This window comes from Canis lupus, chromosome 28, assembly GCF_048164855.1.
Source record: "Canis lupus baileyi chromosome 28, mCanLup2.hap1, whole genome shotgun sequence".
Classification (NCBI taxonomy): Eukaryota; Metazoa; Chordata; class Mammalia; order Carnivora; family Canidae; genus Canis; species Canis lupus.
The window spans coordinates 44,129,575-44,273,753 of NC_132865.1; positions in this window are offsets into that span (position 1 = coordinate 44,129,575).

Sequence of the window (144,179 nt, forward strand, 5' to 3'; positions counted from 1 at the left end):
GCTACTCCTACAGTCAGGCAGGATGCGGGAGGGTTCTGCCCTGTCCTCATCTCTCTCTGGGAAGCATGTCTTGAAGCCAGCTAGCTGTCAACTAGCTGCATTCCTATGGCAGTGAGAAGGTAGCAGTATTCTGAGTCTGGAGGTTCCAAGATTACCAGTCGACTGCACCTGGGGATACCCTCCAGGTCTGCATTGTTACCCTGCGTCTCAGAAGCCTCTGGCAAAAGTCTCTGCTGAAGACCTGCGAAACTCACTCTGCAGGCAGTGTGGAACTGTGAGGGACTGAGGCTGAGCTCAACTCTCAGAAGTAAGATGGTTTTGGACAAGGCGTTCAGCTACCCTCTCACGTATGGAACTTAGTATGTAGCACCAGTCTACCACAGGAATTACTAGGAAATCGCTGAACTGAGCTTGGTGGCACTAGTCTTGTATGCCGGGTGATTCCAATTACCTCTCCCAGCACTTCCGTCAAACAGCGAGCCTAGGCCTTTTAGAAGCCAAGGGTACCAGCAGGCTGGCTGTGGAGGTACAGGCCATAAGCTCAACTCTCAGAAGTGTGTATGCATGGGAGGCAGATGTCTGCTACCCACTCGGACATGGGAGTTGGACCCTAGCTACACTGTGATTGAAGAAGGCCATTGGAAATCGCTGTATTCAACTCAGATACACGGGAGTTCAGGCCCAGTGCTCACACATGCTTTTCCCGCAACCTCTCTCAGCCACTAAAATTAGGATGTTGGCAGCTACTCCTACAGTCAGGCAGGATGCGGGAGGGTTCTGCCCTGTCCTCAGCTCTCACAGGGAAGCATGTCTTGAAGCCAGCTGTCAACTAGCTGCATTCCTATGGCAGTGAGAAGGTAGCAGTACTCTGAGTCAGGAGGTTCCAAGATTACCACTCTACTGCACCTGGAGATACCCTCCAGGTCTGCATTGTTAACTTGTACTCAGAAGCCTCTGGCAATCGTCTCTGGTGAAGACGTGTGAAACTCACTCTGCAGGCAGTGTGGAAGTGTGAGGGACTGAGGGTGTGCTCAACTCTCAGAAGTAAGATGCTTTTGGACAAGGCGTTCAGCTACCATCTCACATATGGTACTTAGTATGTAGCACCTGTCTACCACAAGAATTACTGGGAAATCGTGAATTGAGCTTGGAGGCACTCGTCTTGTGTGTCGGGAGATTCCAATTACCTCTCCCAGCACTTCCGTCAAACAGCGAGCCTAGGCCTTTTAGAAGCCAAGGGTACCAGCAGGCTGGCTGTGGAGGTACAGGCCATAAGCTCAACTCTCAGAAGTGTGTATGCATGGGAGGCAGATGTCTGCTACCCGCTCGTACATGGGATTTGGAACCTAGCTACACTCTGGTTGAGGAAAGCCGTTGGAAATCGCTGTATTCAACTCAGATACACGGGAGTTCAGGCCCAGTGCTCACACATGCTTTTCCCGCAACCTCTCCCAGCCACTAACATAAGGATGTTAGCAGCTACTCCTACAGTCAGGCAGCATGCGGAAGGGTTCTGCCCTGTCCTCAGCTCTCACAGGGAAGCATGTCTTGAAGCCAGCTGTCAACTAGCTGCATTCCTATGGCAGTGAGAAGGTAGCAGTATTCTGAGTCAGGAGGTTCCAAGATTACCAGTCGACTGCACCTGGGGATACCCTCCAGGTCTGCATTGTTACCCTGCGTCTCAGAAGCCTCTGGCAAACGTCTCTGCTGAAGACCTGCGAAACTCACTCTGCAGGCAGTGTGGAACTGTGAGGGACTGAGGCTGAGCTCAACTCTCAGAAGTAAGATGGTTTTGGACAAGGCGTTCAGCTACCCTCTCACGTATGGAACTTAGTATGTAGCACCAGTCTACCACAGGAATTACTAGGAAATCGTTGAACTGAGCTTGGAGGCACTAGTCTTGTGTGCCGGGTGATTCCAATTACCTCTCCCAGCACTTCCGTCAAACAGCGAGCCTAGGCCTTTTAGAAGCCAAGGGTACCAGCAGGCTGGCTGTGGAGGTACAGGCCATAAGCTCAAGTCTCAGAAGTGTGTATGCATGGGAGGCAGATGTCTGCTACTCACTCGGACATGGGAGTTGGAACCTAGCTACACTGTGATTGAAGAAGGCCATTGGAAATCGCTGTATTCAACTCAGATACACGGGAGTTCAGGCCCAGTGCTCACACATGCTTTTCCCGCAACCTCTCTCAGCCACTAAAATTAGGATGTTGGCAGCTACTCCTACAGTCAGGCAGGATGCGGGAGGGTTCTGCCCTGTCCTCAGCTCTCACAGGGAAGCATGTCTTGAAGCCAGCTGTCAACTAGCTGCATTCTTATGGCAGTGAGAAGGTAGCAGTACTCTGAGTCAGGAGGTTCCAAGATTACCACTCTACTGCACCTGGAGATACCCTCCAGGTCTGCATTGTTAACTTGTACTCAGAAGCCTCTGGCAATCGTCTCTGGTGAAGACGTGTGAAACTCACTCTGCAGGCAGTGTGGAACTGTGAGGGACTGAGGGTGTGCTCAACTCTCAGAAGTAAGATGCTTTTGGACAAGGCGTTCAGCTACCATCTCACATGTGGTACTTAGTATGTAGCACCTGTCTACCACAAGAATTACTGGGAAATCGTGAATTGAGCTTGGAGGCACTCATCTTGTGTGCCGGGAGATTCCAATGACCTCTCCCAGCACTTCCGTCAAACAGCGAGCCTAGGCCTTTTAGAAGCCAAGGGTACCAGCAGGCTGGCTGTGGAGGTACAGGCCATAAGCTCAACTCTCAGAAGTGTGTATGCATGGGAGGCAGATGTCTGCTACTCACTCGGACATGGGAGTTGGAACCTAGCTACACTGTGATTGAAGAAGGCCATTGGAAATCGCTGTATTCAACTCAGATACACGGGAGTTCAGGCCCAGTGCTCACACATGCTTTTCCCGCAACCTCTCTCAGCCACTAAAATTAGGATGTTGGCAGCTACTCCTACAGTCAGGCAGGATGCGGGAGGGTTCTGCCCTGTCCTCAGCTCTCACAGGGAAGCATGTCTTGAAGCCAGCTGTCAACTAGCTGCATTCCTATGGCAGTGAGAAGGTAGCAGTACTCTGAGTCAGGAGGTTCCAAGATTACCACTCTACTGCACCTGGAGATACCCTCCAGGTCTGCATTGTTAACTTGTACTCAGAAGCCTCTGGCAATCGTCTCTGGTGAAGACGTGTGAAACTCACTCTGCAGGCAGTGTGGAAGTGTGAGGGACTGAGGGTGTGCTCAACTCTCAGAAGTAAGATGCTTTTGGACAAGGCGTTCAGCTACCATCTCACATATGGTACTTAGTATGTAGCACCTGTCTACCACAAGAATTACTGGGAAATCGTGAATTGAGCTTGGAGGCACTCGTCTTGTGTGTCGGGAGATTCCAATGACCTCTCCCAGCACTTCCGTCAAACAGCGAGCCTAGGCCTTTTAGAAGCCAAGGGTACCAGCAGGCTGGATGTGGAGGTACAGGCCATAAGCTCAACTCTCAGAAGTGTGTATGCATGGGAGGCAGATGTCTGCTACCCGCTCGTACATGGGATTTGGAACCTAGCTACACTCTGGTTGAGGAAAGCCGTTGGAAATCGCTGTATTCAACTCAGATACACGGGAGTTCAGGCCCAGTGCTCACACATGCTTTTCCCGCAACCTCTCCCAGCCACTAACATAAGGATGTTAGCAGCTACTCCTACAGTCAGGCAGCATGCGGGAGGGTTCTGCCCTGTCCTCAGCTCTCACAGGGAAGCATGTCTTGAAGCCAGCTGTCAACTAGCTGCATTCCTATGGCAGTGAGAAGGTAGCAGTATTCTGAGTCAGGAGGTTCCAAGATTACCAGTCGACTGCACCTGGGGATACCCTCCAGGTCTGCATTGTTACCCTGCGTCTCAGAAGCCTCTGGCAAACGTCTCTGCTGAAGACCTGCGAAACTCACTCTGCAGGCAGTGTGGAACTGTGAGGGACTGAGGCTGAGCTCAACTCTCAGAAGTAAGATGGTTTTGGACAAGGCGTTCAGCTACCCTCTCACGTATGGAACTTAGTATGTAGCACCAGTCTACCACAGGAATTACTAGGAAATCGTTGAACTGAGCTTGGAGGCACTAGTCTTGTGTGCCGGGTGATTCCAATTACCTCTCCCAGCACTTCCGTCAAACAGCGAGCCTAGGCCTTTTAGAAGCCAAGGGTACCAGCAGGCTGGCTGTGGAGGTACAGGCCATAAGCTCAACTCTCAGAAGTGTGTATGCATGGGAGGCAGATGTCTGCTACTCACTCGGACATGGGAGTTGGAACCTAGCTACACTGTGATTGAAGAAGGCCGTTGGAAATCGCTGTATTCAACTCAGATACACGGGAGTTCAGGCCCAGTGCTCACACATGCTTTTCCCGCAACCTCTCCCAGCCACTAACATAAGGATGTTAGCAGCTACTCCTACAGTCAGGCAGGATGCGGGAGGGTTCTGCCCTGTCCTCAGCTCTCACAGGGAAGCATGTCTTGAAGCCAGCTGTCAACTAGCTGCATTCCTATGGCAGTGAGAAGGTAGCAGTACTCTGAGTCAGGAGGTTCCAAGATTACCACTCTACTGCACCTGGAGATACCCTCCAGGTCTGCATTGTTAACTTGTACTCAGAAGCCTCTGGCAATCGTCTCTGGTGAAGACGTGTGAAACTCACTCTGCAGGCAGTGTGGAAGTGTGAGGGACTGAGGGTGTGCTCAACTCTCAGAAGTAAGATGCTTTTGGACAAGGCGTTCAGCTCCCTTCTCACATATGGAACTTAGTATGTAGCACCTGTCTACCACAAGAATTACTGGGAAATCGTGAATTGACCTTGGAGGCACTCGTCTTGTGTGCCGGGAGATTCCAATTACCTCTCCCAGCACTTCCGTCAAACAGCGAGCCTATGCCTTTTAGAAGCCAAGGGTACCAGCAGGCTGGATGTGGAGGTACAGGCCATAAGCTCAACTCTCAGAAGTGTATGCATGGGAGGCAGATGTCTGCTAGCCGCTCGTACATGGGATTTGGAACCTAGCTACACTCTGGTTGAGGAAAGCCGTTGGAAATCGCTGTATTCAACTCAGATACACGGGAGTTCAGGCCCAGTGCTCACACATGCTTTTCCCGCAACCTCTCCCAGCCACTAACATAAGGATGTTAGCAGCTACTCCTACAGTCAGGCAGCATGCGGGAGGGTTCTGCCCTGTCCTCAGCTCTCACAGGGAAGCATGTCTTGAAGCCAGCTGTCAACTAGCTGCATTCCTATGGCAGTGAGAAGGTAGCAGTATTCTGAGTCAGGAGGTTCCAAGATTACCAGTCGACTGCACCTGGGGATACCCTCCAGGTCTGCATTGTTACCCTGCGTCTCAGAAGCCTCTGGCAAACGTCTCTGCTGAAGACCTGCGAAACTCACTCTGCAGGCAGTGTCGAACTGTGAGGGACTGAGGCTGAGCTCAACTCTCAGAAGTAAGATGGTTTTGGACAAGGCGTTCAGCTACCCTCTCACGTATGGAACTTAGTATGTAGCACCAGTCTACCACAGGAATTACTAGGAAATCGCTGAACTGAGATTGGAGGCACTAGTCTTGTGTGCCGGGTGATTCCAATTACCTCTCCCAGCACTTCTGTCAAACAGCGAGCCTAGGCCTTTTAGAAGCCAAGGGTACCAGCAGGCTGGATGTGGAGGTACAGGCCATAAGCTCAACTCTCAGAAGTGTGTATGCATGGGAGGCAGATGTCTGCTACCCGCTCGTACATGGGATTTGGAACCTAGCTACACTCTGGTTGAGGAAAGCCGTTGGAAATCGCTGTATTCAACTCAGATACACGGGAGTTCAGGCCCAGTGCTCACACATGCTTTTCCCGCAACCTCTCCCAGCCACTAACATAAGGATGTTAGCAGCTACTCCTACAGTCAGGCAGCATGCGGGAGGGTTCTGCCCTGTCCTCAGCTCTCACAGGGAAGCATGTCTTGAAGCCAGCTGTCAACTAGCTGCATTCCTATGGCAGTGAGAAGGTAGCAGTACTCTGAGTCAGGAGGTTCCAAGATTACCACTCTACTGCACCTGGAGATACCCTCCAGGTCTGCATTGTTAACTTGTACTCAGAAGCCTCTGGCAATCGTCTCTGGTGAAGACGTGTGAAACTCACTCTGCAGGCAGTGTGGAACTGTGAGGGACTGAGGGTGGGCTCAACTCTCAGAAGTAAGATGCTTTTGGACAAGGCGTTCAGCTACCATCTCACATAAGGAACTTAGTATGTAGCACCTGTCTACCACAAGAATTACTGGGAAATCGTGAATTGAGCTTGGAGGCACTCGTCTTGTGTGCCGGGAGATTCCAATTACCTCTCCCAGCACTTCCGTCAAACAGCGAGCCTAGGCCTTTTAGAAGCCAAGGGTACCAGCACGCTGGCTGTGGAGGTACAGGCCATAAGCTCAACTCTCAGAAGTGTGTATGCATGGGAGGCAGATGTCTGCTACCCGCTCGTACATGGGATTTGGAACCTAGCTACACTCTGGTTGAGGAAAGCCGTTGGAACTCGCTGTATTCAACTCAGATACACGGGAGTTCAGGCCCAGTGCTCACACATGCTTTTCCCGCAACCTCTCCCAGCCACTAACATTAGGATGTTAGCAGCTACTCCTACAGTCAGGCAGGATGCGGGAGGGTTCTGCCCTGTCCTCATCTCTCTCAGGGAAGCATGTCTTGAAGCCAGCTAGCTGTCAACTAGCTGCATTCCTATGGCAGTGAGAAGGTAGCAGTATTCTGAGTCTGGAGGTTCCAAGATTACCAGTCGACTGCACCTGGGGATACCCTCCAGGTCTGCATTGTTACCCTGCGTCTCAGAAGCCTCTGGCAAAAGTCTCTGCTGAAGACCTGCGAAACTCACTCTGCAGGCAGTGTGGAACTGTGAGGGACTGAGGCTGAGCTCAACTCTCAGAAGTAAGATGGTTTTGGACAAGGCGTTCAGCTACCCTCTCACGTATGGAACTTAGTATGTAGCACCAGTCTACCACAGGAATTACTAGGAAATCGCTGAACTGAGCTTGGTGGCACTAGTCTTGTATGCCGGGTGATTCCAATTACCTCTCCCAGCACTTCCGTCAAACAGCGAGCCTAGGCCTTTTAGAAGCCAAGGGTACCAGCAGGCTGGCTGTGGAGGTACAGGCCATAAGCTCAACTCTCAGAAGTGTGTATGCATGGGAGGCAGATGTCTGCTACCCACTCGGACATGGGAGTTGGACCCTAGCTACACTGTGATTGAAGAAGGCCATTGGAAATCGCTGTATTCAACTCAGATACACGGGAGTTCAGGCCCAGTGCTCACACATGCTTTTCCCGCAACCTCTCTCAGCCACTAAAATTAGGATGTTGGCAGCTACTCCTACAGTCAGGCAGGATGCGGGAGGGTTCTGCCCTGTCCTCAGCTCTCACAGGGAAGCATGTCTTGAAGCCAGCTGTCAACTAGCTGCATTCCTATGGCAGTGAGAAGGTAGCAGTACTCTGAGTCAGGAGGTTCCAAGATTACCACTCTACTGCACCTGGAGATACCCTCCAGGTCTGCATTGTTAACTTGTACTCAGAAGCCTCTGGCAATCGTCTCTGGTGAAGACGTGTGAAACTCACTCTGCAGGCAGTGTGGAAGTGTGAGGGACTGAGGGTGTGCTCAACTCTCAGAAGTAAGATGCTTTTGGACAAGGCGTTCAGCTACCATCTCACATATGGTACTTAGTATGTAGCACCTGTCTACCACAAGAATTACTGGGAAATCGTGAATTGAGCTTGGAGGCACTCGTCTTGTGTGCCGGGAGATTCCAATTACCTCTCCCAGCACTTCCGTCAAACAGCGAGCCTAGGCCTTTTAGAAGCCAAGGGTACCAGCAGGCTGGATGTGGAGGTACAGGCCATAAGCTCAACTCTCAGAAGTGTGTATGCATGGGAGGCAGATGTCTGCTACCCGCTCGTACATGGGATTTGGAACCTAGCTACACTCTGGTTGAGGAAAGCCGTTGGAAATCGCTGTATTCAACTCAGATACACGGGAGTTCAGGCCCAGTGCTCACACATGCTTTTCCCGCAACCTCTCCCAGCCACTAACATAAGGATGTTAGCAGCTACTCCTACAGTCAGGCAGCATGCGGAAGGGTTCTGCCCTGTCCTCAGCTCTCACAGGGAAGCATGTCTTGAAGCCAGCTGTCAACTAGCTGCATTCCTATGGCAGTGAGAAGGTAGCAGTATTCTGAGTCAGGAGGTTCCAAGATTACCAGTCGACTGCACCTGGGGATACCCTCCAGGTCTGCATTGTTACCCTGCGTCTCAGAAGCCTCTGGCAAACGTCTCTGCTGAAGACCTGCGAAACTCACTCTGCAGGCAGTGTGGAACTGTGAGGGACTGAGGCTGAGCTCAACTCTCAGAAGTAAGATGGTTTTGGACAAGGCGTTCAGCTACCCTCTCACGTATGGAACTTAGTATGTAGCACCAGTCTACCACAGGAATTACTAGGAAATCGTTGAACTGAGCTTGGAGGCACTAGTCTTGTGTGCCGTGTGATTCCAATTACCTCTCCCAGCACTTCCGTCAAACAGCGAGCCTAGGCCTTTTAGAAGCCAAGGGTACCAGCAGGCTGGCTGTGGAGGTACAGGCCATAAGCTCAACTCTCAGAAGTGTGTATGCATGGGAGGCAGATGTCTGCTACTCACTCGGACATGGGAGTTGGAACCTAGCTACACTGTGATTGAAGAAGGCCATTGGAAATCGCTGTATTCAACTCAGATACACGGGAGTTCAGGCCCAGTGCTCACACATGCTTTTCCCGCAACCTCTCCCAGCCACTAACATAAGGATGTTAGCAGCTACTCCTACATTCAGGCAGCATGCGGGAGGGTTCTGCCCTGTCCTCAGCTCTCACAGGGAAGCATGTCTTGAAGCCAGCTGTCAACTAGCTGCATTCCTATGGCAGTGAGAAGGTAGCAGTACTCTGAGTCAGGAGGTTCCAAGATTACCACTCTACTGCACCTGGAGATACCCTCCAGGTCTGCATTGTTAACTTGTACTCAGAAGCCTCTGGCAATCGTCTCTGGTGAAGACGTGTGAAACTCACTCTGCAGGCAGTGTGGAAGTGTGAGGGACTGAGGGTGGGCTCAACTCTCAGAAGTAAGATGCTTTTGGACAAGGCGTTCAGCTACCATCTCACATATGGAACTTAGTATGTAGCACGTGTCTACCACAAGAATTACTGGGAAATCGTGAATTGAGCTTGGAGGCACTCGTCTTGTGTGCCGGGAGATTCCAATTACCTCTCGCAGCACTTCCGTCAAACAGCGAGCCTAGGCCTTTTAGAAGCCAAGGGTACCAGCAGGCTGGCTGTGGAGGTACAGGCCATATGCTCAACTCTCAGAAGTGTGTATGCATGGGAGGCAGATGTCTGCTACCCGCTCGTACATGCGATTTGGAACCTAGCTACACTGTGGTTGAGGAAAGCCGTTGGAAATCGCTGTATTCAACTCAGATACACGGGAGTTCAGGCCCAGTGCTCACACATGCTTTTCCCGCAACCTCTCCCAGCCACTAACATTCGGATGTTAGCAGCTACTCCTACAGTCAGGCAGCATGCGGGAGGGTTCTGCCCTGTCCTCAGCTCTCTCAGGGAAGCATGTCTTGAAGCCAGCTAGCTGTCAACTAGCTGCATTCCTATGGCAGTGAGAAGGTAGCAGTATTCTGAGTCAGGAGGTTCCAAGATTACCAGTCGACTGCACCTGGGGATACCCTCCAGGTCTGCATTGTTACCCTGCGTCTCAGAAGCCTCTGGCAAACGTCTCTGCTGAAGACCTGCGAAACTCACTCTGCAGGCAGTGTGGAACTGTGAGGGACTGAGGCTGAGCTCAACTCTCAGAAGTAAGATGGTTTTGGACAAGGCGTTCAGCTACCCTCTCACGTATGGAACTTAGTATGTACAACCAGTCTACCACAGGAATTACTAGGAAATCGCTGAACTGAGCTTGGAGTCACTAGTCTTGTGTGCCGGGTGATTCAAATTACCTCTCCCAGCACTTCCGTCAAACAGCGAGCCTAGGCCTTTTAGAAGCCAAGGGTACCAGCAGGCTGGCTGTGGAGGTACAGGCCATAAGCTCAACTCTCAGAAGTGTGTATGCATGGGAGGCAGATGTCTGCTACCCGCTCGTACATGGGATTTGGAACCTAGCTACACTCTGGTTGAGGAAAGCCGTTGGAAATCGCTGTATTCAACTCAGATATATGGGAGTTCAGGCCCAGTGCTCACACATGCTTTTCCCGCAACCTCTCCCAGCCACTAACATAAGGATGTTAGCAGCTACTCCTACAGTCAGGCAGCATGCGGGAGGGTTCTGCCCTGTCCTCAGCTCTCACAGGGAAGCATGTCTTGAAGCCAGCTGTCAATTAGCTGCATTCCTATGGCAGTGAGAAGGTAGCAGTATTCTGAGTCAGGAGGTTCCAAGATTACCAGTCGACTGCACCTGGGGATACCCTCCAGGTCTGCATTGTTACCCTGCGTCTCAGAAGCCTCTGGCAAACGTCTCTGCTGAAGACCTGCGAAACTCACTCTGCAGGCAGTGTGGAACTGTGAGGGTCTGAGGCTGAGCTCAACTCTCAGAAGTAAGATGGTTTTGGACAAGGAGTTCAGCTACCCTCTCACGTATGGAACTTAGTATGTAGCACCAGTCTACCACAGGAATTACTAGGAAATCGCTGAACTGAGCTTGGACGCACTAGTCTTGTGTGCCGGGTGATTCCAATTACCTCTCCCAGCACTTCCGTCAAACAGCGAGCCTAGGCCTTTTAGAAGCCAAGGGTACCAGCAGGCTGGCTGTGGAGGTACAGGCCATAAGCTCAACTCTCAGAAGTGTGTATGCATGGGAGGCAGATGTCTGCTACCCACTCGGACATGGGAGTTGGAACCTAGCTACACTGTGATTGAAGAAGGCCATTTCAAATCGCTGTATTCAACTCAGATACACGGGAGTTCAGGCCCAGTGCTCACACATGCTTTTCCCGCAACCTCTCCCAGCCACTAATATTAGGATGTTAGCAGCTACTCCTACAGTCAGGCAGGATGCGGGAGGGTTCTGCCCTGTCCTCAGCTCTCACAGGGAAGCATGTCTTGAAGCCAGCTGTCAACTAGCTGCATTCCTATGGCAGTGAGAAGGTAGCAGTACTCTGAGTCAGGAGGTTCCAAGATTACCACTCTACTGCACCTGGAGATACCCTCCAGGTCTGCATTGTTAACTTGTACTCAGAATCCTCTGGCAATCGTCTCTGGTGAAGACGTGTGAAACTCACTCTGCAGGCAGTGTGGAAGTGTGAGGGACTGAGGGTGTGCTCAACTCTCAGAAGTAAGATGCTTTTGGACAAGGCGTTCAGCTACCTTCTCACATATGGAACTTAGTATGTAGCACCTGTCTACCACAAGAATTACTGGGAAATCGTGAATTGAGCTTGGAGGCACTCGTCTTGTGTGCCGGGAGATTCCAATTACCTCTCCCAGCACTTCCGTCAAAAAGCGAGCCTAGGCCTTTTAGAAGCCAAGGGTACCAGCAGGCTGGATGTGGAGGTACAGGCCATAAGCTCAACTCTCAGAAGTGTATGCATGGGAGGCAGATGTCTGCTACCCGCTCGTACATGGGATTTGGAACCTAGCTACACTCTGGTTGAGGAAAGCCGTTGGAACTCGCTGTATTCAACTCAGATACACGGGAGTTCAGGCCCAGTGCTCACACATGCTTTTCCCGCAACCTCTCCCAGCCACTAACATAAGGATGTTAGCAGCTACTCCTACAGTCAGGCAGCATGCGGGAGGGTTCTGCCCTGTCCTCAGCTCTCACAGGGAAGCATGTCTTGAAGCCAGCTGTCAACTAGCTGCATTCCTATGGCAGTGAGAAGGTAGCAGTATTCTGAGTCAGGAGGTTCCAAGATTACCAGTCGACTGCACCTGGGGATACCCTCCAGGTCTGCATTGTTACCCTGCGTCTCAGAAGCCTCTGGCAAACGTCTCTGCTGAAGACCTGCGAAACTCACTCTGCAGGCAGTGTGGAACTGTGAGGGACTGAGGCTGAGCTCAACTCTCAGAAGTAAGATGGTTTTGGACAAGGCGTTCAGCTACCCACTCACGTATGGAACTTAGTATGTAGCACCAGTCTACCACAGGAATTACTAGGAAATCGATGAACTGAGCTTGGAGGCACTAGTCTTGTGTGCCGGGTGATTCCAATTACCTCTCCCAGCACTTCCGTCAAACAGCGAGCCTAGGCCTTTTAGAAGCCAAGGGTACCAGCAGGCTGGCTGTGGAGGTACAGGTCATAAGCTCAACTCTCAGAAGTGTGTATGCATGGGAGGCAGATGTCTGCTACTCACTCGGACATGGGAGTTGGAACCTAGCTACACTGTGATTGAAGAAGGCCATTGGAAATCGCTGTATTCAACTCAGATACACGGGAGTTCAGGCCCAGTGCTCACACATGCTTTTCCCGCAACCTCTCCCAGCCACTAACATAAGGATGTTAGCAGCTACTCCTACAGTCAGGCAGGATGCGGGAGGGTTCTGCCCTGTCCTCAGCTCTCACAGGGAAGCATGTCTTGAAGCCAGCTGTCAACTAGCTGCATTCCTATGGCAGTGAGAAAGTAGCAGTACTCTGAGTCAGGAGGTTCCAAGATTACCACTCTACTGCACCTGGAGATACCCTCCAGGTCTGCATTGTTAACTTGTACTCAGAAGCCTCTGGCAATCGTCTCTGGTGAAGACGTGTGAAACTCACTCTGCAGGCAGTGTGGAAGTGTGAGGGACTGAGGGTGGGCTCAACTCTCAGAAGTAAGATGCTTTTGGACAAGGCGTTCAGCTACCATCTCACATATGGAACTTAGTATGTAGCACGTGTCTACCACAAGAATTACTGGGAAATCGTGAATTGAGCTTGGAGGCACTCGTCTTGTGTGCCGGGAGATTCCAATTACCTCTCGCAGCACTTCCATCAAACAGCGAGCCTAGGCCTTTTAGAAGCCAAGGGTACCAGCAGGCTGGCTGTGGAGGTACAGGCCATATGCTCAACTCTCAGAAGTGTGTATGCATGGGAGGCAGATGTCTGCTACCCGCTCGTACATGCGATTTGGAACCTAGCTACACTGTGGTTGAGGAAAGCCGTTGGAAATCGCTGTATTCAACTCAGATACACGGGAGTTCAGGCCCAGTGCTCACACATGCTTTTCCCGCAACCTCTCCCAGCCACTAACATTCGGATGTTAGCAGCTACTCCTACAGTCAGGCAGCATGCGGGAGGGTTCTGCCCTGTCCTCAGCCTCTCAGGGAAGCATGTCTTGAAGCCAGCTAGCTGTCAACTAGCTGCATTCCTATGGCAGTGAGAAGGTAGCAGTATTCTGAGTCAGGAGGTTCCAAGATTACCAGTCGACTGCACCTGGGGATACCCTCCAGGTCTGCATTGTTACCCTGCGTCTCAGAAGCCTCTGGCAAACGTCTCTGCTGAAGACCTGCGAAACTCACTCTGCAGGCAGTGTGGAACTGTGAGGGACTGAGGCTGAGCTCAACTCTCAGAAGTAAGATGGTTTTGGACAAGGCGTTCAGCTACCCTCTCACGTATGGAACTTAGTATGTAGCACCAGTCTACCACAGGAATTACTAGGAAATCGCTGAACTGAGCTTGGAGTCACTAGTCTTGTGTGCCGGGTGATTCCAATTACCTCTCCCAGCACTTCCGTCAAACAGCGAGCCTAGGCCTTTTAGAAGCCAAGGGTACCAGCAGGCTGGCTGTGGAGGTACAGGCCATAAGCTCAACTCTCAGAAGTGTGTATGCATGGGAGGCAGATGTCTGCTACCCGCTCGTACATGGGATTTGGAACCTAGCTACACTCTGGTTGAGGAAAGCTGTTGGAAATCGCTGTATTCAACTCAGATATATGGGAGTTCAGGCCCAGTGCTCACACATGCTTTTCCCGCAACCTCTCCCAGCCACTAACATAAGGATGTTAGCAGCTACTCCTACAGTCAGGCAGCATGCGGGAGGGTTCTGCCCTGTCCTCAGCTCTCACAGGGAAGCATGTCTTGAAGCCAGCTGTCAACTAGCTGCATTCCTATGGCAGTGAGAAGGTAGCAGTATTCTGAGTCAGGAGGTTCCAAGATTACCAGTTGACTGCACCTGGGGATACCCTCCAGGTCTGCATTGTTACCCTGCGTCTCAGAAGCCTCTGGCAAACGTCTCTGCTGAAGACCTGCGAAACTCACTCTGCAGGCAGTGTGGAACTGTGAGGGTCTGAGGCTGAGCTCAACTCTCAGAAGTAAGATGGTTTTGGACAAGGCGTTCAGCTACCCTCTCACGTATGGAACTTAGTATGTAGCACCAGTCTACCACAGGAATTACTAGGAAATCGCTGAACTGAGCTTGGACGCACTAGTCTTGTGTGCCGGGTGATTCCAATTACCTCTCCCAGCACTTCCGTCAAACAGCGAGCCTAGGCCTTTTAGAAGCCAAGGGTACCAGCAGGCTGGCTGTGGAGGTACAGGCCATAAGCTCAACTCTCAGAAGTGTGTATGCATGGGAGGCAGATGTCTGCTACCCACTCGGACATGGGAGTTGGAACCTAGCTACACTGTGATTGAAGAAGGCCATTGGAAATCGCTGTATTCAACTCAGATACACGGGAGTTCAGGCCCAGTGCTCACACATGCTTTTCCCGCAACCTCTCCCAGCCACTAATATTAGGATGTTAGCAGCTACTCCTACAGTCAGGCAGGATGCGGGAGGGTTCTGCCCTGTCCTCAGCTCTCACAGGGAAGCATGTCTTGAAGCCAGCTGTCAACTAGCTGCATTCCTATGGCAGTGAGAAGGTAGCAGTACTCTGAGTCAGGAGGTTCCAAGATTACCACTCTACTGCACCTGGAGATACCCTCCAGGTCTGCATTGTTAACTTGTACTCAGAAGCCTCTGGCAATCGTCTCTGATGAAGACGTGTGAAACTCACTCTGCAGGCAGTGTGGAAGTGTGAGGGACTGAGGTTGTGCTCAACTCTCAGAAGTAAGATGCTTTTGGACAAGGCGTTCAGCTACCTTCTCACATATGGAACTTAGTATGTAGCACCTGTCTACCACAAGAATTACTGGGAAATCGTGAATTGAGCTTGGAGGCACTCGTCTTGTGTGCCGGGAGATTCCAATTACCTCTCCCAGCACTTCCGTCAAAAAGCGAGCCTGGGCCTTTTAGAAGCCAAGGGTACCAGCAGGCTGGATGTGGAGGTACAGGCCATAAGCTCAACTCTCAGAAGTGTATGCATGGGAGGCAGATGTCTGCTACCCGCTCGTACATGGGATTTGGAACCTAGCTACACTCTGGTTGAGGAAAGCCGTTGGAAATCGCTGTATTCAACTCAGATACACGGGAGTTCAGGCCCAGTGCTCACACATGCTTTTCCCACAACCTCTCCCAGCCACTAACATAAGGATGTTAGCAGCTACTCCTACAGTCAGGCAGCATGCGGGAGGGTTCTGCCCTGTCCTCAGCTCTCTCAGGGAAGCATGTCTTGAAGCCAGCTAGCTGTCAACTAGCTGCATTCCTATGGCAGTGAGAAGGTAGCAGTACTCTGAGTCAGGAGGTTCCAAGATTACCACTCTACTGCACCTGGAGATACCCTCCAGGTCTGCATTGTTAACTTGTACTCAGAAGCCTCTGGCAATCGTCTCTGGTGAAGACGTGTGAAACTCACTCTGCAGGCAGTGTGGAAGTGTGAGGGACTGAGGGTGTGCTCAACTCTCAGAAGTAAGATGCTTTTGGACAAGGCGTTCAGCTACCTTCTCACATATGGAACTTAGTATGTAGCACCTGTCTACCACAAGAATTACTGGGAAATCGTGAATTGAGCTTGGAGGCACTCGTCTTGTGTGCCGGGAGATTCCAATTACCTCTCCCAGCACTTCCGTCAAAAAGCGAGCCTAGGCCTTTTAGAAGCCAAGGGTACCAGCAGGCTGGATGTGGAGGTACAGGCCATAAGCTCAACTCTCAGAAGTGTATGCATGGGAGGCAGATGTCTGCTACCCGCTCGTACATGGGATTTGGAACCTAGCTACACTCTGGTTGAGGAAAGCCGTTGGAAATCGCTGTATTCAACTCAGATACACGGGAGTTCAGGCCCAGTGCTCACACATGCTTTTCCCGCAACCTCTCCCAGCCACTAACATAAGGATGTTAGCAGCTACTCCTACAGTCAGGCAGCATGCGGGAGGGTTCTGCCATGTCCTCAGCTCTCACAGGGAAGCATGTCTTGAAGCCAGCTAGCTGTCAACTAGCTGCATTCCTATGGCAGTGAGAAGGTAGCAGTATTCTGAGTCAGGAGGTTCCAAGATTACCAGTCGACTGCACCTGGGGATACCCTCCAGGTCTGCATTGTTACCCTGCGTCTCAGAAGCCTCTGGCAAACGTCTCTGCTGAAGACCTGCGAAACTCACTCTGCATGCAGTGTCGAACTGTGAGGGACTGAGGCTGAGCTCAACTCTCAGAAGTAAGATGGTTTTGGACAAGGCGTTCAGCTACCCTCTCACGTATGGAACTTAGTATGTAGCACCAGTCTACCACAGGAATTACTAGGAAATCGCTGAACTGAGCTTGGAGGCACTAGTCTTGTGTGCCGGGTGATTCCAATTACCTCTCCCAGCACTTCCGTCGAACAGCGAGCCTAGGCCTTTTAGAAGCCAAGGGTACCAGCAGGCTGGCTGTGGAGGTACAGGCCATAAGCTCAACTCTCAGAAGTGTGTATGCATGGGAGGCAGATGTCTGTTACCCGCTCGTACATGGGATTTGGAACCTAGCTACACTCTGGTTGAGGAAAGCCGTTGGAAATCGCTGTATTCAACTCAGATACACGGGAGTTCAGGCCCAGTGCTCACACATGCTTTTCCCGCAACCTCTCCCAGCCACTAACATAAGGATGTTAGCAGCTACTCCTACAGTCAGGCAGCATGCGGGAGGGTTCTGCCCTGTCCTCAGCTCTCACAGGGAAGCATGTCTTGAAGCCAGCTGTCAACTAGCTGCATTCCTATGGCAGTGAGAAGGTAGCAGTACTCTGAGTCAGGAGGTTCCAAGGTTACCACTCTACTGCACCTGGAGATACCCTCCAGGTCTGCATTGTTAACTTGTACTCAGAAGCCTCTGGCAATCGTCTCTGGTGAAGACGTGTGAAACTCACTCTGCAGGCAGTGTGGAACTGTGAGGGACTGAGGGTGGGCTCAACTCTCAGAAGTAAGATGCTTTTGGAAAAGGCGTTCAGCTACCTTCTCACATATGGAACTTAGTATGTAGCACCTGTCTACCACAAGAATTACTGGGAAATCGTGAATTGAGCTTGGAGGCACTCGTCTTGTGTGCCGGGAGATTCCAATTACCTCTCCCAGCACTTCCGTCAAACAGCGAGCCTAGGCCTTTTAGAAGCCAAGGGTACCAGCAGGCTGGCTGTGGAGGTACAGGCCATAAGCTCAACTGTCAGAAGTGTGTATGCATGGGAGGCAGATGTCTGCTACCCGCTCGTACATGGGATTTGGAACCTAGCTACACTCTGGTTGAGGAAAGCCGTTGGAAATCGCTGTATTCAACTCAGATACACGGGAGTTCAGGCCCAGTGCTCACACATGATTTTCCCGCAACCTCTCCTAGCCACTAACATTAGGATGTTAGCAGCTACTCCTACAGTCAGACAGGATGCGGGAGGGTTCTGCCCTGTACTCATCTCTCTCAGGGAAGCATGTCTTGAAGCCAGCTAGCTGTCAACTAGCTGCATTCCTATGGCAGTGAGAAGGTAGCAGTATTCTGAGTCTGGAGGTTCCAAGATTACCAGTCGACTGCACCTGGGGATACCCTCCAGGTCTGCATTGTTACCCTGCGTCTCAGAAGCCTCTGGCAAACGTCTCTGCTGAAGACCTGCGAAACTCACTCTGCAGGAAGTGTGGAACTGTGAGGGACTGAGGCTGAGCTCAACTCTCAGAAGTAAGATGGTTTTGGACAAGGCGTTCAGCTACCCTCTCACGTATGGAACTTAGTATGTAGCACCAGTCTACCACAGGAATTACTAGGAAATCGCTGAACTGAGCTTGGAGGCACTAGTCTTGTGTGCCGGGTGATTCCAATTACCTCTCCCAGCACTTCCGTCAAACAGCGAGCCTAGGCCTTTTAGAAGCCAAGGATACCAGCAGGCTGGCTGTGGAGGTACAGGCCATAAGCTCAACTCTCAGAAGTGTGTATGCATGGGAGGCTGATGTCTGCTACCCGCTCGTACATGGGATTTGGAACCTAGCTACACTCTGGTTGAGGAAAGCCGTTGGAAATCGCTGTATTCAACTCAGATACACGGGAGTTCAGGCCCAGTGCTCACACATGCTTTTCCCGCAACCTCTCCCAGCCACTAACATTAGGATGTTAGCAGCTACTCCTACAGTCAGGCAGCATGCGGGAGGGTTCTGCCCTGTCCTCAGCTCTCTCAGGGAACCATGTCTTGAAGCCAGCTAGCTGTCAACTAGCTGCATTCCTATGGCAGTGAGAAGGTAGCAGTATTCTGAGTCAGGAGGTTCCAAGATTACCAGTCGACTGCACCTGGGGATACCCTCCAGGTCTGCATTGTTACCCTGCGTCTCAGAAGCCTCTGGCAAACGTCTCTGCTGAAGACCTGCGAAACTCACTCTGCAGGCAGTGTGGAACTGTGAGGGACTGAGGCTGAGCTCAACTCTCAGAAGTAAGATGGTTTTGGACAAGGCGTTCAGCTACCCTCTCACGTATGGAACTTAGTATGTAGCACCAGTCTACCACAGGAATTACTAGGAAATCGCTGAACTGAGCTTGGAGGCACTAGTCTTGTGTGCCGGGTGATTCCAATTACCTCTCCCAGCACTTCCGTCAAACAGCGAGCCTAGGCCTTTTAGAAGCCAAGGGTACCAGCAGGCTGGCTGTGGAGGTACAGGCCATAAGCTCAACTCTCCGAAGTGTGTATCCATGGGAGGCAGATGTCTGCTACCCACTCGGACATGGGAGTTGGAACCTAGATACACTGTGATTGAAGAAGGCCATTGGAAATCGCTGTATTCAACTCAGATACACGGGAGTTCAGGCCCAGTGCTCACACATGCTTTTCCCGCAACCTCTCCCAGCCACTAACATTAGGATGTTAGCAGCTACTCCTACAGTCAGGCAGGATGCGGGAGGGTTCTGCCCTGTCCTCAGCTCTCACAGGGAAGCATGTCTTGAAGCCAGCTGTCAACTAGCTGCATTCCTATGGCAGTGAGAAGGTAGCAGTACTCTGAGTCAGGAGGTTCCAAGATTACCACTCTACTGCACCTGGAGATACCCTCCAGGTCTGCATTGTTAACTTGTACTCAGAAGCCTCTGGCAATCGTCTCTGGTGAAGACGTGTGAAACTCACTCTGCAGGCAGTGTGGAAGTGTGAGGGACTGAGGGTGTGCTCAACTCTCAGAAGTAAGATGCTTTTGGACAAGGCGTTCAGCTCCCTTCTCACATATGGAACTTAGTATGTAGCACCTGTCTACCACAAGAATTACTGGGAAATCGTGAATTGAGCTTGGAGGCACTCTTCTTGTGTGCCGGGACATTCCATTTACCTCTCCCAGCACTTCCGTCAAACAGCGAGCCTATGCCTTTTAGAAGCCAAGGGTACCAGCAGGCTGGATGTGGAGGTACAGGCCATAAGCTCAACTCTCAGAAGTGTATGCATGGGAGGCAGATGTCTGCTAGCCGCTCGTACATGGGATTTGGAACCTAGCTACACTCTGGTTGAGGAAAGCCGTTGGAAATCGCTGTATTCAACTCAGATACACGGGAGTTCAGGCCCAGTGCTCACACATGCTTTTCCCGCAACCTCTCCCAGCCACTAACATAAGGATGTTAGCAGCTACTCCTACAGTCAGGCAGCATGCGGGAGGGTTCAGCCCTGTCCTCAGCTCTCACAGGGAAGCATGTCTTGAAGCCAGCTGTCAACTAGCTGCATTCCTATGGCAGTGAGAAGGTAGCAGTATTCTGAGTCAGGAGGTTCCAAGATTACCAGTCGACTGCACCTGGGGATACCCTCCAGGTCTGCATTGTTACCCTGCGTCTCAGAAGCCTCTGGCAAACGTCTCTGCTGAAGACCTGCGAAACTCACTCTGCAGGCAGTGTGGAACTGTGAGGGACTGAGGCTGAGCTCAACTCTCAGAAGTAAGATGGTTTTGGACAAGGCGTTCAGCTACCCTCTCACGTATGGAACTTAGTATGTAGCACCAGTCTACCACAGGAATTACTAGGAAATCGCTGAACTGAGCTTGGAGGCACTAGTCTTGTGTGTCGGGTGATTCCAATTACCTCTCCCAGCACTTCCGTCGAACAGCGAGCCTAGGCCTTTTAGAAGCCAAGGGTACCAGCAGGCTGGATGTGGAGGTACAGGCCATAAGCTCAACTCTCAGAAGTGTGTATGCATGGGAGGCAGATGTCTGCTACCCGCTCGTACATGGTATTTGGAACCTAGCTACACTCTGGTTGAGGAAAGCCGTTGGAAATCGCTGTATTCAACTCAGATACACGGGAGTTCAGGCCCAGTGCTCACACATGCTTTTCCCGCAACCTCTCCCAGCCACTAACATAAGGATGTTAGCAGCTACTCCTACAGTCAGGCAGCATGCGGGAGGGTTCTGCCCTGTCCTCAGCTCTCACAGGGAAGCATGTCTTGAAGCGAGCTGTCAACTAGCTGCATTCGTATGGCAGTGAGAAGGTAGCAGTACTCTGAGTCAGGAGGTTCCAAGATTACCACTCTACTGCACCTGGAGATACCCTCCAGGTCTGCATTGTTAACTTGTACTCAGAAGCCTCTGGCAATCGTCTCTGGTGAAGACGTGTGAAACTCACTCTGCAGGCAGTGTGGAAGTGTGAGGGACTGAGGGTGGGCTCAACTCTCAGAAGTAAGATGCTTTTGGACAAGGCGTTCAGCTACCATCTCACATATGGAACTTAGTATGTAGCACGTGTCTACCACAAGAATTAATGGGAAATCGTGAATTGAGCTTGGAGGCACTCGTCTTGTGTGCCGGGAGATTCCAATTACCTCTCGCAGCACTTCCGTCAAACAGCGAGCCTAGGCCTTTTAGAAGCCAAGGGTACCAGCAGGCTGGCTGTGGAGGTACAGGCCATAAGCTCAACTCTCAGAAGTGTGTATGCATCGGAGGCAGATGTCTGCTACCCGCTCGTACATGCGATTTGGAACCTAGCTACACTGTGGTTGAGGAAAGCCGTTGGAAATCGCTGTATTCAACTCAGATACACGGGAGTTCAGGCCCAGTGCTCACGCATGCTTTTCCCGCAACCTCTCCCAGCCACTAACATTAGGATGTTAGCAGCTACTCCTACAGTCAGGCAGGATGCGGGAGGGTTCTGCCCTGTCCTCATCTCTCTCAGGGAAGCATGTCTTGAAGCCAGCTAGCTGTCAACTAGCTGCATTCCTATAGCAGTGAGAAGGTAGCAGTATTCTGAGTCTGGAGGTTCCAAGATTACCAGTCGACTGCACCTGGGGATACCCTCCAGGTCTGCATTGTTACCCTGCGTCTCAGAAGCCTCTGGCAAAAGTCTCTGCTGAAGACCTGCGAAACTCACTCTGCAGGCAGTGTGGAACTGTGAGGGACTGAGGCTGAGCTCAACTCTCAGAAGTAAGATGGTTTTGGACAAGGCGTTCAGCTACCCTCTCACGTATGGAAATTTGTATGTAGCACCAGTCTACCACAGGAAGTACTAGGAAATCGCTGAACTGAGCTTGGAGGCACTAGTCTTGTGTGCCGGGTGATTCCAATTACCTTTCCCAGCACTTCCGTCAAACAGCGAGCCTAGGCCTTTTAGAAGCCAAGGGTACCAGCAGGCTGGATGTGGAGGTACAGGCCATAAGCTCAACTCTCAGAAGTGTGTATGCATGGGAGGCAGATGTCTGCTACCCACTCGGACATGGGAGTTGGAACCTAGCTACACTGTGATTGAAGAAGGCCATTGGAAATCGCTGTATTCAACTCAGATACACGGGAGTTCAGGCCCAGTGCTCACACATGCTTTTCCCGCAACCTCTCCCAGCCACTAACATTAGGATGTTAGCAGCTACTCCTACAGTCAGGCAGGATGCGGGAGGGTTCTGCCCTGTCCTCAGCTCTCACAGGGAAGCATGTCTTGAAGCCAGCTGTCAACTAGCTGCATTCCTATGGCAGTGAGAAGGTAGCAGTACTCTGAGTCAGGAGGTTCCAAGATTACCACTCTACTGCACCTGGAGATACCCTCCAGGTCTGCATTGTTAACTTGTACTCAGAAGCCTCTGGCAATCGTCTCTGGTGAAGACGTGTGAAACTCACTCTGCAGGCAGTGTGGAAGTGTGAGGGACTGAGGGTGTGCTCAACTCTCAGAAGTAAGATGCTTTTGGACAAGGCGTTCAGCTCCCTTCTCACATATGGAACTTAGTATGTAGCACCTGTCTACCACAAGAATTACTGGGAAATCGTGAATTGAGCTTGGAGGCACTCGTCTTGTGTGCCGGGAGATTCCAATTACCTCTCCCAGCACTTCCGTCAAACAGCGAGCCTATGCCTTTTAGAAGCCAAGGGTACCAGCAGGCTGGATGTGGAGGTACAGGCCATAAGCTCAACTCTCAGAAGTGTGTATGCATGGGAGGCAGATGTCTGCTACCCGCTCGTACATGGGATTTGGAACCTAGCTACACTCTGGTTGAGGAAAGCCGTTGGAAATCGCTGTATTCAACTCAGATACACGGGAGTTCAGGCCCAGTGCTCACACATGCTTTTCCCGCAACCTCTCCCAGCCACTAACATAAGGATGTTAGCAGCTACTCCTACAGTCAGGCAGCATGCGGGAGGGTTCTGCCCTGTCCTCAGCTCTCACAGGGAAGCATGTCTTGAAGCCAGCTAGCTGTCAACTAGCTGCATTCCTATGGCAGTGAGAAGGTAGCAGTATTCTGAGTCAGGAGGTTCCAAGATTACCAGTCGACTGCACCTGGGGATACCCTCCAGGTCTGCATTGTTACCCTGCGTCTCAGAAGCCTCTGGCAAAAGTCTCTGCTGAAGACCTGCGAAACTCACTCTGCAGGCAGTGTGGAACTGTGAGGGACTGAGGGTGAGCTCAACTCTCAGAAGTAAGATGGTTTTGGACAAGGCGTTCAGCTACCCTCTCACGTATGGAACTTAGTATGTAGCACCAGTCTACCACAGGAATTACTAGGAAATCGCTGAACTGAGCTTGGAGGCACTAGTCTTGTGTGCCGGGTGATTCCAATTACCTCTCCCAGCACTTCCGTCAAACAGCGAGCCTAGGCCTTTTAGAAGCCAAGGGTACCAGCAGGCTGGCTGTGGAGGTACAGGCCATAAGCTCAACTGTCAGAAGTGTGTATCCATGGGAGGCAGATGTCTGCTACCCACTCGGACATGGGAGTTAGAACCTAGCTACACTGTGATTGAAGAAGGCCATTGGAAATCGCTGTATTCAACTCAGATACACGGGAGTTCAGGCCCAGTGCTCACACATGCTTTTCCCGCAACCTCTCCCAGCCACTAACATTAGGATGTTAGCAGCTACTCCTACAGTCAGGCAGGATGCGGGAGGGTTCTGCCCTGTCCTCAGCTCTCACAGGGAAGCATGTCTTGAAGCCAGCTGTCAACTAGCTGCATTCCTATGGCAGTGAGAAGGTAGCAGTACTCTGAGTCAGGAGGTTCCAAGATTACCACTCTACTGCACCTGGAGATACCCTCCAGGTCTGCATTGTTAACTTGTACTCAGAAGCCTCTGGCAATCGTCTCTGGTGAAGACGTATGAAACTCACTCTGCAGGCAGTGTGGAACTGTGAGGGACTGAGGGTGGGCTCAACTCTCAGAAGTAAGATGCTTTTGGACAAGGCGTTCAGCTACCTTCTCACATATGGAACTTAGTATGTAGCACCTGTCTACCACAAGAATTACTGGGAAATCGTGAATTGAGCTTGGAGGCACTCGTCTTGTGTGCCGGGAGATTCCAATGACCTCTCCCAGCACTTCCGTCAAACAGCGAGCCTATGCGTTTTAGAAGCCAAGGGTACCAGCAGGCTGGATGTGGAGGTACAGGCCATAAGCTCAACTCTCAGAAGTGTATGCATGGGAGGCAGATGTCTGCTAGCCGCTCGTACATGGGATTTGGAACCTAGCTACACTCTGGTTGAGGAAAGCCGTTGGAAATCGCTGTATTCAACTCAGATACACGGGAGTTCAGGCCCAGTGCTCACACATGCTTTTCCCGCAACCTCTCCCAGCCACTAACATTAGGATGTTAGCAGCTACTCCTACAGTCAGGCAGGATGCGGGAGGGTTCTGCCCTGTCCTCATCTCTCTCAGGGAAGCATGTCTTGAAGCCAGCTAGCTGTCAACTAGCTGCATTCCTATGGCAGTGAGAAGGTAGCAGTATTCTGAGTCTGGAGGTTCCAAGATTACCAGTCGACTGCACCTGGGGATACCCTCCAGGTCTGCATTGTTACCCTGCGTCTCAGAAGCCTCTGGCAAAAGTCTCTGCTGAAGACCTGCGAAACTCACTCTGCAGGCAGTGTGGAACTGTGAGGGACTGAGGCTGAGCTCAACTCTCAGAAGTAAGATGGTTTTGGACAAGGCGTTCAGCTACCCTCTCACGTATGGAAATTTGTATGTAGCACCAGTCTACCACAGGAAGTACTAGGAAATCGCTGAACTGAGCTTGGAGGCACTAGTCTTGTGTGCCGGGTGATTCCAATTACCTTTCCCAGCACTTCCGTCAAACAGCGAGCCTAGGCCTTTTAGAAGCCAAGGGTACCAGCAGGCTGGATGTGGAGGTACAGGCCATAAGCTCAACTCTCAGAAGTGTGTATGCATGGGAGGCAGATGTCTGCTACCCACTCGGACATGGGAGTTGGAACCTAGCTACACTGTGATTGAAGAAGGCCATTGGAAATCGCTGTATTCAACTCAGATACACGGGAGTTCAGGCCCAGTGCTCACACATGCTTTTCCCGCAACCTCTCCCAGCCACTAACATTAGGATGTTAGCAGCTACTCCTACAGTCAGGCAGGATGCGGGAGGGTTCTGCCCTGTCCTCAGCTCTCACAGGGAAGCATGTCTTGAAGCCAGCTGTCAACTAGCTGCATTCCTATGGCAGTGAGAAGGTAGCAGTACTCTGAGTCAGGAGGTTCCAAGATTACCACTCTACTGCACCTGGAGATACCCTCCAGGTCTGCATTGTTAACTTGTACTCAGAAGCCTCTGGCAATCGTCTCTGGTGAAGACGTGTGAAACTCACTCTGCAGGCAGTGTGGAAGTGTGAGGGACTGAGGGTGTGCTCAACTCTCAGAAGTAAGATGCTTTTGGACAAGGCGTTCAGCTCCCTTCTCACATATGGAACTTAGTATGTAGCACCTGTCTACCACAAGAATTACTGGGAAATCGTGAATTGAGCTTGGAGGCACTCGTCTTGTGTGCCGGGAGATTCCAATTACCTCTCCCAGCACTTCCGTCAAACAGCGAGCCTAGGCCTTTTAGAAGCCAAGGGTACCAGCAGGCTGGATGTGGAGGTACAGGCCATAAGCTCAACTCTCAGAAGTGTGTATGCATGGGAGGCAGATGTCTGCTACCCGCTCGTACATGGGATTTGGAACCTAGCTACACTCTGGTTGAGGAAAGCCGTTGGAAATCGCTGTATTCAACTCAGATACACGGGAGTTCAGGCCCAGTGCTCACACATGCTTTTCCCGCAACCTCTCCCAGCCACTAACATAAGGATGTTAGCAGCTACTCCTACAGTCAGGCAGCATGCGGGAGGGTTCTGCCCTGTCCTCAGCTCTCACAGGGAAGCATGTCTTGAAGCCAGCTAGCTGTCAACTAGCTGCATTCCTATGGCAGTGAGAAGGTAGCAGTATTCTGAGTCAGGAGGTTCCAAGATTACCAGTCGACTGCACCTGGGGATACCCTCCAGGTCTGCATTGTTACCCTGCGTCTCAGAAGCCTCTGGCAAAAGTCTCTGCTGAAGACCTGCGAAACTCACTCTGCAGGCAGTGTGGAACTGTGAGGGACTGAGGGTGAGCTCAACTCTCAGAAGTAAGATGGTTTTGGACAAGGCGTTCAGCTACCCTCTCACGTATGGAACTTAGTATGTAGCACCTGTCTACCACAGGAATTACTAGGAAATCGCTGAACTGAGCTTGGAGGCACTAGTCTTGTGTGCCGGGTGATTCCAATTACCTCTCCCAGCACTTCCGTCAAACAGCGAGCCTAGGCCTTTTAGAAGCCAAGGGTACCAGCAGGCTGGCTGTGGAGGTACAGGCCATAAGCTCAACTGTCAGAAGTGTGTATCCATGGGAGGCAGATGTCTGCTACCCACTCGGACATGGGAGTTAGAACCTAGCTACACTGTGATTGAAGAAGGCCATTGGAAATCGCTGTATTCAACTCAGATACACGGGAGTTCAGGCCCAGTGCTCACACATGCTTTTCCCGCAACCTCTCCCAGCCACTAACATTAGGATGTTAGCAGCTACTCCTACAGTCAGGCAGGATGCGGGAGGGTTCTGCCCTGTCCTCAGCTCTCACATGGAAGCATGTCTTGAAGCCAGCTGTCAACTAGCTGCATTCCTATGGCAGTGAGAAGGTAGCAGTACTCTGAGTCAGGAGGTTCCAAGATTACCACTCTACTGCACCTGGAGATACCCTCCAGGTCTGCATTGTTAACTTGTACTCAGAAGCCTCTGGCAATCGTCTCTGGTGAAGACGTATGAAACTCACTCTGCAGGCAGTGTGGAACTGTGAGGGACTGAGGGTGGGCTCAACTCTCAGAAGTAAGATGCTTTTGGACAAGGCGTTCAGCTACCTTCTCACATATGGAACTTAGTATGTAGCACCTGTCTACCACAAGAATTACTGGGAAATCGTGAATTGAGCTTGGAGGCACTCGTCTTGTGTGCCGGGAGATTCCAATTACCTCTCCCAGCACTTCCGTCAAACAGCGAGCCTAGGCCTTTTAGAAGCCAAGGGTACCAGCAGGCTGGATGTGGAGGTACAGGCCATAAGCTCAACTCTCAGAAGTGTGTATGCATGGGAGGCAGATGTCTGCTACCCGCTCGTACATGGGATTTGGAACCTAGCTACACTCTGGTTGAGGAAAGCCGTTGGAAATCGCTGTATTCAACTCAGATACACGGGAGTTCAGGCCCAGTGCTCACACATGCTTTTCCCGCAACCTCTCCCAGCCACTAACATAAGGATGTTAGCAGCTACTCCTACAGTCAGGCAGCATGCGGGAGGGTTCTGCCCTGTCCTCAGCTCTCACAGGGAAGCATGTCTTGAAGCCAGCTAGCTGTCAACTAACTGCATTCCTATGGCAGTGAGAAGGTAGCAGTATTCTGAGTCAGGAGGTTCCAAGATTACCAGTCGACTGCACCTGGGGATACCCTCCAGGTCTGCATTGTTACCCTGCGTCTCAGAAGCCTCTGGCAAAAGTCTCTGCTGAAGACCTGCGAAACTCACTCTGCAGGCAGTGTGGAACTGTGAGGGACTGAGGCTGAGCTCAACTCTCAGAAGTAAGATGGTTTTGGACAAGGCGTTCAGCTACCCTCTCACGTATGGAACTTAGTATGTAGCACCAGTCTACCACAGGAATTACTAGGAAATCGCTGAACTGAGCTTGGAGGCACTAGTCTTGTGTGCCGGGTGATTCCAATTACCTCTCCCAGCACTTCCGTCAAACAGCGAGCCTAGGCCTTTTAGAAGCCAAGGGTACCAGCAGGCTGGCTGTGGAGGTACAGGCCATAAGCTCAACTCTCAGAGGTGTGTATCCATGGGAGGCAGATGTCTGCTACCCACTCGGACATGGGAGTTAGAACCTAGCTACACTGTGATTGAAGAAGGCCATTGGAAATCGCTGTATTCAACTCAGATACACGGGAGTTCAGGCCCAGTGCTCACACATGCTTTTCCCGCAACCTCTCCCAGCCACTAACATTAGGATGTTAGCAGCTACTCCTACAGTCAGGCAGGATGCGGGAGGGTTCTGCCCTGTCCTCAGCTCTCACAGGGAAGCATGTCTTGAAGCCAGCTGTCAACTAGCTGCATTCCTATGGCAGTGAGAAGGTAGCAGTACTCTGAGTCAGGAGGTTCCAAGATTACCACTCTACTGCACCTGGAGATACCCTCCAGGTCTGCATTGTTAACTTGTACTCAGAAGCCTCTGGCAATCGTCTCTGGTGAAGACGTATGAAACTCACTCTGCAGGCAGTGTGGAACTGTGAGGGACTGAGGGTGGGCTCAACTCTCAGAAGTAAGATGCTTTTGGACAAGGCGTTCAGCTACCTTCTCACATATGGAACTTAGTATGTAGCACCTGTCTACCACAAGAATTACTGGGAAATCGTGAATTGAGCTTGGAGGCACTCGTCTTGTGTGCCGGGAGATTCCAATTACCTCTCCCAGCACTTCCGTCAAACAGCGAGCCTAGGCCTTTTAGAAGCCAAGGGTACCAGCAGGCTGGATGTGGAGGTACAGGCCATAAGCTCAACTCTCAGAAGTGTGTATGCATGGGAGGCAGATGTCTGCTACCCGCTCGTACATGGGATTTGGAACCTAGCTACACTCTGGTTGAGGAAAGCCGTTGGAAATCGCTGTATTCAACTCAGATACACGGGAGTTCAGGCCCAGTGCTCACACATGCTTTTCCCGCAACCTCTCCCAGCCACTAACATAAGGATGTTAGCAGCTACTCCTACAGTCAGGCAGCATGCGGGAGGGTTCTGCCCTGTCCTCAGCTCTCACAGGGAAGCATGTCTTGAAGCCAGCTAGCTGTCAACTAGCTGCATTCCTATGGCAGTGAGAAGGTAGCAGTATTCTGAGTCAGGAGGTTCCAAGATTACCAGTCGACTGCACCTGGGGATACCCTCCAGGTCTGCATTGTTACCCTGCGTCTCAGAAGCCTCTGGCAAAAGTCTCTGCTGAAGACCTGCGAAACTCACTCTGCAGGCAGTGTGGAACTGTGAGGGACTGAGGCTGAGCTCAACTCTCAGAAGTAAGATGGTTTTGGACAAGGCGTTCAGCTACCCTCTCACGTATGGAACTTAGTATGTAGCACCAGTCTACCACAGGAATTACTAGGAAATCGCTGAACTGAGCTTGGAGGCACTAGTCTTGTGTGCCGGGTGATTCCAATTACCTCTCCCAGCACTTCCGTCAAACAGCGAGCCTAGGCCTTTTAGAAGCCAAGGGTACCAGCAGGCTGGCTGTGGAGGTACAGGCCATAAGCTCAACTCTCAGAAGTGTGTATCCATGGGAGGCAGATGTCTGCTACCCACTCGGACATGGGAGTTAGAACCTAGCTACACTGTGATTGAAGAAGGCCATTGGAAATCGCTGTATTCAACTCAGATACACGGGAGTTCAGGCCCAGTGCTCACACATGCTTTTCCCGCAACCTCTCCCAGCCACTAACATTAGGATGTTAGCAGCTACTCCTACAGTCAGGCAGGATGCGGGAGGGTTCTGCCCTGTCCTCAGCTCTCACAGGGAAGCATGTCTTGAAGCCAGCTGTCAACTAGCTGCATTCCTATGGCAGTGAGAAGGTAGCAGTACTCTGAGTCAGGAGGTTCCAAGATTACCACTCTACTGCACCTGGAGATACCCTCCAGGTCTGCATTGTTAACTTGTACTCAGAAGCCTCTGGCAATCGTCTCTGGTGAAGACGTATGAAACTCACTCTGCAGGCAGTGTGGAACTGTGAGGGACTGAGGGTGGGCTCAACTCTCAGAAGTAAGATGCTTTTGGACAAGGCGTTCAGCTACCTTCTCACATATGGAACTTAGTATGTAGCACCTGTCTACCACAAGAATTACTGGGAAATCGTGAATTGAGCTTGGAGGCACTCGTCGTGTGTGCCGGGAGATTCCAATTACCTCTCCCAGCACTTCCGTCAAACAGCGAGCCTAGGCCTTTTAGAAGCCAAGGGTACCAGCAGGCTGGATGTGGAGGTACAGGCCATAAGCTCAACTCTCAGAAGTGTGTATGCATGGGAGGCAGATGTCTGCTACCCGCTCGTACATGGGATTTGGAACCTAGCTACACTCTGGTTGAGGAAAGCCGTTGGAAATCGCTGTATTCAACTCAGATACACGGGAGTTCAGGCCCAGTGCTCACACATGCTTTTCCCGCAACCTCTCCCAGCCACTAACATAAGGATGTTAGCAGCTACTCCTACAGTCAGGCAGCATGCGGGAGGGTTCTGCCCTGTCCTCAGCTCTCACAGGGAAGCATGTCTTGAAGCCAGCTAGCTGTCAACTAGCTGCATTCCTATGGCAGTGAGAAGGTAGCAGTATTCTGAGTCAGGAGGTTCCAAGATTACCAGTCGACTGCACCTGGGGATACCCTCCAGGTCTGCATTGTTACCCTGCGTCTCAGAAGCCTCTGGCAAAAGTCTCTGCTGAAGACCTGCGAAACTCACTCTGCAGGCAGTGTGGAACTGTGAGGGACTGAGGCTGAGCTCAACTCTCAGAAGTAAGATGGTTTTGGACAAGGCGTTCAGCTACCCTCTCACGTATGGAACTTAGTATGTAGCACCAGTCTACCACAGGAATTACTAGGAAATCGCTGAACTGAGCTTGGAGGCACTAGTCTTGTGTGCCGGGTGATTCCAATTACCTCTCCCAGCACTTCCGTCAAACAGCGAGCCTAGGCCTTTTAGAAGCCAAGGGTACCAGCAGGCTGGCTGTGGAGGTACAGGCCATAAGCTCAACTCTCAGAAGTGTGTATCCATGGGAGGCAGATGTCTGCTACCCACTCGGACATGGGAGTTGGAACCTAGCTACACTGTGATTGAAGAAGGCCATTGGAAATCGCTGTATTCAACTCAGATACACGGGAGTTCAGGCCCAGTGCTCACACATGCTTTTCCCGCAACCTCTCCCAGCCACTAACATTAGGATGTTAGCAGCTACTCCTACAGTCAGGCAGGATGCGGGAGGGTTCTGCCCTGTCCTCAGCTCTCACAGGGAAGCATGTCTTGAAGCCAGCTGTCAACTAGCTGAATTCCTATGGCAGTGAGAAGGTAGCAGTACTCTGAGTCAGGAGGTTCCAAGATTACCACTCTACTGCACCTGGAAATACCCTCCAGGTCTGCATTGTTAACTTGTACTCAGAAGCCTCTGGCAATCGTCTCTGGTGAAGACGTGTGAAACACACTCTGCAGGCCGTGTGGAACTGTGAGGGACTGAGGGTGGGCTCAACTCTCAGAAGTAAGATGCTTTTGGACAAGGCGTTCAGCTACCTTCTCACATATGGAACTTAGTATGTAGCACCTGTCTACCACAAGGATTACTGGGAAATCGTGAATTGAGCTTGGAGGCACTCGTCTTGTGTGCCGGGAGATTCCAATTACCTCTCCCAGCACTTCCATCAAACAGCGAGCCTATGCCTTTTAGAAGCCAAGGGTACCAGCAGGCTGGATGTGGAGGTACAGGCCATAAGCTCAACTCTCAGAAGTGTGTATGCATGGGAGGCAGATGTCTGCTACCCGCTCGTACATGGGATTTGGAACCTAGCTACACTCTGGTTGAGGAAAGCCGTTGGAAATCGCTGTATTCAACTCAGATACACGGGAGTTCAGGCCCAGTGCTCACACATGCTTTTCCCGCAACCTCTCCCAGCCACTAACATAAGGATGTTAGCAGCTACTCCTACAGTCAGGCAGCATGCGGGAGGGTTCTGCCCTGTCCTCAGCTCTCACAGGGAAGCATGTCTTGAAGCCAGGTAGCTGTCAACTAGCTGCATTCCTATGGCAGTGAGAAGGTAGCAGTATTCTGAGTCAGGAGGTTCCAAGATTACCAGTCGACTGCACCTGGGGATACCCTCCAGGTCTGCATTGTTACCCTGCGTCTCAGAAGCCTCTGGCAAAAGTCTCTGCTGAAGACCTGCGAAACTCACTCTGCAGGCAGTGTGGAACTGTGAGGGACTGAGGGTGGGCTCAACTCTCAGAAGTAAGATGCTTTTGGACAAGGCGTTCAGCTACCCTCTCACGTATAGAACTTAGTATGTAGCACCAGTCTACCACAGGAATTACTAGGAAATCGCTGAACTGAGCTTGGAGGCACTAGTCTTGTGTGCCGGGTGATTCCAATTACCTCTCCCAGCACTTCCGTCAAACAGCGAGCCTAGGCCTTTTAGAAGCCAAGGGTACCAGCAGGCTGGCTGTGGAGGTACAGGCCATAAGCTCAACTCTCAGAAGTGTGTATCCATGGGAGGCAGATGTCTGCTACCCACTCGGACATGGGAGTTGGAAACTCAATACACTGTGATTGAAGAAGGCCATTGGAAATCGCTGTATTCAACTCAGATACACGGGAGTTCAGGCCCAGTGCTCACACATGCTTTTCCCGCAACCTCTCCCAGCCACTAACATTAGGATGTTAGCAGCTACTCCTATAGTCAGGCAGGATGCGGGAGGGTTCTGCCCTGTCCTCAGCTCTCACAGGGAAGCATGTCTTGAAGCCAGCTGTCAACTAGCTGCATTCCTATGGCAGTGAGAAGGTAGCAGTACTCTGAGTCAGGAGGTTCCAAGATTACCACTCTACTGCACCTGGAGATACCCTCCAGGTCTGCATTGTTAACTTGTACTCAGAAGCCTCTGGCAATCGTCTCTGGTGAAGACGTGTGAAACTCACTCTGCAGGCAGTGTGGAAGTGTGAGGGACTGAGGGTGTGCTCAACTCTCAGAAGTAAGATGCTTTTGGACAAGGCGTTCAGCTCCCTTCTCACATATGGAACTTAGTATGTAGCACCTGTCTACCACAAGAATTACTGGGAAATCGTGAATTGAGCTTGGAGTCACTCGTCTTGTGTGCCGGGAGATTCCAATTACCTCTCCCAGCACTTCCGTCAAACAGCGAGCCTAGGCCTTTTAGAAGCCAAGGGTACCAGCAGGCTGGATGTGGAGGTACAGGCCATAAGCTCAACTCTCAGAAGTGTATGCATGGGAGGCAGATGTCTGCTACCCGCTCGTACATGGGATTTGGAACCTAGCTACACTCTGGTTGAGGAAAGCCGTTGGAAATCGCTGTATTCAACTCAGATACACGGGAGTTCAGGTCCAGTGCTCACACATGCTTTTCCCGCAACCTCTCCCAGCCACTAACATAAGGATGTTAGCAGCTACTCCTACAGTCAGGCAGCATGCGGGAGGGTTCTGCCCTGTCCTCAGCTCTCACAGGGAAGCATGTCTTGAAGCCAGCTGTCAACTAGCTGCATTCCTATGGCAGTGAGAAGGTAGCAGTATTCTGAGTCAGGAGGTTCCAAGATTACCAGTCGACTGCACCTGGGGATACCCTCCAGGTCTGCATTGTTACCCTGCGTCTCAGAAGCCTCTGGCAAACGTCTCTGCTGAAGACCTGCGAACTCACTCTGCAGGCAGTGTGGAACTGTGAGGGACTGAGGCTGAGCTCAACTCTCAGAAGTAAGATGGTTTTGGACAAGGCGTTCAGCTACCCTCTCACGTATGGAACTTAGTATGTAGCACCAGTCTACCACAGGAATTACTAGGAAATCGCTGAACTGAGCTTGGAGGCACTAGTCTTGTGTGCCGGGTGATTCCAATTACCTCTCCCAGCACTTCCGTCAAACAGCGAGCCTAGGCCTTTTAGAAGCCAAGGGTACTAGCATGCTGGCTGTGGAGGTACAGGCCATAAGCTCAACTCTCAGAAGTGTGTATGCATGGGAGGCAGATGTCTGCTACCCGCTCGTACATGGGATTTGGAACCTAGCTACACTCTGGTTGAGGAAAGCCGTTGGAAATCGCTGTATTCAACTCAGATACACGGGTGTTCAGGCCCAGTGCTCACACATGCTTTTCCCGCAACCTCTCCCAGCCACTAACATAAGGATGTTAGCAGCTACTCCTACAGTCAGGCGGCATGCGTGAGGGTTCCTCCCTGCCCTCAGCTCTCACAGGGAAGCATGTCTTGAAGCCAGCTGTCAACTAGCTGCATTCCTATGGCAGTGAGAAGGTAGCAGTACTCTGAGTCAGGAGGTTCCAAGATTACCACTCTACTGCACCTGGAGATACCCTCCAGGTCTGCATTGTTAACTTGCGTCTCAGAAGCCTCTGGCAAACGTCTCTGGTGAAGTCGTCCGAAACTCACTCTGCATTAGTGTGGAACTGTGAGGGACTGAGGGTGAGCTCAACTCTCAGCAGTAAGATGATTTTGGACAAGGCGTTCAGCTACCTTCTCACATATGGAACTTAGTATGTAGCACCAGTCTACCCCAGGAATTACTGGGAAATCGCTGGATTGAGCTTGGAGGCACTAGTCTTGTTGCCGGGAGATTCCAGTTACCTCTCCCAACACTTCGGTGAAGCAGCGAGCCTAGGCCTTTTGGAAGCGAAAGCTAGCTGCAGGCAGGAGGTAGGGATACAGGCCATTAGCTCAACTCTCAGAAGGTTGTATGCATGGGAGGCAGATGTCTGCTACCCACTCGTACATGCGAGTGGGAACCTACTACACTCTGATGAAAAAGGACTTTGGAAATCGCTGTATTCAACTCAGATACACGTGGGTTCAGGCACAACGATTCCACATGCTTTTCTCACAACCTTTCCCTGCCACTAACTTGAGGACGTTAGCAGCTCCTACTACAGTCAAGCAGGATTCGGGAGGGTTGTGCCCTGTCCTTAGGTCTCACAGGGAAGCATACCTTGAAGCCAGCTGTCAACTAGCTGCATACTTATGGCAGGGTGAAGGTAGCAGTATTCTGAGACAGGAGGTTCCCAGATTACCACTCTACTGCACCTGGAGATACCCTCCAGGTCTGCATTGTTAACTTGCGTCTCAGAAGCCTCTGGCAAACGTCTCTGGTGAAAACGTGCGAAACTCACTCTGCCGGCAGTGTCGAACTGTGAGGGACTGAGGGTGAGCTCAACTCTCAGAAGTAAGATGTTTTTGGACAAGGCGTTCAACTACCTACTCACGTATGGAACTTAGTATGTAGCACCAGTCTACCCCAGGAATTACTAGGAAATTGCTTGATTGAGCTTGGAGGCACTCGTCTTATGTGCCGGGAGATTCCAGTTACCTCTCCCAACACTTGCGTCAAGCAGCGAGCCTAGGCATTTTGGAAGCGAAAGGTAGCGGCAGGCAGGATGTTGGGTTACAGGCCATAAGCTCAACTCTCAGAAGTGTGTATGCATGGGTGGCAGATGTCTGCTACCCACTCGGACATGGGAGTTGGAACCTAGCTACACTCCTATTGAAGAAGGACTTTGGAAATCGCTGTATTCAACTCAGATACACGGGAGTTCAGGCCCAATGCTTACACATGCTTTTCCCACAAACTATCCCAGCCACTAACAGAAGGAGGTTAGCAGGTACGTCTACAGTCAGGCAGGATGCGGGAGGGTTCTGCCCTGTCCTCAGCTCTCACAGGGAAGCATGCCTAGAAGCCAGGTCTCAACTAGCTGCATTCTTATGACAGTGTGAAGGTAGCAGTATTCTGAGTAATGCGGTTCCGAGATTACCACTCTACTGCACCTGGAGATACCCTCCAGGTCTGCATTGTTAACTTGCGTCTCAGAAGCCTGTGGCAAACGTCTCTGGTGAAGACCTGCGAAACTCACTCTGCAGGCAGTGTGGAACTGTGAGGGACTGAGGGTGAGCTCAACTCTCAGAAGTAAGATGCTTTTGGACAAGGCGTTCAGCTACATTCTCACGTATGGAACTTAGTATGTAGCACCTGTCTACCCCAGGAATTACTAGGCAATCGCTGGAATGAGCTTGGAGGCCCTAGTCTTGTGTGCCGGGAGATTCCAATTACCTCTCCCAACACTTCCGTCAAACAGCGAGCCTAGGCCTTTTAGAAGTGAAAGGAACCAGGAGGCTGGATGGGGAGGTACAGGCCTTAAGCTCAACTCTCAGAAGTGTGTATGCAGGGGAGACAGATGTCTGCTACCCACTCTGACATGGGAGTTGGAAACTAGCTACACTCTGATTGAAGAAGGCCATTGGAAATCACTGTATTCAACTCAGATACACAGGAGTTCAGGCCCAATGCTTACACATGCTTTTCCCGCAACCTCTCTCAGCCACTAACATTAGGATGTTAGCAGCTGCGCCTACAGTCAGGCAGGATGCGGGTGGGTTCTGCCCTGTCCTCAGCACTCCCAGGGAAGCATGCCTAGAAGCCAGCTCTCAACTAGCTGCATTCTTATGGCAGTGTGAAGGTAGCAGTATTCTGAGTCAGGAGGTTCCCAGATTACCACTCTACTGCACCTGGAGATACCCTCCAGGTCTGCATTGTTAACTTGCGTCTCAGAAGCCTCTGGCAAACGTCTCTGGTGAAAACGTGCGAAACTCACTCTGCCGGCAGTGTCGAACTGTGAGGGACTGAGGGTGAGCTCAACTCTCAGAAGTAAGATGTTTTTGGACAAGGCGTTCAACTACCTACTCACGTATGGAACTTAGTATGTAGCACCAGTCTACCCCAGGAATTACTAGTAAATCGCTTGATTGAGCTTGGAGGCACTCGTCTTGTGTGCCGGGAGATTCCAGTTACCTCCCCAACACTTGCGTCAAGCAGCGAGCCTAGGCATTTTGGAAGCGAAAGGTAGCGGCAGGCAGGATGTTGGGTTACAGGCCATAAGCTCAACTCTCAGAAGTGTGTATGCATGGGTGGCAGATGTCTGCTACCCGCTCGGACATGGGAGTTGGAACCTAGCTACACTCCTATTGAAGAAGGACTTTGGAAATCGCTGTATTCAACTCAGATACACGGGAGTTCAGGCCCAATGCTTACACATGCTTTTCCCACAAACTATCCCAGCCACTAACAGAAGGAGGTTAGCAGGTAAGTCTACAGTCAGGCAGGATGCGGGAGGGTCCTACCCTGTCCTCAGCTCTCACAGGGAAGCATGCCTTGAAGCCAGCTCTCAACTAGCTGCATTCTTATGATAGTGTGAAGATAGCAGTATTCTGAGTAAGGAGGTTCCCAGATGACCACTCTACTGCACCTGGAGATACCCTCCAGTTCGGCATTGTTAACTTGCGTCTCAGAAGCCTCTGGTAAACGTCTCTGGTGAAGACGTGCGAAACTCACTCTGCAGGCAGTGTGGAACTGTGAGGGACTGAGGGTGAGCTCAACTCTCAGCAGTAAGATGATTTTGGACAAGGCGTTCAGCTACCTTCTCACATATGGAACTTAGTATGTAGCACCAGTCTACCCCAGGAATTACTGGGAAATCGCTGGATTGAGCTTGGAGGCACTAGTCTTGTTGCCGGAAGATTCCAGTTACCTCTCCCAACACTTCGGTGAAGCAGCGAGCCTAGGCCTTTTGGAAGCGAAAGCTAGCCCCAGGCAGGAGGTAGGTATACAGGCTATAAGCTCAACTCTCAGAAGTGTGTATACATGGGAGGCAGATGTCTGCTACCCACTCGTACATGCGAGTGGTAACCTACTACACTCTGATGAAAAAGGACTTTGGAAATCGCTGTATTCAACTCAGATACACGTGGGTTCAGGCACAACGATTCCACATGCTTTTCTCACAACCTTTCCCTGCCACTAACATGAGGACGTTAGCAGCTCCTTCTACAGTCAAGCAGGATACGGGAGGGTTGTGCCCTGTCCTTAGCTCTCACAGGGAAGCATACCTTGAAGCCAGCTGTCAACTAGCTGCATACTTATGGCAGGGTGAAGGTAGCAGTATTCTGAGACAGGAGGTTCCCAGATTACCACTCTACTGCACCTGGAGATACCCTCCAGGTCTGCATTGTTAACTTGCGTCTCAGAAGCCTCTGGCAAACGTCTCTGGTGAAGACGTCCGAAACTCACTCTGCAGGCAGTGTGGAACTGTGAGGGACTGAGGGTGAGCTCAACTCTCAGAAGTAAGATGTTTTTGGACAAGGCGTTCAACTACCTACTCACGTATGGAACTTAGTATGTAGCACCAGTCTACCCCAGGAATTACTAGGAAATCGCTTGATTGAGCTTGGAGGCACTCGTCTTGTGTGCCGGCAGATTCCAGGTACCTCTCTCAACACTTGCGTCAAGCAGCGAGCATAGGCATTTTGGAAGCGAAAGGTAGCGGCAGGCAGGATGTTGGGTTACAGGCCATAAGCTCAACTCTCAGAAGTGTGTATGCATGGGTGGCAGATGTCTGCTACCCACTCGGACATGGGAGTTGGAACCTAGCTACACTCCTATTGAAGAAGGACTTTGGAAAACGCTGTATTCAACTCAGATACACGGGAGTTCAGGCCCAATGCTTACACATGCTTTTCCCACAAACTATCCCAGCCACTAACAGAAGGAGGTTAGCAGGTACGTCTACAGTCAGGCAGGATGCGGGAGGGTCCTGCCCTGTCCTCAGCTCTCACAGGGAAGCATGCCTTGAAGCCAGCTCTCAACTAGCTGCATTCTTATGACAGTGTGAAGGTAGCAGTATTCTGAGTAAGGAGGTTCCCAGATTACCACTCTACTGCACCTGGAGATACCTTCCAGGTCTGCATTGTTAACTTGCGTCTCAGAAGCCTCTGGCAAACGTCTCTGGTGAAGACGTGCGAAACTCACTCTGCAGGCAGTGTGGAACTGTGAGGGACTGAGGGTGAGCTCAACTCTCAGCAGTAAGATGATTTTGGACAAGGCGTTCAGCTACCTTCTCACATATGGAACTTAGTATGTAGCACCAGTCTACCCCAGGAATTACTGGGAAATCGCTGGATTGAGCTTGGAGGCACTAGTCTGGTTGCCGGGAGATTCCAGTTACCTCTCCCAACACTTCGGTGAAGCAGCGAGCCTAGGCCTTTTGGAAGCGAAAGCTAGCTGCAGGCAGGAGGTAGGGATACAGGCCATAAGCTCAACTCTCAGAAGTGTGTATGCATGGGAGGCAGATGTCTGCTACCCACTCGTACATGCGAGTGGGAACCTACTACACTCTGATGAAAAAGGACTTTGGAAATCGCTGTATTCAACTCAGATACACGTGGGTTCAGGCACAACGATTCCACATGCTTTTCTCACAACCTTTCCCTGCCACTAACATGAGGACGTTAGCAGCTCATCTACAGTCAAGCAGGATGCGGGAGGGTTGTGCCCTGTCCTTAGCTCTCACAGGGAAGCATGTCTTGAAGCCAGCGGTCAACTAGCTGCATACTTATGGCAGGGTCAAGGTAGCAGTATTCTGAGACAGGAGGTTCCCAGATTACCACTCTACTGCACCTGGAGATACCCTCCAGGTCTGCATTGTTAACTTGCGTCTCAGAAGCCTGTGGCAAACGTCTCTGGTGAAGACCTGCGAAACTCACTCTGCAGGCAGTGTGGAACTGTGAGGGACTGAGGGTGAGCTCAACTCTCAGAAGTAAGATGCTTTTGGACAAGGCGTTCAGCTACATTCTCACGTATGGAACTTAGTAAGTAGCACCAGTCTACCCCAGGAATTACTAGGAAATCGCTTGATTGAGCCTGGAGGCACTCGTCTTGTGTGCCGGGAGATTCCAGTTACCTCTCCCAACACTTGCGTCAAGCAGCGTGCCTAGGCATTTTGGAAGCGAAAGGTAGCGGCAGGCAGGATGTTGGGTTACAGGCCATAAGCTCAACTCTCAGAAGTGTGTATGCATGGGTGGCAGATGTCTGCTACCCACTCGGACATGGGAGTTGGAACCTAGCTACACTCCTATTGAAGAAGGACTTTGGAAATCGCTGTATTCAACTCAGATACACGGGAGTTCAGGCCCAATGCTTACACATGCTTTTCCCACAAACTATCCCAGCCACTAACAGAAGGAGGTTAGCAGGTAAGTCTACAGTCAGGCAGGATGCGGGAGGGTCCTGCCCTGTCCTCAGCTCTCACAGGGAAGCATGCCTTGAAGCCAGCTCTCAACTAGCTGCATTCTTATGACAGTGTGAAGGTAGCAGTATTCTGAGTAAGGAGGTTCCCAGATTACCACTCTACTGCACCTGGAGATACCCTCCAGGTCTGCATTGTTAACTTGCGTCTCAGAAGCCTCTGGCAAACGTCTCTGGTGAAGACGTGCGAAACTCACTCTGCAGGCAGTGTGGAACTGTGAGGGACTGAGGGTGAGCTCAACTCTCAGCAGTAAGATGAATTTGGACAAGGCGTTCAGCTACCTTCTCACATATGGAACTTAGTATGTAGCACCAGTCTACCCCAGGAATTACTGGGAAATCGCTGGATTGAGCTTGGAGGCACTAGTCTTGTTGCCGGGAGATTCCAGTTACCTCTCCCAACACTTCGGTGAAGCAGCGAGCCTAGGCCTTTTGGAAGCGAAAGCTAGCTGCAGGCAGGAGGTAGGGATACAGGCCATAAGCACAACTCTCAGAAGTGTGTATGCATGGGAGGCAGATGTCTGCTACCCACTCGTACATGCGAGTGGGAACCTACTACACTCTGATGAAAAAGGACTTTGGAAATCGCTGTATTCAACTCAGATACACGTGGGTTCAGGCACAACGATTCCACATGCTTTTCTCACAACCTTTCCCTGCCACTAACATGAGGACGTTAGCAGCTCCTTCTACAGTCAAGCAAGATGCGGGAGGGTTGTGCCCTGTCCTTATTCTCACAGGGAAGCATACCTTGAAGCCAGCTGTCAACTAGCTGCATACTTATGGCAGGGTGAAGGTAGCAGTATTCTGAGACAGGAGGTTCCCAGATTACCACTCTACTGCACCTGGAGATAACCTCCAGGTCTGCATTGTTAACTTGCGTCTCAGAAGCTCTGGCAAACGTCTCTGGTGAAGACGTCCGAAACTCACTCTGCAGGCAGTGTGGAACTGTGAGGGACTGAGGGTGAGCTCAACTCTCAGAAGTAAGATGTTTTTGGACAAGGCGTTCAACTACCTACTCACGTATGGAACTTAGTATGTAGCACCAGTCTAACCCAGGAATTACTAGGAAATCGCTTGATTGAGCTTGGAGGCACTCGTCTTGTGTGCCGGGAGATTCCAATTACCTCTCCCAACACTTGCGTCAAGCAGCGAGCCTAGGCCTTTTGGAAGCGAAAGGTAGCGGCAGGCACGATGTAGGGTTACAGGCCATAAGCTCAACTCTCAGAAGTGTGTATGCATGGGAGGCAGATGTCTGCTACCCACTCGGACATGGGAGTTGGAACCTAGCTACACTCCTATTGAAGAAGGATGTTGGAAATCGCTGTATTCAACTCAGATACACGGGAGTTCAGACCCAATGCTTACGCATGCTTTTCCCACAACGTATCCCAGCCACTAACATAAGGAGGTTAGCAGGTACGTCTGCAGTCAGGCAGGATGCGGGAGGGTTCTGCCCTGTCCTCAGCTCTCGCAGGGAAGCATGCCTAGAAGCCAGCTCTCAACTAGCTGCATTCTTTTGACAGTGTGAAGGTAGCAGTATTCTGAGTAAGGCGGTTCCGAGATTACCACTCTACTGCACCTGGAGATACCCTCCAGGTCTGTATTGTTAACTTGCGTCTCAGAAGCCTGTGGCAAACGTCTCTGGTGAAGACCTGCGAAACTCACTCTGCAGGCAGTGTGGAACTGTGAGGGACTGAAGGTGAGCTCAACTCTCAGAAGTAAGATGCTTTTGGACAAGGCGTTCAGCTACATTCTCACGTATGGAACTTAGTATGTAGCACCTGTCTACCCCAGGAATTACTAGGCAATCGCTGGAATGAGCTTGGAGGCCCTAGTCTTGTGTGCCGGGAGATTCCAATTACCTCTCCCAACACTTCCGTCAAACAGCGAGCCTAGGCCTTTTAGAAGTGAAAGGAACCAGCAGGCTGGATGGGGAGGTACAGGCCTTAAGCTCAACTCTCAGAAGTGTGTATGCAGGGGAGACAGATGTCTGCTACCCACTCTGACATGGGAGTTGGAAACTAGCTACACTCTGATTGAAGAAGGCCATTGGAAATCGCTGTATTCAACTCAGATACACAGGAGTTCAGGCCCAATGCTTACACATGCTTTTCCCGCAACCTCTCTCAGCCCCTAACATTAGGATGTTAGCAGCTGCGCCTACAGTCAGGCAGGATTCGGGTGGGTTCTGCCCTGTCCTCAGCACTCCCAGGGAAGCATGCCTAGAAGCCAGCTCTCAAGTAGCTGCATTCTTATGGCAGTGTGAAGGTAGCAGTATTCTGAGTAAGGAGGTTCCCAGATTACCACTCTACTGCACCTGGAGATACCCTCCAGGTCTGCATTGTTAACTTGCGTCTCAGAAGCCTCTGGCAAACGTCTCTGGTGAAGACGTCCGAAACTCACTCTGCAGGCAGTGTTGAACTGTGAGGGACTGAGGGTGAGCTCAACTCTCAGAAGTAAGATGTTTTTGGACAAGGCGTTCAACTACCTACTCACGTATGGAACTTAGTATGTAGCACCAGTCTACCCCAGGAATTACTAGGAAATCGCTTGATTGAGCTTGGAGGCACTCGTCTTGTGTGCCGGGAGATTCCAGTTACCTCTCCCAACACTTGCGTCAAGCAGCGAGCCTAGGCATTTTGGAAGCGAAAGGTAGCGGCAGGCAGGATGTTGTGTTACAGGCCATAAGCTCAACTCTCAGAAGGGTGTATGCATGGGTGGCAGATGTCTGCTACCCACTCGGACATGGGAGTTGGAACCTAGCTACACTCCTATTGAAGAAGGACTTTGGAAATCGCTGTATTCAACTCAGATACACGGGAGTTCAGGCCCAATGCTTACACATGCTTTTCCCACAAACTATCCCAGCCACTAACAGAAGGAGGTTAGCAGGTAAGTCTACAGTCAGGCAGGATGCGGGAGGGTCCTGCCCTGTCCTCAGCTCTCACAGGGAAGCATGCCTTGAAGCCAGCTCTCAACTAGCTGCATTCTTATGACAGTGTGAAGGTAGCAGTATTCTGAGTAAGGAGGTTCCCAGATTACCACTCTACTGCACCTGGAGATACCCTCCAGGTCTGCATTGTTAACTTGCGTCTCAGAAGCCTCTGGCAAACGTCTCTGGTGAAGACGTGCGAAACTCACTCTGCAGGCAGTGTGGAACTGTGAGGGACTGAGGGTGAGCTCAACTCTCAGCAGTAAGATGATTTTGGACAAGGCGTTCAGCTACCTTCTCACATATGGAACTTAGTATGTAGCACCAGTCTACCCCAGGAATTACTGGGAAATCGCTGGATTGAGCTTGGAGGCACTAGTCTTGTTGCCGGGAGATTCCAGTTACCTCTCCCAACACTTCGGTGAAGCAGCGAGCCTAGGCCTTTTGGAAGCAAAAGATAGCTGCAGGCAGGAGGTAGGGATACAGGCCATAAGCTCAACTCTCAGAAGTGTGTATGCATGGGAGGCAGATGTCTGCTACCCACTCGTACATGCGAGTGGGAACCTACTACACTCTGATGAAAAAGGACTTTGGAAATCGCTGTATTCAACTCAGATACACGTGGGTTCAGGCACAACGATTCCACATGCTTTTCTCACAACCTTTCCCTGCCACTAACATGAGGACGTTAGCAGCTCCTTCTACAGTCAAGCAGGATGCGAGAGGGTTGTGCCCTGTCCTTAGCTCTCACAGGGAAGCATGTCTTGAAGCCAGCGGTCAACTAGCTGCATACTTATGGCAGGGTCAAGGTAGCAGTATTCTGAGACAGGAGGTTCCCAGATTACCACTCTACTGCACCTGGAGATACCCTCCAGGTCTGCATTGTTAACTTGCGTCTCAGAAGCCTCTGGCAAACGTCTCTGGTGAAGACGTCCGAAACTCACTCTGCAGGCAGTGTGGAACTGTGAGGGACTGAGGGTGAGCTCAACTCTCAGAAGTAAGATGTTTTTGGACAAGGCGTTCAACTACCTACTCACGTATGGAACTTAGTATGTAGCACCAGTCTACCCCAGGAATTACTAGGAAATCGCTTGATTGAGCTTGGAGGCACTCGTCTTGTGTGCCGGCAGATTCCAGTTACCTCTCCCAACACTTGCGTCAAGCAGCGAGCCTAGGCATTTTGGAAGCGAAAGGTAGCGGCAGGCAGGATGTTGGGTTACAGGCCATAAGCTCAACTCTCACAAGTGTGTATGCATGGGTGGCAGATGTCTGCTACCCACTCGGACATGGGAGTTGGAACCTAGCTACACTCCTATTGAAGAAGGACTTTGGAAATCGCTGTATTAAACTCAGATACACGGGAGTTCAAGCCCAATGCTTACTCATGCATTTCCCACAAACTATCCCAGCCACTAACAGAAGGAGGTTAGCAGGTACGTCTACAGTCAGGCAGGATGCGGGAGGGTCCTGCCCTGTCCTCAGCTCTCACAGGGAAGCATGCCTTGAAGCCAGCTCTCAACTAGCTGCATTCTTATGACAGTGTGAAGGTAGCAGTATTCTGAGTAAGGAGGTTCCCAGATTACCACTCTACTGCACCTGGAGATACCCTCCAGGTCTGCATGGTTAACTTGCGTCTCAAAGCCTCTGGCAAACGTCTCTGGTGAAGACGTGCGAAAATCACTCTGCAGGCAGTGTGGAACTGTGAGGGACTGAGGGTGAGCTCAACTCTCAGCAGTAAGATGATTTTGGACAAGGCGTTCAGCTACATTCTCACATATGGAACTTAGTATGTAGCACCAGTCTACCCCAGGAATTACTGGGAAATCGCTGGATTGAGCTTGAAGGCACTAGTCTTGTTGCCGGGAGATTCCAGTTACCTCTCCCAACACTTCGGTGAAGCAGCGAGCCTAGGCCTTTTGGAAGCGAAAGCTAGCTGCAGGCAGGAGGTAGGGATACAGGCCTTTAGCTCAACTCTCAGAAGTTTGTATGCATGGGAGGCAGATGTCTGCTACCCACTCGTACATGCGAGTGGGAACCTACTACACTCTGATGAAAAAGGACTTTGGAAATCGCTGTATTCAACTCAGATAAACGTGGGTTCAGGCACAACGATTCCACATGCTTTTCTCACAACCTTTCCCTGCCACTAACATGAGGACGTTAGCAGCTCCTTCTACAGTCAAGCAGGATGCGGGAGGGTTGTGCCCTGTCCTTAGCTCTCACAGGGAAGCATGTCTTGAAGCCAGCTGTCAACTAGCTGCATACTTATGGCAGGGTGAAGGTAGCAGTATTCTGAGACAGGAGGTTCCCAGATTACCACTCTACTGCACCTGGAGATACCCTCCAGGTCTGCATTGTTAACTTGCGTCTCAGAAGCCTCTGGCAAACGTCTCTGGTGAAAACGTGCGAAACTCACTCTGCCGGCAGTTTCGAACTGTGAGGGACTGAGGGTGAGCTCAACTCTCAGAAGTAAGATGTTTTTGGACAAGGCGTTCAACTACCTACTCACGTATGGAACTTAGTATGTAGCACCAGTCTACCCCAGGAATTACTAGGAAATCGTTTGATTGAGCTTGGAGGCACTCGTCTTGTGTGCCGGGAGATTCCAGTTACCTCTCCCAACACTTGCGTCAAGCAGCGAGCCTAGGCCTTTTGGAAGCGAAAAGTAGCGGCAGGCACGATGTAGGGTTACAGGCCATAAGCTCAACTATCAGAAGTGTGTATGCATGGGAGGCAGATGTCTGCTACCCACTCGGACATGGGAGTTGGAACCTAGCTACACTCCTATTGAAGAAGGATGTTGGAAATCGCTGTATTCAACTCAGATACTCGGGAGTTCAGGCCCAATGCTTACACATGCTTTTCCCACAACCTATCCCAGCCACTAACAGAAGGAGGTTAGCAGGTACGTCTACAGTCAGGCAGGATGCGGGAGGGTTCTGCCCTGTCCTCAGCTCTCACAGGGAAGCATGCCTAGAAGCCAGCTCTCAACTAGCTGCATTCTTATGACAGTGTGAAGGTAGCAGTATTCTGAGTAAGGCGGTTCCGAGATTACCACTCTACTGCACCTGGAGATACCCTCCAGGTCTGCATTGTTAACTTGCGTCTCAGAAGCCTGTGGCAAACGTCTCTGGTGAAGACCTGCGAAACTCACTCTGCAGGCAGTGTGGAACTGTGAGGGACTGAGGGTGAGCTCAACTCTCAGAAGTAAGATGCTTTTGGACAAGGCGTTCAGCTACCTTCTCACGTATGGAACTTAGTATGTAGCAGCAGTCTACCACACGAATTACTAGGCAATCGCTGGAATGAGCTTGGAGGCCCTAGTCTTGTGTGCCGGGAGATTCCAATTACCTCTCCCAACACTTCCGTCAAACAGCGAGCCTAGGCCTTTTAGAAGTGAAAGGAACCAGCAGGCTGGATGGGGAGGTACAGGCCTTAAGCTCAACTCTCAGAAGTGTGTATGCAGGGGAGACAGATGTCTGCTACCCACTCTGACATGGGAGTTGGAAACTAGCTACACTCTGATTGAAGAAGGCCATTGGAAATCGCTGTATTCAACTCAGATACACAGGAGTTCAGGCCCAATGCTTACACATGCTTTTCCCGCAACCTCTCTCAGTCACTAACATTAGGATGTTAGCAGCTGCGCCTACAGTCAGGCAGGATGCGGGTGGGTTCTGCCCTGTCCTCAGCACTCCCAGGGAAGCATGCCTAGAAGCCAGCTCTCAACTAGCTGCATTCTTATGGCAGTGTGAAGGTAGCAGTATTCTGAGTCAGGAGGTTCCCAGATTACCACTCTACTGCACCTGGAGATACCCTCCAGGTCTGCATTGTTAACTTGCGTCTCAGAAGCCTCTGGCAAACGTCTCTGGTGAAGACGTCCGAAACTCACTCTGCAGGCAGTGTGGAACTGTGAGGGACTGAGGGTGAGCTCAACTCTCAGAAGTAAGATGTTTTTGGACAAGGCGTTCAACTACCTACTCACGTATGGAACTTAGTATGTAGCACCAGTCTACCCCAGGCACTACTAGGAAATCGCTTGATTGAGCTTGGAGGCACTCGTCTTGTGTGCCGGGAGATTCCAGTTACCTCTCCCAACACTTGCGTCAAGCAGCGAGCCTAGGCATTTTGGAAGCGAAAGGTAGCGTCAGGCAGGATGTTGGGTTACAGGCCATAAGCTCAACTCTCAGAAGTGTGTATGCATGGGAGGCAGATGTCTGCTACCCACTCGGACATGGGAGTTGGAACATAGCTACACTCCTATTGAAGAAGGATGTTGGAAATCGCTGTATTCAACTCAGATACTCGGGAGTTCAGGCCCAATGCTTACACATGCTTTTCCCACAACCTATCCCAGCCACTAACAGAAGGAGGTTAGCAGGTACGACTACAGTCAGGCAGGATGCGGGAGGGTTCTGCCCTGTCCTCAGCTCTCACAGGGAAGCATGCCTAGAAGCCAGCTCTCAACTAGCTGCATTCTTATGACAGTGTGAAGGTAGCAGTATTCTGAGTAAGGCGGTTCCGAGATTACCACTCTACTGCACCTGGAGATACCCTCCAGGTCTGCATTGTTAACTTGCGTCTCAGAAGCCTGTGGCAAACGTCTCTGGTGAAGACCTGCGAAACTCACTCTGCAGGCAGTGTGGAACTGTGAGGGACTGAGGGTGAGCTCAACTCTCAGAAGTAAGATGCTTTTGGACAAGGCGTTCAGCTACATTCTCACGTATGGAACTTAGTATGTAGCACCTGTCTACCCCAGGAATTACTAGGCTATCGCTGGAATGAGCTTGGAGGCCCTAGTCTTGTGTGCCGGGAGATTCCAATTACCTCTACCAACACTTCCGTCAAACAGCGAGCCTAGGCCTTTTAGAAGTGAAAGGAACCAGCAGGCTGGATGGGGAGGTACAGGCCTTAAGCTCAACTCTCAGAAGTGTGTATGCAGGGGAGACAGATGTCTGCTACCCACTCTGACATGGGAGTTGGAAACTAGCTACACTCTGATTGAAGAAGGCCATTGGAAATCGCTGTATTCAACTCAGATACACAGGAGTTCAGGCCCAATGCTTACACATGCTTTTCCCGCAACCTCTCTCAGCCACTAACATTAGGATGTTAGCAGCTGCGCCTACAGTCAGGCAGGATGCGGGTGGGTTCTGCCATGTCCTCAGCACTCCCAGGGAAGCATGCCTAGAAGCCAGCTCTCAACTAGCTGCATTCTTATGGCAGTGTGAAGGTAGCAGTATTCTGAGTCAGGAGGTTCCAAGATTACCACTCTACTGCACCTGGAGATACCCTCCAGGTCTGCATTGTTAACTTGCGTCTCAGAAGCCTGTGGCAAACGTCTCTGGTGAAGACCTGCGAAACTCACTCTGCAGGCAGTGTGGAACTGTGAGGGACTGAGGGTGAGCTCAACTCTCAGAAGTAAGATGCTTTTGGACAAGGCGTTCAGCTACCTTCTCACGTATGGAACTTAGTATGTAGCAGCAGTCTACCACACGAATTACTAGGCAATCGCTGGAATGAGCTTGGAGGCCCTAGTCTTGTGTGCCGGGAGATTCCAATTACCTCTCCCAACACTTCCGTCAAACAGCGAGCCTAGGCCTTTTAGAAGTGAAAGGAACCAGCAGGCTGGATGGGGAGGTACAGGCCTTAAGCTCAACTCTCAGAAGTGTGTATGCAGGGGAGACAGATGTCTGCTACCCACTCTGACATGGGAGTTGGAAACTAGCTACACTCTGATTGAAGAAGGCCATTGGAAATCGCTGTATTCAACTCAGATACACAGGAGTTCAGGCCCAATGCTTACACATGCTTTTCCCGCAACCTCTCTCAGCCACTAACATTAGGATGTTAGCAGCTGCGCCTACAGTCAGGCAGGATGCGGGTGGGTTCTGCCCTGTCCTCAGCACTCCCAGGGAAGCATGCCTAGAAGCCAGCTCTCAAGTAGCTGCATTCTTATGGCAGTGTGAAGGTAGCAGTATTCTGAGTAAGGAGGTTCCCAGATTACCACTGTACTGCACCTGGAGATACCCTCCAGGTCTGCATTGTTAACTTGCGTCTCAGAAGCCTCTGGCAAACGTCTCTGGTGAAGACGTCCGAAACTCACTCTGCAGGCAGTGTGGAACTGTGAGGGACTGAGGGTGAGCTCAACTCTCAGAAGTAAGATGTTTTTGGACAAGGCGTTGAACTACCTACTCACGTATGGAACTTAGTATGTAGCACCAGTCTACCCCAGGAATTACTAGGAAATCGCTTGATTGAGCTTGGAGGCACTCGTCTTGTGTGCCGGGAGATTCCAGTTACCTCTCCCAACACTTGCGTCAAGCAGCGAGCCTAGGCCTTTTGGAAGCCAAAGGTAGCGGCAGGCAGGATGTTGGGTTACAGGCCATAAGCTCAACTCTCAGAAGTGTGTATGCATGGGTGGCAGATGTCTGCTACCCACTCGGACATGGGAGTTGGAACCTAGCTACACTCCTATTGAAGAAGGACTTTGGAAATCGCTGTATTCAACTCAGATACACGGGAGTTCAGGCCCAATGCTTACACATGCTTTTCCCACAAACTATCCCAGCCACTAACAGAAGGAGGTTAGCAGGTAAGTCTACAGTCAGGCAGGATGCGGGAGGGTCCTGCCCTGTCCTCAGCTCTCACAGGGAAGCATGCCTTGAAGCCAGCTCTCAACTAGCTGCATTCTTATGACAGTGTGAAGGTAGCAGTATTCTGAGTAAGGAGGTTCCCAGATTACCACTCTACTGCACCTGTAGATACCCTCCAGGTCTGCATTGTTAACTTGCGTCTCAGAAGCCTCTGGCAAACGTCTCTGGTGAAGACGTGCGAAACTCACTCTGCAGGCAGTGTGGAACTGTGAGGGACTGAGGGTGAGCTCAACTCTCAGCAGTGAGATGATTTTGGACAAGGCGTTCAGCTACATTCTCACATATGGAACTTAGTATGTAGCACCAGTCTACCCCAGGAATTACTGGGAAATCGCTGGATTGAGCTTGGAGGCACTAGTCTTGTTGCCGGGAGATTCCAGTTACCTCTCCCAACACTTCGGTGAAGCAGCGAGCCTAGGCCTTTTGGAAGCGAAAGCTAGCTGCAGGCAGGAGGTAGGGATACAGGCCATAAGCTCAACTCTCAGAAGTGTGTATGCATGGGAGGCAGATGTCTGCTACCCACTCGTACATGCGAGTGGGAACCTACTACACTCTGATGAAAAAGGACTTTGGAAATCGCTGTATTCAACTCAGATACACGTGGGTTCAGGCACAACGATTCCACATGCTTTTCTCACAACCTTTCACTGCCACTAACATGAGGACGTTAGCAGCTCCTTCTACAGTCAAGCAGGATGCGGGAGGGTTGTGCCCTGTCCTTAGCTCTCACAGGGAAGCATGTCTTGAAGCCAGCGGTCAACTAGCTGTATACTTATGGCAGGGTCAAGGTAGCAGTATTCTGAGACAGGAGGTTCCCAGATTACCACTCTACTGCACCTGGAGATACCCTCCAGGTCTGCATTGTTAACTTGCGTCTCAGAGGCCTCTGGCAAACGTCTCTGGTGAAGACGTGCGAAACTCACTCTGCAGGCAGTGTGGAACTGTGAGGGACTGAGGGTCAGCTCAACTCTCAGCAGTAAGATGTTTTTGGACAAGGCGTTCAAATACCTACTCACGTATGGAACTTAGTATGTAGAACCAGTCTACCCCAGGAATACTAGGCAATCGCTTGATTGAGCTTGGAGGCACTCGTCTTGTGTGCAGGGAGATTCCAATTACCTCTCCCAACACTTGCGTCAAGCAGCGAGCCTAGGCCTTTTGGAAGCGAAAGGTAGCGGCAGGCACGATGTAGGGTTACAGGCCATAAGCTCAACTCTCAGAAGTGTGTATGCATGGGAGGCAGATGTCTGCTACCCACTCGGACATGGGAGTTGGAACCTAGCTACACTCCTATTGAAGAAGGATGTTGGAAATCGCTGTATTCAACTCAGATACTCGGGAGTTCAGGCCCAATGCTTACACATGCTTTTCCCACAAACTATCCCAGCCACTAAAAGAAGGAGGTTAGCAGGTACGTCTACAGTCAGGCAGGATGCGGGAGGGTTCTGCCCTGTCCTCAGCTCTCACAGGGAAGCATGCCTAGAAGCCAGCTCTCAACTAGCTGCATTCTTATGACAGTGTGAAGGTAGCAGTATTCTGAGTAAGGCGGTTCCGAGATTACCACTCTACTGCACCTGGAGATACCCTCCAGGTCTGCATTGTTAACTTGCGTCTCAGAAGCCTGTGGCAAACGTCTCTGGTGAAGACCTGCGAAACTCACTCTGCAGGCAGTGTGGAACTGTGAGGGACTGAGGGTGAGCTCAACTCTCAGAAGTAAGATGGTTTTGGACAAGGCGTTCAGCTACATTCTCACGTATGGAACTTAGTATGTAGCACCTGTCTACCCCAGGAATTACTAGGCAATCGCTGGAATGAGCTTGGAGGCACTAGTCTTGTGTGCCGGGAGATTCCAATTACCTCTCCCAACACTTCCGTCAAACAGCGAGCCTAGGCCTTTTAGAAGTGAAAGGAACCAGCAGGCTGGATGGGGAGGTACAGGCCTTAAGCTCAAGTCTCAGAAGTGTGTATGCAGGGGAGACAGATGTCTGCTACCCACTCTGACATTGGAGTTGGAAACTACCTACACTCTGATTGAAGAAGGCCATTGGAAATCACTGTATTCAACTCAGATACACAGGAGTTAAGGCCCAATGCTTACACATGCTTTTCCCGCAACCTCTCTCAGCCACTAACATTAGGATGTTAGCAGCTGCGCCTACAGTCAGGCAGGATGCGGGTGGGTTCTGCCATGTCCTCAGCACTCCCAGGGAAGCATGCCTAGAAGCCAGCTCTCAACTAGCTGCATTCTTATGGCAGTGTGAAGGTAGCAGTATTCTGAGTCAGGAGGTTCCAAGATTACCACTCTACTGCACCTGGAGATACCCTCCAGGTCTGCATTGTTAACTTGTACTCAGAAGCCTCTGGCAAACGTCTCTGGTGAAGACCTGCGAAACTCACTCTGCAGGCAGTGTGGAACTGTGAGGGACTGAGGGTGAGCTCAACTCTCAGAAGTAAGATGCTTTTGGACAAGGCGTTCAGCTACCTTCTCACGTATGGAACTTAGTATGTAGCAGCAGTCTACCACACGAATTACTAGGCAATCGCTGGAATGAGCTTGGAGGCCCTAGTCTTGTGTGCCGGGAGATTCCAATTACCTCTCCCAACACTTCCGTCAAACAGCGAGCCTAGGCCTTTTAGAAGTGAAAGGAACCAGCAGGCTGGATGGGGAGGTACAGGCCTTAAGCTCAACTCTCAGAAGTGTGTATGCAGGGGAGACAGATGTCTGCTACCCACTCTGACATGGGAGTTGGAAACTAGCTACACTCTGATTGAAGAAGGCCATTGGAAATCGCTGTATTCAACTCAGATACACAGGAGTTCAGGCCCAATGCTTACACATGCTTTTCCCGCAACCTCTCTCAGCCACTAACATTAGGATGTTAGCAGCTGCGCCTACAGTCAGGCAGGATGCGGGTGGGTTCTGCCCTGTCCTCAGCACTCCCAGGGAAGCATGCCTAGAAGCCAGCTCTCAAGTAGCTGCATTCTTATGGCAGTGTGAAGGTAGCAGTATTCTGAGTAAGGAGGTTCCCAGATTACCACTGTACTGCACCTGGAGATACCCTCCAGGTCTGCATTGTTAACTTGCGTCTCAGAAGCCTCTGGCAAACGTCTCTGGTGAAGACGTCCGAAACTCACTCTGCAGGCAGTGTGGAACTGTGAGGGACTGAGGGTGAGCTCAACTCTCAGAAGTAAGATGTTTTTGGACAAGGCGTTCAACTACCTACTCACGTATGGAACTTAGTATGTAGCACCAGTCTACCCCAGGAATTACTAGGAAATCGCTTGATTGAGCTTGGAGGCACTCGTCTTGTGTGCCGGGAGATTCCAGTTACCTCTCCCAACACTTGCGTCAAGCAGCGAGCCTAGGCCTTTTGGAAGCCAAAGGTAGCGGCAGGCAGGATATTGGGTTACAGGCCATAAGCTCAACTCTCAGAAGTGTGTATGCATGGTTGGCAGATGTCTGCTACCCACTCGGACATGGGAGTTGGAACCTAGCTACACTCCTATTGAAGAAGGACTTTGGAAATCGCTGTATTCAACTCAGATACACGGGAGTTCAGGCCCAATGCTTACACATGCTTTTCCCACAAACTATCCCAGCCACTAACAGAAGGAGGTTAGCAGGTAAGTCTACAGTCAGGCAGGATGCGGGAGGGTTCTGCCCTGTCCTCAGCTCTCACAGGGAAGCATGCCTTGAAGCCAGCTCTCAACTAGCTGCATTCTTATGACAGTGTGAAGGTAGCAGTATTCAGAGTAAGGAGGTTCCCAGATTACCACTCTACTGCACCTGTAGATACCCTCCAGGTCTGCATTGTTAACTTGCGTCTCAGAAGCCTCTGGCAAACGTCTCTGGTGAAGACGTGCGAAACTCACTCTGCAGGCAGTGTGGAACTGTGAGGGACTGAGGGTGAGCTCAACTCTCAGCAGTGAGATGATTTTGGACAAGGCGTTCAGCTACATTCTCACATATGGAACTTAGTATGTAGCACCAGTCTACCCCAGGAATTACTGGGAAATCGCTGGATTGAGCTTGGAGGCACTAGTCTTGTTGCCGGGAGATTCCAGTTACCTCTCCCAACACTTCGGTGAAGCAGCGAGCCTAGGCCTTTTGGAAGCGAAAGCTAGCTGCAGGCAGGAGGTAGGGATACAGGCCATAAGCTCAACTCTCAGAAGTGTGTATGCATGGGAGGCAGATGTCTGCTACCCACTCGTACATGCGAGTGGGAACCTACTACACTCTGATGAAAAAGGACTTTGGAAATCGCTGTATTCAACTCAGATACACGTGGGTTCAGGCACAACGATTCCACATGCTTTTCTCACAACCTTTCACTGCCACTAACATGAGGACGTTAGCAGCTCCTTCTACAGTCAAGCAGGATGCGGGAGGGTTGTGCCCTGTCCTTAGCTCTCACAGGGAAGCATGTCTTGAAGCCAGCGGTCAACTAGCTGTATACTTATGGCAGGGTCAAGGTAGCAGTATTCTGAGACAGGAGGTTCCCAGATTACCACTCTACTGCACCTGGAGATACCCTCTAGGTCTGCAATGTTAACTTGCGTCTCAGAGGCCTCTGGCAAACGTCTCTGGTGAAGACGTGCGAAACTCACTCTGCAGGCAGTGTGGAACTGTGAGGGACTGAGGGTCAGCTCAACTCTCAGCAGTAAGATGTTTTTGGACAAGGCGTTCAAATACCTACTCACGTATGGAACTTAGTATGTAGAACCAGTCTACCCCAGGAATTACTAGGCAATCGCTTGATTGAGCTTGGAGGCACTCGTCTTGTGTGCCGGGAGATTCCAATTACCTCTCCCAACACTTGCGTCAAGCAGCGAGCCTAGGCCTTTTGGAAGCGAAAGGTAGCGGCAGGCACGATGTAGGGTTACAGGCCATAAGCTCAACTCTCAGAAGTGTGTATGCATGGGAGGCAGATGTCTGCTACCCACTCGGACATGGGAGTTGGAACCTAGCTACACTCCTATTGAAGAAGGATGTTGGAAATCGCTGTATTCAACTCAGATACTCGGGAGTTCAGGCCCAATGCTTACACATGCTTTTCCCACAAACTATCCCAGCCACTAAAAGAAGGAGGTTAGCAGGTACGTCTACAGTCAGGCAGGATGCGGGAGGGTTCTGCCCTGTCCTCAGCTCTCACAGGGAAGCATGCCTAGAAGCCAGCTCTCAACTAGCTGCATTCTTATGACAGTGTGAAGGTAGCAGTATTCTGAGTAAGGCGGTTCCGAGATTACCACTCTACTGCACCTGGAGATACCCTCCAGGTCTGCATTGTTAACTTGCGTCTCAGAAGCCTGTGGCAAACGTCTCTGGTGAAGACCTGCGAAACTCACTCTGCAGGCAGTGTGGAACTGTGAGGGACTGAGGGTGAGCTCAACTCTCAGAAGTAAGATGGTTTTGGACAAGGCGTTCAGCTACATTCTCACGTATGGAACTTAGTATGTAGCACCTGTCTACCCCAGGAATTACTAGGCAATCGCTGGAATGAGCTTGGAGGCACTAGTCTTGTGTGCCGGGAGATTCCAATTACCTCTCCCAACACTTCCGTCAAACAGCGAGCCTAGGCCTTTTAGAAGTGAAAGGAACCAGCAGGCTGGATGGGGAGGTACAGGCCTTAAGCTCAAGTCTCAGAAGTGTGTATGCAGGGGAGACAGATGTCTGCTACCCACTCTGACATTGGAGTTGGAAACTACCTACACTCTGATTGAAGAAGGCCATTGGAAATCACTGTATTCAACTCAGATACACAGGAGTTAAGGCCCAATGCTTACACATGCTTTTCCCGCAACCTCTCTCAGCCACTAACATTAGGATGTTAGCAGCTGCGCCTACAGTCAGGCAGGATGCGGGTGGGTTCTGCCATGTCCTCAGCACTCCCAGGGAAGCATGCCTAGAAGCCAGCTCTCAACTAGCTGCATTCTTATGGCAGTGTGAAGGTAGCAGTATTCTGAGTCAGGAGGTTCCAAGATTACCACTCTACTGCACCTGGAGATACCCTCCAGGTCTGCATTGTTAACTTGCGTCTCAGAAGCAAACGTCTCTGATGAAGACCTGCAAAACTCACTCTGCAGGCAGTGTGGAACTGTGAGGGACTGAGTGTGAGCTCAACTCTCAGAAGTAAGATGCTTTTGGACAAGGCGTTCAGCTACCTTCTCACGTATGGAACTTAGTATGTAGCACCAGTCTACCACACGAATTACTAGGCAATCGCTGGAATGAGCTTGGAGGCCCTAGTCTTGTGTGCCGGGAGATTCCAGTTACCTCTCCCAACACTTCCGTCAAACAGCGAGCCTAGGCCTTTTAGAAGTGAAAGGAACCAGCAGGCTGGATGGGGAGGTACAGGCCTTAAGCTCAACTCTCAGAAGTGTGTATGCAGGGGAGACAGATGTCTGCTACCCCCTCTGACATGGGAGTTGGAAACTAGCTACACTCTGATTGAAGAAGGCCATTGGAAATCGCTGTATTCAACTCAGATACACAGGAGTTCAGGCCCAATGCTTACACATGCTTTTCCCGCAACCTCTCTCAGCCACTAACATTAGGATGTTAGCAGCTGCGCCTACAGTCAGGCAGGATGCGGGTGGGTTCTGCCCTGTCCTCAGCACTCCCAGGGAAGCATGCCTAGAAGCCAGCTCTCAACTAGCTGCATTCTTATGGCAGTGTGAAGGTAGCAGTATTCTGAGTCAGGAGGTTCCCAGATTACCACTCTACTGCACCTGGAGATACCCTCCAGGTCTGCATTGTTAACTTGCGTCTCAGAAGCCTCTGGCAAACGTCTCTGGTGAAGACGTCCGAAACTCACTCTGCAGGCAGTGTGGAACTGTGAGGGACTGAGGGTGAGCTCAACTCTCAGAAGTAAGATGCTTTTGGACAAGGCATTCAGCTACCTTCTCACGTATGGAACTTAGTATGTAGCACCAGTCTACCCCAGGAATTACTGGGAAATCGCTGGATTGAGTTTGGAGGCACTAGTCTTGTTGCCGGGAGATTCCAGTTACCTCTCCCAACACTTCGGTGAAGCAGCGAGCCTAGGCCTTTTGGAAGCGAAAGCTAGCTGCAGGCAGGAGGTAGGGATACAGGCCATAAGCTCAACTCTCAGAAGTGTGTATGCATGGGAGGCAGATGTCTGCTACCCACTCGTACATGCGAGTGGGAACCTACTACACTCTGATGAAAAAGGACTTTGGAAATCGCTGTATTCAACTCAGATACACGTGGGTTCAGGCACAACGATTCCACATGCTTTTCTCACAACCTTTCCCTGCCACTAACATGAGGACGTTAGCAGCTCCTTCTACAGTCAAGCAGGATGCGGGAGGGTTGTGCCCTGTCCTTAGCTCTCACAGGGAAGCATGTCTTGAAGCCAGCGGTCAACTAGCTGCATACTTATGGCAGGGTCAAGGTAGCAGTATTCTGAGACAGGAGGTTCCCAGATTACCACTCTACTGCACCTGGAGATACCCTCCAGGTCTGCATTGTTAACTTGCGTCTCAGAGGCCTCTGGCAAACGTCTCTGGTGAAGACGTGCGAAACTCACTCTGCAGGCAGTGTGGAACTGTGAGGGACTGAGGGTCAGCTCAACTCTCAGCAGTAAGATGTTTTTGGACAAGGCGTTCAAATACCTACTCACGTATGGAACTTAGTATGTAGAACCAGTCTACCCCAGGAATTACTAGGCAATCGCTTGATTGAGCTTGGAGGCACTCGTCTTGTGTGCCGGGAGATTCCAATTACCTCTCCCAACACTTGCGTCAAGCAGCGAGCCTAGGCCTTTTGGAAGCGAAAGGTAGCGGCAGGCACGATGTAGGGTTACAGGCCATAAGCTCAACTCTCAGAAGTGTGTATGCATGGGAGGTAGATGTCTGCTACCCACTCGGACATGGGAGTTGGAACCTAGCTACACTCCTATTGAAGAAGGATGTTGGAAATCGCTGTATTCAACTCAGATACTCGGGAGTTCAGGCCCAATGCTTACACATGCTTTTCCCACAAACTATCCCAGCCACTAACAGAAGGAGGTTAGCAGGTACGTCTACAGTCAGGCAGGATGCGGGAGGGTTTTGCCCTGTCCTCAGCTCTCACAGGGAAGCATGCCTAGAAGCCAGCTCTCAACTAGCTGCATTCTTATGACAGTGTGAAGGTAGCAGTATTCTGAGTAAGGCGGTTCCGAGATTACCACTCTACTGCACCTGGAGATACCTTCCAGGTCTGCATTGTTAACTTGCGTCTCAGAAGCCTGTGGCAAACGTCTCTGGTGAAGACCTGCGAAACTCACTCTGCAGGCAGTGTGGAACTGTGAGGGACTGAGGGTGAGCTCAACTCTCAGCAGTAAGATGATTTTGGACAAGGCGTTCAGCTACCTTCTCACATATGGAACTTAGTATGTAGCACCAGTCTACCCCAGGAATTACTGGGAAATCGCTGGATTGAGCTTGGAGGCACTAGTCTTGTTGCCGGGAGATTCCAGTTACCTCTCCCAACACTTCGGTGAAGCAGCGAGCCTAGGCCTTTTGGAAGCGAAAGCTAGCTGCAGGCAGGAGGTAGGGATACAGGCCATAAGCTCAACTCTCAGAAGTGTGTATGCATGGGAGGCAGATGTCTGCTACCCACTCGTACATGCGAGTGGGAACCTACTACACTCTGATGAAAAAGGACTTTGGAAATCGCTGTATTCAACTCAGATACACGTGGGTTCAGGCACAACGATTCCACATGCTTTTCTCACAACCTTTCCCTGCCACTAACATGAGGACGTTAGCAGCTCCTTCTACAGTCAAGCAGGATGCGGGAGGGTTGTGCCCTGTCCTTAGCTCTCACAGGGAAGCATGTCTTGAAGCCAGCGGTCAACTAGCTGCATACTTATGGCAGGGTCAAGGTAGCAGTATTCTGAGACAGGAGGTTCCCAGATTACCACTCTACTGCACCTGGAGATACCCTCCAGGTCTGCATTGTTAACTTGCGTCTCAGAGGCCTCTGGCAAACGTCTCTGGTGAAGACGTGCGAAACTCACTCTGCAGGCAGTGTGGAACTGTGAGGGACTGAGGGTCAGCTCAACTCTCAGCAGTAAGATGTTTTTGGACAAGGCGTTCAAATATCTACTCACGTATGGAACTTAGTATGTAGCACCAGTCTACCCCAGGAATTACTAGGCAATGGCTTGATTGAGCTTGGAGGCACTCGTCTTGTGTGCCGGGAGATTCCAATTACCTCTCCCAACACTTGCGTCAAGCAGCGAGCCTAGGCCTTTTGGAAGCGAAAGGTAGCGGCAGGCACGATGTAGGGTTACAGGCCATAAGCTCAACTCTCAGAAGTGTGTATGCATGGGAGGCAGATGTCTGCTACCCACTCGGACATGGGAGTTGGAACCTAGCTACACTCCTATTGAAGAAGGATGTTGGAAATCGCTGTATTCAACTCAGATACTCGGGAGTTCAGGCCCAATGCTTACACATGCTTTTCCCACAACCTATCCCAGCCACTAACAGAAGGAAGTTACCAGGTACGTCTACAGTCAGGCAGGATGCGGGAGGGTTCTGCTCTGTCCTCAGCTCTCACAGGGAAGCATGTCTAGAAGCCAGCTCTCAACTAGCTGCATTCTTATGACAGTGTGAAGGTAGCAGTATTCTGAGTAAGGCGGTTCTGAGATTACCACTCTACTGCACCTGGAGATACCCTCCAGGTCTGCATTGTTAACTTGCGTCTCAGAAGCCTGTGGCAAACGTCTCTGGTGAAGACCTGCGAAACTCACTCTGCAGGCAGTGTGGAACTGTGAGGGACTGAGGGTGAGCTCAACTCTCAGAAGTAAGATGCTTTTGGACAAGGCGTTCAGCTACATTCTCACGTATGGAACTTAGTATGTAGCACCTGTCTACCCCAGGAATTACTAGGCTATCGCTGGAATGAGCTTGGAGGCACTAGTCTTGTGTGCCGGGAGATTCCAATTACCTCTCCCAACACTTCCGTCAAACAGCGAGCCTAGGCCTTTTAGAAGTGAAAGGAACCAGCAGGCTGGATGGGGAGGTACAGGCCTTAAGCTCAACTGTCAGAAGTGTGTATGCAGGGGAGACAGATGTCTGCTACCCACTCTGACATGGGAGTTGGAAACTACCTACACTCTGATTGAAGAAGGCCATTGGAAATCGCTGTATTCAACTCAGATACACAGGAGTTCAGGCCCAATGCTTACACATGCTTTTCCCGCAACCTCTCTCAGCCACTAACATTAGGTTGTTAGCAGCTGCGCCTACAGTCAGGCAGGATGCGGGTGGGTTCTGCCATGTCCTCAGCACTCCCAGGGAAGCATGCCTAGAAGCCAGCTCTCAACTAGCTGCATTCTTATGGCAGTGTGAAGGTAGCAGTATTCTGAGTCAGGAGGTTCCAAGATTACCACTCTACTGCACCTGGAGATACCCTCCAGGTCTGCATTGTTAACTTGCGTCTCAGAAGCCTGTGGCAAACGTCTCTGGTGAAGACCTGCAAAACTCACTCTGCAGGCAGTGTGGAACTGTGAGGGACTGAGGGTGAGCTCAACTCTCAGAAGTAAGATGCTTTTGGACAAGGCATTCAGCTACCTTCTCACGTAGGGAACTTAGTATGTAGCAGCAGTCTACCACACGAATTACTAGGCAATCGCTGGAATGAGCTTGGAGGCCCTAGTCTTGTGTGCCGGGAGATTCCAATTACCTCTCCCTACACTTCCGTCAAACAGCGAGCCTAGGCCTTTTAGAAGTGAAAGGAACCAGCAGGCTGGATGGGGAGGTACAGGCCTTAAGCTCAACTCTCAGAAGTGTGTATGCAGGGGAGACAGATGTTTGCTACCCACTCTGACATGGGAGTTGGAAACTAGCTACACTCTGATTGAAGAAGGCCATTGGAAATCGCTGTATTCAACTCAGATACACAGGAGTTCAGGCCCAATGCTTACACATGCTTTTCCCGCAACCTCTCTCAGCCACTAACATTAGGATGTTAGCAGCTGCGCCTACAGTCAGGCAGGATGCGGGTGGGTTCTGCCCTGTCCTCAGCACTCCCAGGGAAGCATGCCAGAAGCCAGCTCTCAACTAGCTGCATTCTTATGGCAGTGTGAAGGTAGCAGTATTCTGAGTAAGTAGGTTCCCAGATTACCACTCTACTGCACCTGGAGATACCCTCCAGGTCTGCATTGTTAACTTGCGTCTCAGAAGCCTCTGGCAAACGTCTCTGGTGAAGACGTCCGAAACTCACTCTGCAGGCAGTGTGGTACTGTGAGGGACTGAGGGTGAGCTCAACTCTCAGAAGTAAGATGTTTTTGGACAAGGCGTTCAACTACATACTCACGTATGGAACTTAGTATGTAGCACCAGTCTACCCCAGGAATTACTAGGAAATCGCTTGATTGAGCTTGGAGGCACTCGTCTTCTGTGCCGGGAGATTCCAGTTACCTCTCCCAACACTTGCGTCAAGCAGCGAGCCTAGGCCTTTTGGAAGCGAAAGGTAGCGGCAGGCAGGATGTTGGGTTACAGGCCATAAGCTCAACTCTCAGAAGTGTGTATGCATGGGTGGCAGATGTCTGCTACCCACTCGGACATGGGAGTTGGAACCTAGCTACACTCCTATTGAAGAAGGACTTTGGAAATCGCTGTATTCAACTCAGATACACGGGAGTTCAGGCCCAATGCTTACACATGCTTTTCCCACAAACTATCCCAGCCACTAACAGAAGGAGGTTAGCAGGTAAGTCTACAGTCAGGCAGGATGCGGGAGGGTCCTGCCCTGTCCTCAGCTCTCACAGGGAAGCATGCCTTGAAGCCAGCTCTCAACTAGCTGCATTCTTATGACAGTGTGAAGGTAGCAGTATTCTGAGTAAGGAGGTTCCCAGATTACCACTCTACTGCACCTGGAGATACCCTCCAGGTCTGCATTGTTAACTTGCGTCTCAGAGGCCTCTGGCAAACGTCTCTGGTGAAGACGTGCGAAACTCACTCTGCAGGCAGTGTGGAACTGTGAGGGACTGAGGGTCAGCTCAACTCTCAGCAGTAAGATGTTTTTGGACAAGGCGTTCAAATACCTACTCACGTATGGAACTTAGTATGTAGCACCAGTCTACCCCAGGAATTACTGGGAAATCGCTGGATTGAGCTTGGAGGCACTAGTCTTGTTGCCGGGAGATTCCAGTTACCTCTCCCAACACTTCGGTGAAGCAGCGAGCCTAGGCCTTTTGGAAGCGAAAGCTAGCTGCAGGCAGGAGGTAGGGATACAGGCCATAAGCTCAACTCTCAGAAGTGTGTATGCATGGGAGGCAGATGTCTGCTACCCACTCGTACATGCGAGTGGGAACCTACTACACTCTGATGAAAAAGGACTTTGGAAATCGCTGTATTCAACTCAGATACTCGGGAGTTCAGGCCCAATGTTTACACATGCTTTTCCCACAACCTATCCCAGCCACTAACAGAAGGAGGTTAGCAGGTACGTCTACAGTCAGGCAGGATGCGGGAGGGTTCTGCCCTGTCCTCAGCTCTCACAGGGAAGCATGTCTAGAAGCCAGCTCTCAACTAGCTGCATTCTTATGACAGTGTGAAGATAGCAGTATTCTGAGTAAGGCGGTTCCGAGATTACCACTCTACTGCACCTGGAGATACCCTCCAGGTCTGCATTGTTAACTTGCGTCTCAGAAGCCTGTGGCAAACGTCTCTGGTGAAGACCTGCGAAACTCACTCTGCAGGCAGTGTGGAACTGTGAGGGACTGAGGGTGAGCTCAACTCTTAGAAGTAAGATGCTTTTGGACAAGGCGTTCAGCTACATTCTCACGTATGGAACTTAGTATGTAGCACCTGTCTACCCCAGGAATTACTAGGCTATCGCTGGAATGAGCTTGGAGGCACTAGTCTTGTGTGCCGGGAGATTCCAATTACCTCTCCCAACACTTCCGTCAAACAGCGAGCCTAGGCCTTTTAGAAGTGAAAGGAACCAGCAGGCTGGATGGGGAGGTACAGGCCTTAAGCTCAACTCTCAGAAGTGTGTATGCAGGGGAGACAGATGTCTGCTACCCACTCTGACATGGGAGTTGGAAACTACCTACACTCTGATTGAAGAAGGCCATTGGAAATCGCTGTATTCAACTCAGATACACAGGAGTTCAGGCCCAATGCTTACACATGCTTTTCCCGCAACCTCTCTCAGCCACTAACATTAGGATGTTAGCAGCTGCGCCTACAGTCAGGCAGGATGCGGGTGGGTTCTGCCATGTCCTCAGCACTCCCAGGGAAGCATGCCTAGAAGCCAGCTCTCAACTAGCTGCATTCTTATGGCAGTGTGGAGGTAGCAGTATTCTGAGTCAGGAGGTTCCAAGATTACCACTCTACTGCACCTGGAGATACCCTCCATGTCTGCATTGTTAACTTGCGTCTCAGAAGCCTGTGGCAAACGTCTCTGGTGAAGACCTGCGAAACTCACTCTGCAGGCAGTGTGGAACTGTGAGGGACTGAGGGTGAGCTCAACTCTCAGAAGTAAGATGCTTTTGGACAAGGCGTTCAGCTACCTTCTCACGTATGGAACTTAGTATGTAGCAGCAGTCTACCACACGAATTACTAGGCAATCGCTGGAATGAGCTTGGAGGCCCTAGTCTTGTGTGCCGGGAGATTCCAATTACCTCTCCCAACACTTCCGTCAAACAGCGAGCCTAGGCCTTTTAGAAGTGAAAGGAACCAGCAGGCTGGATGGGGAGGTACAGGCCTTAAGCTCAACTCTCAGAAGTGTGTATGCAGGGGAGACAGATGTCTGCTACCCACTCTGACATGGGAGTTGGAAACTAGCTACACTCTGATTGAAGAAGGCCATTGGAAATCGCTGTATTCAACTCAGATACACAGGAGTTCAGGCCCAATGCTTACACATGCTTTTCCCGCAACCTCTCTCAGCCACTAACATTAGGATGTTAGCAGCTGCGCCTACAGTCAGGCAGGATGCGGGTGGGTTCTGCCCTGTCCTCAGCACTCCCAGGGAAGCATGCCTAGAAGCCAGCTCTCAACTAGCTGCATTCTTATGGCAGTGTGAAGGTAGCAGTATTCTGAGTAAGGAGGTTCCCAGATTACCACTCTACTGCACCTGGAGATACCCTCCAGGTCTGCATTGTTAACTTGCGTCTCAGAAGCCTCTGGCAAACGTCTCTGGTGAAGACGTCCGAAACTCACTCTGCAGGCAGTGTGGAACTGTGAGGGACTGAGGGTGAGCTCAACTCTCAGAAGTAAGATGTTTTTGGACAAGGCGTTCAACTACCTACTCACGTATGGAACTTAGTATGTAGCACCAGTCTACCCCAGGAATTACTAGGAAATCGCTTGATTGAGCTTGGAGGCACTCGTCTTCTGTGCCGGGAGATTCCAGTTACCTCTCCCAACACTTGCGTCAAGCAGCGAGCCTAGGCCTTTTGGAAGCGAAAGGTAGCGGCAGGCAGGATGTTGGGTTACAGGCCATAAGCTCAACTCTCAGAAGTGTGTATGCATGGGTGGCAGATGTCTGCTACCCACTCGGACATGGGAGTTGGAACCTAGCTACACTCCTATTGAAGAAGGACTTTGGAAATCGCTGTATTCAACTCAGATACACGGGAGTTCAGGCCCAATGCTTACACATGCTTTTCCCACAAACTATCCCAGCCACTAACAGAAGGAGGTTAGCAGGTAAGTCTACAGTCAGGCAGGATGCGGGAGGGTCCTGCCCTGTCCTCAGCTCTCACAGGGAAGCATGCCTTGAAGCCAGCTCTCAACTAGCTGCATTCTTATGACAGTGTGAAGGTAGCAGTATTCTGAGTCAGGAGGTTCCCAGATTACCACTCTACTGCACCTGGAGATACCCTCCAGGTCTGCATTGTTAACTTGCGTCTCAGAGGCCTCTGGCAAACGTCTCTGGTGAAGACGTGCGAAACTCACTCTGCAGGCAGTGTGGAACTGTGAGGGACTGAGGGTCAGCTCAACTCTCAGCAGTAAGATGTTTTTGGACAAGGCGTTCAAATACCTACTCACGTATGGAACTTAGTATGTAGCACCAGTCTACCCCAGGAATTACTGGGAAATCGCTGGATTGAGCTTGGAGGCACTAGTCTTGTTGCCGGGAGATTCCAGTTACCTCTCCCAACACTTCGGTGAAGCAGCGAGCCTAGGCCTTTTGGAAGCGAAAGCTAGCTGCAGGCAGGAGGTAGGGATACAGGCCATAAGCTCAACTCTCAGAAGTGTGTATGCATGGGAGGCAGATGTCTGCTACCCACTCGTACATGCGAGTGGGAACCTACTACACTCTGATGAAAAAGGACTTTGGAAATCGCTGTATTCAACTCAGATACACGTGGGTTTAGGCACAACGATTCCACATGCTTTTCTCACAACCTTTCCCTGCCACTAACATGAGGACGTTAGCAGCTCCTTCTACAGTCAAGCAGGATGCGGGAGGGTTGTGCCCTGTCCTTAGCTCTCACAGGGAAGCATGTCTTGAAGCCAGCGGTCAACTAGCTGCATACTTATGGCAGGGTCAAGGTAGCAGTATTCTGAGACAGGAGGTTCCCAGATTACCACTCTACTGCACCTGGAGATACCCTCCAGGTCTGCATTGTTAACTTGCGTCTCAGAGGCCTCTGGCAAACGTCTCTGGTGAAGACGTGCGAAACTCACTCTGCAGGCAGTGTGGAACTGTGAGGGACTGAGGGTCAGCTCAACTCTCAGCAGTAAGATGTTTTTGGACAAGGCGTTCAAATACCTACTCACGTATGGAACTTAGTATGTAGCACCAGTCTACCCCAGGAATTACTAGGAAATCGCTTGATTGAGCTTGGAGGCACTCGTCTTGTGTGCCGGGAGATTCCAATTACATCTCCCAACACTTGCGTCAAGCAGCGAGCCTAGGCCTTTTGGAAGCGAAAGGTAGCGGCAGGCACGATGTAGGGTTACAGGCCATAAGCTCAACACTCAGAAGTGTGTATGCATGGGAGGCAGATGTCTGCTACCCACTCGGACATGGGAGTTGGAACCTAGCTACACTCCTATTGAAGAAGGATGTTGGAAATCGCTGTATTCAACTCAGATACTCGGGAGTTCAGGCCCAATGCTTACACATGCTTTTCCCACAACCTATCCCAGCCACTAACTGAAGGAGGTTAGCAGGTACGTCTACAGTCAGGCAGGATGCGGGAGGGTTCTGCCCTGTCCTCAGCTCTCACAGGGAAGCATGTCTAGAAGCCAGCTCTCAACTAGCTGCATTCTTATGACAGTGTGAAGATAGCAGTATTCTGAGTAAGGCGGTTCCGAGATTACCACTCTACTGCACCTGGAGATACCCTCCAGGTCTGCATTGTTAACTTGCGTCTCAGAAGCCTGTGGCAAACGTCTCTGGTGAAGACCTGCGAAACTCACTCTGCAGGCAGTGTGGAACTGTGAGGGACTGAGGGTGAGCTCAACTCTTAGAAGTAAGATGCTTTTGGACAAGGCGTTCAGCTACATTCTCACGTATGGAACTTAGTATGTAGCACCTGTCTACCCCAGGAATTACTAGGCTATCGCTGGAATGAGCTTGGAGGCACTAGTCTTGTGTGCCGGGAGATTCCAATTACCTCTCCCAACACTTCCGTCAAACAGCGAGCCTAGGCCTTTTAGAAGTGAAAGGAACCAGCAGGCTGGATGGGGAGGTACAGGCCTTAAGCTCAACTGTCAGAAGTGTGTATGCAGGGGAGACAGATGTCTGCTACCCACTCTGACATGGGAGTTGGAAACTACCTACACTCTGATTGAAGAAGGCCATTGGAAATCGCTGTATTCAACTCAGATACACAGGAGTTCAGGCCCAATGCTTACACATGCTTTTCCCGCAACCTCTCTCAGCCACTAACATTAGTATGTTAGCAGCTGCGCCTACAGTCAGGCAGGATGCGGGTGGGTTCTGCCATGTCCTCAGCACTCCCAGGGAAGCATGCCTAGAAGCCAGCTCTCAACTAGCTGCATTCTTATGGCAGTGTGAAGGTAGCAGTATTCTGAGTCAGGAGGTTCCAAGATTACCACTCTACTGCACCTGGAGATACCCTCCAGGTCTGCATTGTTAACTTGCGTCTCAGAAGCCTGTGGCAAACGTCTCTGGTGAAGACCTGCGAAACTCACTCTGCAGGCAGTGTGGAACTGTGAGGGACTGAGGGTGAGCTCAACTCTCAGAAGTAAGATGCTTTTGGACAAGGCGTTCAGCTACCTTCTCACGTATGGAACTTAGTATGTAGCAGCAGTCTACCACACGAATTACTAGGCAATCGCTGGAATGAGCTTGGAGGCCCTAGTCTTGTGTGCCGGGAGATTCCAATTACCTCTCCCAACACTTCCGTCAAACAGCGAGCCTAGGCCTTTTAGAAGTGAAAGGAACCAGCAGGCTGGATGGGGAGGTACAGGCCTTAAGCTCAACTCTCAGAAGTGTGTATGCAGGGGAGACAGATGTCTGCTACCCACTCTGACATGGGAGTTGGAAACTAGCTACACTCTGATTGAAGAAGGCCATTGGAAATCGCTGTATTCAACTCAGATACACAGGAGTTCAGGCCCAATGCTTACACATGCTTTTCCCGCAACCTCTCTCAGCCACTAACATTAGGATGTTAGCAGCTGCGCCTACAGTCAGGCAGGATGCGGGTGGGTTCTGCCCTGTCCTCAGCACTCCCAGGGAAGCATGCCTAGAAGCCAGCTCTCAAATAGCTGCATTCTTATGGCAGTGTGAAGGTAGCAGTATTCTGAGTAAGTAGGTTCCCAGATTACCACTCTACTGCACCTGGAGATACCTTCCAGGTCTGCATTGTTAACTTGCGTCTCAGAAGCCTCTGGCAAACGTCTCTGGTGAAGACGTCCGAAACTCACTCTGCAGGCAGTGTGGAACTGTGAGGGACTGAGGGTGAGCTCAACTCTCAGAAGTAAGATGTTTTTGGACAAGGCGTTCAACTACCTACTCACGTATGGAACTTAGTATGTAGCACCAGTCTACCCCAGGAATTACTAGGAAATCGCTTGATTGAGCTTGGAGGCACTCGTCTTCTGTGCCGGGAGATTCCAGTTACCTCTCCCAACACTTGCGTCAAGCAGCGAGCCTAGGCCTTTTGGAAGCGAAAGGTAGCGGCAGGCAGGATGTTGGGTTACAGGCCATAAGCTCAACTCTCAGAAGTGTGTATGCATGGGTGGCAGATGTCTGCTACCCACTCGGACATGGGAGTTGGAACCTAGCTACACTCCTATTGAAGAAGGACTTTGGAAATCGCTGTATTCAACTCAGATACACGGGAGTTCAGGCCCAATGCTTACACATGCTTTTCCCACAAACTATCCCAGCCACTAACAGAAGGAGGTTAGCAGGTAAGTCTACAGTCAGGCAGGATGCGGGAGGGTCCTGCCCTGTCCTCAGCTCTCACAGGGAAGCATGCCTTGAAGCCAGCTCTCAACTAGCTGCATTCTTATGACAGTGTGAAGGTAGCAGCATTCTGAGTAAGGAGGTTCCCAGATTACCACTCTACTGCACCTGGAGATACCCTCCAGGTCTGCATTGTTAACTTGCGTCTCAGAGGCCTCTGGCAAACGTCTCTGGTGAAGACGTGCGAAACTCACTCTGCAGGCAGTGTGGAACTGTGAGGGACTGAGGGACAGCTCAACTCTCAGCAGTAAGATGTTTTTGGACAAGGCGTTCAAATACCTACTCACGTATGGAACTTAGTATGTAGCACCAGTCTACCCCAGGAATTACTGGGAAATCGCTGGATTGAGCTTGGAGGCACTAGTCTTGTTGCCGGGAGATTCCAGTTACCTCTCCCAACACTTCGGTGAAGCAGCGAGCCTAGGCCTTTTGGAAGCGAAAGCTAGCTGCAGGCAGGAGGTAGGGATACAGGCCATAAGCTCAACTCTCAGAAGTGTGTATGCATGGGAGGCAGATGTCTGCTACCCACTCGTACATGCGAGTGGGAACCTACTACACTCTGATGAAAAAGGACTTTGGAAATCGCTGTATTCAACTCAGATACACGTGGGTTCAGGCACAACGATTCCACATGCTTTTCTCACAACCTTTCCCTGCCACTAACATGAGGACGTTAGCAGCTCCTTCTACAGTCAAGCAGGATGCGGGAGGGTTGTGCCCTGTCCTTAGCTCTCACAGGGAAGCATGTCTTGAAGCCAGCGGTCAACTAGCTGCATACTTATGGCAGGGTCAAGGTAGCAGTATTCTGAGACAGGAGGTTCCCAGATTACCACTCTACTGCACCTGGAGATACCCTCCAGGTCTGCATTGTTAACTTGCGTCTCAGAGGCCTCTGGCAAACGTCTCTGGTGAAGACGTGCGAAACTCACTCTGCAGGCAGTGTGGAACTGTGAGGGACTGAGGGTCAGCTCAACTCTCAGCAGTAAGATGTTTTTGGACAAGGCGTTCAAATACCTACTCACGTATGGAACTTAGTATGTAGCACCAGTCTACCCCAGGAATTACTAGGAAATCGCTTGATTGAGCTTGGAGGCACTCGTCTTGTGTGCCGGGAGATTCCAATTACCTCTCCCAACACTTGCGTCAAGCAGCGAGCCTAGGCCTTTTGGAAGCGAAAGGTAGCGGCAGGCACGATGTAGGGTTACAGGCCATAAGCTCAACACTCAGAAGTGTGTATGCATGGGAGGCAGATGTCTGCTACCCACTCGGACATGGGAGTTGGAACCTAGCTACACTCCTATTGAAGAAGGATGTTGGAAATCGCTGTATTCAACTCAGATACTCGGGAGTTTAGGCCCAATGCTTACACATGCTTTTCCCACAACCTATCCCAGCCACTAACAGAAGGAGGTTAGCAGGTACGTCTACAGTCAGGCAGGATGCGGGAGGGTTCTGCCCTGTCCTCAGCTCTCACAGGGAAGCATGTCTAGAAGCCAGCTCTCAACTAGCTGCATTCTTATGACAGTGTGAAGATAGCAGTATTCTGAGTAAGGTGGTTCCGAGATTACCACTCTACTGCACCTGGAGATACCCTCCAGGTCTGCATTGTTAACTTGCGTCTCAGAAGCCTGTGGCAAACGTCTCTGGTGAAGACCTGCGAAACTCACTCTGCAGGCAGTGTGGAACTGTGAGGGACTGAGGGTGAGCTCAACTCTTAGAAGTAAGATGCTTTTGGACAAGGCGTTCAGCTACATTCTCACGTATGGAACTTAGTATATAGCACCTGTCTACCCCAGGAATTACTAGGCTATCGCTGGAATGAGCTTGGAGGCACTAGTCTTGTGTGCCGGGAGATTCCAATTACCTCTCCTAACACTTCCGTCAAACAGCGAGCCTAGGCCTTTTAGAAGTGAAAGGAACCAGCAGGCTGGATGGGGAGGTACAGGCCTTAAGCTCAACTCTCAGAAGTGTGTATGCAGGGGAGACAGATGTCTGCTACCCACTCTGACATGGGAGTTGGAAACTAGCTACACTCTGATTGAAGAAGGCCATTGGAAATCGCTGTATTCAACTCAGATACACAGGAGTTCAGGCCCAATGCTTACACATGCTTTTCCCGCAACCTCTCTCAGCCACTAACATTAGGATGTTAGCAGCTGCGCCTAAAGTCAGGCAGGATGCGGGTGGGTTCTGCCATGTCCTCAGCACTCCCAGGGAAGCATGCCTAGAAGCCAGCTCTCAACTAGCTGCATTCTTATGGCAGTGTGAAGGTAGCAGGATTCTGAGTCAGGAGATTCCAAGATTACCACTCTACTGCACCTGGAGATACCCTCCAGGTCTGCATTGTTAACTTGAGTCTCAAAAGCCTGTGGCAAACGTCTCTGGTGAAGACCTGCAAAACTCACTCTGCAGGCAGTGTGGAACTGTGAGGGACTGAGGGTGGGCTAAACTCTCAGAAGTAAGATGCTTTTGGTTTTTTTTTTTTTTTTTTTTAGTAAGATGCTTTTGGACAAGGCGTTCAGCTACCTTCTCACGTATGGAACTTAGTATGTAGCAGCAGTCTACCACACGAATTACTAGGCAATCGCTGGAATGAGCATGGAGGCACTAGTCTTGTGTGCCGGCAGATTCCAATTACCTCTCCCAACACTTCCGTCAAACAGCGAGCCTAGGCCTTTTAGAAGTGAAAGGAACCAGCAGGCTGGATGGGGAGGTACAGGGCTTAAGCTCAACTCTCAGAAGTGTATGCAGGGGAAACAGAGGTCTGCTACCCACTCTGACATGGGAGTTGGAAACTAGCTACACTCTGATTGAAGAAGGCCATTGGAAATCACTGTATTCAACTCAGATACACAGGAGTTCAGGCCCAATGCTTACACATGCTTTTCCCGCAACCTCTCTCAGCCACTAACATTAGGATGTTAGCAGCTGCGCCTACAGTCAGGCAGGATGCGGGTGGGTTCTGCCATGTCCTCAGCACTCCCAGGGAAGCATGCCTAGAAGCCAGCTCACAACTAGCTGCATTCTTATGGCAGTGTGAAGGTAGCAGTATTCTGAGTCAGGAGGTTCCAAGATTACCACTCTACTGCACCTGGAGATACCCTCCAGGTCTGCATTGTTAACTTGCCTCTCAGAAGCCTGTGGCAAACGTCTCTGGTGAAGACCTGCGAAACTCACTCTGCAGGCAGTGTGGAACTGTGAGGGACTGAGGGTGAGCTCAACTCTCAGAAGTAAGATGCTTTTGGACAAGGCGTTCAGCTACCTTCTCACGTATGGAACTTAGTATGTAGCAGCAGTCTACCACACGAATTACTAGGCAATCGCTGGAATGAGCTTGGAGGCCCTAGTCTTGTGTGCCGGGAGATTCCAATTACCTCTCCCAACACTTCCGTCAAACAGCGAGCCTAGGCCTTTTAGAAGTGAAAGGAACCAGCAGGCTGGATGGGGAGGTACAGGCCTTAAGCTCAACTCTCAGAAGTGTGTATGCAGGGGAGACAGATGTCTGCTACCCACTCTGACATGGGAGTTGGAAACTAGCTACACTCTGATTGAAGAAGGCCATTGGAAATCGCTGTATTCAACTCAGATACACAGGAGTTCAGGCCCAATGCTTACACATGCTTTTCCCGCAACCTCTCTCAGCCACTAACATTAGGATGTTAGCAGCTGCGCCTACAGTCAGGCAGGATGCGGGTGGGTTCTGCCCTGTCCTCAGCACTCCCAGGGAAGCATGCCTAGAAGCCAGCTCTCAACTAGCTGCATTCTTATGGCAGTGTGAAGGTAGCAGTATTCTGAGTAAGGAGGTTCCCAGATTACCACTCTACTGCACCTGGAGATACCCTCCAGGTCTGCATTGTTAACTTGCGTCTCAGAAGCCTCTGGCAAACGTCTCTGGTGAAGACGTCCGAAACTCACTCTGCAGGCAGTGTGGAACTGTGAGGGACTGAGGGTGAGCTCAACTCTCAGAAGTAAGATGTTTTTGGACAAGGCGTTCAACTACCTACTCACGTATGGAACTTAGTATGTAGCACCAGTCTACCCCAGGAATTACTAGGAAATCGCTTGATTGAGCTTGGAGGCACTCGTCTTGTGTGCCGGGAGATTCCAGTTACCTCTCCCAACACTTGCGTCAAGCAGCGAGCCTAGGCATTTTGGAAGCGAAAGGGAGCGGCAGGCAGGATGTTGGGTTACAGGCCATAAGCTCAACTCTCAGAAGTGTGTATGCATGGGTGGCAGATGTCTGCTACCCACTCGGACATGGGAGTTGGAACCTAGCTACACTCCTATTGAAGAAGGACTTTGGAAATAGCTGTATTCAACTCAGATACACGGGAGTTCAGGCCCAATGCTTACACATGTTTTTCCCACAAACTATCCCAGCCACTAACAGAAGGAGGTTAGCAGGTAAGTCTACAGTCAGGCAGGATGCGGGAGGGTCCTGCCCTGTCCTCAGCTCACACAGGGAAGCATACCTTGAAGCCAGCTCTCAACTAGCTGCATTCTTATGACAGTGTGAAGGTAGCAGTATTCTGAGTCAGGAGGTTCCCAGATTACCAGTCTACTGCACCTGGAGATACCCTCCAGGTCTGCATTGTTAACTTGCGTCTCAGAAGCCTGTGGCAAACGTCTCTGGTGAAGACCTGCGAAACTCACTCTGCAGGCAGTGTGGAACTGTGAGGGACTGAGGGTGAGCTCAACTCTCAGCAGTAAGATGCTTTTGGACAAGGCGTTCAGCTACCTTCTCACATATGGAACTTAGTATGTAGCACCAGTCTACCCCAGGAATTACTGGGAAATCGCTGGATTGAGCTTGGAGGCACTCGTCTTGTTGCCGGGAGATTCCAGTTACCTCTCCCAACACTTCGGTGAAGCAGCGAGCCTAGGCATTTTGGAAGCGAAAGCTAGCTGCAGGCAGGAGGTAGGGATACAGGCCATTAGCTCAACTCTCAGAAGTTTGTATGCATGGGAGGCAGATGTCTGCTACCCACTCGTACATGCGAGTGGGAACCTACTACACTCTGATGAAAAAGGACTTTGGAAATCGCTGTATTCAACTCAGATAAACGTGGGTTCAGGCACAACGATTCCACATGCTTTTCTCACAACCTTTCCCTGCCACTAACATGAGGACGTTAGCAGCTCCTTCTACAGTCAAGCAGGATGCGGGAGGGTTGTGCCCTGTCCTTAGCTCTCACAGGGAAGCATACCTTGAAGCCAGCTGTCAACTAGCTGCATACTTATGGCAGGGTGAAGGTAGCAGTATTCTGAGACAGGAGGTTCCCAGATTACCACTCTACTGCACCTGGAGATACCCTCCAGGTCTGCATTGTTAACTTGCGTCTCAGAAGCCTCTGGCAAACGTCTCTGGTGAAGACGTCCGAAACTCACTCTGCAGGCAGTGTGGAACTGTGAGGGACTGAGGGTGAGCTCAACTCTCAGAAGTAAGATGTTTTTGGACAAGGCGTTCAACTACCTACTCACGTATGGAACTTAGTATGTAGCACCAGTCTACCCCAGGAATTACTAGGAAATCGCTTGATTGAGCTTGGAGGCACTCGTCTTGTGTGCCGGCAGATTCCAGTTACCTCTCCCAACACTTGCGTCAAGCAGCGAGCCTAGGCATTTTGGAAGCGAAAGGTAGCGGCAGGCAGGATGTTGGGTTACAGGCCATAAGCTCAACTCTCAGAAGTGTGTATGCATGGGTGGCAGATGTCTGCTACCCACTCGGACATGGGAGTTGGAACCTAGCTACACTCCTATTGAAGAAGGACTTTGGAAATCGCTGTATTCAACTCAGATACACGGGAGTTCAGGCCCAATGCTTACACATGCTTTTCCCACAAACTATCCCAGCCACTAACAGAAGGAGGTTAGCAGGTAAGTCTACAGTCAGGCAGGATGCGGGAGGGTCCTGCCCTGTCCTCAGCTCTCACAGGGAAGCATGCCTTGAAGCCAGCTCTCAACTAGCTGCATTCTTATGACAGTGTGAAGGTAGCAGTATTCTGAGTAAGGAGGTTCCCAGATTACCACTCTACTGCACCTGGAGATACCCTCCAGGTCTGCATTGTTAACTTGCGTCTCAGAGGCCTCTGGCAAACGTCTCTGGTGAAGACGTGCGAAACTCACTCTGCAGGCAGTGTGGAACTGTGAGGGACTGAGGGTGAGCTCAACTCTCAGCAGTAAGATGATTTTGGACAAGGCGTTCAGCTACCTTCTCACATATGGAACTTAGTATGTAGCACCAGTCTACCCCAGGAATTACTGGGAAATCACTGGATTGAGCTTGGAGGCACTAGTCTTGTTGCCGGGAGAATCCAGTTACCTCTCCCAACACTTCGGTGAAGCAGCGAGCCTAGGCCTTTTGGAAGCGAAAGCTAGCTGCAGGCAGGAGGTAAGGATACAGGCCATAAGCTCAACTCTCAGAAGTGTGTATGCATGGGAGGCAGATGTCTGCTACTCACTCGTACATGCGAGTGGGAACCTACTACACTGTGATGAAAAAGGACTTTGGAAATCGCTGTATTCAACTCAGATACACGTGGGTTCAGGCACAACGATTCCACATGCTTTTCTCACAACCTTTCCCTGCCACTAACATGAGGACGTTAGCAGCTCCTTCTACAGTCAAGCAGGATGCGGTAGGGTTGTGCCCTGTCCTTAGCTCTCACAGGGAAGCATGTCTTGAAGCCGCGGTCAACTAGCTGCATAATCATGGCAGGGTCAAGGTAGCAGTATTCTGAGACAGGAGGTTCCCAGATTACCACTCTACTGCACCTGGAGATACCCTCCAGGTCTGCATTGTTAACTTGCGTCTCAGAGGCCTCTGGCAAACGTCTCTGGTGAAGACGTGCGAAACTCACTCTGCAGGCAGTGTGGAACTGTGAGGGACTGAGGGTGAGCTCAACTCTCAGCAGTAAGATGATTTTGGACAAGGCGTTCAGCTACCTTCTCACATATGGAACTTAGTATGTAGCACCAGTCTACCCCAGGAATTACTGGGAAATCGCTGGATTGAGCTTGGAGGCACTAGTCTTGTTGCCGGGAGATTCCAGTTACCTCTCCCAACACTTCGGTGAAGCAGCGAGCCTAGGCCTTTTGGAAGCGAAAGCTAGCTGCAGGCAGGAGGTAGGGATACAGGCCATAAGCTCAACTCTCAGAAGTGTGTATGCATGGGAGGCAGATGTCTGCTACCCACTCGTATATGCGAGTGGGAACCTACTACACTCTGATGAAAAAGGGCTTTGGAAATCGCTGTATTCAACTCAGATACACGTGGGTTCAGGCACAACGATTCCACATGCTTTTGTCACAACCTTTCCCTGCCACTAACATGAGGACGTTAGCAGCTCCTTCTACAGTCAAGCAGGATGCGGGAGGGTTGTGCCCTGTCCTTAGCTCTCACAGGGAAGCATACCTTGAAGCCAGCTGTCAACTAGCTGCATACTTATGGCAGGGTGAAGGTAGCAGTATTCTGAGACAGGAGGTTCCCAGATTACCACTCTACTGCACCTGGAGATACCCTCCAGGTCTGCATTGTTAACTTGCGTCTCAGAAGCCTCTGGCAAACGTCTCTGGTGAAGACGTCCGAAACTCACTCTGCAGGCAGTGTGGAACTGTGAGGGACTGAGGGTGAGCTCAACTCTCAGAAGTTAGATGTTTTTGGACAAGGCGTTCAACTACCTACTCACGTATGGAACTTAGTATGTAGCACCAGTCTACCCCAGGAATTACTAGGAAATCGCTTGATTGAGCTTGGAGGCACTCGTCTTGTGTGCCGGGAGATTCCAATTACCTCTCCCAACACTTGCGTCAAGCAGCGAGCCTAGGCCTTTTGGAAGCGAAAGGTAGCAGCAGGCACGATGTAGGGTTACAGGCCATAAGCTCAACTCTCAGAAGTGTGTATGCATGGGAGGCAGATGTCTGCTACCCACTCGGACATGGGATTTGGAACCTAGCTACACTCCTATTGAAGAAGGATGTTGGAAATCGCTGTATTCAACTCAGATACACGTGGGTTCAGGCACACGCTTCATTCCACATGCTTTTCTCACAACCTTTCCCTGCCACTAACATGAGGACGTTAGCAGCTCCTTCTACAGTCAAGCAGGATGCGGGAGGGTTGTGCCCTGTCCTTAGCTCTCACAGGGAAGCATAGCTTGAAGCCAGCTGTCAACTAGCTGCATACTTATGGCAGGGTGAAGGTAGCAGTATTCTGAGACAGGAGGTTCCCAGATTACCACTCTACTGCACCTGGAGATATCCTCCAGGTCTGCATTGTTAACTTGCGTCTCAGAAGCCTGTGGCAAACGTCTCTGGTGAAGACCTGCGAAACTCACTCTGCAGGCAGTGTGGAACTGTGAGGGACTGAGGGTGAGCTCAACTCTCAGAAGTAAGATGTTTTTGGACAAGGCGTTCAGCTACCTACTCACGTATGGAACTTAGTATGTAGCACCAGTCTACCCCAGGAATTACTAGGAAATCGCTTGATTGAGCTTGGAGGCACTCGTCTTGTGTGCCGGCAGATTCCAGTTACCTCTCCCAACACTTGCGTCAAGCAGCGAGCCTAGGCATTTTGGAAGCGAAAGGTAGCGGCAGGCAGGATGTTGGGTTACAGGCCACAAGCTCAACTCTCACAAGTGTGTATGCATGGGTGGCAGATGTCTGCTACCCACTCGGACATGGGAGTTGGAACCTAGCTACACTCCTATTGAAGAAGGACTTTGGAAATCGCTGTATTCAACTCAGATACACGGGAGTTCAGGCCCAATGCTTACACATGCTTTTCCCACAAACTATCCCAGCCACTAACAGAAGGAGGTTAGCAGGTACGTCTACAGTCAGGCAGGATGCGGGAGGGTCCTGCCCTGTCCTCAGCTCTCACAGGGAAGCATGCCTTGAAGCCAGCTCTCAACTAGCTGCATTCTTATGACAGTGTGAAGGTAGCAGTATTCTGAGTAAGGAGGTTCCCAGATGACCACTCTACTGCACCTGGAGATACCCTCCAGGTCTGCATTGTTAACTTGCGTCTCAGAAGCCTCTGGCAAACGTCTCTGGTGAAGACGTGCGAAACTCACTCTGCAGGCAGTGTGGAACTGTGAGGGGCTGAGGGTGAGCTCAACTCTCAGCAGTAAGATGATTTTGGACAAGGCGTTCAGCTACCTTCTCACATATGGAACTTAGTATGTAGCACCAGTCTACCCCAGGAATTACTGGGAAATCGCTGGATTGAGCTTGGAGGCACTAGTCTTGTTGCCGGGAGATTCCAGTTACCTCTCCCAACACTTCGGTGAAGCAGCGAGCCTAGGCCTTTTGGAAGCGAAAGCTAGCTGCAGGCAGGAGTTAGGGATACAGGCCATAAGCTCAACTCTCAGAAGTGTGTATGCATGGGAGGCAGATGTCTGCTACCCACTCGTACATGCGAGTGGGAACCTACTACACTCTGATGAAAAAGGACTTTGGAAATCGCTGAATTCAACTCAGATACACGTGGGTTCAGGCACAACGATTCCACATGCTTTTCTCACAACCTTTCCCTGCCACTAACATGAGGACGTTAGCAGCTCCTTCTACAGTCAAGCAGGATGCGGGAGGGTTGTGCCCTGTCCTTAGCTCTCACAGGGAAGCATGTCTTGAAGCCAGCGGTCAACTAGCTGCATACTTATGGCAGGGTGAAGGTAGCAGTATTCTGAGACAGGAGGTTCCCAGATGACCACTCTACTGCACCTGGAGATACCCTCCAGGTCTGCATTGTTAACTTGCGTCTCAGAAGCCTCTGGCAAACGTCTCTGGTGAAGACGTCCGAAACTCACTCTGCAGGCAGTGTGGAACTGTGAGGGACTGAGGGTGAGCTCAACTCTCAGAAGTAAGATGTTTTTGGACAAGGCGTTCAACTACCTACTCACGTATGGAACTTAGTATGTAGCACCAGTCTACCCCAGGCACTACTAGGAAATCGCTTGATTGAGCTTGGAGGCACTCGTCTTGTGTGCCGGGAGATTCCAGTTACCTCTCCCAACACTTGCGTCAAGCAGCGAGCCTAGGCATTTTGGAAGCGAAAGGTAGCGTCAGGCAGGATGTTGGGTTACAGGCCATAAGCTCAACTCTCAGAAGTGTGTATGCATGGGAGGCAGATGTCTGCTACCCACTCGGACATGGGAGTTGGAACCTAGCTACACTCCTATTGAAGAAGGATGTTGGAAATCGCTGTATTCAACTCAGATACTCGGGAGTTCAGGCCCAATGCTTACACATGCTTTTCCCACAACCTATCCCAGCCACTAACAGAAGGAGGTTAGCAGGTACGACTACAGTCAGGCAGGATGCGGGAGGGTTCTGCCCTGTCCTCAGCTCTCACAGGGAAGCATGCCTAGAAGCCAGCTCTCAACTAGCTGCATTCTTATGACAGTGTGAAGGTAGCAGTATTCTGAGTAAGGCGGTTCCGAGATTACCACTCTACTGCACCTGGAGATACCCTCCAGGTCTGCATTGTTAACTTGCGTCTCAGAAGCCTGTGGCAAACGTCTCTGGTGAAGACCTGCGAAACTCACTCTGCAGGCAGTGTGGAACTGTGAGGGACTGAGGGTGAGCTCAACTCTCAGAAGTAAGATGCTTTTGGACAAGGCGTTCAGCTACATTCTCACGTATGGAACTTAGTATGTAGCACCTGTCTACCCCAGGAATTACTAGGCTATCGCTGGAATGAGCTTGGAGGCCCTAGTCTTGTGTGCCGGGAGATTCCAATTACCTCTACCAACACTTCCGTCAAACAGCGAGCCTAGGCCTTTTAGAAGTGAAAGGAACCAGCAGGCTGGATGGGGAGGTACAGGCCTTAAGCTCAACTCTCAGAAGTGTGTATGCAGGGGAGACAGATGTCTGCTACCCACTCTGACATGGGAGTTGGAAACTAGCTACACTCTGATTGAAGAAGGCCATTGGAAATCGCTGTATTCAACTCAGATACACAGGAGTTCAGGCCCAATGCTTACACATGCTTTTCCCGCAACCTCTCTCAGCCACTAACATTAGGATGTTAGCAGCTGCGCCTACAGTCAGGCAGGATGCGGGTGGGTTCTGCCATGTCCTCAGCACTCCCAGGGAAGCATGCCTAGAAGCCAGCTCTCAACTAGCTGCATTCTTATGGCAGTGTGAAGGTAGCAGTATTCTGAGTCAGGAGGTTCCAAGATTACCACTCTACTGCACCTGGAGATACCCTCCAGGTCTGCATTGTTAACTTGCGTCTCAGAAGCCTGTGGCAAACGTCTCTGGTGAAGACCTGCGAAACTCACTCTGCAGGCAGTGTGGAACTGTGAGGGACTGAGGGTGAGCTCAACTCTCAGAAGTAAGATGCTTTTGGACAAGGCGTTCAGCTACCTTCTCACGTATGGAACTTAGTATGTAGCAGCAGTCTACCACACGAATTACTAGGCAATCGCTGGAATGAGCTTGGAGGCACTAGTCTTGTGTGCCGGGAGATTCCAATTACCTCTCCCAACACTTCCGTCAAACAGCGAGCCTAGGCCTTTTAGAAGTGAAAGGAACCAGCAGGCTGGATGGGGAGGTACAGGCCTTAAGCTCAACTCTCAGAAGTGTGTATGCAGGGGAGACAGATGTCTGCTACCCACTCTGACATGGGAGTTGGAAACTAGCTACACTCTGATTGAAGAAGGCCATTGGAAATCGCTGTATTCAACTCAGATACACAGGAGTTCAGGCCCAATGCTTACACATGCTTTTCCCGCAACCTCTCTCAGCCACTAACATTAGGATGTTAGCAGCTGCGCCTACAGTCAGGCAGGATGCGGGTGGGTTCTGCCCTGTCCTCAGCACTCCCAGGGAAGCATGCCTAGAAGCCAGCTCTCAACTAGCTGCATTCTTATGGCAGTGTGAAGGTAGCAGTATTCTGAGTAAGGAGGTTCCCAGATTACCACTGTACTGCACCTGGAGATACCCTCCAGGTCTGCATTGTTAACTTGCGTCTCAGAAGCCTCTGGCAAACGTCTCTGGTGAAGACGTCCGAAACTCACTCTGCAGGCAGTGTGGAACTGTGAGGGACTGAGGGTGAGCTCAACTCTCAGAAGTAAGATGTTTTTGGACAAGGCGTTCAACTACCTACTCACGTATGGAACTTAGTATGTAGCACCAGTCTACCCCAGGAATTACTAGGAAATCGCTTGATTGAGCTTGGAGGCACTCGTCTTGTGTGCCGGGAGATTCCAGTTACCTCTCCCAACACTTGCGTCAAGCAGCGAGCCTAGGCCTTTTGGAAGCCAAAGGTAGCGGCAGGCAGGATGTTGGGTTACAGGCCATAAGCTCAACTCTCAGAAGTGTGTATGCATGGGTGGCAGATGTCTGCTACCCACTCGGACATGGGAGTTGGAACCTAGCTACACTCCTATTGAAGAAGGACTTTGGAAATCGCTGTATTCAACTCAGATACACGGGAGTTCAGGCCCAATGCTTACACATGCTTTTCCCACAAACTATCCCAGCCACTAACAGAAGGAGGTTAGCAGGTAAGTCTACAGTCAGGCAGGATGCGGGAGGGTCCTGCCCTGTCCTCAGCTCTCACAGGGAAGCATGCCTTGAAGCCAGCTCTCAACTAGCTGCATTCTTATGACAGTGTGAAGGTAGCAGTATTCTGAGTAAGGAGGTTCCCAGATTACCACTCTACTGCACCTGTAGATACCCTCCAGGTCTGCATTGTTAACTTGCGTCTCAGAAGCCTCTGGCAAACGTCTCTGGTGAAGACGTGCGAAACTCACTCTGCAGGCAGTGTGGAACTGTGAGGGACTGAGGGTGAGCTCAACTCTCAGCAGTGAGATGATTTTGGACAAGGCGTTCAGCTACATTCTCACATATGGAACTTAGTATGTAGCACCAGTCTACCCCAGGAATTACTGGGAAATCGCTGGATTGAGCTTGGAGGCACTAGTCTTGTTGCCGGGAGATTCCAGTTACCTCTCCCAACACTTCGGTGAAGCAGCGAGCCTAGGCCTTTTGGAAGCGAAAGCTAGCTGCAGGCAGGAGGTAGGGATACAGGCCATAAGCTCAACTCTCAGAAGTGTGTATGCATGGGAGGCAGATGTCTACTACCCACTCGTACATGCGAGTGGGAACCTACTACACTCTGATGAAAAAGGACTTTGGAAATCGCTGTATTCAACTCAGATACACGTGGGTTCAGGCACAACGATTCCACATGCTTTTCTCACAACCTTTCACTGCCACTAACATGAGGACGTTAGCAGCTCCTTCTACAGTCAAGCAGGATGCGGGAGGGTTGTGCCCTGTCCTTAGCTCTCACAGGGAAGCATGTCTTGAAGCCAGCGGTCAACTAGCTGTATACTTATGGTAGGGTCAAGGTAGCAGTATTCTGAGACAGGAGGTTCCCAGATTACCACTCTACTGCACCTGGAGATACCCTCTAGGTCTGCATTGTTAACTTGCGTCTCAGAGGCCTCTGGCAAACGTCTCTGGTGAAGACGTGCGAAACTCACTCTGCAGGCAGTGTGGAACTGTGAGGGACTGAGGGTCAGCTCAACTCTCAGCAGTAAGATGTTTTTGGACAAGGCGTTCAAATACCTACTCACGTATGGAACTTAGTATGTAGAACCAGTCTACCCCAGGAATTACTAGGAAATCGCTTGATTGAGCTTGGAGGCACTCGTCTTGTGTGCCGGGAGATTCCAATTACCTCTCCCAACACTTGCGTCAAGCAGCGAGCCTAGGCCTTTTGGAAGCGAAAGGTAGCGGCAGGCACGATGTAGGGTTACAGGCCATAAGCTCAACTCTCAGAAGTGTGTATGCATGGGAGGCAGATGTCTGCTACCCACTCGGACATGGGAGTTGGAACCTAGCTACACTCCTATTGAAGAAGGATGTTGGAAATCGCTGTATTCAACTCAGATACTCGGGAGTTCAGGCCCAATGCTTACACATGCTTTTCCCACAAACTATCCCAGCCACTAAAAGAAGGAGGTTAGCAGGTACGTCTACAGTCAGGCAGGATGCGGGAGGGTTCTGCCCTGTCCTCAGCTCTCACAGGGAAGCATGCCTAGAAGCCAGCTCTCAACTAGCTGCATTCTTATGACAGTGTGAAGGTAGCAGTATTCTGAGTAAGGCGGTTCCGAGATTACCACTCTACTGCACCTGGAGATACCCTCCAGGTCTGCATTGTTAACTTGCGTCTCAGAAGCCTGTGGCAAACGTCTCTGGTGAAGACCTGCGAAACTCACTCTGCAGGCAGTGTGGAACTGTGAGGGACTGAGGGTGAGCTCAACTCTCAGAAGTAAGATGGTTTTGGACAAGGCGTTCAGCTACATTCTCACGTATGGAACTTAGTATGTAGCACCTGTCTACCCCAGGAATTACTAGGCAATCGCTGGAATGAGCTTGGAGGCACTAGTCTTGTGTGCCGGGAGATTCCAATTACCTCTCCCAACACTTCCGTCAAACAGCGAGCCTAGGCCTTTTAGAAGTGAAAGGAACCAGCAGGCTGGATGGGGAGGTACAGGCCTTAAGCTCAAGTCTCAGAAGTGTGTATACAGGGGAGACAGATGTCTGCTACCCACTCTGACATTGGAGTTGGAAACTACCTACACTCTGATTGAAGAAGGCCATTGGAAATCACTGTATTCAACTCAGATACACAGGAGTTAAGGCCCAATGCTTACACATGCTTTTCCCGCAACCTCTCTCAGCCACTAACATTAGGATGTTAGCAGCTGCGCCTACAGTCAGGCAGGATGCGGGTGGGTTCTGCCATGTCCTCAGCACTCCCAGGGAAGCATGCCTAGAAGCCAGCTCTCAACTATCTGCATTCTTATGGCAGTGTGAAGGTAGCAGTATTCTGAGTCAGGAGGTTCCAAGATTACCACTCTACTGCACCTGGAGATACCCTCCAGGTCTGCATTGTTAACTTGCGTCTCAGAAGCAAACGTCTCTGATGAAGACCTGCAAAACTCACTCTGCAGGCAGTGTGGAACTGTGAGGGACTGAGTGTGAGCTCAACTCTCAGAAGTAAGATGCTTTTGGACAAGGCGTTCAGCTACCTTCTCACGTATGGAACTTAGTATGTAGCACCAGTCTACCACACGAATTACTAGGCAATCGCTGGAATGAGCTTGGAGGCCCTAGTCTTGTGTGCCGGGAGATTCCAGTTACCTCTCCCAACACTTCCGTCAAACAGCGAGCCTAGGCTTTTTAGAAGTGAAAGGAACCAGCAGGCTGGATGGGGAGGTACAGGCCTTAAGCTCAACTCTCAGAAGTGTGTATGCAGGGGAGACAGATGTCTGCTACCCCCTCTGACATGGGAGTTGGAAACTAGCTACACTCTGATTGAAGAAGGCCATTGGAAATCGCTGTATTCAACTCAGATACACAGGAGTTCAGGCCCAATGCTTACACATGCTTTTCCCGCAACCTCTCTCAGCCACTAACATTAGGATGTTAGCAGCTGCGCCTACAGTCAGGCAGGATGCGGGTGGGTTCTGCCCTGTCCTCAGCACTCCCAGGGAAGCATGCCTAGAAGCCAGCTCTCAACTAGCTGCATTCTTATGGCAGTGTGAAGGTAGCAGTATTCTGAGTCAGGAGGTTCCCAGATTACCACTCTACTGCACCTGGAGATACCCTCCAGGTCTGCATTGTTAACTTGCGTCTCAGAAGCCTCTGGCAAACGTCTCTGGTGAAGACGTCCGAAACTCACTCTGCAGGCAGTGTGGAACTGTGAGGGACTGAGGGTGAGCTCAACTCTCAGAAGTAAGATGTTTTTGGACAAGGCGTTCAACTACCTACTCACGTATGGAACTTAGTTTGTAGCACCAGTCTACCCCAGGAATTACTAGGAAATCGCTTGATTGAGCTTGGAGGCACTCGTCTTCTGTGCCGGGAGATTCCAGTTACCTCTCCCAACACTTGCGTCAAGCAGCGAGCCTAGGCCTTTTGGAAGCGAAAGGTAGCGGCAGGCAGGATGTTGGGTTACAGGCCATAAGCTCAACTCTCAGAAGTGTGTATGCATGGGTGGCAGATGTCTGCTACCCTCTCGGACATGGGAGTTGGAACCTAGCTACACTCCTATTGAAGAAGGACTTTGGAAATCGCTGTATTCAACTCAGATACACGGGAGTTCAGGCCCAATGCTTACACATGCTTTTCCCACAAACTATCCCAGCCACTAACAGAAGGAGGTTAGCAGGTAAGTCTACAGTCAGGCAGGATGCGGGAGGGTCCTGCCCTGTCCTCAGCTCTCACAGGGAAGCATGCCTTGAAGCCAGCTCTCAACTAGCTGCATTCTTATGACAGTGTGAAGGTAGCAGTATTCTGAGTAAGGAGGTTCCCAGATTACCACTCTACTGCACCTGGAGATACCCTCCAGGTCTGCATTGTTAACTTGCGTCTCAGAAGCCTCTGGCAAACGTCTCTGGTGAAGACGTGCGAAACTCACTCTGCAGGCAGTGTGGAACTGTGAGGGACTGAGGGTGAGCTCAACTCTCAGCAGTAAGATGATTTTGGACAAGGCGTTCAGCTACCTTCTCACATATGGAACTTAGTATGTAGCACCAGTCTACCCCAGGAATTACTGGGAAATCGCTGGATTGAGCTTGGAGGCACTAGTCTTGTTGCCGGGAGAATCCAGTTACCTCTCCCAACACTTCGGTGAAGCAGCGAGCCTAGGCCTTTTGGAAGCGAAAGCTAGCTGCAGGCAGGAGGTAGGGATACAGGCCATAAGCTCAACTCTCAGAAGTGTGTATGCATGGGAGGCAGATGTCTGCTACCCACTCGTACATGCGAGTGGGAACCTACTACACTCTGATGAAAAAGGACTTTGGAAATCGCTGTATTCAACTCAGATACACGTGGGTTCAGGCACAACGATTCCACATGCTTTTCTCACAACCTTTCCCTGCCACTAACATGAGGACGTTAGCAGCTCCTTCTACAGTCAAGCAGGATGCGGGAGGGTTGTGCCCTGTCCTTAGCTCTCACAGGGAAGCATGTCTTGAAGCCAGCGGTCAACTAGCTGCATACTTATGGCAGGGTCAAGGTAGCAGTATTCTGAGACAGGAGGATCCCAGATTACCACTCTACTGCACCTGGAGATACCCTCCAGGTCTGTATTGTTAACTTGCGTCTCAGAGGCCTCTGGCAAACGTCTCTGGTGAAGACGTGCGAAACTCACTCTGCAGGCAGTGTGGAACTGTGAGGGACTGAGGGTCAGCTCAACTCTCAGCAGTAAGATGTTTTTGGACAAGGCGTTCAAATACCTACCCACGTATGGAACTTAGTATGTAGAACCAGTCTACCCCAGGAATTACTAGGCAATCGCTTGATTGAGCTTGGAGGCACTCGTCTTGTGTGCCGGGAGATTCCAATTACCTCTCCCAACACTTGCGTCAAGCAGCGAGCCTAGGCCTTTTGGAAGCGAAAGGTAGCGGCAGGCAGGATGTTGGGTTACAGGCCATAAGCTCAACTCTCAGAAGTGTGTATGCATGGGAGGCAGATGTCTGCTACCCACTCGGACATGGGAGTTGGAACCTAGCTACACTCCTATTGAAGAAGGATGTTGGAAATCGCTGTATTCAACTCAGATACTCGGGAGTTCAGGCCCAATGCTTACACATGCTTTTCCCACAAACTATCCCAGCCACTAACAGAAGGAGGTTAGCAGGTACGTCTACAGTCAGGCAGGATGCGGGAGGGTTCTGCCCTGTCCTCAGCTCTCACAGGGAAGCATGCCTAGAAGCCAGCTCTCAACTAGCTGCATTCTTATGACAGTGTGAAGGTAGCAGTATTCTGAGTAAGGCGGTTCCGAGATTACCACTCTACTGCACCTGGAGATACCCTCCAGGTCTGCATTGTTAACTTGCGTCTCAGAAGCCTGTGGCAAACGTCTCTGGTGAAGACCTGCGAAACTCACTCTGCAGGCAGTGTGGAACTGTGAGGGACTGAGGGTGAGCTCAACTCTCAGCAGTAAGATGATTTTGGACAAGGCGTTCAGCTACCTTCTCACATATGGAACTTAGTATGTAGCACCAGTCTACCCCAGGAATTACTGGGAAATCGCTGGATTGAGCTTGGAGGCACTAGTCTTGTTGCCGGGAGATTCCAGTTACCTCTCCCAACACTTCGGTGAAGCAGCGAGCCTAGGCCTTTGGAAGCGAACGCTAGCTGCAGGCAGGAGGTAGGGATACAGGCCATAAGCTCAACTCTCAGAAGTGTGTATGCATGGGAGGCAGATGTCTGCTACCCACTCGTACATGCGAGTGGGAACCTACTACACTCTGATGAAAAAGGACTTTGGAAATCGCTGTATTCAACTCAGATAAACGTGGGTTCAGGCACAACGATTCCACATGCTTTTCTCACAACCTTTCCCTGCCACTAACATGAGGACGTTAGCAGCTCCTTCTACAGTCAAGCAGGATGCGGGAGGGTTGTGCCCTGTCCTTAGCTCTCACAGGGAAGCATGTCTTGAAGCCAGCGGTCAACTAGCTGCATACTTATGGCAGGGTCAAGGTAGCAGTATTCTGAGACAGGAGGTTCCCAGATTACCACTCTACTGCACCTGGAGATACCCTCCAGGTCTGCATTGTTAACTTGCGTCTCAGAGGCCTCTGGCAAACGTCTCTGGTGAAGACGTGCGAAACTCACTCTGCAGGCAGTGTGGAATTGTGAGGGACTGAGGGTCAGCTCAACTCTCAGCAGTAAGATGTTTTTGGACAAGGCGTTCAAATACCTACTCACGTATGGAACTTAGTATGTAGCACCGGTCTACCCCAGGAATTACTAGGAAATCGCTTGATTGAGCTTGGAGGCACTCGTCTTGTGTGCCGGGAGATTCCAATTACCTCTCCCAACACTTGCGTCAAGAAGCGAGCCTAGGCCTTTTGGAAGCCAAAGGTAGCGGCAAGCACGATGTAGGGTTACAGGCCATAAGCTCAACTCTCAGAAGTGTGTATGCATGGGAGGCAGATGTCTGCTACCCACTCGGACATGGGAGTTGGAACCTAGCTACACTCCTATTGAAGAAGGATGTTGGAAATCGCTGTATTCAACTCAGATACTCGGGAGTTCAGGCCCAATGCTTACACATGCTTTTCCCACAACCTATCCCAGCCACTAACAGAAGGAGTTTAGCAGGTACGTCTACAGTCAGGCAGGATGCGGGAGGGTTCTGCCCTGTCCTCAGCTCTCACAGGGAAGCATGCCTAGAAGCCAGCTCTCAACTAGCTGCATTCTTATGACAGTTTGAAGGTAGCAGTATTCTGAGTAAGGCGGTTCCGAGATTACCACTCTACTGCACCTGGAGATACCCTCCAGGTCTGCATTGTTAACTTGCGTCTCAGAAGCCTGTGGCAAACGTCTCTGGTGAAGACCTGCGAAACTCACTCTGCAGGCAGTGTGGAACTGTGAGGGACTGAGGGTGAGCTCAACTCTCAGAAGTAAGATGGTTTTGGACAAGGCGTTCAGCTACATTCTCACGTATGGAACTTAGTATGTAGCACCTGTCTACCCCAGGAATTACTAGGCAATCGCTGGAATGAGCTTGGAGGCACTAGTCTTGTGTGCCGGGAGATTCCAATTACCTCTCCCAACACTTCCGTCAAACAGCGAGCCTAGGCCTTTTAGAAGTGAAAGGAACCAGCAGGCTGGATGGGGAGGTACAGGCCTTAAGCTCAAGTCTCAGAAGTGTGTATGCAGGGGAGACAGATGTCTGCTACCCACTCTGACATTGGAGTTGGAAACTACCTACACTCTGATTGAAGAAGGCCATTGGAAATCACTGTATTCAACTCAGATACACAGGAGTTCAGGCCCAATGCTTACACATGCTTTTCCCGCAACCTCTCTCAGCCACTAACATTAGGATGTTAGCAGCTGCGCCTACAGTCAGGCAGGATGCGTGGGTTCTGCCATGTCCTCAGCACTCCCAGGGAAGCATGCCTAGAAGCCAGCTCTCAACTAGCTGCATTCTTATGGCAGTGTGAAGGTAGCAGTATTCTGAGTCAGGAGGTTCCAAGATTACCACTCTACTGCACCTGGAGATACCCTCCAGGTCTGCATTGTTAACTTGCGTCTCAGAAGCAAACGTCTCTGATGAAGACCTGCAAAACTCACTCTGCAGGCAGTGTGGAACTGTGAGGGACTGAGGGTGAGCTCAACTCTCAGAAGTAAGATGCTTTTGGACAAGGCGTTCAGCTACCTTCTCACGTATGGAACTTAGTATGTAGCACCAGTCTACCACACGAATTACTAGGCAATCGCTGGAATGAGCTTGGAGGCCCTAGTCTTGTGTGCCGGGAGATTCCAGTTACCTCTCCCAACACTTCCGTAAAACAGCGAGCCTAGGCCTTTTAGAAGTGAAAGGAACCAGCAGGCTGGATGGGGAGGTACAGGCCTTAAGCTCAACTCTCAGAAGTGTGTATGCAGGGGAGACAGATGTCTGCTACCCCCTCTGACATGGGAGTTGGAAACTAGCTACACTCTGATTGAAGAAGGCCATTGGAAATCGCTGTATTCAACTCAGATACACAGGAGTTCAGGCCCAATGCTTACACATGCTTTTCCCGCAACCTCTCTCAGCCACTAACATTAGGATGTTAGCAGCTGCGCCTACAGTCAGGCAGGATGCGGGTGGGTTCTGCCCTGTCCTCAGCACTCCCAGGGAAGCATGCCTAGAAGCCAGCTCTCAACTAGCTGCATTCTTATGGCAGTGTGAAGGTAGCAGTATTCTGAGTCAGGAGGTTCCCAGATTACCACTCTACTGCACCTGGAGATACCCTCCAGGTCTGCATTGTTAACTTGCGTCTCAGAAGCCTCTGGCAAACGTCTCTGGTGAAGACGTCCGAAACTCACTCTGCAGGCAGTGTGGAACTGTGAGGGACTGAGGGTGAGCTCAACTCTCAGAAGTAAGATGTTTTTGGACAAGGCGTTCAACTACCTACTCACGTATGGAACTTAGTATGTAGCACCAGTCTACCCCAGGAATTACTAGGAAATCGCTTGATTGAGCTTGGAGGCACTCGTCTTCTGTGCCGGGAGATTCCAGTTACCTCTCCCAACACTTGCGTCAAGCAGCGAGCCTAGGCCTTTTGGAAGCGAAAGGTAGCGGCAGGCAGGATGTTGGGTTACAGGCCATAAGCTCAACTCTCAGAAGTGTGTATGCATGGGTGGCAGATGTCTGCTACCCTCTCGGACATGGGAGTTGGAACCTAGCTACACTCCTATTGAAGAAGGACTTTGGAAATCGCTGTATTCAACTCAGATACACGGGAGTTCAGGCCCAATGCTTACACATGCTTTTCCCACAAACTATCCCAGCCACTAACAGAAGGAGGTTAGCAGGTAAGTCTACAGTCAGGCAGGATGCGGGAGGGTCCTGCCCTGTCCTCAGCTCTCACAGGGAAGCATGCCTTGAAGCCAGCTCTCAACTAGCTGCATTCTTATGACAGTGTGAAGGTAGCAGTATTCTGAGTAAGGAGGTTCCCAGATTACCACTCTACTGCACCTGGAGATACCCTCCAGGTCTGCATTGTTAACTTGCGTCTCAGAAGCCTCTGGCAAACGTCTCTGGTGAAGACGTGCGAAACTCACTCTGCAGGCAGTGTGGAACTGTGAGGGACTGAGGGTGAGCTCAACTCTCAGCAGTAAGATGATTTTGGACAAGGCGTTCAGCTACCTTCTCACATATGGAACTTAGTATGTAGCACCAGTCTACCCCAGGAATTACTGGGAAATCGCTGGATTGAGCTTGGAGGCACTAGTCTTGTTGCCGGGAGAATCCAGTTACCTCTCCCAACACTTCGGTGAAGCAGCGAGCCTAGGCCTTTTGGAAGCGAAAGCTAGCTGCAGGCAGGAGGTAGGGATACAGGCCATAAGCTCAACTCTCAGAAGTGTGTATGCATGGGAGGCAGATGTCTGCTACCCACTCGTACATGCGAGTGGGAACCTACTACACTCTGATGAAAAAGGACTTTGGAAATCGCTGTATTCAACTCAGATACACGTGGGTTCAGGCACAACGATTCCACATGCTTTTCTCACAACCTTTCCCTGCCACTAACATGAGGACGTTAGCAGCTCCTTCTACAGTCAAGCAGGATGCGGGAGGGTTGTGCCCTGTCCTTAGCTCTCACAGGGAAGCGTGTCTTGAAGCCAGCGGTCAACTAGCTGCATACTTATGGCAGGGTCAAGGTAGCAGTATTCTGAGACAGGAGGATCCCAGATTACCACTCTACTGCACCTGGAGATACCCTCCAGGTCTGCATTGTTAACTTGCGTCTCAGAGGCCTCTGGCAAACGTCTCTGGTGAAGACGTGCGAAACTCACTCTGCAGGCAGTGTGGAACTGTGAGGGACTGAGGGTCAGCTCAACTCTCAGCAGTAAGATGTTTTTGGACAAGGCGTTCAAATACCTACTCACGTATGGAACTTAGTATGTAGAACCAGTCTACCCCAGGAATTACTAGGCAATCGCTTGATTGAGCTTGGAGGCACTCGTCTTGTGTGCCGGGAGATTCCAATTACCTCTCCCAACACTTGCGTCAAGCAGCGAGCCTAGGCCTTTTGGAAGCGAAAGGTAGCGGCAGGCAGGATGTTGGGTTACAGGCCATAAGCTCAACTCTCAGAAGTGTGTATGCATGGGAGGCAGATGTCTGCTACCCACTCGGACATGGGAGTTGGAACCTAGCTACACTCCTATTGAAGAAGGATGTTGGAAATCGCTGTATTCAACTCAGATACTCGGGAGTTCAGGCCCAATGCTTACACATGCTTTTCCCACAAACTATCCCAGCCACTAACAGAAGGAGGTTAGCAGGTACGTCTACAGTCAGGCAGGATGCGGGAGGGTTCTGCCCTGTCCTCAGCTCTCACAGGGAAGCATGCCTAGAAGCCAGCTCTCAACTAGCTGCATTCTTATGGCAGTGTGAAGGTAGCAGTATTCTGAGTAAGGCGGTTCCGAGATTACCACTCTACTGCACCTGGAGATACCCTCCAGGTCTGCATTGTTAACTTGCGTCTCAGAAGCCTGTGGCAAACGTCTCTGGTGAAGACCTGCGAAACTCACTCTGCAGGCAGTGTGGAACTGTGAGGGACTGAGGGTGAGCTCAACTCTCAGAAGTAAGATGGTTTTGGACAAGGCGTTCAGCTACATTCTCACGTATGGAACTTAGTATGTAGCACCTGTCTACCCCAGGAATTACTAGGCAATCGCTGGAATGAGCTTGGAGGCACTAGTCTTGTGTGCCGGGAGATTCCAATTACCTCTCCCTACACTTCCGTCAAACAGCGAGCCTAGGCCTTTTAGAAGTGAAAGGAACCAGCAGGCTGGATGGGGAGGTACAGGCCTTAAGCTCAAGTCTCAGAAGTGTGTATGCAGGGGAGACAGATGTCTGCTACCCACTCTGACATTGGAGTTGGAAACTACCTACACTCTGATTGAAGAAGGCCATTGGAAATCACTGTATTCAACTCAGATACACAGGAGTTAAGGCCCAATGCTTACACATGCTTTTCCCGCAACCTCTCTCAGCCACTAACATTAGGATGTTAGCAGCTGCGCCTACAGTCAGGCAGGATGCGGGTGGGTTCTGCCATGTCCTCAGCACTCCCAGGGAAGCATGCCTAGAAGCCAGCTCTCAACTAGCTGCATTCTTATGGCAGTGTGAAGGTAGCAGTATTCTGAGTCAGGAGGTTCCAAGATTACCACTCTACTGCACCTGGAGATACCCTCCAGGTCTGCATTGTTAACTTGCGTCTCAGAAGCAAACGTCTCTGGTGAAGACCTGCAAAACTCACTCTGCAGGCAGTGTGGAACTGTGAGGGACTGAGGGTGAGCTCAACTCTCAGAAGTAAGATGCTTTTGGACAAGGCGTTCAGCTACCTTCTCACATATGGAACTTAGTATGTAGCACCAGTCTACCCCAGGAATTACTGGGAAATCGCTGGATTGAGCTTGGAGGCACTAGTCTTGTTGCCGGGAGAATCCAGTTACCTCTCCCAACACTTCGGTGAAGCAGCGAGCCTAGGCCTTTTGGAAGCGAAAGCTAGCTGCAGGCAGGAGGTAGGGATACAGGCCATAAGCTCAACTCTCAGAAGTGTGTATGCATGGGAGGCAGATGTCTGCTACCCACTCGTACATGCGAGTGGGAACCTACTACACTCTGATGAAAAAGGACTTTGGAAATCGCTGTATTCAACTCAGATACACGTGGGTTCAGGCACAACGATTCCACATGCTTTTCTCACAACCTTTCCCTGCCACTAACATGAGGACGTTAGCAGCTCCTTCTACAGTCAAGCAGGATGCGGGAGGGTTGTGCCCTGTCCTTAGCTCTCACAGGGAAGCATGTCTTGAAGCCAGCGGTCAACTAGCTGCATACTTATGGCAGGGTCAAGGTAGCAGTATTCTGAGACAGGAGGTTCCCAGATTACCACTCTACTGCACCTGGAGATACCCTCCAGGTCTGCATTGTTAACTTGCGTCTCAGAGGCCTCTGGCAAACGTCTCTGGTGAAGACGTGCGAAACTCACTCTGCAGGCAGTGTGGAACTGTGAGGGACTGAGGGTCAGCTCAACTCTCAGCAGTAAGATGTTTTTGGACAAGGCGTTCAAATACCTACTCACGTATGGAACTTAGTATGTAGAACCAGTCTACCCCAGGAATTACTAGGCAATCGCTTGATTGAGCTTGGAGGCACTCGTCTTGTGTGCCGGGAGATTCCAATTACCTCTCCCAACACTTGCGTCAAGCAGCGAGCCTAGGCCTTTTGGAAGCGAAAGGTAGCGGCAGGCACGATGTAGGGTTACAGGCCATAAGCTCAACTCTCAGAAGTGTGTATGCATGGGAGGCAGATGTCTGCTACCCACTCGGACATGGGAGTTGGAACCTAGCTACACTCCTATTGAAGAAGGATGTTGGAAATCGCTGTATTCAACTCAGATACTCGGGAGTTCAGGCCCAATGCTTACACATGCTTTTCCCACAAACTATCCCAGCCACTAACAGAAGGAGGTTAGCAGGTACGTCTACAGTCAGGCAGGATGCGGGAGGGTTTTGCCCTGTCCTCAGCTCTCACAGGGAAGCATGCCTAGAAGCCAGCTCTCAACTAGCTGCATTCTTATGACAGTGTGAAGGTAGCAGTATTCTGAGTAAGGCGGTTCCGAGATTACCACTCTACTGCACCTGGAGATACCTTCCAGGTCTGCATTGTTAACTTGCGTCTCAGAAGCCTGTGGCAAACGTCTCTGGTGAAGACCTGCGAAACTCACTCTGCAGGCAGTGTGGAACTGTGAGGGACTGAGGGTGAGCTCAACTCTCAGCAGTAAGATGATTTTGGACAAGGCGTTCAGCTACATTCTCACGTATGGAACTTAGTATGTAGCACCTGTCTACCCCAGGAATTACTAGGCAATCGCTGGAATGAGCTTGGAGGCACTAGTCTTGTGTGCCGGGAGATTCCAATTACCTCTCCCTACACTTCCGTCAAACAGCGAGCCTAGGCCTTTTAGAAGTGAAAGGAACCAGCAGGCTGGATGGGGAGGTACAGGCCTTAAGCTCAAGTCTCAGAAGTGTGTATGCAGGGGAGACAGATGTCTGCTACCCACTCTGACATTGGAGTTGGAAACTACCTACACTCTGATTGAAGAAGGCCATTGGAAATCACTGTATTCAACTCAGATACACAGGAGTTAAGGCCCAATGCTTACACATGCTTTTCCCGCAACCTCTCTCAGCCACTAACATTAGGATGTTAGCAGCTGCGCCTACAGTCAGGCAGGATGCGGGTGGGTTCTGCCATGTCCTCAGCACTCCCAGGGAAGCATGCCTAGAAGCCAGCTCTCAACTAGCTGCATTCTTATGGCAGTGTGAAGGTAGCAGTATTCTGAGTCAGGAGGTTCCAAGATTACCACTCTACTGCACCTGGAGATACCCTCCAGGTCTGCATTGTTAACTTGCGTCTCAGAAGCAAACGTCTCTGGTGAAGACCTGCAAAACTCACTCTGCAGGCAGTGTGGAACTGTGAGGGACTGAGGGTGAGCTCAACTCTCAGAAGTAAGATGCTTTTGGACAAGGCGTTCAGCTACCTTCTCACATATGGAACTTAGTATGTAGCACCAGTCTACCCCAGGAATTACTGGGAAATCGCTGGATTGAGCTTGGAGGCACTAGTCTTGTTGCCGGGAGAATCCAGTTACCTCTCCCAACACTTCGGTGAAGCAGCGAGCCTAGGCCTTTTGGAAGCGAAAGCTAGCTGCAGGCAGGAGGTAGGGATACAGGCCATAAGCTCAACTCTCAGAAGTGTGTATGCATGGGAGGCAGATGTCTGCTACCCACTCGTACATGCGAGTGGGAACCTACTACACTCTGATGAAAAAGGACTTTGGAAATCGCTGTATTCAACTCAGATACACGTGGGTTCAGGCACAACGATTCCACATGCTTTTCTCACAACCTTTCCCTGCCACTAACATGAGGACGTTAGCAGCTCCTTCTACAGTCAAGCAGGATGCGGGAGGGTTGTGCCCTGTCCTTAGCTCTCACAGGGAAGCATGTCTTGAAGCCAGCGGTCAACTAGCTGCATACTTATGGCAGGGTCAAGGTAGCAGTATTCTGAGACAGGAGGTTCCCAGATTACCACTCTACTGCACCTGGAGATACCCTCCAGGTCTGCATTGTTAACTTGCGTCTCAGAGGCCTCTGGCAAACGTCTCTGGTGAAGACGTGCGAAACTCACTCTGCAGGCAGTGTGGAACTGTGAGGGACTGAGGGTCAGCTCAACTCTCAGCAGTAAGATGTTTTTGGACAAGGCGTTCAAATACCTACTCACGTATGGAACTTAGTATGTAGAACCAGTCTACCCCAGGAATTACTAGGCAATCGCTTGATTGAGCTTGGAGGCACTCGTCTTGTGTGCCGGGAGATTCCAATTACCTCTCCCAACACTTGCGTCAAGCAGCGAGCCTAGGCCTTTTGGAAGCGAAAGGTAGCGGCAGGCACGATGTAGGGTTACAGGCCATAAGCTCAACTCTCAGAAGTGTGTATGCATGGGAGGCAGATGTCTGCTACCCACTCGGACATGGGAGTTGGAACCTAGCTACACTCCTATTGAAGAAGGATGTTGGAAATCGCTGTATTCAACTCAGATACTCGGGAGTTCAGGCCCAATGCTTACACATGCTTTTCCCACAAACTATCCCAGCCACTAACAGAAGGAGGTTAGCAGGTACGTCTACAGTCAGGCAGGATGCGGGAGGGTTTTGCCCTGTCCTCAGCTCTCACAGGGAAGCATGCCTAGAAGCCAGCTCTCAACTAGCTGCATTCTTATGACAGTGTGAAGGTAGCAGTATTCTGAGTAAGGCGGTTCCGAGATTACCACTCTACTGCACCTGGAGATATCTTCCAGGTCTGCATTGTTAACTTGCGTCTCAGAAGCCTGTGGCAAACGTCTCTGGTGAAGACCTGCGAAACTCACTCTGCAGGCAGTGTGGAACTGTGAGGGACTGAGGGTGAGCTCAACTCTCAGCAGTAAGATGATTTTGGACAAGGCGTTCAGCTACCTTCTCACATATGGAACTTAGTATGTAGCACCAGTCTACCCCAGGAATTACTGGGAAATCGCTGGATTGAGCTTGGAGGCACTAGTCTTGTTGCCGGGAGATTCCAGTTACCTCTCCCAACACTTCGGTGAAGCAGCGAGCCTAGGCCTTTTGGAAGCGAAAGCTAGCTGCAGGCAGGAGGTAGGGATACAGGCCATAAGCTCAACTCTCAGAAGTGTGTATGCATGGGAGGCAGATGTCTGCTACCCACTCGTACATGCGAGTGGGAACCTACTACACTCTGATGAAAAAGGACTTTGGAAATCGCTGTATTCAACTCAGATACACGTGGGTTCAGGCACAACGATTCCACATGCTTTTCTCACAACCTTTCCCTGCCACTAACATGAGGACGTTAGCAGCTCCTTCTACAGTCAAGCAGGATGCGGGAGGGTTGTGCCCTGTCCTTAGCTCTCACAGGGAAGCATGTCTTGAAGCCAGCGGTCAACTAGCTGCATACTTATGGCAGGGTCAAGGTAGCAGTATTCTGAGACAGGAGGTTCCCAGATTACCACTCTACTGCACCTGGAGATACCCTCCAGGTCTGCATTGTTAACTTGCGTCTCAGAGGCCTCTGGCAAACGTCTCTGGTGAAGACGTGCGAAACTCACTCTGCAGGCAGTGTGGAACTGTGAGGGACTGAGGGTCAGCTCAACTCTCAGCAGTAAGATGTTTTTGGACAAGGCGTTCAAATACCTACTCACGTATGGAACTTAGTATGTAGCACCAGTCTACCCCAGGAATTACTAGGCAATCGCTTGATTGAGCTTGGAGGCACTCGTCTTGTGTGCCGGGAGATTCCAATTACCTCTCCCAACACTTGCGTCAAGCAGCGAGCCTAGGCCTTTTGGAAGCGAAAGGTAGCGGCAGGCACGATGTAGGGTTACAGGCCATAAGCTCAACTCTCAGAAGTGTGTATGCATGGGAGGCAGATGTCTGCTACCCACTCGGACATGGGAGTTGGAACCTAGCTACACTCCTATTGAAGAAGGATGTTGGAAATCGCTGTATTCAACTCAGATACTCGGGAGTTCAGGCCCAATGCTTACACATGCTTTTCCCACAACCTATCCCAGCCACTAACAGAAGGAAGTTACCAGGTACGTCTACAGTCAGGCAGGATGCGGGAGGGTTCTGCTCTGTCCTCAGCTCTCACAGGGAAGCATGTCTAGAAGCCAGCTCTCAACTAGCTGCATTCTTATGACAGTGTGAAGGTAGCAGTATTCTGAGTAAGGCGGTTCTGAGATTACCACTCTACTGCACCTGGAGATACCCTCCAGGTCTGCATTGTTAACTTGCGTCTCAGAAGCATGTGGCAAACGTCTCTGGTGAAGACCTGCGAAACTCACTCTGCAGGCAGTGTGGAACTGTGAGGGACTGAGGGTGAGCTCAACTCTCAGAAGTAAGATGCTTTTGGACAAGGCGTTCAGCTACATTCTCACGTATGGAACTTAGTATGTAGCACCTGTCTACCCCAGGAATTACTAGGCTATCGCTGGAATGAGCTTGGAGGCACTAGTCTTGTGTGCCGGGAGATTCCAATTACCTCTCCCAACACTTCCGTCAAACAGCGAGCCTAGGCCTTTTAGAAGTGAAAGGAACCAGCAGGCTGGATGGGGAGGTACAGGCCTTAAGCTCAACTGTCAGAAGTGTGTATGCAGGGGAGACAGATGTCTGCTACCCACTCTGACATGGGAGTTGGAAACTACCTACACTCTGATTGAAGAAGGCCATTGGAAATCGCTGTATTCAACTCAGATACACAGGAGTTCAGGCCCAATGCTTACACATGCTTTTCCCGCAACCTCTCTCAGCCACTAACATTAGGTTGTTAGCAGCTGCGCCTACAGTCAGGCAGGATGCGGGTGGGTTCTGCCATGTCCTCAGCACTCCCAGGGAAGCATGCCTAGAAGCCAGCTCTCAACTAGCTGCATTCTTATGGCAGTGTGAAGGTAGCAGTATTCTGAGTCAGGAGGTTCCAAGATTACCACTCTACTGCACCTGGAGATACCCTCCAGGTCTGCATTGTTAACTTGCGTCTCAGAAGCCTGTGGCAAACGTCTCTGGTGAAGACCTGCAAAACTCACTCTGCAGGCAGTGTGGAACTGTGAGGGACTGAGGGTGAGCTCAACTCTCAGAAGTAAGATGCTTTTGGACAAGGCATTCAGCTACCTTCTCACGTATGGAACTTAGTATGTAGCAGCAGTCTACCACACGAATTACTAGGCAATCGCTGGAATGAGCTTGGAGGCCCTAGTCTTGTGTGCCGGGAGATTCCAATTACCTCTCCCTACACTTCCGTCAAACAGCGAGCCTAGGCCTTTTAGAAGTGAAAGGAACCAGCAGGCTGGATGGGGAGGTACAGGCCTTAAGCTCAACTCTCAGAAGTGTGTATGCAGGGGAGACAGATGTCTGCTACCCACTCTGACATGGGAGTTGGAAACTAGCTACACTCTGATTGAAGAAGGCCATTGGAAATCGCTGTATTCAACTCAGATACACAGGAGTTCAGGCCCAATGCTTACACATGCTTTTCCCGCAACCTCTCTCAGCCACTAACATTAGGATGTTAGCAGCTGCGCCTACAGTCAGGCAGGATGCGGGTGGGTTCTGCCCTGTCCTCAGCACTCCCAGGGAAGCATGCCAGAAGCCAGCTCTCAACTAGCTGCATTCTTATGGCAGTGTGAAGGTAGCAGTATTCTGAGTAAGTAGGTTCCCAGATTACCACTCTACTGCACCTGGAGATACCCTCCAGGTCTGCATTGTTAACTTGCGTCTCAGAAGCCTCTGGCAAACGTCTCTGGTGAAGACGTCCGAAACTCACTCTGCAGGCAGTGTGGTACTGTGAGGGACTGAGGGTGAGCTCAACTCTCAGAAGTAAGATGTTTTTGGACAAGGCGTTCAACTACCTACTCACGTATGGAACTTAGTATGTAGCACCAGTCTACCCCAGGAATTACTAGGAAATCGCTTGATTGAGCTTGGAGGCACTCGTCTTCTGTGCCGGGAGATTCCAGTTACCTCTCCCAACACTTGCGTCAAGCAGCGAGCCTAGGCCTTTTGGAAGCGAAAGGTAGCGGCAGGCAGGATGTTGGGTTACAGGCCATAAGCTCAACTCTCAGAAGTGTGTATGCATGGGTGGCAGATGTCTGCTACCCACTCGGACATGGGAGTTGGAACCTAGCTACACTCCTATTGAAGAAGGACTTTGGAAATCGCTGTATTCAACTCAGATACACGGGAGTTCAGGCCCAATGCTTACACATGCTTTTCCCACAAACTATCCCAGCCACTAACAGAAGGAGGTTAGCAGGTAAGTCTACAGTCAGGCAGGATGCGGGAGGGTCCTGCCCTGTCCTCAGCTCTCACAGGGAAGCATGCCTTGAAGCCAGCTCTCAACTAGCTGCATTCTTATGACAGTGTGAAGGTAGCAGTATTCTGAGTAAGGAGGTTCCCAGATTACCACTCTACTGCACCTGGAGATACCCTCCAGGTCTGCATTGTTAACTTGCGTCTCAGAGGCCTCTGGCAAACGTCTCTGGTGAAGACGTGCGAAACTCACTCTGCAGGCAGTGTGGAACTGTGAGGGACTGAGGGTCAGCTCAACTCTCAGCAGTAAGATGTTTTTGGACAAGGCGTTCAAATACCTACTCACGTATGGAACTTAGTATGTAGCACCAGTCTACCCCAGGAATTACTGGGAAATCGCTGGATTGAGCTTGGAGGCACTAGTCTTGTTGCCGGGAGATTCCAGTTACCTCTCCCAACACTTCGGTGAAGCAGCGAGCCTAGGCCTTTTGGAAGCGAAAGCTAGCTGCAGGCAGGAGGTAGGGATACAGGCCATAAGCTCAACTCTCAGAAGTGTGTATGCATGGGAGGCAGATGTCTGCTACCCACTCGTACATGCGAGTGGGAACCTACTACACTCTGATGAAAAAGGACTTTGGAAATCGCTGTATTCAACTCAGATACACGTGGGTTCAGGCACAACGATTCCACATGCTTTTCTCACAACCTTTCCCTGCCACTAACATGAGGACGTTAGCAGCTCCTTCTACAGTCAAGCAGGATGCGGGAGGGTTGTGCCCTGTCCTTAGCTCTCACAGGGAAGCATGTCTTGAAGCCAGCGGTCAACTAGCTGCATACTTATGGCAGGGTCAAGGTAGCAGTATTCTGAGACAGGAGGTTCCCAGATTACCACTCTACTGCACCTGGAGATACCCTCCAGGTCTGCATTGTTAACTTGCGTCTCAGAGGCCTCTGGCAAACGTCTCTGGTGAAGACGTGCGAAACTCACTCTGCAGGCAGTGTGGAACTGTGAGGGACTGAGGGTCAGCTCAACTCTCAGCAGTAAGATGTTTTGGACAAGGCGTTCAAATACCTACTCACGTATGGAACTTAGTATGTAGCACCAGTCTACCCCAGGAATTACTAGGAAATCGCTTGATTGAGCTTGGAGGCACTCGTCTTGTGTGCCGGGAGATTCCAATTCCCTCTCCCAACACTTGCGTCAAGCAGCGAGCCTAGGCCTTTTGGAAGCAAAGGTAGCGGCAGGCACGATGTAGGGTTACAGGCCATAAGCTCAACACTCAGAAGTGTGTATGCATGGGAGGCAGATGTCTGCTACCCACTCGGACATGGGAGTTGGAACCTAGCTACACTCCTATTGAAGAAGGATGTTGGAAATCGCTGTATTCAACTCAGATACTCGGGAGTTCAGGCCCAATGCTTACACATGCTTTTCCCACAACCTATCCCAGCCACTAACAGAAGGAGGTTAGCAGGTACGTCTACAGTCAGGCAGGATGCGGGAGGGTTCTGCCCTGTCCTCAGCTCTCACAGGGAAGCATGTCTAGAAGCCAGCTCTCAACTAGCTGCATTCTTATGACAGTGTGAAGATAGCAGTATTCTGAGTAAGGCGGTTCCGAGATTACCACTCTACTGCACCTGGAGATACCCTCCAGGTCTGCATTGTTAACTTGCGTCTCAGAAGCCTGTGGCAAACGTCTCTGGTGAAGACCTGCGAAACTCACTCTGCAGGCAGTGTGGAACTGTGAGGGACTGAGGGTGAGCTCAACTCTTAGAAGTAAGATGCTTTTGGACAAGGCGTTCAGCTACATTCTCACGTATGGAACTTAGTATGTAGCACCTGTCTACCCCAGGAATTACTAGGCTATCGTGGAATGAGCTTGGAGGCACTAGTCTTGTGTGCCGGGAGATTCCAATTACCTCTCCCAACACTTCCGTCAAACAGCGAGCCTAGGCCTTTTAGAAGTGAAGGGAACCAGCAGGCTGGATGGGGAGGTACAGGCCTTAAGCTCAACTGTCAGAAGTGTGTATGCAGGGGAGACAGATGTCTGCTACCCACTTTGACATGGGAGTTGGAAACTACCTACACTCTGATTGAAGAAGGCCATTGGAAATCGCTGTATTCAACTCAGATACACAGGAGTTCAGGCCCAATGCTTACACATGCTTTTCCCGCAACCTCTCTCAGCCACTAACATTAGGATGTTAGCAGCTGCGCCTACAGTCAGGCAGGATGCGGGTGGGTTCTGCCATGTCCTCAGCACTCCCAGGGAAGCATGCCTAGAAGCCAGCTCTCAACTAGCTGCATTCTTATGGCAGTGTGAAGGTAGCAGTATTCTGAGTCAGGAGGTTCCAAGATTACCACTCTACTGCACCTGGAGATACCCTCCATGTCTGCATTGTTAACTTGCGTCTCAGAAGCCTGTGGCAAACGTCTCTGGTGAAGACCTGCGAAACTCACTCTGCAGGCAGTGTGGAACTGTGAGGGACTGAGGGTGAGCTCAACTCTCAGAAGTAAGATGCTTTTGGACAAGGCGTTCAGCTACCTTCTCACGTATGGAACTTAGTATGTAGCAGCAGTCTACCACACGAATTACTAGGCAATCGCTGGAATGAGCTTGGAGGCCCTAGTCTTGTGTGCCGGGAGATTCCAATTACCTCTCCCAACACTTCCGTCAAACAGCGAGCCTAGGCCTTTTAGAAGTGAAAGGAACCAGCAGGCTGGATGGGGAGGTACAGGCCTTAAGCTCAACTCTCAGAAGTGTGTATGCAGGGGAGACAGATGTCTGCTACCCACTCTGACATGGGAGTTGGAAACTAGCTACACTCTGATTGAAGAAGGCCATTGGAAATCGCTGTATTCAACTCAGATACACAGGAGTTCAGGCCCAATGCTTACACATGCTTTTCCCGCAACCTCTCTCAGCCACTAACATTAGGATGTTAGCAGCTGCGCCTACAGTCAGGCAGGATGCGGGTGGGTTCTGCCCTGTCCTCAGCACTCCCAGGGAAGCATGCCTAGAAGCCAGCTCTCAACTAGCTGCATTCTTATGGCAGTGTGAAGGTAGCAGTATTCTGAGTAAGGAGGTTCCCAGATTACCACTCTACTGCACCTGGAGATACCCTCCAGGTCTGCATTGTTAACTTGCGTCTCAGAAGCCTCTGGCAAACGTCTCTGGTGAAGACGTCCGAAACTCACTCTGCAGGCAGTGTGGAACTGTGAGGGACTGAGGGTGAGCTCAACTCTCAGAAGTAAGATGTTTTTGGACAAGGCGTTCAACTACCTACTCACGTATGGAACTTAGTATGTAGCACCAGTCTACCCCAGGAATTACTAGGAAATCGCTTGATTGAGCTTGGAGGCACTCGTCTTCTGTGCCGGGAGATTCCAATTACCTCTCCCAACACTTGCGTCAAGCAGCGAGCCTAGGCCTTTTGGAAGCGAAAGGTAGCGGCAGGCAGGATGTTGGGTTACAGGCCATAAGCTCAACTCTCAGAAGTGTGTATGCATGGGTGGCAGATGTCTGCTACCCACTCGGACATGGGAGTTGGAACCTAGCTACACTCCTATTGAAGAAGGACTTTGGAAATCGCTGTATTCAACTCAGATACACGGGAGTTCAGGCCCAATGCTTACACATGCTTTTCCCACAAACTATCCCAGCCACTAACAGAAGGAGGTTAGCAGGTAAGTCTACAGTCAGGCAGGATGCGGGAGGGTCCTGCCCTGTCCTCAGCTCTCACAGGGAAGCATGCCTTGAAGCCAGCTCTCAACTAGCTGCATTCTTATGACAGTGTGAAGGTAGCAGTATTCTGAGACAGGAGGTTCCCAGATTACCACTCTACTGCACCTGGAGATACCCTCCAGGTCTGCATTGTTAACTTGCGTCTCAGAGGCCTCTGGCAAACGTCTCTGGTGAAGACGTGCGAAACTCACTCTGCAGGCAGTGTGGAACTGTGAGGGACTGAGGGACAGCTCAACTCTCAGCAGTAAGATGTTTTTGGACAAGGCGTTCAAATACCTACTCACGTATGGAACTTAGTATGTAGCAACAGTCTACCCCAGGAATTACTGGGAAATCGCTGGATTGAGCTTGGAGGCACTAGTCTTGTTGCCGGGAGATTCCAGTTACCTCTCCCAACACTTCGGTGAAGCAGCGAGCCTAGGCCTTTTGGAAGCGAAAGCTAGCTGCAGGCAGGAGGTAGGGATACAGGCCATAAGCTCAACTCTCAGAAGTGTGTATGCATGGGAGGCAGATGTCTGCTACCCACTCGTACATGCGAGTGGGAACCTACTACACTCTGATGAAAAAGGACTTTGGAAATCGCTGTATTCAACTCAGATACACGTGGGTTTAGGCACAACGATTCCACATGCTTTTCTCACAACCTTTCCCTGCCACTAACATGAGGACGTTAGCAGCTCCTTCTACAGTCAAGCAGGATGCGGGAGGGTTGTGCCCTGTCCTTAGCTCTCACAGGGAAGCATGTCTTGAAGCCAGCGGTCAACTAGCTGCATACTTATGGCAGGGTCAAGGTAGCAGTATTCTGAGACAGGAGGTTCCCAGATTACCACTCTACTGCACCTGGAGATACCCTCCAGGTCTGCATTGTTAACTTGCGTCTCAGAGGCCTCTGGCAAACGTCTCTGGTGAAGACGTGCGAAACTCACTCTGCAGGCAGTGTGGAACTGTGAGGGACTGAGGGTCAGCTCAACTCTCAGCAGTAAGATGTTTTTGGACAAGGCGTTCAAATACCTACTCACGTATGGAACTTAGTATGTAGCACCAGTCTACCCCAGGAATTACTAGGAAATCGCTTGATTGAGCTTGGAGGCACTCGTCTTGTGTGCCGGGAGATTCCAATTACATCTCCCAACACTTGCGTCAAGCAGCGAGCCTAGGCCTTTTGGAAGCGAAAGGTAGCGGCAGGCACGATGTAGGGTTACAGGCCATAAGCTCAACACTCAGAAGTGTGTATGCATGGGAGGCAGATGTCTGCTACCCACTCGGACATGGGAGTTGGAACCTAGCTACACTCCTATTGAAGAAGGATGTTGGAAATCGCTGTATTCAACTCAGATACTCGGGAGTTCAGGCCCAATGCTTACACATGCTTTTCCCACAACCTATCCCAGCCACTAACTGAAGGAGGTTAGCAGGTACGTCTACAGTCAGGCAGGATGCGGGAGGGTTCTGCCCTGTCCTCAGCTCTCACAGGGAAGCATGTCTAGAAGCCAGCTCTCAACTAGCTACATTCTTATGACAGTGTGAAGATAGCAGTATTCTGAGTAAGGCGGTTCCGAGATTACCACTCTACTGCACCTGGAGATACCCTCCAGGTCTGCATTGTTAACTTGCGTCTCAGAAGCCTGTGGCAAACGTCTCTGGTGAAGACCTGCGAAACTCACTCTGCAGGCAGTGTGGAACTGTGAGGGACTGAGGGTGAGCTCAACTCTTAGAAGTAAGATGCTTTTGGACAAGGCGTTCAGCTACATTCTCACGTATGGAACTTAGTATGTAGCACCTGTCTACCCCAGGAATTACTAGGCTATCGCTGGAATGAGCTTGGAGGCACTAGTCTTGTGTGCCGGGAGATTCCAATTACCTCTCCCAACACTTCCGTCAAACAGCGAGCCTAGGCCTTTTAGAAGTGAAAGGAACCAGCAGGCTGGATGGGGAGGTACAGGCCTTAAGCTCAACTGTCAGAAGTGTGTATGCAGGGGAGACAGATGTCTGCTACCCACTCTGACATGGGAGTTGGAAACTAGCTACACTCTGATTGAAGAAGGCCATTGGAAATCGCTGTATTCAACTCAGATACACAGGAGTTCAGGCCCAATGCTTACACATGCTTTTCCCGCAACCTCTCTCAGCCACTAACATTAGTATGTTAGCAGCTGCGCCTACAGTCAGGCAGGATACGGGTGGGTTCTGCCATGTCCTCAGCACTCCCAGGGAAGCATGCCTAGAAGCCAGCTCTCAACTAGCTGCATTCTTATGGCAGTGTGAAGGTAGCAGTATTCTGAGTCAGGAGGTTCCAAGATTACCACTCTACTGCACCTGGAGATACCCTCCAGGTCTGCATTGTTAACTTGCGTCTCAGAAGCCTCTGGCAAACGTCTCTGGTGAAGACCTGCGAAACTCACTCTGCAGGCAGTGTGGAACTGTGAGGGACTGAGGGTGAGCTCAACTCTCAGAAGTAAGATGCTTTTGGACAAGGCGTTCAGCTACCTTCTCACGTATGGAACTTAGTATGTAGCAGCAGTCTACCACACGAATTACTAGGCAATCGCTGGAATGAGCTTGGAGGCCCTAGTCTTGTGTGCCGGGAGATTCCAATTACCTCTCCCAACACTTCCGTCAAACAGCGAGCCTAGGCCTTTTAGAAGTGAAAGGAACCAGCAGGCTGGATGGGGAGGTACAGGCCTTAAGCTCAACTCTCAGAAGTGTGTATGCAGGGGAGACAGATGTCTGCTACCCACTCTGACATGGGAGTTGGAAACTAGCTACACTCTGATTGAAGAAGGCCATTGGAAATCGCTGTATTCAACTCAGATACACAGGAGTTCAGGCCCAATGCTTACACATGCTTTTCCCGCAACCTCTCTCAGCCACTAACATTAGGATGTTAGCAGCTGCGCCTACAGTCAGGCAGGATGCGGGTGGGTTCTGCCATGTCCTCAGCACTCCCAGGGAAGCATGCCTAGAAGCCAGCTCTCAACTAGCTGCATTCTTATGGCAGTGTGAAGGTAGCAGTATTCTGAGTAAGTAGGTTCCCAGATTACCACTCTACTGCACCTGGAGATACCCTCCAGGTCTGCATTGTTAACTTGCGTCTCAGAAGCCTCTGGCAAACGTCTCTGGTGAAGACGTCCGAAACTCACTCTGCAGGCAGTGTGGAACTGTGAGGGACTGAGGGTGAGCTCAACTCTCAGAAGTAAGATGTTTTTGGACAAGGCGTTCAACTACCTACTCACGTATGGAACTTAGTATGTAGCACCAGTCTACCCCAGGAATTACTAGGAAATCGCTTGATTGAGCTTGGAGGCACTCGTCTTCTGTGCCGGGAGATTCCAGTTACCTCTCCCAACACTTGCGTCAAGCAGCGAGCCTAGGCCTTTTGGAAGCGAAAGGTAGCGGCAGGCAGGATGTTGGGTTACAGGCCATAAGCTCAACTCTCAGAAGTGTGTATGCATGGGTGGCAGATGTCTGCTACCCACTCGGACATGGGAGTTGGAACCTAGCTACACTCCTATTGAAGAAGGACTTTGGAAATCGCTGTATTCAACTCAGATACACGGGAGTTCAGGCCCAATGCTTACACATGCTTTTCCCACAAACTATCCCAGCCACTAACAGAAGGAGGTTAGCAGGTAAGTCTACAGTCAGGCAGGATGCGGGAGGGTCCTGCCCTGTCCTCAGCTCTCACAGGGAAGCATGCCTTGAAGCCAGCTCTCAACTAGCTGCATTCTTATGACAGTGTGAAGGTAGCAGTATTCTGAGTAAGGAGGTTCCCAGATTACCACTCTACTGCACCTGGAGATACCCTCCAGGTCTGCATTGTTAACTTGCGTCTCAGAGGCCTCTGGCAAACGTCTCTGGTGAAGACGTGCGAAACTCACTCTGCAGGCAGTGTGGAACTGTGAGGGACTGAGGGACAGCTCAACTCTCAGCAGTAAGATGTTTTTGGACAAGGCGTTCAAATACCTACTCACGTATGGAACTTAGTATGTAGCACCAGTCTACCCCAGGAATTACTGGGAAATCGCTGGATTGAGCTTGGAGGCACTAGTCTTGTTGCCGGGAGATTCCAGTTACCTCTCCCAACACTTCGGTGAAGCAGCGAGCCTAGGCCTTTTGGAAGCGAAAGCTAGCTGCAGGCAGGAGGTAGGGATACAGGCCATAAGCTCAACTCTCAGAAGTGTGTATGCATGGGAGGCAGATGTCTGCTACCCACTCGTACATGCGAGTGGGAACCTACTACACTCTGATGAAAAAGGACTTTGGAAATCGCTGTATTCAACTCAGATACACGTGGGTTCAGGCACAACGATTCCACATGCTTTTCTCACAACCTTTCCCTGCCACTAACATGAGGACGTTAGCAGCTCCTTCTACAGTCAAGCAGGATGCGGGAGGGTTGTGCCCTGTCCTTAGCTCTCACAGGGAAGCATGTCTTGAAGCCAGCGGTCAACTAGCTGCATACTTATGGCAGGGTCAAGGTAGCAGTATTCTGAGACAGGAGGTTCCCAGATTACCACTCTACTGCACCTGGAGATACCCTCCAGGTCTGCATTGTTAACTTGCGTCTCAGAGGCCTCTGGCAAACGTCTCTGGTGAAGACGTGCGAAACTCACTCTGCAGGCAGTGTGGAACTGTGAGGGACTGAGGGTCAGCTCAACTCTCAGCAGTAAGATGTTTTTGGACAAGGCGTTCAAATACCTACTCACGTATGGAACTTAGTATGTAGAACCAGTCTACCCCAGGAATTACTAGGCAATCGCTTGATTGAGCTTGGAGGCACTCGTCTTGTGTGCCGGGAGATTCCAATTACCTCTCCCAACACTTGCGTCAAGCAGCGAGCCTAGGCCTTTTGGAAGCGAAAGGTAGCGGCAGGCACGATGTAGGGTTACAGGCCATAAGCTCAACTCTCAGAAGTGTGTATGCATGGGAGGCAGATGTCTGCTACCCACTCGGACATGGGAGTTGGAACCTAGCTACACTCCTATTGAAGAAGGATGTTGGAAATCGCTGTATTCAACTCAGATACTCGGGAGTTCAGGCCCAATGCTTACACATGCTTTTCCCACAAACTATCCCAGCCACTAACAGAAGGAGGTTAGCAGGTACGTCTACAGTCAGGCAGGATGCGGGAGGGTTTTGCCCTGTCCTCAGCTCTCACAGGGAAGCATGCCTAGAAGCCAGCTCTCAACTAGCTGCATTCTTATGACAGTGTGAAGGTAGCAGTATTCTGAGTAAGGCGGTTCCGAGATTACCACTCTACTGCACCTGGAGATACCTTCCAGGTCTGCATTGTTAACTTGCGTCTCAGAAGCCTGTGGCAAACGTCTCTGGTGAAGACCTGCGAAACTCACTCTGCAGGCAGTGTGGAACTGTGAGGGACTGAGGGTGAGCTCAACTCTCAGCAGTAAGATGATTTTGGACAAGGCGTTCAGCTACCTTCTCACATATGGAACTTAGTATGTAGCACCAGTCTACCCCAGGAATTACTGGGAAATCGCTGGATTGAGCTTGGAGGCACTAGTCTTGTTGCCGGGAGATTCCAGTTACCTCTCCCAACACTTCGGTGAAGCAGCGAGCCTAGGCCTTTTGGAAGCGAAAGCTAGCTGCAGGCAGGAGGTAGGGATACAGGCCAGAAGCTCAACTCTCAGAAGTGTGTATGCATGGGAGGCAGATGTCTGCTACCCACTCGTACATGCGAGTGGGAACCTACTACACTCTGATGAAAAAGGACTTTGGAAATCGCTGTATTCAACTCAGATACACGTGGGTTCAGGCACAACGATTCCACATGCTTTTCTCACAACCTTTCCCTGCCACTAACATGAGGACGTTAGCAGCTCCTTCTACAGTCAAGCAGGATGCGGGAGGGTTGTGCCCTGTCCTTAGCTCTCACAGGGAAGCATGTCTTGAAGCCAGCGGTCAACTAGCTGCATACTTATGGCAGGGTCAAGGTAGCAGTATTCTGAGACAGGAGGTTCCCAGATTACCACTCTACTGCACCTGGAGATACCCTCCAGGTCTGCATTGTTAACTTGCGTCTCAGAGGCCTCTGGCAAACGTCTCTGGTGAAGACGTGCGAAACTCACTCTGCAGGCAGTGTGGAACTGTGAGGGACTGAGGGTCAGCTCAACTCTCAGCAGTAAGATGTTTTTGGACAAGGCGTTCAAATACCTACTCACGTATGGAACTTAGTATGTAGCACCAGTCTACCCCAGGAATTACTAGGCAATGGCTTGATTGAGCTTGGAGGCACTCGTCTTGTGTGCCGGGAGATTCCAATTACCTCTCCCAACACTTGCGTCAAGCAGCGAGCCTAGGCCTTTTGGAAGCGAAAGGTAGCGGCAGGCACGATGTAGGGTTACAGGCCATAAGCTCAACTCTCAGAAGTGTGTATGCATGGGAGGCAGATGTCTGCTACCCACTCGGACATGGGAGTTGGAACCTAGCTACACTCCTATTGAAGAAGGATGTTGGAAATCGCTGTATTCAACTCAGATACTCGGGAGTTCAGGCCCAATGCTTACACATGCTTTTCCCACAACCTATCCCAGCCACTAACAGAAGGAAGTTACCAGGTACGTCTACAGTCAGGCAGGATGCGGGAGGGTTCTGCTCTGTCCTCAGCTCTCACAGGGAAGCATGTCTAGAAGCCAGCTCTCAACTAGCTGCATTCTTATGACAGTGTGAAGGTAGCAGTATTCTGAGTAAGGCGGTTCTGAGATTACCACTCTACTGCACCTGGAGATACCCTCCAGGTCTGCATTGTTAACTTGCGTCTCAGAAGCCTGTGGCAAACGTCTCTGGTGAAGACCTGCGAAACTCACTCTGCAGGCAGTGTGGAACTGTGAGGGACTGAGGGTGAGCTCAACTCTCAGAAGTAAGATGCTTTTGGACAAGGCGTTCAGCTACATTCTCACGTATGGAACTTAGTATGTAGCACCTGTCTACCCCAGGAATTACTAGGCTATCGCTGGAATGAGCTTGGAGGCACTAGTCTTGTGTGCCGGGAGATTCCAATTACCTCTCCCAACACTTCCGTCAAACAGCGAGCCTAGGCCTTTTAGAAGTGAAAGGAACCAGCAGGCTGGATGGGGAGGTACAGGCCTTAAGCTCAACTGTCAGAAGTGTGTATGCAGGGGAGACAGATGTCTGCTACCCACTCTGACATGGGAGTTGGAAACTACCTACACTCTGATTGAAGAAGGCCATTGGAAATCGCTGTATTCAACTCAGATACACAGGAGTTCAGGCCCAATGCTTACACATGCTTTTCCCGCAACCTCTCTCAGCCACTAACATTAGGTTGTTAGCAGCTGCGCCTACAGTCAGGCAGGATGCGGGTGGGTTCTGCCATGTCCTCAGCACTCCCAGGGAAGCATGCCTAGAAGCCAGCTCTCAACTAGCTGCATTCTTATGGCAGTGTGAAGGTAGCAGTATTCTGAGTCAGGAGGTTCCAAGATTACCACTCTACTGCACCTGGAGATACCCTCCAGGTCTGCATTGTTAACTTGCGTCTCAGAAGCCTGTGGCAAACGTCTCTGGTGAAGACCTGCAAAACTCACTCTGCAGGCAGTGTGGAACTGTGAGGGACTGAGGGTGAGCTCAACTCTCAGAAGTAAGATGCTTTTGGACAAGGCATTCAGCTACCTTCTCACGTATGGAACTTAGTATGTAGCAGCAGTCTACCACACGAATTACTAGGCAATCGCTGGAATGAGCTTGGAGGCCCTAGTCTTGTGTGCCGGGAGATTCCAATTACCTCTCCCTACACTTCCGTCAAACAGCGAGCCTAGGCCTTTTAGAAGTGAAAGGAACCAGCAGGCTGGATGGGGAGGTACAGGCCTTAAGCTCAACTCTCAGAAGTGTGTATGCAGGGGAGACAGATGTCTGCTACCCACTCTGACATGGGAGTTGGAAACTAGCTACACTCTGATTGAAGAAGGCCATTGGAAATCGCTGTATTCAACTCAGATACACAGGAGTTCAGGCCCAATGCTTACACATGCTTTTCCCGCAACCTCTCTCAGCCACTAACATTAGGATGTTAGCAGCTGCGCCTACAGTCAGGCAGGATGCGGGTGGGTTCTGCCCTGTCCTCAGCACTCCCAGGGAAGCATGCCAGAAGCCAGCTCTCAACTAGCTGCATTCTTATGGCAGTGTGAAGGTAGCAGTATTCTGAGTAAGTAGGTTCCCAGATTACCACTCTACTGCACCTGGAGATACCCTCCAGGTCTGCATTGTTAACTTGCGTCTCAGAAGCCTCTGGCAAACGTCTCTGGTGAAGACGTCCGAAACTCACTCTGCAGGCAGTGTGGTACTGTGAGGGACTGAGGGTGAGCTCAACTCTCAGAAGTAAGATGTTTTTGGACAAGGCGTTCAACTACCTACTCACGTATGGAACTTAGTATGTAGCACCAGTCTACCCCAGGAATTACTAGGAAATCGCTTGATTGAGCTTGGAGGCACTCGTCTTCTGTGCCGGGAGATTCCAGTTACCTCTCCCAACACTTGCGTCAAGCAGCGAGCCTAGGCCTTTTGGAAGCGAAAGGTAGCGGCAGGCAGGATGTTGGGTTACAGGCCATAAGCTCAACTCTCAGAAGTGTGTATGCATGGGTGGCAGATGTCTGCTACCCACTCGGACATGGGAGTTGGAACCTAGCTACACTCCTATTGAAGAAGGACTTTGGAAATCGCTGTATTCAACTCAGATACACGGGAGTTCAGGCCCAATGCTTACACATGCTTTTCCCACAAACTATCCCAGCCACTAACAGAAGGAGGTTAGCAGGTAAGTCTACAGTCAGGCAGGATGCGGGAGGGTCCTGCCCTGTCCTCAGCTCTCACAGGGAAGCATGCCTTGAAGCCAGCTCTCAACTAGCTGCATTCTTATGACAGTGTGAAGGTAGCAGTATTCTGAGTAAGGAGGTTCCCAGATTACCACTCTACTGCACCTGGAGATACCCTCCAGGTCTGCATTGTTAACTTGCGTCTCAGAGGCCTCTGGCAAACGTCTCTGGTGAAGACGTGCGAAACTCACTCTGCAGGCAGTGTGGAACTGTGAGGGACTGAGGGTCAGCTCAACTCTCAGCAGTAAGATGTTTTTGGACAAGGCGTTCAAATACCTACTCACGTATGGAACTTAGTATGTAGCACCAGTCTACCCCAGGAATTACTGGGAAATCGCTGGATTGAGCTTGGAGGCACTAGTCTTGTTGCCGGGAGATTCCAGTTACCTCTCCCAACACTTCGGTGAAGCAGCGAGCCTAGGCCTTTTGGAAGCGAAAGCTAGCTGCAGGCAGGAGGTAGGGATACAGGCCATAAGCTCAACTCTCAGAAGTGTGTATGCATGGGAGGCAGATGTCTGCTACCCACTCGTACATGCGAGTGGGAACCTACTACACTCTGATGAAAAAGGACTTTGGAAATCGCTGTATTCAACTCAGATACACGTGGGTTCAGGCACAACGATTCCACATGCTTTTCTCACAACCTTTCCCTGCCACTAACATGAGGACGTTAGCAGCTCCTTCTACAGTCAAGCAGGATGCGGGAGGGTTGTGCCCTGTCCTTAGCTCTCACAGGGAAGCATGTCTTGAAGCCAGCGGTCAACTAGCTGCATACTTATGGCAGGGTCAAGGTAGCAGTATTCTGAGACAGGAGGTTCCCAGATTACCACTCTACTGCACCTGGAGATACCCTCCAGGTCTGCATTGTTAACTTGCGTCTCAGAGGCCTCTGGCAAACGTCTCTGGTGAAGACGTGCGAAACTCACTCTGCAGGCAGTGTGGAACTGTGAGGGACTGAGGGTCAGCTCAACTCTCAGCAGTAAGATGTTTTGGACAAGGCGTTCAAATACCTACTCACGTATGGAACTTAGTATGTAGCACCAGTCTACCCCAGGAATTACTAGGAAATCGCTTGATTGAGCTTGGAGGCACTCGTCTTGTGTGCCGGGAGATTCCAATTACCTCTCCCAACACTTGCGTCAAGCAGCGAGCCTAGGCCTTTTGGAAGCGAAAGGTAGCGGCAGGCACGATGTAGGGTTACAGGCCATAAGCTCAACACTCAGAAGTGTGTATGCATGGGAGGCAGATGTCTGCTACCCACTCGGACATGGGAGTTGGAACCTAGCTACACTCCTATTGAAGAAGGATGTTGGAAATCGCTGTATTCAACTCAGATACTCGGGAGTTCAGGCCCAATGCTTACACATGCTTTTCCCACAACCTATCCCAGCCACTAACAGAAGGAGGTTAGCAGGTACGTCTACAGTCAGGCAGGATGCGGGAGGGTTCTGCCCTGTCCTCAGCTCTCACAGGGAAGCATGCCTAGAAGCCAGCTCTCAACTAGCTGCATTCTTATGACAGTGTGAAGATAGCAGTATTCTGAGTAAGGCGGTTCCGAGATTACCACTCTACTGCACCTGGAGATACCCTCCAGGTCTGCATTGTTAACTTGCGTCTCAGAAGCCTGTGGCAAACGTCTCTGGTGAAGACCTGCGAAACTCACTCTGCAGGCAGTGTGGAACTGTGAGGGACTGAGGGTGAGCTCAACTCTTAGAAGTAAGATGCTTTTGGACAAGGCGTTCAGCTACATTCTCACGTATGGAACTTAGTATGTAGCACCTGTCTACCCCAGGAATTACTAGGCTATCGCTGGAATGAGCTTGGAGGCACTAGTCTTGTGTGCCGGGAGATTCCAATTACCTCTCCCAACACTTCCGTCAAACAGCGAGCCTAGGCCTTTTAGAAGTGAAAGGAACCAGCAGGCTGGATGGGGAGGTACAGGCCTTAAGCTCAACTGTCAGAAGTGTGTATGCAGGGGAGACAGATGTCTGCTACCCACTCTGACATGGGAGTTGGAAACTACCTACACTCTGATTGAAGAAGGCCATTGGAAATCGCTGTATTCAACTCAGATACACAGGAGTTCAGGCCCAATGCTTACACATGCTTTTCCCGCAACCTCTCTCAGCCACTAACATTAGGATGTTAGCAGCTGCGCCTAAAGTCAGGCAGGATGCGGGTGGGTTCTGCCATGTCCTCAGCACTCCCAGGGAAGCATGCCTAGAAGCCAGCTCTCAACTAGCTGCATTCTTATGGCAGTGTGAAGGTAGCAGTATTCTGAGTCAGGAGGTTCCAAGATTACCACTCTACTGCACCTGGAGATACCCTCCATGTCTGCATTGTTAACTTGCGTCTCAGAAGCCTGTGGCAAACGTCTCTGGTGAAGACCTGCGAAACTCACTCTGCAGGCAGTGTGGAACTGTGAGGGACTGAGGGTGAGCTCAACTCTCAGAAGTAAGATGCTTTTGGACAAGGCGTTCAGCTACCTTCTCACGTATGGAACTTAGTATGTAGCAGCAGTCTACCACACGAATTACTAGGCAATCGCTGGAATGAGCTTGGAGGCCCTAGTCTTGTGTGCCGGGAGATTCCAATTACCTCTCCCAACACTTCCGTCAAACAGCGAGCCTAGGCCTTTTAGAAGTGAAAGGAACCAGCAGGCTGGATGGGGAGGTACAGGCCTTAAGCTCAACTCTCAGAAGTGTGTATGCAGGGGAGACAGATGTCTGCTACCCACTCTGACATGGGAGTTGGAAACTAGCTACACTCTGATTGAAGAAGGCCATTGGAAATCGCTGTATTCAACTCAGATACACAGGAGTTCAGGCCCAATGCTTACACATGCTTTTCCCGCAACCTCTCTCAGCCACTAACATTAGGATGTTAGCAGCTGCGCCTACAGTCAGGCAGGATGCGGGTGGGTTCTGCCCTGTCCTCAGCACTCCCAGGGAAGCATGCCTAGAAGCCAGCTCTCAACTAGCTGCATTCTTATGGCAGTGTGAAGGTAGCAGTATTCTGAGTAAGGAGGTTCCCAGATTACCACTCTACTGCACCTGGAGATACCCTCCAGGTCTGCATTGTTAACTTGCGTCTCAGAAGCCTCTGGCAAACGTCTCTGGTGAAGACGTCCGAAACTCACTCTGCAGGCAGTGTGGAACTGTGAGGGACTGAGGGTGAGCTCAACTCTCAGAAGTAAGATGTTTTTGGACAAGGCGTTCAACTACCTACTCACGTATGGAACTTAGTATGTAGCACCAGTCTACCCCAGGAATTACTAGGAAATCGCTTGATTGAGCTTGGAGGCACTCGTCTTCTGTGCCGGGAGATTCCAGTTACCTCTCCCAACACTTGCGTCAAGCAGCGAGCCTAGGCCTTTTGGAAGCGAAAGGTAGCGGCAGGCAGGATGTTGGGTTACAGGCCATAAGCTCAACTCTCAGAAGTGTGTATGCATGGGTGGCAGATGTCTGCTACCCACTCGGACATGGGAGTTGGAACCTAGCTACACTCCTATTGAAGAAGGACTTTGGAAATCGCTGTATTCAACTCAGATACACGGGAGTTCAGGCCCAATGCTTACACATGCTTTTCCCACAAACTATCCCAGCCACTAACAGAAGGAGGTTAGCAGGTAAGTCTACAGTCAGGCAGGATGCGGGAGGGTCCTGCCCTGTCCTCAGCTCTCACAGGGAAGCATGCCTTGAAGCCAGCTCTCAACTAGCTGCATTCTTATGACAGTGTGAAGGTAGCAGTATTCTGAGTCAGGAGGTTCCCAGATTACCACTCTACTGCACCTGGAGATACCCTCCAGGTCTGCATTGTTAACTTGCGTCTCAGAGGCCTCTGGCAAACGTCTCTGGTGAAGACGTGCGAAACTCACTCTGCAGGCAGTGTGGAACTGTGAGGGACTGAGGGTCAGCTCAACTCTCAGCAGTAAGATGTTTTTGGACAAGGCGTTCAAATACCTACTCACGTATGGAACTTAGTATGTAGCACCAGTCTACCCCAGGAATTACTGGGAAATCGCTGGATTGAGCTTGGAGGCACTAGTCTTGTTGCCGGGAGATTCCAGTTACCTCTCCCAACACTTCGGTGAAGCAGCGAGCCTAGGCCTTTTGGAAGCGAAAGCTAGCTGCAGGCAGGAGGTAGGGATACAGGCCATAAGCTCAACTCTCAGAAGTGTGTATGCATGGGAGGCAGATGTCTGCTACCCACTCGTACATGCGAGTGGGAACCTACTACACTCTGATGAAAAAGGACTTTGGAAATCGCTGTATTCAACTCAGATACACGTGGGTTCAGGCACAACGATTCCACATGCTTTTCTCACAACCTTTCCCTGCCACTAACATGAGGACGTTAGCAGCTCCTTCTACAGTCAAGCAGGATGCGGGAGGGTTGTGCCCTGTCCTTAGCTCTCACAGGGAAGCATGTCTTGAAGCCAGCGGTCAACTAGCTGCATACTTATGGCAGGGTCAAGGTAGCAGTATTCTGAGACAGGAGGTTCCCAGATTACCACTCTACTGCACCTGGAGATACCCTCCAGGTCTGCATTGTTAACTTGCGTCTCAGAGGCCTCTGGCAAACGTCTCTGTTGAAGACGTGCGAAACTCACTCTGCAGGCAGTGTGGAACTGTGAGGGACTGAGGGTCAGCTCAACTCTCAGCAGTAAGATGTTTTGGACAAGGCGTTCAAATACCTACTCACGTATGGAACTTAGTATGTAGCACCAGTCTACCCCAGGAATTACTAGGAAATCGCTTGATTGAGCTCGGAGGCACTCGTCTTGTGTGCCGGGAGATTCCAATTACCTCTCCCAACACTTGCGTCAAGCAGCGAGCCTAGGCCTTTTGGAAGCGAAAGGTAGCGGCAGGCACGATGTAGGGTTACAGGCCATAAGCTCAACACTCAGAAGTGTGTATGCATGGGAGGCAGATGTCTGCTACCCACTCGGACATGGGAGTTGGAACCTAGCTACACTCCTATTGAAGAAGGATGTTGGAAATCGCTGTATTCAACTCAGATACTCGGGAGTTCAGGCCCAATGCTTACACATGCTTTTCCCACAACCTATCCCAGCCACTAACAGAAGGAGGTTAGCAGGTACGTCTACAGTCAGGCAGGATGCGGGAGGGTTCTGCCCTGTCCTCAGCTCTCACAGGGAAGCATGTCTAGAAGCCAGCTCTCAACTAGCTGCATTCTTATGACAGTGTGAAGATAGCAGTATTCTGAGTAAGGCGGTTCCGAGATTACCACTCTACTGCACCTGGAGATACCCTCCAGGTCTGCATTGTTAACTTGCGTCTCAGAAGCCTGTGGCAAACGTCTCTGGTGAAGACCTGCGAAACTCACTCTGCAGGCAGTGTGGAACTGTGAGGGACTGAGGGTGAGCTCAACTCTTAGAAGTAAGATGCTTTTGGACAAGGCGTTCAGCTACATTCTCACGTATGGAACTTAGTATGTAGCACCTGTCTACCCCAGGAATTACTAGGCTATCGCTGGAATGAGCTTGGAGGCACTAGTCTTGTGTGCCGGGAGATTCCAATTACCTCTCCCAACACTTCCGTCAAACAGCGAGCCTAGGCCTTTTAGAAGTGAAAGGAACCAGCAGGCTGGATGGGGAGGTACAGGCCTTAAGTTCAACTGTCAGAAGTGTGTATGCAGGGGAGACAGATGTCTGCTACCCACTCTGACATGGGAGTTGGAAACTACCTACACTCTGATTGAAGAAGGCCATTGGAAATCGCTGTATTCAACTCAGATACACAGGAGTTCAGGCCCAATGCTTACACATGCTTTTCCCGCAACCTCTCTCAGCCACTAACATTAGGATGTTAGCAGCTGCGCCTACAGTCAGGCAGGATGCGGGTGGGTTCTGCCATGTCCTCAGCACTCCCAGGGAAGCATGCCTAGAAGCCAGCTCTCAACTAGCTGCATTCTTATGGCAGTGTGAAGGTAGCAGTATTCTGAGTCAGGAGGTTCCAAGATTACCACTCTACTGCACCTGGAGATACCCTCCATGTCTGCATTGTTAACTTGCGTCTCAGAAGCCTGTGGCAAACGTCTCTGGTGAAGACCTGCGAAACTCACTCTGCAGGCAGTGTGGAACTGTGAGGGACTGAGGGTGAGCTCAACTCTCAGAAGTAAGATGCTTTTGGACAAGGCGTTCAGCTACCTTCTCACGTATGGAACTTAGTATGTAGCAGCAGTCTACCACACGAATTACTAGGCAATCGCTGGAATGAGCTTGGAGGCCCTAGTCTTGTGTGCCGGGAGATTCCAATTACCTCTCCCAACACTTCCGTCAAACAGCGAGCCTAGGCCTTTTAGAAGTGAAAGGAACCAGCAGGCTGGATGGGGAGGTACAGGCCTTAAGCTCAACTCTCAGAAGTGTGTATGCAGGGGAGACAGATGTCTGCTACCCACTCTGACATGGGAGTTGGAAACTAGCTACACTCTGATTGAAGAAGGCCATTGGAAATCGCTGTATTCAACTCAGATACACAGGAGTTCAGGCCCAATGCTTACACATGCTTTTCCCGCAACCTCTCTCAGCCACTAACATTAGGATGTTAGCAGCTGCGCCTACAGTCAGGCAGGATGCGGGTGGGTTCTGCCCTGTCCTCAGCACTCCCAGGGAAGAATGCCTAGAAGCCAGCTCTCAACTAGCTGCATTCTTATGGCAGTGTGAAGGTAGCAGTATTCTGAGTAAGGAGGTTCCCAGATTACCACTCTACTGCACCTGGAGATACCCTCCAAGTCTGCATTGTTAACTTGCGTCTCAGAAGCCTCTGGCAAACGTCTCTGGTGAAGACGTCCGAAACTCACTCTGCAGGCAGTGTGGAACTGTGAGAGACTGAGGGTGAGCTCAACTCTCAGAAGTAAGATGTTTTTGGACAAGGCGTTCAACTACCTACTCACGTATGGAACTTAGTATGTAGCACCAGTCTACCCCAGGAATTACTAGGAAATCGCTTGATTGAGCTTGGAGGCACTCGTCTTCTGTGCCGGGAGATTCCAGTTACCTCTCCCAACACTTGCGTCAAGCAGCGAGCCTAGGCCTTTTGGAAGCGAAAGGTAGCGGCAGGCAGGATGTTGGGTTACAGGCCATAAGCTCAACTCTCAGAAGTGTGTATGCATGGGTGGCAGATGTCTGCTACCCACTCGGACATGGGAGTTGGAACCTAGCTACACTCCTATTGAAGAAGGACTTTGGAAATCGCTGTATTCAACTCATACACGGGAGTTCAGGCCCAATGCTTACACATGCTTTTCCCACAAACTATCCCAGCCACTAACAGAAGGAGGTTAGCAGGTAAGTCTACAGTCAGGCAGGATGCGGGAGGGTCCTGCCCTGTCCTCAGCTCTCACAGGGAAGCATGCCTTGAAGCCAGCTCTCAACTAGCTGCATTCTTATGACAGTGTGAAGGTAGCAGTATTCTGAGACAGGAGGTTCCCAGATTACCACTCTACTGCACCTGGAGATACCCTCCAGGTCTGCATTGTTAACTTGCGTCTCAGAGGCCTCTGGCAAACGTCTCTGGTGAAGACGTGCGAAACTCACTCTGCAGGCAGTGTGGAACTGTGAGGGACTGAGGGACAGCTCAACTCTCAGCAGTAAGATGTTTTTGGACAAGGCGTTCAAATACCTACTCACGTATGGAACTTAGTATGTAGCACCAGTCTACCCCAGGAATTACTGGGAAATCGCTGGATTGAGCTTGGAGGCACTAGTCTTGTTGCCGGGAGATTCCAGTTACCTCTCCCAACACTTCGGTGAAGCAGCGAGCCTAGGCCTTTTGGAAGCGAAAGCTAGCTGCAGGCAGGAGGTAGGGATACAGGCCATAAGCTCAACTCTCAGAAGTGTGTATGCATGGGAGGCAGATGTCTGCTACCCACTCGTACATGCGAGTGGGAACCTACTACACTCTGATGAAAAAGGACTTTGGAAATCGCTGTATTCAACTCAGATACACGTGGGTTTAGGCACAACGATTCCACATGCTTTTCTCACAACCTTTCCCTGCCACTAACATGAGGACGTTAGCAGCTCCTTCTACAGTCAAGCAGGATGCGGGAGGGTTGTGCCCTGTCCTTAGCTCTCACAGGGAAGCATGTCTTGAAGCCAGCGGTCAACTAGCTGCATACTTATGGCAGGGTCAAGGTAGCAGTATTCTGAGACAGGAGGTTCCCAGATTACCACTCTACTGCACCTGGAGATACCCTCCAGGTCTGCATTGTTAACTTGCGTCTCAGAGGCCTCTGGCAAACGTCTCTGGTGAAGACGTGCGAAACTCACTCTGCAGGCAGTGTGGAACTGTGAGGGACTGAGGGTCAGCTCAACTCTCAGCAGTAAGATGTTTTTGGACAAGGCGTTCAAATACCTACTCACGTATGGAACTTAGTATGTAGCACCAGTCTACCCCAGGAATTACTAGGAAATCGCTTGATTGAGCTTGGAGGCACTCGTCTTGTGTGCCGGGAGATTCCAATTACATCTCCCAACACTTGCGTCAAGCAGCGAGCCTAGGCCTTTTGGAAGCGAAAGGTAGCGGCAGGCACGATGTAGGGTTACAGGCCATAAGCTCAACACTCAGAAGTGTGTATGCATGGGAGGCAGATGTCTGCTACCCACTCGGACATGGGAGTTGGAACCTAGCTACACTCCTATTGAAGAAGGATGTTGGAAATCGCTGTATTCAACTCAGATACTCGGGAGTTCAGGCCCAATGCTTACACATGCTTTTCCCACAACCTATCCCAGCCACTAACTGAAGGAGGTTAGCAGGTACGTCTACAGTCAGGCAGGATGCGGGAGGGTTCTGCCCTGTCCTCAGCTCTCACAGGGAAGCATGTCTAGAAGCCAGCTCTCAACTAGCTGCATTCTTATGACAGTGTGAAGATAGCAGTATTCTGAGTAAGGCGGTTCCGAGATTACCACTCTACTGCACCTGGAGATACCCTCCAGGTCTGCATTGTTAACTTGCGTCTCAGAAGCCTGTGGCAAACGTCTCTGGTGAAGACCTGCGAAACTCACTCTGCAGGCAGTGTGGAACTGTGAGGGACTGAGGGTGAGCTCAACTCTTAGAAGTAAGATGCTTTTGGACAAGGCGTTCAGCTACATTCTCACGTATGGAACTTAGTATGTAGCACCTGTCTACCCCAGGAATTACTAGGCTATCGCTGGAATGAGCTTGGAGGCACTAGTCTTGTGTGCCGGGAGATTCCAATTACCTCTCCCAACACTTCCGTCAAACAGCGAGCCTAGGCCTTTTAGAAGTGAAAGGAACCAGCAGGCTGGATGGGGAGGTACAGGCCTTAAGCTCAACTGTCAGAAGTGTGTATGCAGGGGAGACAGATGTCTGCTACCCACTCTGACATGGGAGTTGGAAACTACCTACACTCTGATTGAAGAAGGCCATTGGAAATCGCTGTATTCAACTCAGATACACAGGAGTTCAGGCCCAATGCTTACACATGCTTTTCCCGCAACCTCTCTCAGCCACTAACATTAGTATGTTAGCAGCTGCGCCTACAGTCAGGCAGGATGCGGGTGGGTTCTGCCATGTCCTCAGCACTCCCAGGGAAGCATGCCTAGAAGCCAGCTCTCAACTAGCTGCATTCTTATGGCAGTGTGAAGGTAGCAGTATTCTGAGTCAGGAGGTTCCAAGATTACCACTCTACTGCACCTGGAGATACCCTCCAGGTCTGCATTGTTAACTTGCGTCTCAGAAGCCTGTGGCAAACGTCTCTGGTGAAGACCTGCGAAACTCACTCTGCAGGCAGTGTGGAACTGTGAGGGACTGAGGGTGAGCTCAACTCTCAGAAGTAAGATGCTTTTGGACAAGGCGTTCAGCTACCTTCTCACGTATGGAACTTAGTATGTAGCAGCAGTCTACCACACGAATTACTAGGCAATCGCTGGAATGAGCTTGGAGGCCCTAGTCTTGTGTGCCGGGAGATTCCAATTACCTCTCCCAACACTTCCGTCAAACAGCGAGCCGAGGCCTTTTAGAAGTGAAAGGAACCAGCAGGCTGGATGGGGAGGTACAGGCCTTAAGCTCAACTCTCAGAAGTGTGTATGCAGGGGAGACAGATGTCTGCTACCCACTCTGACATGGGAGTTGGAAACTAGCTACACTCTGATTGAAGAAGGCCATTGGAAATCGCTGTATTCAACTCAGATACACAGGAGTTCAGGCCCAATGCTTACACATGCTTTTCCCGCAACCTCTCTCAGCCACTAACATTAGGATGTTAGCAGCTGCGCCTACAGTCAGGCAGGATGCGGGTGGGTTCTGCCCTGTCCTCAGCACTCCCAGGGAAGCATGCCTAGAAGCCAGCTCTCAACTAGCTGCATTCTTATGGCAGTGTGAAGGTAGCAGTATTCTGAGTAAGTAGGTTCCCAGATTACCACTCTACTGCACCTGGAGATACCCTCCAGGTCTGCATTGTTAACTTGCGTCTCAGAAGCCTCTGGAAAACGTCTCTGGTGAAGACGTCCGAAACTCACTCTGCAGGCAGTGTGGAACTGTGAGGGACTGAGGGTGAGCACAACTCTCAGAAGTAAGATGTTTTTGGACAAGGCGTTCAACTACCTACTCACGTATGGAACTTAGTATGTAGCACCAGTCTACCCCAGGAATTACTAGGAAATCGCTTGATTGAGCTTGGAGGCACTCGTCTTCTGTGCCGGGAGATTCCAGTTACCTCTCCCAACACTTGCGTCAAGCAGCGAGCCTAGGCCTTTTGGAAGCGAAAGGTAGCGGCAGGCAGGATGTTGGGTTACAGGCCATAAGCTCAACTCTCAGAAGTGTGTATGCATGGGTGGCAGATGTCTGCTACCCACTCGGACATGGGAGTTGGAACCTAGCTACACTCCTATTGAAGAAGGACTTTGGAAATCGCTGTATTCAACTCAGATACACGGGAGTTCAGGCCCAATGCTTACACATGCTTTTCCCACAAACTATCCCAGCCACTAACAGAAGGAGGTTAGCAGGTAAGTCTACAGTCAGGCAGGATGCGGGAGGGTCCTGCCCTGTCCTCAGCTCTCACAGGGAAGCATGCCTTGAAGCCAGCTCTCAACTAGCTGCATTCTTATGACAGTGTGAAGGTAGCAGCATTCTGAGTAAGGAGGTTCCCAGATTACCACTCTACTGCACCTGGAGATACCCTCCAGGTCTGCATTGTTAACTTGCGTCTCAGAGGCCTCTGGCAAACGTCTCTGGTGAAGACGTGCGAAACTCACTCTGCAGGCAGTGTGGAACTGTGAGGGACTGAGGGTCAGCTCAACTCTCAGCAGTAAGATGTTTTTGGACAAGGCGTTCAAATACCTACTCACGTATGGAACTTAGTATGTAGCACCAGTCTACCCCAGGAATTACTAGGAAATCGCTTGATTGAGCTCGGAGGCACTCGTCTTGTGTGCCGGGAGATTCCAATTACCTCTCCCAACACTTGCGTCAAGCAGCGAGCCTAGGCCTTTTGGAAGCGAAAGGTAGCGGCAGGCACGATGTAGGGTTACAGGCCATAAGCTCAACACTCAGAAGTGTGTATGCATGGGAGGCAGATGTCTGCTACCCACTCGGACATGGGAGTTGGAACCTAGCTACACTCCTATTGAAGAAGGATGTTGGAAATCGCTGTATTCAACTCAGATACTCGGGAGTTTAGGCCCAATGCTTACACATGCTTTTCCCACAACCTATCCCAGCCACTAACAGAAGGAGGTTAGCAGGTACGTCTACAGTCAGGCAGGATGCGGGAGGGTTCTGCCCTGTCCTCAGCTCTCACAGGGAAGCATGTCTAGAAGCCAGCTCTCAACTAGCTGCATTCTTATGACAGTGTGAAGATAGCAGTATTCTGAGTAAGGTGGTTCCGAGATTACCACTCTACTGCACCTGGAGATACCCTCCAGGTCTGCATTGTTAACTTGCGTCTCAGAAGCCTGTGGCAAACGTCTCTGGTGAAGACCTGCGAAACTCACTCTGCAGGCAGTGTGGAACTGTGAGGGACTGAGGGTGAGCTCAACTCTTAGAAGTAAGATGCTTTTGGACAAGGCGTTCAGCTACATTCTCACGTATGGAACTTAGTATATAGCACCTGTCTACCCCAGGAATTACTAGGCTATCGCTGGAATGAGCTTGGAGGCACTAGTCTTGTGTGCCGGGAGATTCCAATTACCTCTCCTAACACTTCCGTCAAACAGCGAGCCTAGGCCTTTTAGAAGTGAAAGGAACCAGCAGGCTGGATGGGGAGGTACAGGCCTTAAGCTCAACTCTCAGAAGTGTGTATGCAGGGGAGACAGATGTCTGCTACCCACTCTGACATGGGAGTTGGAAACTAGCTACACTCTGATTGAAGAAGGCCATTGGAAATCGCTGTATTCAACTCAGATACACAGGAGTTCAGGCCCAATGCTTACACATGCTTTTCCCGCAACCTCTCTCAGCCACTAACATTAGGATGTTAGCAGCTGCGCCTAAAGTCAGGCAGGATGCGGGTGGGTTCTGCCATGTCCTCAGCACTCCCAGGGAAGCATGCCTAGAAGCCAGCTCTCAACTAGCTGCATTCTTATGGCAGTGTAAGGTAGCAGGATTCTGAGTCAGGAGATTCCAAGATTACCACTCTACTGCACCTGGAGATACCCTCCAGGTCTGCATTGTTAACTTGAGTCTCAAAAGCCTGTGGCAAACGTTTCTGGTGAAGACCTGCAAAACTCACTCTGCAGGCAGTGTGGAACTGTGAGGGACTGAGGGTGAGCTAAACTCTCAGAAGTAAGATGCTTTTGGTTTTTTTTTTTTTTTTTTTTTAGTAAGATGCTTTTGGACAAGGCGTTCAGCTACCTTCTCACGTATGGAACTTAGTATGTAGCAGCAGTCTACCACACGAATTACTAGGCAATCGCTGGAATGAGCATGGAGGCACTAGTCTTGTGTGCCGGCAGATTCCAATTACCTCTCCCAACACTTCCGTCAAACAGCGAGCCTAGGCCTTTTAGAAGTGAAAGGAACCAGCAGGCTGGATGGGGAGGTACAGGGCTTAAGCTCAACTCTCAGAAGTGTATGCAGGGGAAACAGAGGTCTGCTACCCACTCTGACATGGGAGTTGGAAACTAGCTACACTCTGATTGAAGAAGGCCATTGGAAATCACTGTATTCAACTCAGATACACAGGAGTTCAGGCCCAATGCTTACACATGCTTTTCCCGCAACCTCTCTCAGCCACTAACATTAGGATGTTAGCAGCTGCGCCTACAGTCAGGCAGGATGCGGGTGGGTTCTGCCATGTCCTCAGCACTCCCAGGGAAGCATGCCTAGAAGCCAGCTCTCAACTAGCTGCATTCTTATGGCAGTGTGAAGGTAGCAGTATTCTGAGTAAGGAGGTTCCCAGATTACCACTCTACTGCACCTGGAGATACCCTCCAGGTCTGCATTGTTAACTTGCCTCTCAGAAGCCTGTGGCAAACGTCTCTGGTGAAGACCTGCGAAACTCACTCTGCAGGCAGTGTGGAACTGTGAGGGACTGAGGGTGAGCTCAACTCTCAGAAGTAAGATGCTTTTGGACAAGGCGTTCAGCTACCTTCTCACGTATGGAACTTAGTATGTAGCAGCAGTCTACCACACGAATTACTAGGCAATCGCTGGAATGAGCTTGGAGGCCCTAGTCTTGTGTGCCGGGAGATTCCAATTACCTCTCCCAACACTTCCGTCAAACAGCGAGCCTAGGCCTTTTAGAAGTGAAAGGAACCAGCAGGCTGGATGGGGAGGTACAGGCCTTAAGCTCAACTCTCAGAAGTGTGTATGCAGGGGAGACAGATGTCTGCTACCCACTCTGACATGGGAGTTGGAAACTAGCTACACTCTGATTGAAGAAGGCCATTGGAAATCGCTGTATTCAACTCAGATACACAGGAGTTCAGGCCCAATGCTTACACATGCTTTTCCCGCAACCTCTCTCAGCCACTAACATTAGGATGTTAGCAGCTGCGCCTACAGTCAGGCAGGATGCGGGTGGGTTCTGCCCTGTCCTCAGCACTCCCAGGGAAGCATGCCTAGAAGCCAGCTCTCAACTAGCTGCATTCTTATGGCAGTGTGAAGGTAGCAGTATTCTGAGTAAGGAGGTTCCCAGATTACCACTCTACTGCACCTGGAGATACCCTCCAGGTCTGCATTGTTAACTTGCGTCTCAGAAGCCTCTGGCAAACGTCTCTGGTGAAGACGTCCGAAACTCACTCTGCAGGCAGTGTGGAACTGTGAGGGACTGAGGGTGAGCTCAACTCTCAGAAGTAAGATGTTTTTGGACAAGGCGTTCAACTACCTACTCACGTATGGAACTTAGTATGTAGCACCAGTCTACCCCAGGAATTACTAGGAAATCGCTTGATTGAGCTTGGAGGCACTCGTCTTGTGTGCCGGGAGATTCCAGTTACCTCTCCCAACACTTGCGTCAAGCAGCGAGCCTAGGCATTTTGGAAGCGAAAGGGAGCGGCAGGCTGGATGTTGGGTTACAGGCCATAAGCTCAACTCTCAGAAGTGTGTATGCATGGGTGGCAGATGTCTGCTACCCACTCGGACATGGGAGTTGGAACCTAGCTACACTCCTATTGAAGAAGGACTTTGGAAATAGCTGTATTCAACTCAGATACACGGGAGTTCAGGCCCAATGCTTACACATGCTTTTCCCACAAACTATCCCAGCCACTAACAGAAGGAGGTTAGCAGGTAAGTCTACAGTCAGGCAGGATGCGGGAGGGTCCTGCCCTGTCCTCAGCTCTCACAGGGAAGCATACCTTGAAGCCAGCTCTCAACTAGCTGCATTCTTATGACAGTGTGAAGGTAGCAGTATTCTGAGTCAGGAGGTTCCCAGATTACCAGTCTACTGCACCTGGAGATACCCTCCAGGTCTGCATTGTTAACTTGCGTCTCAGAAGCCTGTGGCAAACGTCTCTGGTGAAGACCTGCGAAACTCACTCTGCAGGCAGTGTGGAACTGTGAGGGACTGAGGGTGAGCTCAACTCTCAGAAGTAAGATGCTTTTGGACAAGGCGTTCAGCTACCTTCTCACGTATGGAACTTAGTATGTAGCACCAGTCTACCACACGAATTACTAGGCAATCGCTGGAATGAGCTTGGAGGCCCTAGTCTTGTGTGCCGGGAGATTCCAATTACCTCTCCCAACACTTCCGTCAAACAGCGAGCCTAGGCCTTTTAGAAGTGAAAGGAACCAGCAGGCTGGATGGGGAGGTACAGGCCTTAAGCTCAACTCTCAGGAGTGTGTATGCAGGGGAGACAGATGTCTGCTACCCACTCTGACATGGGAGTTGGAAACTAGCTACACTCTGATTGAAGAAGGCCATTGGAAATCGCTGTATTCAACTCAGATACACAGGAGTTCAGGCCCAATGCTTACACATGCTTTTCCCGCAACCTCTCTCAGCCACTAACATTAGGATGTTAGCAGCTGCGCCTACAGTCAGGCAGGATGCGGGTGGGTTCTGCCCTGTCCTCAGCACTCCCAGGGAAGCATGCCTAGAAGCCAGCTCTCAACTAGCTGCATTCCTATGGCAGTGTGAAGGTAGCAGTATTCTGAGTAAGGAGGTTCCCAGATTACCACTCTACTGCACCTGGAGATACCCTCCAGGTCTGCATTGTTAACTTGCGTCTCAGAAGCCTCTGGCAAACGTCTCTGGTGAAGACATCCGAAACTCACTCTGCAGGCAGTGTGGAACTGTGAGGGACTGAGGGTGAGCTCAACTCTCAGCAGTAAGATGATTTTGGACAAGGCGTTCAGCTACCTTCTCACATATGGAACTTAGTATGTAGCACAAGTCTACCCCAGGAATTACTGGGAAATCGCTGGATTGAGCTTGGAGGCACTCGTCTTGTTGCCGGGAGATTCCAGTTACCTCTCACAACACTTCGGTGAAGCAGCGAGCCTAGGCCTTTTGGAAGCGAAAGCTAGCTGCAGGCAGGAGGTAGGGATACAGGCCATTAGCTCAACTCTCAGAAGTTTGTATGCATGGGAGGCAGATGTCTGCTACCCACTCGTACATGCGAGTGGGAACCTACTACACTCTGATGAAAAAGGACTTTGGAAATCGCTGTATTCAACTCAGATAAACGTGGGTTCAGGCACAACGATTCCACATGCTTTTCTCACAACCTTTCCCTGCCACTAACATGAGGACGTTAGCAGCTCCTTCTACAGTCAAGCAGGATGCGGTAGGGTTGTGCCCTGTCCTTAGCTCTCACAGGGAAGCATACCTTGAAGCCAGCTGTCAACTAGCTGCATACTTATGGCAGGGTGAAGGTAGCAGTATTCTGAGACAGGAGGTTCCCAGATTACCACTCTACTGCACCTGGAGATACCCTCCAGGTCTGCATTGTTAACTTGCGTCTCAGAAGCCTCTGGCAAACGTCTCTGGTGAAGACGTCCGAAACTCACTCTGCAGGCAGTGTGGAACTGTGAGGGACTGAGGGTGAGCTCAACTCTCAGAAGTAAGATGTTTTTGGACAAGGCGTTCAACTACCTACTCACGTATGGAACTTAGTATGTAGCACCAGTCTACCCCAGGAATTACTAGGAAATCGCTTGATTGAGCTTGGAGGCACTCGTCTTGTGTGCCGGCAGATTCCAGTTACCTCTCCCAACACTTGCGTCAAGCAGCGAGCCTAGGCATTTTGGAAGCGAAAGGTAGCGGCAGGCAGGATGTTGGGTTACAGGCCATAAGCTCAACTCTCAGAAGTGTGTATGCATGGGTGGCAGATGTCTGCTACCCACTCGGACATGGGAGTTGGAACCTAGCTACACTCCTATTGAAGAAGGACTTTGGAAATCGCTGTATTCAACTCAGATACACGGGAGTTCAGGCCCAATGCTTACACATGCTTTTCCCACAAACTATCCCAGCCACTAACAGAAGGAGGTTAGCAGGTAAGTCTACAGTCAGGCAGGATGCGGGAGGGTCCTGCCCTGTCCTCAGCTCTCACAGGGAAGCATGCCTTGAAGCCAGCTCTCAACTAGCTGCATTCTTATGACAGTGTGAAGGTAGCAGTATTCTGAGTAAGGAGGTTCCCAGATTACCACTCTACTGCACCTGGAGATACCCTCCAGGTCTGCATTGTTAACTTGCGTCTCAGAGGCCTCTGGCAAACGTCTCTGGTGAAGACGTGCGAAACTCACTCTGCAGGCAGTGTGGAACTGTGAGGGACTGAGGGTGAGCTCAACTCTCAGCAGTAAGATGATTTTGGACAAGGCGTTCAGCTACCTTCTCACATATGGAACTTAGTATGTAGCACCAGTCTACCCCAGGAATTACTGGGAAATCACTGGATTGAGCTTGGAGGCACTAGTCTTGTTGCCGGGAGATTCCAGGTACCTCTCCCAACACTTCGGTGAAGCAGCGAGCCTAGGCCTTTTGGAAGCGAAAGCTAGCTGCAGGCAGGAGGTAAGGATACAGGCCATAAGCTCAACTCTCAGAAGTGTGTATGCATGGGAGGCAGATGTCTGCTACCCACTCGTACATGCGAGTGGGAACCTACTACACTGTGATGAAAAAGGACTTTGGAAATCGCTGTATTCAACTCAGATACACGTGGGTTCAGGCACAACGATTCCACATGCTTTTCTCACAACCTTTCCCTGCCACTAACATGAGGACGTTAGCAGCTCCTTCTACAGTCAAGCAGGATGCGGTAGGGTTGTGCCCTGTCCTTAGCTCTCACAGGGAAGCATGTCTTGAAGCCCGCGGTCAACTAGCTGCATAATCATGGCAGGGTCAAGGTAGCAGTATTCTGAGACAGGAGGTTCCCAGATTACCACTCTACTGCACCTGGAGATACCCTCCAGGTCTGCATTGTTAACTTGCGTCTCAGAGGCCTCTGGCAAACGTCTCTGGTGAAGACGTGCGAAACTCACTCTGCAGGCAGTGTGGAACTGTGAGGGACTGAGGGTGAGCTCAACTCTCAGCAGTAAGATGATTTTGGACAAGGCGTTCAGCTACCTTCTCACATATGGAACTTAGTATGTAGCACCAGTCTACCCCAGGAATTACTGGGAAATCGCTGGATTGAGCTTGGAGGCACTAGTCTTGTTGCCGGGAGATTCCAGTTACCTCTCCCAACACTTCGGTGAAGCAGCGAGCCTAGGCCTTTTGGAAGCGAAAGCTAGCTGCAGGCAGGAGGTAGGGATACAGGCCATAAGCTCAACTCTCAGAAGTGTGTATGCATGGGAGGCAGATGTCTGCTACCCACTCGTACATGCGAGTGGGAACCTACTACACTCTGATGAAAAAGGGCTTTGGAAATCGCTGTATTCAACTCAGATACACGTGGGTTCAGGCACAACGATTCCACATGCTTTTCTCACAACCTTTCCCTGCCACTAACATGAGGACGTTAGCAGCTCCTTCTACAGTCAAGCAGGATGCGGGAGGGTTGTGCCCTGTCCTTAGCTCTCACAGGGAAGCATACCTTGAAGCCAGCTGTCAACTAGCTGCATACTTATGGCAGGGTGAAGGTAGCAGTATTCTGAGACAGGAGGTTCCCAGATTACCACTCTACTGCACCTGGAGATACCCTCCAGGTCTGCATTGTTAACTTGCGTCTCAGAAGCCTCTGGCAAACGTCTCTGGTGAAGACGTCCGAAACTCACTCTGCAGGCAGTGTGGAACTGTGAGGGACTGAGGGTGAGCTCAACTCTCAGAAGTTAGATGTTTTTGGACAAGGCGTTCAACTACCTACTCACGTATGGAACTTAGTATGTAGCACCAGTCTACCCCAGGAATTACTAGGAAATCGCTTGATTGAGCTTGGAGGCACTCGTCTTGTGTGCCGGGAGATTCCAATTACCTCTCCCAACACTTGCGTCAAGCAGCGAGCCTAGGCCTTTTGGAAGCGAAAGGTAGCAGCAGGCACGATGTAGGGTTACAGGCCATAAGCTCAACTCTCAGAAGTGTGTATGCATGGGAGGCAGATGTCTGCTACCCACTCGGACATGGGATTTGGAACCTAGCTACACTCCTATTGAAGAAGGATGTTGGAAATCGCTGTATTCAACTCAGATACACGTGGGTTCAGGCACACGCTTCATTCCACATGCTTTTCTCACAACCTTTCCCTGCCACTAACATGAGGACGTTAGCAGCTCCTTCTACAGTCAAGCAGGATGCGGGAGGGTTGTGCCCTGTCCTTAGCTCTCACAGGGAAGCATAGCTTGAAGCCAGCTGTCAACTAGCTGCATACTTATGGCAGGGTGAAGGTAGCAGTATTCTGAGACAGGAGGTTCCCAGATTACCACTCTACTGCACCTGGAGATATCCTCCAGGTCTGCATTGTTAACTTGCGTCTCAGAAGCCTGTGGCAAACGTCTCTGGTGAAGACCTGCGAAACTCACTCTGCAGGCAGTGTGGAACTGTGAGGGACTGAGGGTGAGCTCAACTCTCAGAAGTAAGATGTTTTTGGACAAGGCGTTCAGCTACCTACTCACGTATGGAACTTAGTATGTAGCACCAGTCTACCCCAGGAATTACTAGGAAATCGCTTGATTGAGCTTGGAGGCACTCGTCTTGTGTGCCGGCAGATTCCAGTTACCTCTCCCAACACTTGCGTCAAGCAGCGAGCCTAGGCATTTTGGAAGCGAAAGGTAGCGGCAGGCAGGATGTTGGGTTACAGGCCACAAGCTCAACTCTCACAAGTGTGTATGCATGGGTGGCAGATGTCTGCTACCCACCCGGACATGGGAGTTGGAACCTAGCTACACTCCTATTGAAGAAGGACTTTGGAAATCGCTGTATTCAACTCAGATACACGGGAGTTCAGGCCCAATGCTTACACATGCTTTTCCCACAAACTATCCCAGCCACTAACAGAAGGAGGTTAGCAGGTACGTCTACAGTCAGGCAGGATGCGGGAGGGTCCTGCCCTGTCCTCAGCTCTCACAGGGAAGCATGCCTTGAAGCCAGCTCTCAACTAGCTGCATTCTTATGACAGTGTGAAGGTAGCAGTATTCTGAGTAAGGAGGTTCCCAGATGACCACTCTACTGCACCTGGAGATACCCTCCAGGTCTGCATTGTTAACTTGCGTCTCAGAAGCCTCTGGCAAACGTCTCTGGTGAAGACGTGCGAAACTCACTCTGCAGGCAGTGTGGAACTGTGAGGGGCTGAGGGTGAGCTCAACTCTCAGCAGTAAGATGATTTTGGACAAGGCGTTCAGCTACCTTCTCACATATGGAACTTAGTATGTAGCACCAGTCTACCCCAGGAATTACTGGGAAATCGCTGGATTGAGCTTGGAGGCACTAGTCTTGTTGCCGGGAGATTCCAGTTACCTCTCCCAACACTTCGGTGAAGCAGCGAGCCTAGGCCTTTTGGAAGCGAAAGCTAGCTGCAGGCAGGAGTTAGGGATACAGGCCATAAGCTCAACTCTCAGAAGTGTGTATGCATGGGAGGCAGATGTCTGCTACCCACTCGTACATGCGAGTGGGAACCTACTACACTCTGATGAAAAAGGACTTTGGAAATCGCTGAATTCAACTCAGATACACGTGGGTTCAGGCACAACGATTCCACATGCTTTTCTCACAACCTTTCCCTGCCACTAACATGAGGACGTTAGCAGCTCCTTCTACAGTCAAGCAGGATGCGGGAGGGTTGTGCCCTGTCCTTAGCTCTCACAGGGAAGCATGTCTTGAAGCCAGCGGTCAACTAGCTGCATACTTATGGCAGGGTCAAGGTAGCAGTATTCTGAGACAGGAGGTTCCCAGATTACCACTCTACTGCACCTGGATATACCCTCCAGGTCTGCATTGTTAACTTGCGTCTCAGAGGCCTCTGGCAAACGTCTCTGGTGAAGACGTGCGAAACTCACTCTGCAGGCAGTGTGGAACTGTGAGGGACTGAGGGTGAGCTCAACTCTCAGCAGTAAGATGATTTTGGACAAGGCGTTCAGCTACCTTCTCACATATGGAACTTAGTATGTAGCACCAGTCTACCCCAGGAATTACTGGGAAATCGCTGGATTGAGCTTGGAGGCACTAGTCTTGTTGCCGTGAGATTCCAGTTACCTCTCCCAACACTTCGGTGAAGCAGCGAGCCTAGGCCTTTTGGAAGCGAAAGCTAGCTGCAGGCAGGAGGTAGGGATACAAGCCATTAGCTCAACTCTCAGAAGTTTGTATGCATGGGAGGCAGATGTCTGCTACCCCCTCGTACATGCGAGTGGGAACCTACTACACTCTGATGAAAAAGGACTTTGGAAATCGCTGTATTCAACTCAGATAAACGTGGGTTCAGGCACAACGATTCCACATGCTTTTCTCACAACCTTTCCCTGCCACTAACATGAGGACGTTAGCAGCTCCTTCTACAGTCAAGCAGGATGCGGGAGGGTTGTGCCCTGTACTTAGCTCTCACAGGGAAGCATACCTTGAAGCTAGCTGTCAACTAGCTGCATAATTATGGCAGGGTGAAGGTAGCAGTATTCTGAGACAGGAGGTTCCCAGATTACCACTCTACTGCACCTGGAGATACCCTCCAGGTCTGCATTGTTAACTTGAGTCTCAGAAGCCTCTGGCAAACGTCTCTGGTGAAAACGTGCGAAACTCACTCTGCCGGCAGTGTCGAACTGTGAGGGACTGAGGGTGAGCTCAACTCTCAGAAGTAAGATGTTTTTGGACAAGGCGTTCAACTACCTACTCACGTATGGAACTTAGTATGTAGCACCAGTCTACCCCAGGAATTACTAGGAAATCGCTTGATTGAGCTTGGAGGCACTCGTCTTGTGTGCCGGGAGATTCCAGTTACCTCTCCCAACACTTGCGTCAAGCAGCGAGCCTAGGCCTTTTGGAAGCGAAAGGTAGCGGCAGGCAGGATGTTGGGTTACAGGCCATAAGCTCAACTCTCAGAAGTGTGTATGCATGGGTGGCAGATGTCTGCTACCCACTCGGACATGGGAGTTGGAACCTAGCTACACTCCTATTGAAGAAGGACTTTGGAAATCGCTGTATTCAACTCAGATACACGGGAGTTCAGGCCCAATGCTTACACATGCTTTTCCCACAAACTATCCCAGCCACTAACAGAAGGAGGTTAGCTGGTAAGTCTACAGTCAGGCAGGATGCGGGAGGGTCCTGCCCTGTCCTCAGCTCTCACAGGGAAGCATGCCTTGAAGCCAGCTCTCAACTAGCTGCATTCTTATGACAGTGTGAAGGTAGCAGTATTCTGAGTAAGGCGGTTCCGAGATTACCACTCTACTGCACCTGGAGATACCCTCCAGGTCTGCATTGTTAACTTGCGTCTCAGAGGCCTCTGGCAAACGTCTCTGGTGAAGACGTGCGAAACTCACTCTGCAGGCAGTGTGGAACTGTGAGGGACTGAGGGTCAGCTCAACTCTCAGCAGTAAGATGTTTTTGGACAAGGCGTTCAGCTACCTTCTCACGAATGGAACTTAGTATGTAGCACTAGTCTACCCCAGGAATTACTGGGAAATCGCTGGATTGAGCTTGGAGGCACTAGTCTTGTTGCCGGGAGATTCCAGTTACCTCTCCCAACACTTCGGTGAAGCAGCGAGCCTAGGCCTTTTGGAAGAGAAAGCTAGCTGCAGGCAGGAGGTAGGGATACAGGCCATAAGCTCAACTCTCAGAAGTGGGTATTCATGGGAGGCAGATGTCTGCTACCCACTCGTACATGCGAGTGGGAACCTACTACACTCTGATGAAAAAGGACTTTGGAAATCGCGGTATTCAACTCAGATACACGTGGGTTCAGGCACAACGATTCCACATGCTTTTCTCACAACCTTTCCCTGCCACTAACATGAGGACGTTAGCAGCTCCTTCTACAGTCAAGCAGGATGCGGGAGGGTTGTGCCCTGTCCTTAGCTCTCACAGAGAAGCATGTCTTGAAGCCAGCGGTCAACTAGCTGCATACTTATGGCAGGGTCAAGGTAGCAGTATTCTGAGACAGGAGGTTCCCAGATTACCACTCTACTGCACTTGGAGATACCCTCCAGGTCTGCATTGTTAACTTGCGTCTCAGAGGCCTCTGGCAAACGTCTCTGGTGAAGACGTGCGAAACTCACTCTGCAGGCAGTGTGGAACTGTGAGGGACTGAGGGTCAGCTCAACTCTCAGCAGTAAGATGTTTTTGGACAAGGCGTTCAAATACCTACTCACGTATGAAACTTAGTATGTAGCACCAGTCTACCCCAGGAATTACTAGGAAATCACTTGATTGAGCTTGGAGGCACTCGTCTTGTGTGCCGGGAGATTCCAATTACCTCTCCCAACACTTGCGTCAAGCAGCGAGCCTAGGCCTTTTGGAAGCGAAAGGTAGCGGCAGGCACGATGTAGGGTTACAGGCCATAAGCTCAACTCTCAGAAGTGTGTATGCATGGGTGGCAGATGTCTGCTACCCACTCGGACATGGGAGTTGGAACCTAGCTACACTCCTATTGAAGAAGGATGTTGGAAATCGCTGTATTCAACTCAGATACACGGGAGTTCAGGCCCAATGCTTACACATGCTTTTCCCACAACCTATCCCAGCCACTAACAGAAGGAGGTTAGCAGGTACGTCTACAGTCAGGCAGGATGCGGGAGGGTTCTGCCCTGTCCTCAGCTCTCACAGGGAAGCATGCCTAGAAGCCAGCTCTCAACTAGCTGCATTCTTATGACAGTGTGAAGTTAGCAGTATTCTGAGTAAGGCGGTTCCGAGATTACCACTCTACTGCACCTGGAGGTACCCTCCAGGTCTGCATTGTTAACTTGCGTCTCAGAAGCCTGTGGCAAACGTCTCTGGTGAAGACCTGCGAAACTCACTCTGCAGGCAGTGTGGAACTGTGAGGGACTGAGGGTGAGCTCAACTCTCAGAAGTAAGATGCTTTTGGACAAGGCGTTCAGCTACATTCTCACGTATGGAACTTAGTATGTAGCACCTGTCTACCCCAGGAATTACCAGGCAATCGCTGGAATGAGCTTGGAGGCACTAGTCTTGTGTGCCGGGAGATTCCAATTACCTCTCCCAACACTTCCGTCAAACAGCGAGCCTAGGCCTTTTAGAAGTGAAAGGAACCAGCAGGCTGGATGGGGAGGTACAGGCCTTAAGCTCAACTCTCAGAAGTGTGTATGCAGGGGAGACAGATGTCTGCTACCCACTCTGACATGGGAGTTGGAAACTAGCTACACTCTGATTGAAGAAGGCCATTGGAAATCGCTGTATTCAACTCAGATACACAGGAGTTCAGGCCCAATGCTTACACATGCTTTTCCCGCAACCTCTCTCAGCCACTAACATTAGGATGTTAGCAGCTGCGCCTACAGTCAGGCAGGATGCGGGTGGGTTCTGCCATGTCCTCAGCACTCCCAGGGAAGCATGCCTAGAAGCCAGCTCTCAACTAGCTGCATTCTTATGGCAGTGTGAAGGTAGCAGTATTCTGAGTCAGGAGGTTCCAAGATTACCACTCTACTGCACCTGGAGATACCCTCCAGGTCTGCATTGTTAACTTGCGTCTCAGAAGCCTGTGGCAAACGTCTCTGGTGAAGACCTGCAAAACTCACTCTGCAGGCAGTGTGGAACTGTGAGGGACTGAGGGTGAGCTCAACTCTCAGAAGTAAGATGCTTTTGGACAAGGCGTTCAGCTACCTTCTCACGTATGGAACTTAGCATGTAGCACCAGTCTACCACACGAATTACTAGGCAATCGCTGGAATGAGCTTGGAGGCCCTAGTCTTGTGTGCCGGGAGATTCCAATTACCTCTCCCAACACTTCCGTCAAACAGCGAGCCTAGGCCTTTTAGAAGTGAAAGGAACCAGCAGGCTGGATGGGGAGGTACAGGCCTTAAGCTCAACTCTCAGAAGTGTGTATGCAGGGGAGACAGATGTCTGCTACCCACTCTGACATGGGAGTTGGAAACTAGCTACACTCTGATTGAAGAAGGCCATTGGAAATCGCTGTATTCAACTCAGATACACAGGAGTTCAGGCACAACGATTCCACATGCTTTTCTCACAACCTTTCCCTGCCACTAACATGAGGACGTTAGCAGCTCCTTCTACAGTCAAGCAGGATGCGGGAGGGTTGTGCCCTGTCCTTAGGTCTCACAGGGAAGCATGTCTTGAAGCCAGCGGTCAACTAGCTGCATACTTATGGCAGGGTCAAGGTAGCAGTATTCTGAGACAGGAGGTTCCCAGATTACCACTCTACTGCACCTGGAGATACCCTCCAGGTCTGCATTGTTAACTTGCGTCTCAGAGGCCTCTGGCAAACGTCTCTGGTGAAGACGTCCGAAACTCACTCTGCAGGCAGTGTGGAACTGTGAGGGACTGAGGGTCAGCTCAACTCTCAGCAGTAAGATGTTTTTGGACAAGGCGTTCAAATACCTACTCACGTATGGAACTTAGTATGTAGCACCAGTCTACCCCAGGAATTACTAGGCAATCGCTTGATTGAGCTTGGAGGCACTCGTCTTGTGTGCCGGGAGATTCCAATTACCTCTCCCAACACTTGCGTCAAGCAGCGAGCCTAGGCCTTTTGGAAACGAAAGGTAGCGGCAGGCACGATGTAGGGTTACAGGCCATAAGCTCAACTCTCAGAAGTGTGTATGCATGGGAGGCAGATGTCTGCTACCCACTCGGACATGGGAGTTGGAACCTAGCTACACTCCTATTGAAGAAGGATGTTGGAAATCGCTGTATTCAACTCAGATACTCGGGAGTTCAGGCCCAATGCTTACACATGCTTTTCCCACAACCTATCCCAGCCACTAACAGAAGGAGGTTAGCAGGTACGTCTACAGTCAGGCAGGATGCGGGAGGGTTCTGCCCTGTCCTCAGCTCTCACAGGGAAGCATGCCTAGAAGCCAGCTCTCAACTAGCTGCATTCTTATGACAGTGTGAAGGTAGCAGTATTCTGAGTAAGGCGGTTCCGAGATTACCACTCTACTGCACCTGGAGATACCCTCCAGGTCTGCATTGTTAACTTGCGTCTCAGAAGCCTGTGGCAAACGTCTCTGGTGAAGACCTGCGAAACTCACTCTGCAGGCAGTGTGGAACTGTGAGGGACTGAGGGTGAGCTCAACTCTCAGAAGTAAGATGCTTTTGGACAAAGCGTTCAGCTACATTCTCACGTATGGAACTTAGTATGTAGCACCTGTCTACCCCAGGAATTACTAGGCAATCGCTGGAATGAGCTTGGAGGCCCTAGTCTTGTGTGCCGGGAGATTCCAATTACCTCTCCCAACACTTCCGTCAAACAGCGAGCCTAGGCCTTTTAGAAGTGAAAGGAACCAGCAGGCTGGATGGGGAGGTACAGGCCTTAAGCTCAACTCTCAGAAGTGTGTATGCAGGGGAGACAGATGTCTGCTACCCACTCTGACATGGGAGTTGGAAACTAGCTACACTCTGATTGAAGAAGGCCATTGGAAATCGCTGTATTCAACTCAGATACACAGGATTTCAGGCCCAATGCTTACACATGCTTTTCCCGCAACCTCTCTCAGCCACTAACATTAGGATGTTAGCAGCTGCGCCTACAGTCAGGCAGGATGCGGGTGGGTTCTGCCATGTCCTCAGCACTCCCAGGGAAGCATGCCTAGAAGCCAGCTCTCAACTAGCTGCATTCTTATGGCAGTTTGAAGGTAGCAGTATTCTGAGTCAGGAGGTTCCAAGATTACCACTCTACTGCACCTGGAGATACCCTCCAGGTCTGCATTGTTAACTTGCGTCTCAGAAGCCTGTGGCAAACGTCTCTGGTGAAGACCTGCGAAACTCACTCTGCAGGCAGTGTGGAACTGTGAGGGACTGAGGGTGAGCTCAACTCTCAGAAGTAAGATGCTTTTGGACAAGGCGTTCAGCTACCTTCTCACGTATGGAATTTAGTATGTAGCACCAGTCTACCACACGAATTACTAGGCAATCGCTGGAATGAGCTTGGAGGCCCTAGTCTTGTGTGCCGGGAGATTCCAATTACGTCTCCCAACACTTCCGTCAAACAGCGAGCCTAGGCCTTTTAGAAGTGAAAGGAACCAGCAGGCTGGATGGGGAGGTACAGGCCTTAAGCTCAACTCTCAGAAGTGTGTATGCAGGGGAGACAGATGTCTGCTACCCACTCTGACATGGGAGTTGGAAACTACCTACACTCTGATTGAAGAAGGCCATTGGAAATCGCTGTATTCAACTCAGATACACAGGAGTTCAGGCCCAATGCTTACACATGCTTTTTCCGCAACCTCTCTCAGCCACTAACATTAGGATGTTAGCAGCTGAGCCTACAGTCAGGCAGGATGCGGGTGGGTTCTGCCCTGTCCTCAGCACTACCAGGGAAGCATGCCTAGAAGCCAGCTCTCAACTAGCTGCATTCTTATGGCAGTGTGAAGGTAGCAGTATTCTGAGTAAGGAGGTTCCCAGATTACCACTCTACTGCACCTGGAGATACCCTCCAGGTCTGCATTGTTAACTTGCGTCTCAGAAGCCTCTGGCAAACGTCTCTGGTGAAGACGTCCGAAACTCACTCTGCAGGCAGTGTGGAACTGTGAGGGACTGAGGGTGAGCTCAACTCTCAGAAGTAAGATGTTTTTGGACAAGGCGTTCAACTACCTACTCACGTATGGAACTTAGTATGTAGCACCAGTCTACCCCAGGAATTACTAGGAAATCGCTTGATTGAGCTTGGAGGCACTCGTCTTGTGTGCCGGGAGATTCCAGTTACCTCTCCCAACACTTGCGTCAAGCAGCGAGCCTAGGCATTTTGGAAGCGAAAGGTAGCGGCAGGCAGGATGTTGGGTTACAGGCCATAAGCTCAACTCTCAGAAGTGTGTATGCATGGGTGGCAGATGTCTGCTACCCACTCGGACATGGGAGTTGGAACCTAGCTACACTCCTATTGAAGAAGGACTTTGGAAATCGCTGTATTCAACTCAGATACACGGGAGTTCAGGCCCAATGCTTACACATGCTTTTCCCACAAACTATCCTAGCCACTAACAGAAGGAGGTTAGCAGGTAAGTCTACAGTCAGGCAGGATGCGGGAGGGTCCTGCCCTGTCCTCAGCTCTCACAGGGAAGCATGCCTTGAAGCCAGCTCTCAACTAGCTGCATTCTTATGACAGTGTGAAGGTAGCAGTATTCTGAGTAAGGAGGTTCCCAGATTACCACTCTACTGCACCTGGAGATACCCTCCAGGTCTGCATTGTTAACTTGCGTCTCAGAAGCCTCTGGCAAACGTCTCTGGTGAAGACGTGCGAAACTCACTCTGCAGGCAGTGTGGAACTGTGAGGCGCTGAGGGTGAGCTCAACTCTCAGCAGTAAGATGATTTTGGACAAGGCGTTCAGCTACCTTCTCACATATGGAACTTAGTATGTAGCACCAGTCTACCCCAGGAATTACTGGGAAATCGCTGGATTGAGCTTGGAGGCACTAGTCTTGTTGCCGGGAGATTCCAGTTACCTCTCCCAACACTTCGGTGAAGCAGCGAGCCTAGGCCTTTTGGAAGCGAAAGCTAGCTGCAGGAAGGAGGTAGGGATACAGGCCATAAGCTCAACTCTCAGATGTGTGTGCATGGGAGGCAGATGTCTGCTACCCACTCATACATGCGAGTGGGAACCTACTACACTCTGATGAAAAAGGACTTTGGAAATCGCTGTATTCAACTCAGATACACGTGGGTTCAGGCACAACGATTCCACATGCTTTTCTCACAACCTTTCCCTGCCACTAACATGAGGACGTTAGCAGCTCCTTCTACAGTCAAGCGGGATGCGGGAGGGTTGTGCCCTGTCCTTAGCTCTCACAGGGAAGCATGTCTTGAAGCCAGCGGTCAACTAGCTTCATACTTATGGCAGGGTCAAGGTAGCAGTATTCTGAGACAGGAGGTTCCCAGATTACCACTCTACTGCACAAGGAGATACCCTCCAGGTCTGCATTGTTAACTTGCGTCTCAGAAACCTGTGGCAAACGTCTCTGGTGAAGACGTCCGAAACTCACTCTGCAGGCAGTGTGGAACTGTGAGGGACTGAGGGTCAGCTCAACTCTCAGCAGTAAGATGTTTTTGGACAAGGCGTTCAAATACCTACTCACGTATGGAACTTAGTATGTAGCACCAGTCTACCCCAGGAATTACTAGGAAATCGCTTGATTGAGCTTGGAGGCACTCGTCTTGTGTGCCGGGAGATTCCAATTACCTCTCCCAACACTTGCGTCAAGCAGCGAGCCTAGGCATTTTGGAAGCGAAAGGTAGCGGCAGGCAGGATGTTGGGTTACAGGCCATAAGCTCAACTCTCAGAAGTGTGTATGCATGGGTGGCAGATGTCTGCTACCCACTCGGACATGGGAGTTGGAACCTAGCTACACTCCTATTGAAGAAGGACTTTGGAAATCGCTGTATTCAACTCAGATACACGGGAGTTCAGGCCCAATGCTTACACATGCTTTTCCCACAAACTATCCCAGCCACTAACAGAAGGAGGTTAGCAGGTAAGTCTACAGTCAGGCAGGATGCGGGAGGGTCCTGCCCTGTCCTCAGCTCTCACAGGGAAGCATGCCTTGAAGCCAGCTCTCAACTAGCTGCATTCTTATGACAGTGTGAAGGTAGCAGTATTCTGAGTAAGGAGGTTCCCAGATTACCACTCTACTGCACCTGGAGATACCCTCCAGGTCTGCATTGTTAACTTGCGTCTCAGAGGCCTCTGGCAAACGTCTCTGGTGAAGACGTGCGAAACTCACTCTGCAGGCAGTGTGGAACTGTGAGGGACTGAGGGTCAGCTCAACTCTCAGCAGTAAGATGTTTTTGGACAAGGCGTTCAAATACCTACTCACGTATGGAACTTAGTATGTAGCACCAGTCTACCCCAGGAATTACTGGGAAATCGCTGGATTGAGCTTGGAGGCACTAGTCTTGTTGCCGGGAGATTCCAGTTACCTCTCCCAACACTTCGGTGAAGCAGCGAGCCTAGGCCTTTTGGAAGAGAACGCTAGCTGCAGGCAGGAGGTAGGGATACAGGCCATAAGCTCAACTCTCAGAAGTGGGTATTCATGGGAGGCAGATGTCTGCTACCCACTCGTACATGCGAGTGGGAACCTACTACACTCTGATGAAAAAGGACTTTGGAAATCGCTGTATTCAACTCAGATACACGTGGGTTCAGGCACAACGATTCCACATGCTTTTCTCACAACCTTTCCCTGCCACTAACATGAGGATGTTAGCAGCTCCTTCTACAGTCAAGCAGGATGCGGGAGGGTTGTGCCCTGTCCTTAGCTCTCACAGGGAAGCATGTCTTGAAGCCAGCGGTCAACTAGCTGCATACTTATGGCAGGGTCAAGGTAGCAGTATTCTGAGACAGGAGGTTCCCAGATTACCACTCTACTGCACCTGGAGATACCCTCCAGGTCTGCATTGTTAACTTGCGTCTCAGAGGCCTCTGGCAAACGTCTCTGGTGAAGACGTGCGAAACTCACTCTGCAGGCAGTGTGGAACTGTGAGGGACTGAGGGTCAGCTCAACTCTCAGCAGTAAGATGTTTTTGGACAAGGCGTTCAAATACCTACTCACGTATGGAACTTAGTATGTAGCACCAGTCTACCCCAGGAATTACTAGGAAATCGCTTGATTGAGCTTGGAGGCACTCGTCTTGTGTGCCGGGAGATTCCAATTACCTCTCCCAACACTTGCGTCAAGCAGCGAGCCTAGGCATTTTGGAAGCGAAAGGTAGCGGCAGGCAGGATGTTGGGTTACAGGCCATAAGCTCAACTCTCAGAAGTGTGTATGCATGGGTGGCAGATGTCTGCTACCCACTCGGACATGGGAGTTGGAACATAGCTACACTCCTATTGAAGAAGGACTTTGGAAATCGCTGTATTCAACTCAGATACACGGGAGTTCAGGCCCAATGCTTACACATGCTTTTCCCACAAACTATCCCAGCCACTAACAGAAGGAGGTTAGCAGGTAAGTCTACAGTCAGGCAGGATGCGGGAGGGTCCTGCCCTGTCCTCAGCTCTCACAGGGAAGCATGCCTTGAAGCCAGCTCTCAACTAGCTGCATTCTTATGACAGTGTGAAGGTAGCAGTATTCTGAGTAAGGAGGTTCCCAGATTACCACTCTACTGCACCTGGAGATACCCTCCAGGTCTGCATTGTTAACTTGCGTCTCAGAGGCCTCTGGCAAACGTCTCTGGTGAAGACGTGCGAAACTCACTCTGCAGGCAGTGTGGAACTGTGAGGGACTGAGGGTCAGCTCAACTCTCAGCAGTAAGATGTTTTTGGACAAGGCGTTCAAATACCTACTCACGTATGGAACTTAGTATGTAGCACCAGTCTACCCCAGGAATTACTGGGAAATCGCTGGATTGAGCTTGGAGGCACTAGTCTTGTTGCCGGGAGATTCCAGTTACCTCTCCCAACACTTCGGTGAAGCAGCGAGCCTAGGCCTTTTGGAAGAGAACGCTAGCTGCAGGCAGGAGGTAGGGATACAGGCCATAAGCTCAACTCTCAGAAGTGGGTATTCATGGGAGGCAGATGTCTGCTACCCACTCGTACATGCGAGTGGGAACCTACTACACTCTGATGAAAAAGGACTTTGGAAATCGCTGTATTCAACTCAGATACACGTGGGTTCAGGCACAACGATTCCACATGCTTTTCTCACAACCTTTCCCTGCCACTAACATGAGGACGTTAGCAGCTCCTTCTACAGTCAAGCAGGATGCGGGAGGGTTGTGCCCTGTCCTTAGCTCTCACAGGGAAGCATGTCTTGAAGCCAGCGGTCAACTAGCTGCATACTTATGGCAGGGTCAAGGTAGCAGTATTCTGAGACAGGAGGTTCCCAGATTACCACTCTACTGCACCTGGAGATACCCTCCAGGTCTGCATTGTTAACTTGCGTCTCAGAGGCCTCTGGCAAACGTCTCTGGTGAAGACGTGCGAAACTCACTCTGCAGGCAGTGTGGAACTGTGAGGGACTGAGGGTCAGCTCAACTCTCAGCAGTAAGATGTTTTTGGACAAGGCGTTCAAATACCTACTCACGTATGGAACTTAGTATGTAGCACCAGTCTACCCCAGGAATTACTAGGAAATCGCTTGATTGAGCTTGGAGGCACTCGTCTTGTGTGCCGGGAGATTCCAATTACCTCTCCCAACACTTGCGTCAAGCAGCGAGCCTAGGCATTTTGGAAGCGAAAGGTAGCGGCAGGCAGGATGTTGGGTTACAGGCCATAAGCTCAACTCTCAGAAGTGTGTATGCATGGGTGGCAGATGTCTGCTACCCACTCGGACATGGGAGTTGGAACCTAGCTACACTCCTATTGAAGAAGGACTTTGGAAATCGCTGTATTCAACTCAGATACACGGGAGTTCAGGCCCAATGCTTACACATGCTTTTCCCACAAACTATCCCAGCCACTAACAGAAGGAGGTTAGCAGGTAAGTCTACAGTCAGGCAGGATGCGGGAGGGTCCTGCCCTGTCCTCAGCTCTCACAGGGAAGCATGCCTTGAAGCCAGCTCTCAACTAGCTGCATTCTTATGACAGTGTGAAGGTAGCAGTATTCTGAGTAAGGAGGTTCCCAGATTACCACTCTACTGCACCTGGAGATACCCTCCAGGTCTGCATTGTTAACTTGCGTCTCAGAGGCCTCTGGCAAACGTCTCTGGTGAAGACGTGCGAAACTCACTCTGCAGGCAGTGTGGAACTGTGAGGGACTGAGGGTCAGCTCAACTCTCAGCAGTAAGATGTTTTTGGACAAGGCGTTCAAATACCTACTCACGTATGGAACTTAGTATGTAGCACCAGT